This window comes from Eumetopias jubatus, unplaced genomic scaffold (assembly GCF_037043125.1).
Source record: "Eumetopias jubatus isolate StellerSeaLion01/CBP00866 unplaced genomic scaffold, mEumJub1_p1.0 scaffold_12, whole genome shotgun sequence".
Lineage (NCBI taxonomy): Eukaryota > Metazoa > Chordata > Mammalia > Carnivora > Otariidae > Eumetopias > Eumetopias jubatus.
In genome coordinates, this window is record NW_028274818.1 from 4,789,457 (window position 1) to 4,904,277 (window position 114,821).

The window sequence follows — 114,821 nt, forward strand, 5'->3', positions numbered from 1 at the left end:
CCATGCACTGTGTGAGGTCGTAACAGGTGGAGTAATAACTCGACTGAGCACTTTGCACGTTCCAGAACTTCCCACGCTTTATCTCCCGTTCTATTCCCAGCAACCCCATGACATACAGGTAGTATCCCCACCTCGCAGGGAAGGACCACAAGGCTCAGAGAGGTGCAGGAACAGTGCTTACAACTAGACTCTGCCTGTCTGACGCCAGCAACCGCTCTCAGAACCTTACTCTGTCCTGCCTTTCGGTTCTGAGGTCGCGGACACACACCCAGCATTTACCTTCCAGGGAGTGGACAGCTCCCTCTTTGCTAAGTGCTTTACAAACATTCTCCTCTTTATTCAATATCTACGACCAACAACGACCAGAGCCAGGGAGACACAGAATGTGCAGGACACGCACGGGCTCTCCGAGCACCTTGCTGGGCAGACGACACAGACTGACACAGACCACATGCCTGGAGCCATAGCAAGACCATGCGCTGCGTGAGGGCAGCCCCACGACTCGCGAAGGAAGCCTGTGTTGACCACAGCATCTCCAGCACAGAGCACATCAGCCAACACATTAGAAACATTTACGTAATAGATGAATATGTGTGTTATAGGCAGCGATCGGAGGTGAGATCAGTAAGCAGAAAAAGTAGAGAAAATCTACTTTGGTTACGTGTAGCAGGAGAAGAGGGTGTTTGAAGACGGAGGGCGGAGGGCGGAGGGCGGTGTCTATAACCGTCTCCGGGTATCTCCCACCACCAGGGGTCTCCCTGGATCTCCCTCATTTCGACACCACCTACCCTCCTTTCTTTGCCTTTCCAGGAACAAGATTCTGATTTTTGGGCTGCTGGAGGAGACGGCCCTGGCGGCCTTCCTGTCCTACTGCCCGGGCATGGGGGTGGCCCTGCGCATGTACCCGCTCAAGTGAGTGTGTCAGGCCCCAGGTTCCGGTCTTCAGATCCTACTTTATGTGACCACCCTGGGGTGCCCCCGACACTCTCCCTGTTTCTGTTTGGTGCAGGGTCACCTGGTGGTTCTGCGCCTTCCCCTACAGCCTCCTCATCTTCCTCTATGACGAGGTCCGGAAGCTCATCCTGCGACGGTACCCCGGAGGTAAGCACCCCTGCCCCCCCAGCACCCCACCAGTGCGCCCCAGTCCTGGCCACCCCCCAGGGCTCCCCACCCAAACCATTCCTACTGTGGCTCCTTGCTCCTTCTCCTCATGCCCCCAGGTCCTCAGAGCCCTGACCCTGCCTCTTCCCCACAGACCTGGGACCCCCAACACACAGGTGGTGCTCAGGCCCCTCCTCCCACCCGGATCACAGGACACGGAATTAGGAGGGCCCAGGTCACCTAGTCCCCTTGCCGCATTTTAGAGAAACGGAGAAGTGCAGAGGTGAATTTATTTGCTTGGGGTCATAAAACAAGGAAGAGCAGAGCTGCCTCTAGAACCCAGGCTTCCTGATTCCGGGCAATGACCAAGTTTGGTTTTTTTTTTCCCAACAAGCATTTTTGACCCCTTACTGGACGTTGAAAACGAATGGCCTACAAGCCAAATACGGCCCGTGGATATTGTTTGATTTGGTCCGCCCTTTATTGTGTGGCTGTGTTTTGTAACTGGCCCAATAGCTACAGCTTAGGGGCTTTCACATAAAATCCATATTTCTGACTTCTGAAAAATCATGAGCTGTCAACCCCACGCACGTCTTGGCACAGCCACCATGGGCGGTTTGCCCCTTTACAGGGTCATCTGTTACCTGCCTAGCCCCGGCCTCTCCCCACCCAGCCCACCCTGTGCCCGCCCCTAACCCGTGGCCCCAGCTCCCCGGCTTCCTCCCCTCCCTCTCACCCTGATTTCACCCTCCTCGGGACTTCCCTGGGCCCCTGCACCAGGCCTGTGCTGCACACATGGCCCAGCCCAAGGGGTCGGATCTCGGCCCCCCGCCCCCCGCCATGAGCTCACGACATGCCCCCCCCCCCCCCGCCATCTCTCCCACAGGCTGGGTGGAGAAGGAGACATACTACTGAGCTGTCCGAGGAAGGACCAGGCTCGGGGCCAGGGCGCCTGGAGGCGGTGCGGGGATGGTGATGCCGCGAAGACTGGGGGGTGCTGGGGAGGGTTCGGGGAGGGACAGTGAGGCCACTCAGCAGGCTAAGTTGGGGAGGAGTGGGTAAATAAGCTCAGAGTGATTGCCTTGCAGACCCAACTATGAACAACCAGATTACACACCACAGGCTAGGGTCCTTCCCAGGTCCCGCTCCACCTGCTCCGTCCTGTTGTTCACTTTTTCCGAAGAATTGAGGGTTACCCCAACCCCCCCCCACTGTCTGCCCCTGCACACCCACCTCCCACTAGAACAGATCAACACCCAAAGGCAGGGCCCTGTCTCTACCGGGAGGAGGGGACCGTCTCAGATCTCACCCATGTCCCTTCATGTCTCCGGCCTTACCCCACTGTCCACCCCACCCCTCCTTGGCCTCCTGCCCGACTCTGGCCCTGCTCCCCCTCGGGATCAGGCGCAGTTCTTCTTGGGGAGTGCCAGGTGTGGGGCCGGAAAGGGAAGCTGGTTGCAGAAGCCACACGTCCCCAGGCAAGGCTGGTTAGGAGCCTTTAGAGGAGAAAGGGCAGGGGGTTGGGAGGCCGAGGACAGACACGGCAACGGGAGCCGGGGAGGAGCGTGCCAAGACAGGACAGCTGACGTGTGGTCTCCAGCCCTGGGTCCTGCCCTTTTAGAGCTTCCTGCCAGCAGACCAAATTCAAATGTCATCAGAGTAGCAACAAAGGCAGGCCAGAGCGACCCAGGAGCTCCACGGGGACCCCACACCCCTGCAGCAGGCAGTCCCCATGACCCTGCTGTGTGTCCTCTGGGCCACGAGGCCCAGGTGTCACAGAGGCTCCAGCACTCTCGGTCCCTTGCGCCTGGTGACACCCGGCCCTCCAGAATGCTAAGTCCTCGAAGTCCCGACTTGTTCCCAGAGGGACAGGTGCCAGTTCATTCCCTGGCCCCGCCACCCCTTCCCCCTTTGTGCCCATCCTGATGAACCGGCGTCATTCCAGGAATTGCCTGGCCATCCGCTGGAACCAGGGTGGAGGAAGTCCCCGGAACCTTCCTTTCGCCCATGGACATGCAGAATCAGCTTAGGTCAGGAGACTGATCAGACCCTCGGGACAAGGAGAGAGCAGACGGTAGGAGGGCTGTTCCTCCCAGGCAAACGCCCTCCACGTTCGCGATCGTCCCCTCGCCTTCCCGCTTTCCAAGACTGGGAGTTGGTTTCAGGTTCCTAAGGGAGATACTTTGCCTTCCCTTACGCGCTCCCCACCTAACAGTTTTGCTCTGCAGGCAGCTCTACCCCTTCTCTAAGCCTGGCCTAGAAGGCAACTGGGAAGTTCCTGTAGAGAGACACCTAGATGGGCCAAGAGAGAGCGCCACCTAAGGAAACCCGAAGGCCTAAGGCAGAAAACAAGGAGGCCCGTGAACGAGCTCCCGCGGGCTCTCACTTCCCTATACTGGAACTTTACTTTATCAGAAGTACCTTAAAAATAAGTGAGTCGTTGCTTTGGGCTTGGAAAACTAAATGGGAAACCATATTAATTTGGGCCTGATTAATTTGAGACCTGTTGACTGTGGACAAAGCTTATCTTTGCCCAATCAGTAAAAAAACAGCATTCGTTTAGCAAATTAAAAGCATAAACCACATTGCTAGGGATGACATATGTAGTCTACTTAAAACAATACTTTTGAAGCACTTTAGGAATATCTATGTAGAAGTAGCATGTGCATGGGCTAATCATTGTCAGTTCTCATGTGTTTGTTAAAGAAACACTTGCAAGACCTTTACCTGGTGACCTTTTGTAAGACATTAGTTTGAGGTACTACCTATGTACTTGAAAATAATAAAGTTGTCTTTCTTTATGAAAAAGAGAGCCCTTCCATAATTCAGACTTCTAGACTGAATACTTACCTCCCTCCCAGACTGTGGTATTGAGAGTGTGCTGTGGCAAGACCCGGCTCGTGGAGGAAGCAGCAAAGAGCGGCAAGGAGATGGGGAGAGGTTGGGAACAATCTGGGGGCAGACGATGTCGGGGGAGAAACCCAGAGTGGAAGAAGCGAGTCTGCCAAATGATCTAGAAGAAGAGAGAGTAGAGGCCTCCTTCCTCAAGGCGGAGCCTACCCCCCCCCCGCCCCCGGGGAGCCACAAATGTCTGTCCAGAACAGGAAAAGACCCATGAGCCTATTTGAGCCCAAATCCTCAAGGCCACTTCTGCTTTTTCTGTTCAGGCCAAAATCAGGCCACTCTCAATCTGAGGGGTGGGGAAAGGAGACCGTGGGCTGAGCCCCGCTCCCACCCCAAGGTCAACACCAGCTAAGAGTCTACACTGTAGGCAGAGCGCTGTTCTGGGTGCTGGTTAGGGGACGGAGGGAAAAGTAGCTGCAATCCTTGAAATTCCCCTAAGTAGAAGTCTCTGGAAGCCTTCATGGGCGGGTAGGGTGCAATGGGCAGGCGTGTGCTGCAGATGCAGGGTTGGCTGGGTGCTGTGCACTCCCCCCGGGGTCCCGGAGAATGGGATCTGGGAACAGCAGTCAGAAGTCCATGCCTCGCACCTTTGCTTCAGCTCTGAGGGCATGGTGACGGTGACCTCGGCAGGAGCTGTGCAAGCATTAACCGCAACTGTCAGACCCTTGTCTGTATAATCTCATTTAATCCTACCTCAGGGCCTTTCTTCTTGATCATGCCGCTGCCAGACACACATGCCCGGCTCCCTCACCCCGTTCAGAGGGCTCTTCCAACAGTCCCTCCTCAGAAAGGCCCGCACAGACACCCCAATAAAATCACACTTCCGGGGCGCCTGGGCGGCTCGGTCGGTTCGGCCCAGGTGGTGATCCCAGGGTCCTGGGATGGAGCCCCACATTGGGCTCCCTGCTCAGCGGGGAGCCTGCTTCTCCCTCTCCCTCTGCTGCTCCCCCTGCTTCTGCTCTCTCGCTCGCACTCTCAAATAAATAAAATCTTAAAAAATAAAATAAAATCACACTTCCAGCAGCTCATCCCCCATTCTCTTTGTTTTTATTCGTAAATGCTTACTACCTCAAGTTTAGAGAGAAAACAGATATACAATTCAAATGTACATAGAGTTGTTTGTACTTTTTTTGTTTGTTTGCCGGACTCCTTCTGCAACATAAGTTCCATGCACACAGGGATTTTTTTTCTTTTATTCATCACCTTAATCTTTAACTACCTAAAACAATGCCGGATACATACTGGGCTATTAATAAAGATGGGCCGGATGACGGAAAGAATCCTCGGAATCCAGGAACACGGACACTACTGTTGTCTTTAATTTACAGAGGAGAAAACTTCAGCTTGGAAGGGTCATTTATTTATTTTTAAGTAGGCTCCAGGTCCGGCATGGAGCCCAACACAGGGCTTGAACTCACAACCCCGAGATCAAGAGCCCAAGAATCGGACTTCAACTGACTGAGCCACCCAGGCGCCCCCCGCTTGGAAGGGTTAAATTATGTTGTCAAAGTTTCCAGGATGTTGTGCTTCAGAATCAGGCTCTGACCCTCCATCCGCGAGGCTCCAGGGCCAGCCCTTAGCCGCACACACTCACTGCAGCCCCAGGGACAGCCAGCCTATGGGCCTGGTGGGAGCCTGGTCAGCCCAATGGTTTAGTGAACTGGAGGGCGGTTTCCGGGAGGGAGCCAGGAATCTGTGGGAAATGAACGTTGGAGCCGGAGGGGCTGGGCAGACCCAGGTGATTAGAGCCAGGCAAAGGGAGAGGATTGTGGCTTAAAGATGCTGCAGGGGGGTAAGAAAAAAGATACAAAGAGATTCATCAGTCCGCTAGAGGATTTAGCCCAAGGTGGAGGTAGTGCTAGAGGTTAAGGCCAACCTCTGATCCAGGCAGAAATGCTTTCCATGGCCTTCCCTTTTTATCTACAGAATAGGAAATGTGATGACTCATCAGAGACAGATGACAAGCTAAATATTCATAATGCTAAGAATGTAGCAAAAAATAGGAAAAATGAGTAGATCACTATCAAAAGAAGACATCTGATACAAAATGAAATCAGAGAGGGAGACAAACCATAAGAGACTCCTAATCATAGGAAACAAAGTGAGGGCTGCTGGAGGGGCGGGGGGTGACGGGCATTAAGGAGGGCACGTGATGTCATGAGTACTGCGTGTTATATGCAACTGATGAATCACTGACCTCTACCTCTGGAACTAATAACACACTATATGTTAACTAAATGATATATTTTTAGAGATTTTATTTATTTATTTGACGAGAGAGAGAGTGAGAGCAGAAACACAAGCAGGGGCAGAGGGAGAGGGAGAAGCCGACTCCCCCCTGAGCAGGGAGCCTGATGTGGGCCTCGGTCCCAGGACCCTGGGATCATGACCTGAGCTGAAGGCAGACGCTTAACGACCGAGCCACCCAGGCGCCCCCACCAATTGATTTTTTTTTTTAAATGAGTCTTTTTTTTTTTTAATGAGTCTTTCCAAAAACATCCTCAGCTCCATTGAATTCAGTGGAGGATTTTTTTTCCAAATTCCTCAAAGACATCCTTATATTATTTCAACTGTACTAGAATACAGAAAAAAAAAAAAAAACTGTATCCCCCAGCCTATTTTATGAGACAAATACAGTTTTGATAAAATTTAATGAAATATATCTATAATGATGACCAGTACCTCACGGAATGCAAGTACAATATATGGAAAACTAACAACTAACGTTTACTAGAAAAAATGATTAGTCATTTCAAAAAAATGTCGAGAAAGTAATCAGTAAAATTCAACATCTATTCTGGATTAAAATGTGGGAAGAAAAAGCATATAGGAAGAGCCGTCGTGCTCAGAGAAGAGAGGAGGAAATGCAGTACATCTGGAGAACTATCAGAACCACCACAGCAAAAGCACCCGCAACATTTGAAATCCCGAATTAGGACTTTATATTTAAATGGTCTCAATAAAGGGACAAACTAGAATATATACATATATATAATAAATATATATATTTTGTAAAGGAGATGTTAAATACCTAAAAAATCCAAGAAAGTCCTCCAAAACAAAGCAACAGCAAGAACAACAACAACAAAGCCTAGAAGCAATGAGTTCAAAGCCACAGGGTAGGAGATAACAGTTCTTTCAAACATCACACGTATCCCTAAGATCAGTGAGATAGAAAATACAGTACAAACAGCTTCCATTTACAACAGAACCAAAGCCAAATGCACTCAAGATTTCGCGGGCGTGACATACGGCACTTACTAAAGAAACTTTAAAAGCGCAACGAGAGTAACAAAGACAGGAACACGGGAATTGCTAATCCCGACTGCTGTCTGGAAGACAGAATGCAGGAAAGAGAAACAGAAGTTGTTCTCAAGACTCAGTCCAATATCAAAATCCTCACTGTGTTTTTACAAAACATGACATGCTGGTTGTGACATTCGGCTGCAAGAGGGGTCAGGCAAGAACATCAGAGTTTGTTATAAGTAAATATGAAACCCAAGAGCAGACAACTGTGGGGCTACCATAGTGACCCTAACAGATTTTAAACCATGGCAGACCAAAGTGCAATCAACAAAACCTTGAACAGTAAGATAAAACCTGAAAGTTCATCATTCATTCAACATATTCTTAGGAACTATTTGTGGACCAGCCACTCGGAGCTATTCTGGGAACTGGGTATACAGCCGTGAATAAGCCAGGAAAAGTCCCCACGGTCACAGTCAAGGAGAAACAATTAACAAGTCAACAGATAAGTGGACGGATGATTTCAGAAGGTGGGGAGTACAGCGAAGGCCACAGGGATGGATTGAGGGCTGCATGTTGGGGTGTGGGGGCAGTGAGGGGTGGGAGTGTGGAGGGTGAGGGGGTGAGGGGTGGAGGGTGGGGGTGAGGGGTGGGGATGGGGGTGGAGGGTGGGGGGGCAGCTATATTGGGTTTGGCAATCAGAAGGCCTCTCTAAAGAGGGAGATTTTGAGCTGAGATCTGTAGAACAGAATGGGGTTTCCAAAAATAATTTCAATTGATTCTACGTCAGTCAAGTTGCTCATTGGGGGGGGACCTCCCATGTGCAAGGCTGGGCTGAGGGCTGTGCTCACATAGATGTGACTTTAACTTTAATTCGATCCTTGCTCTCAAGGGCTTCATAATTACACATGAAGACTGGGGGGAAATGTTTGTACCGTGTATGACAAGGGGCTCCCACAAATCCATAAGAATAAGAGAACAGTGGGAAACTGGAAAAAGTATAAGAACAATTCACAGAAAGAAAAATGAACTCCAGAAAGCCCATTAGCTATAAGGGAAAAAATGCTCACCTAGACAGTAAAGAAATGCAAATTCAAACTATAAGATACCAAATTTCACCAATTATAATGGTGGAAATAAGAAAGATCAAAGTCATCCGATGCGATCACACAGTTGCCTCTCGTCGCTGGGACATAGATAGGAAGAGCCCTTTCCAAAAGCAATCTGGCAGAATCTTCTAAAACTTTAGATGAGAGGATCCTATGATTCAGCAACAGAAATCGATTCCGCAGAAACTGAAGCTCAAGGACCTAAAGGGAACTCTGTAGGAGGTTGCCACTGCAGCGATGTTTCTAACGATTCAAAAGAGAAGGAAATTATCCTATGAATCCATCAAGAGTGGGAATGACTGAACAGCTCACGGTCACGGCAGAATCTGGAACACTTCGCAGACGTTACACACAGAGCTGTGCAAACACAACAGACTGACAACCAAAGGAGACTGGGACAATTCTATACAAATTAAGAAGGTATTTTCTTTGAGATTCTATGTGTATACACAGAGAAAAGACTGGAAGGATGTACACACACTGTCAACAGCAGTAACAGTGGGGAAGTGAGATTTGCAGTTTTTATTTTGTACATTTTTAATAGAGAAGAAAAACCCAATCCGATCTAGGGAAGAAACAGATCACCATTGTCCCAGCGGGGAGGGAGAATCTCTATTTCTGAATAGAAGGAGCATTGCATCAGCACCAAGATGATGTTTTCTGATGTAGTCGTTTTTTTTTTTTTTTTTTGGTGCAGTCATATTTTTAAAAAGCATGCCATACTCAAACGCAGTGAAACAAATATCAGACAAGATCAGAAAGGGAAAATGTCTGCGGCATGCGTAACGGAGAAAATCTATAAATGACAGAAATATACAGCTGCTTCAGAGATCCTTTTTGGAAGGAGGTATTTAGACATAAAACATAAATAAAATTAACTTTATCAAAGTACTTACCGAGATGTCAAAGAAGGAGAACAGAAAAGAAAAATATGTCCTGTTAAAATGAGGAAATAGAGGGCTGTTATGCAGAAAATAGTTTAATTCGCACTAAGAAGAGCTGTACATTAAGCCACAAGTGAAACTAAGAACAGTTAATTCAAGCTATTTCTTGAGCACATACTACATATATGAGACATTGTGCTTTACACAGAGCACCTCAATTTAATCCTGACTTTTGCCACCTTAGGTAGACAGTATCCCCCTTACAGACGAGGAAAGAGAGACACAGAGAGGTTAGGTAACTTGCCCGAAGCCACACAGCTGGTGAGCCGAGGAGTCAGGATTCAAACCCAGGACTGATTCAAATGCCCAAGATCTGACGCATTCTGCTATAATCTCCTAAAACTAAAAGCTCAAGGTCAGGGAGGGTGGAGAAGCGGGCCTCGGTAAGGAGCATGCTCACACACAGGGCCTGCTTTATTTATTTATTTATTTATTTATTTATTTATTTATTTAGTCAGCTGCCAAGGGTCCGGGTGAGCCCCGGAAGCCAGCAGCACCCAGCCGGGACCTGGGTCCAGTCTGGCGCTCATGCTGACGTTCTCCCTGCTCCTGTCGCCCTCCAGCCCGAAGGCGGGACTTCTGGACTCTGGGCCAGAACTGTCCCGAGGCCTTTGTGACCACAGACCTGGGGGTTGCCATGGCGCCCACAGGGCCTGGGCCAGGGGCCTCCTCCCCCTGACCCCCCTGCTTGGCGCCTTCAGCATCTGCACCTCCTCGCCAAGACCCAGGGCTGCCCCACCGTGTCCCCAGCCCTGGCCTGCCGCCTGCTGCCCGCTTCCTGTTCGGCCTCCCCCTCCCTGGAGCTCACCTCCGGCCTCTGCTCTCCCCGAACGGTGTTCCCCCTGCCCTCTCCTCTTCACTTCCCTGGCCTTCCCCGTCCTCGGTGCCCCCGCTTCTCCCTGCACCCCCCACTTCTCCTCCTTACCCTTGGCTTCCCCCTCACCAGCTGAGCTGGGCCAGCCATATCTAGGGAGGACGATGGGGCGCTGGGGGAAGAGGGGGACCGTGACCCCTCACGAGCAAAACCCAAGCCCAAGACCTAAAAGGGAGTCTAATACAGGGAAGAGAAGAAAAATGAAGAGGAAAAAAAAGAAGACTGATTTGGAGGAGCTGAAGAAGGAAGTGGTCCTGGTGAGAACCCCCCCAGGAGCTGCTCTCCTCAGCCCCGCAGCCCGGCCTCTCCTGCCCTGACAGCACCCCCCAGGCCAGGCCCGGCCCTCTGCCCCAGGGGCTTCTCCCCCTCCCCTGGAAATGACCCAGGTCACCGCCCGTCCCCCAGTGACTCCACTGTCCCCTCAGGAGGATCACAAATTAACCTTGGAAGAGCTGAGCGCCAAGTACTCTGTGGACCTGACGATGGTAAGCAAAGGAAGCCCCTGATGGAGGCAGAGGGTCTCCTTCCGATGCGAACCCCCCACCCCATCCCCGGGGGGCAGCAGTGGAACTGGAAGTTGGGGCCCTAACTTCCAGGTCAATGCTGTTACCCTTCCCTCCTCCCAGCCAAGTTCCCCAGCACACACGCTGGGGAGAGCCCAGCATGGTAACGCCCCAAGAGTTCGGGGTCAGATGAGAGAAAGGAGAATGGGGTAGGGCAGCACTTCTCCAACCGTTGTCCCCGGGGCCCCTCTCCGCTCTCTTAAATTCTCAAGACCCTAAAGAGCTTTTGTTTGTGTGAGTTACATCTATCCATTGCTAGCATCTTCAACATTAAAATTGAGAAAATTAAAAAATACTTCCTAATTCATTTAAAAACAAGAGTAAATCCATTATATATTAGTATAAATAATATTTGTATGACAACTGTTTTCCCAAACAAAAATTTAGTGGAGTTTGACATTTCTGCAAACCTTTTTAATGTCTAGCTTTTTTTTTTTTAATGTCTAGTTTTTTAATAGAAGGCAGCTGGATTCCCATACATTTTCAGTATTAAATCTGTTGTGATATGTGACCATACGCTCAAGAACAAGAGTGGAAAAAGGCGAACCATGATTTAGCACTATTGTGAAAATCGTCTGATTGTGGGACCCCATGGGCCCCCCAGACCACACTTTGAGAACCACTGGTTTAACAGTAAAACCACATATTCTGACTATTACCCTTAGTACTGCTACCACTAATACGGGGACCACAAATAAAAACTTAAAGGCCCTCAAAATGTAAGTTCTTAGTTCTAGAATTTCTTCACTGAAGGGGCTTTGTCTGGTAACCAGGGAGGCATGAATGAGGCTTGTCCTGCTTTCATTCAAGTCGTACGTTTTTCAGGGGAAGCCGGGGGGTCCGGTGGGGATGAAGGAGTTTGTTTCTTAATCCTCTGGTGGGTTCTGCTATTACTCTCAGAAGGAAAGGCGCACAAGGGTACGCCCAGGCTCCACTGGGAATCTGTACCTGCATGTGTTTGGTTGGCATTTTTTTCCCCATGTCTAAGAGTCAAAGTGTGAATGTCCTTATGTTATTGACGTAAGGTATTGTATCCCATCATTGCATTAGCCTTGCACATTATACCGTGAACAGTCGACCGTTACCTCCCACTAGGGCTGGCGCGCCGTAAGGTAGGGACGGTTCGCACTCACTCTGCTGTCCGACCACAGTACCAGCCCAAGATAGGTGCTCAAAAGGTTTGTGAATCAGTCCACCAACTAAAAATCCTTCCTGTGTAAATGTGCTAAACAAGGGAGATCTCTTCTGTACCGCATGCAAATTCTAGGAAGAATCAGGGTGACCTTCAGAGAGCTTCCTTGGTCTGTAGACCCATCCAGGGGCTATAAATGGCACCTCTGAGTTTGGCTGTAGCTGCTTTTCTGCTCATGGCTCTCCGTCCTTTCCTATTTCCTCTCCACACAGGGCCTTAGCCCCAGAAGGGCACAGGAAATCTTGAGACAAGATGGACCCAATACACTTACCCCACCCCCCACCACTTCAAAATGGTTCAAATTCTGTAAACAGCTGTTCAGTGGCTTCTCGATCCTACTATGGGTTGGTGCCATTCTCTGCTTTGTGGCCTATGGCATCCAGTTCCATCAGAAGGAGGAGCCTACCAAAGATAACGTGAGTCTGTTCAGCTGCTCGTGCACAACCCAGTCTCTGCTTAGCCCTGACACTCTTCTGCTCAGCAGCCTTGCACTACCAAAGGCCTCTGGCCCAAATCCCTAGTACTCCCAGGATTTTCCAAGGGAGGCCGTGGTCCCTCATGGTTTCCCTAGCCTTTTACCCAGCAAGCTCCTGATTCAGCTCCCTGAGAGCCATGGTTTTACCCAGAAACTTGCTCTCCTTTGATTATCTTCCTGACTGATCATCAAAGCACTCTGCAGCCCCCTTCTCTTTGCCAGGATTTTCATCTCTTTGAGCTCACACCCTGGCTCTCCCCAGCCTCCCCCAAGCCCACGAATAGCCTTCCTGGGTGTTTGCTGCATCCTGCTGGCCCTCACCCAAACTCAGGGCCCCGAGTGAGGCACCCTGCCTCGGACTCTTCCTTAGCTGTTACCCTTGCAAGCTGATTTTCTCAGGGTGAAGAGGAAAGAAAAGAACTCCTGGTGAGCCCTTTGTTTCCCTGCCCCCAGCTGTACCTGGGCATCGTACTGGCTGTCGTGGTCATCATCACCGGCTGCTTCTCTTACTACCAGGAGGCCAAGAGCTCCAAGATCATGGAGTCTTTCAGAAACATGGTGCCTCAGGTAGGATTGGTGTGAGAGAGGTGTAGAATGTGGCCAAACACACAGTTTTTGAGTGCCCAGAAAATTATACCCTACAATGGGTGAACTGAGTGAGGGTGGTGATGAGAGTGAGGGTCCTTCAGATTTTACTCTATCATGCCTTAGAAGTACCCTGAGAAAGACACAGCATCACCTATGCAGTAGTCTGCTCTGGAATGCATAATCTGAATGTGATCAGCATAATCTGAAGCCCCAAATGAGAACATTCTAGTAAAAGGGGGGGAGGTACAAAGGAGGTTGGAGCGGCTGGATTCTTCAAATGTCAATGGCTTTAAAGACAAAGAACAGGGGCACCTGGGCGGCTCAGTCAGTTAAGCATCCAACTCCAGATTTCGGCCCAGGTCATGATCTCAGGGTCATGAGATCGAGCCCTGCCTTGGGCTCCACACTGGGAGTGGAGTCTGCTTGGGATTCTCTTTCTCCCTCTCCCTCTGCAACCCCCTCCCCACCTCATGCAAGCTCTCTCTCTCTCTCTCTCTCTCAAAAAAAAAAAAAAAAAAGACAAACAACAGCTGTGAGAATGTTCCAGATTACAGGGGGCTAAAGGGGCATGACAACTAAATGCAACACCTGACTGAGACTGAATCCTGTGCCTAAGGAAAAAATAATGTAGTAAAGGACATACGGGGTCCTGACAAAGCGGGAATACAAACAGTAGGTGACAGTACGGTGTCAAAGTGAAATCTAGTGAAATCGACAACCGCGTTGTGGGTATTAACACACTAGTTCTTGGGACGTGTGCACTGAAGTACGCAGGATAGAAGATCGTCACGTATGTGACTTACCCTCAGAGGGTGCAGGCAAAGAAGCATTCACATACATACACGTGTGCAGACAGTGACCAAAGGACAAAGCAAATGGGGTACAGTGTCAACAGGTGAATCTGGGTAAAGGTCATTACAAGTATTCTTGGTACAATTTTTATGCTTGCCACTTTTCTGAAAGTTTAGATGATTTTCTAATATGTTTAAGCATCTGGAAATAATATGACAGCAGAAAGAGGTTTCTAGGCACAGAGCTGGAAACTTGGAAAGAAACAGGCTCCAGAATTTCCCGACAGCACCGTCATGTTCTAGTGTTATAGCCCAGGATCTCTTCCCTTTGGTGTCAACATAAATTAATTCCTCCCTTGGGTGAGAGTTCAGGCAGGGGATGATGCTTTGGTAAAATGAAGTAAGAGTCGGGAGACCATTCATTAGCTTTGGCTGCCTAACAAGCCACCCCAAACTTAATGGCTCAGAACAACAAAAATAGCAGTTCCCACACTTCTATGCCAGGGCTGTTCTGATCTGGGCTGGGCTGAGGGGTGCTGAACGGCGCAGATGACCTCATCCCCATGTGTGGGGATGGCTGAGATGGCTGTGACCACTGGACCCTTTCTCCTTATGACCTCTCTTCCTCCAGGAGGCCAGCACAGGCTTGCTCGATACGGTGGCAGAGGGGTTCCCAGTGGCGACAGGGCAGGCCCCCACTTTTTAAGCCTCTGCTTGCATTATGCTTGTAACATCTTATGAGCCGAAGCAAGCCATGTAGCCAAGCCTAAGCGTGAGGACGGAGAGACAGACCCCCATCTCTTAGAGAGAGGGTCATCAGAGTCATGCTGCAAAGGACAGGGATGGTAAGAATTTACAATCTGCCAAAGAGACCTTCAAGGGTGGTGCGGTGAGTGACAGCTTAAGGAAGGGTGTCAGAAAGAAGGAGACCAGGAACAGGAGTTTATAGGCCAGGAGCGGGTATGTGGAAGCAGAAAGCTTTGGAAGTCACCCTGCACTGTCTTCCCACAGCAAGCTCTGGTGATTCGAGGTGGAGAGAAGGTTCAGATCAATGTGGAGAATGTGGTGGTAGGAGACCTGGTAGAAGTGAAGGGCGGAGACCGAATCCCGGCTGACCTCCGGCTCATCTCCTCACAAGGATGTAAGGTGAGAGGATGCAGGAAGCTCTGGGAGGGGGCCAAGCACTGTGGAGATCCGGACTCAGTGAAAGAAAGCATCATCTTATTATTCAGAACCTCAAGAAGTCACAGGTGCAAATTGGAGGTTGGAGCCAACAGGTGCTGGTGTGTATTTGTTTCTCTCTGCCTACCAGTAACGATGGTGTTGGTGGCAGATAAAGATGTGTCATCTTCATAAAGGAACTTTTCTTCCCATGTTCACTTTACGTCCCATCCTGCTGCCCATCCCAGGTGGACAACTCATCCTTGACGGGAGAGTCAGAGCCCCAGACCCGCTCCCCTGAGTTCACCCACGAGAACCCTCTGGAGACCCACAACATCTGCTTCTTCTCCACCAACTGTGTGGAAGGTGAGTATCACATCATAAATAGCCTAGTTTCAAAAGCAGAGCTTCAAATAAAGATTTCAAGAACTCTCTATCTTCGAAAGGTAGTTGGGTAGGTAACAGCTGGTGAACAGTCTAGGCCCTCCATCACTTATGAGCTGTATGACCTTTGGTGAAAGTTCAAAGCCACCATTTCCACATTTGCACCCTGATGATACTAAGAGTCGCTATCCAGTAGATTTTCATTTGGATTCAATGAGATCATGCATATACAATGCTTAGCACAAAGCCTACCATGTTGGAAGTGCCCTGCAATCGTCAGCTCCATATTATTCTGGCTGGTGAATGGACTATGCTCTAGAAGTTGAAAACAGCACAGGAGGGCAGGAAGTTACTCGGCCCTGCTAGGTCAGTCTTCCTCTGAGAGGAGCCGCAACTTCTCACTATTCCAGGGAGGTATTGGCATTGGAAATTGGAGTTACCAGAGGTACCACTCACACTTTGGCTTTTCTCCTAGAATGTAAGACACCCTTGAACTGGGAGGCAGTTCTGGCCAAGGTGGTAACAACGGACTCAGTCTTATGTCAACCTTCCCCCTTAAGGAGGCGTGCAAGACTCTCAGGAACACACACGAAAGCCATTACTCGTGCTTAAGAATAAATGTTTGGGTATCTAAGAAACAGCTATTTTTTTTAATTGAACGCCTGGCATGTGCCAAGTGTTACAGATGTGTCTGACTCTCACAACACTACACAACAGACATTCGCCCTATTTTGCATATGAAGAGCTCAAAGAAATAGAATGCAGTATCCAAGAGCACAAGCCTTAGGAAAGAGGAGACTCAAGGATCTAGTGCGAGTCCATCTCCCAAAGCCTGTGCTCTTTCCACAGACCATTATCTGGGATAAAGCTTGCCAATGACCTCTCTGGTCATGAAGCTATCCACTTGAAAAATATTTTAAAAAATGAGATTAACAATAAAGCTGAAGAAGAATCCAACCAGAAAATGAAATATATATTGAAACTTTTTTTTTTTAATTTTGATTGGGCAGAAAGATGCAGGTCAGCAAGCTTCCTTCAAAAACACTAGATTTGTATTATTACATTTTAGGAAAAAGTTTTGCTCACATTTGTCCTTCCCAAGTAGGTTTTTGGTCAGCAAAGTATATGCTTCAGATAAGGGGAGGAAAGCGGGTGGTGGCACCCCATCCGAGAAACAAGGGTCTGGCCCAGATGGAGGAGGCCTTAGTCGGAGACCAGAGGGACATGAGATGTGGCCAAGAGGGTGGAGCTAGGTTGAAGGAGCTCTTGACTCTTAAACTGAGGAATATCTGTGCATTTTGCAAACAAGGAGCATACCTTTAACCTTTATCCCAGACCCCCACCCCTCTACTTTCATGGCCGTGGTCCCGACGGGGCTGCAGGTACAGACGTCTCTGTCTTTGGGTTCTCACACATCTCCATGGGGCCTGAGCTGTCTCCCTGGTGATGTGCAGGAGTACGGAGGCATCGGTCTGGCCTGGGGTACGGGAGGCTTACCCATGGGCTTGACCTTCCCCCAGGCTGACATCAACCCATCCTGTCTCCAGACACATGGGATTCATTACCAGATCCTGCCTCTCTGTGCATGGGGAAACCCATGAAGGAGTAAAAAGGAAGAACTAGACCAAACCCTGGCGCAAAATAGATATACAGGTAGTGCCATACTCTACCCCCGCCCCAAACCCCAAAGCCTCTCAGCACCTCTCAGTTACTGTAGTGTCTTCGACAAGGCTCCATGAACGCCTCCAGCAGGCAGCCCTCTGGCGGGTGGCCACTGTGGAGCCCATCTGCAGAGGGCCTCGTACCGGAGCCACTCTTCCCCCGAACACCACGAGCACCCCTCCCTTGTGGCCATCTGGACGGGACCCCGCTCTCAGGCTCCCTCAGCGGAAGGCCACCCCAGACGTGGAGCGGCCGCTCTGCGCAGGGTGTTTGTGGGAGTTGTCGGAGTAGAGTCATCCCTACTCGGTCCCATGCATGATTCTGTATCAGTCCTTCTCAAGGCCCTAAATCCATCTAGATGAAGAAAAGAAACCAACATTTGCGTGCCTCCACTGAGCCCAGTCCCGTCCTAGGCTCCTTGAATAACCTTTACTCCTCCCAGCTTCGTGGATGCTTCCATGCCCTCTTAGAGCTGAGGCAGCCCGAGGGTCAGCGGGTACGGAGCTGGCCCCGGGCAAACAGCTGCCCCACTGGAAAGCTGAACTCCCAGCTGGAGTCCTTCTGATCCTAAAATAAGTGATATTTCTAGAATACGTGGCTTTTCTGGGTGATTCCGACCGTGACTTGGAAGGGAAGGAATTTCAGCCACTGTGTTTATAAAGCCAGAAAATTGTTTTGAGCCAAGAACCTTGTCAGGCCCCTCATTTCAAGCCACGTAGGTGAGTGGCCAGGATCCCGTGCGTGCAAAGCCAAACAGGACGTCCAAGTCCCCCTTCTGACTCCGGGGGCGGCACCGGCGAGAGAGAGGCCCGGGAGCTGCTATGGCTTCGCTCCCCGGCAGGGGTCAGGCTGGCTCCAGCAGGAGGAGCAGGGAGGGGCTCGGTTCCCCAGCCTCCACACTATCAGCATTAGAGCGGGATAATTCTTCCTTGTAGGGGGTGACGGGTGGCGGGGGGGGGGGCGCTCCGGCCATCTGCAGGATGTGTAGCTGCACCCCTGCCCTCTACCCACCAGATGCCAGGAGCAGCCCCTCCCACCCCAGTTGGGACAACCAAGATGCCTCCTGCCATTGCCCAATGTCTCCTGGGTGGGCAAACGGCCACCCACGGAGAACCACTGGGGTAGCGGATAACCAGATGTTGGGAGGGAGGACTCTAGCAGAAGGGCGACCCCGACTCCTGGGGATCTAGAAACTATTCAGCTGCTGAGGGCAAAATAAGAAACATACAGGCAATAGAAGACATTTAGATTAAGTGTAATGAATACCTTCTTGACGGGGAAGGCAATGAGTCAGTGAAAGTGGAGAACTGTGAAATCTCCTCAGAGATTTTTTGGGCGAGGAGAACCTTACCTGTATAAACTAAATACGAGGAGCATAGACTACAAGAGCCTCTCGGACGGTGTTGAGTGTCCACCTTGCTTTTGACCACTGACCGTGTTCTCCTAGTAGGAACGAAAGCCAGCAGCGCCCCCACCTCAGACCTCCCTGTTGCCCCGCAGGAACAGCTCAGGGCATTGTGATCGCCACGGGAGACTCCACGGTGATGGGCCGCATCGCCTCTCTGACGTCAGGCCTGGTGGTCGGCAAGACCCCCATTGCTGTAGAGATCGAGCACTTCATCCATCTGATCACAGCGGTGGCCATCTTCTTTGGTGTCTCCTTCTTTGGGCTCTCACTGATCTTGGGCTACGGCTGGCTGGAGTCTGTCATTTTTCTCATCGGCATCATCGTGGCCAATGTGCCCGAGGGGCTGCTGGCCACCGTCACCGTGAGTGGCCAAGGTGGAGGGTGGCCTCTGGGCAGACACACCACCCCAGGGGATAAAATCGTTTGTATCTCTTTTGCTAGTGAATCTCTCAAGTGTCAACCACTTAGCTCCCACAGGACCTTGACTTCTTCCACCCATATTTTCTGGTGCCTTCTCTTTCTTTTCCATGAGTTGCAATGCAGGAAGCACTTAGATTCTGTCACCAGCAGTGAGTTAGTTAGTCTGGGCTGTACCGGCCAGTGAACTTGGCCAAATCCCTGAACATCTCCAGGCGTCAATTTAACTAATCATCAGTTTCTATAGGAAGATTAATTCAGAGTTACAGAATCTTATTGGAAGGGACTTCAAAGCCCATAGAAATCCAACCTTTCCACCAATGCTGAATATCTTGTGCACAATCCATGGGAGATGATGATTATTTCTAGTCCTGAGAAGTCCGCCCTTTTCGGTCTCCGCTCATTTCACCACTGGGTTGCTCCAACTGGATTTCATTGTGTTGAGCAGAAATATGACTTCCTGTTTGGTTCCAGTGTTCCCATCTGAAGAAACACAAAACAAGTCATTTCTCTCTCTTCCACAAACTACGCTTTTGACTGACGGGAGCCATCATGTCTCCTCAAACTCCCCGGTGGGAGGTGAAATCGTCCCTTTTCCTCTAGTTGTTGTTCACAAGACACGGTCTTCTGACCTCTTGGCTTACTGATCACCTGTTGGGGGTATGCTCTAGATTATCAATATCCTTCTTAAAATAGAAATGAGAATAATACTCAGGGTGCGGTTGGTTAGCGCAAAAACCTCAGGACTAGTGATAATAGGTAAATAAATCATAACCCCACGATTAGAATTCTGTATTAATATAACCATAGCCTAAGAACTGACTAGTTTTTAAAACAACCCTGCCCCACGCCTGACTTTCACTGAACGTATGGTCCACATAATTACTGTCAACAAAAATGTCCCAGTTTAAATAATTTCTGAAGTCCTTTCCAACGGTGCAATATTCCTTGTCAACTTCATGATTCTCCCGTTTTCTTCTTTTTTTCCAACTATTGGTACCAGCCCCCTGACCCCACAATGAAAGATTAGCTATCGACATGGTCCCTGAACTTGACTGGAAAGGGGTTGCTGGACAGAAAAGACGAAAGGATCCTGGGGGAGCTGAGTATTCCAGGGGACAAGGTCACACACTGTGTTCCCCTGGGGAAGGAAGATACGCTTTTTTCCGAGCTGTGCCGCGAAGCACGAACACCGTCACTCTCCTGATTTCCTTCCTGTGGCCGGAGGTGGAATTGCTAAAGACTAGGTGGAGACAAAAGGGAAAGAATTTCCTAAAATTACAATAGCAATACAAACGATCCGATTTCCAAAACACAAAGTGGTGTGAGCAGCCGAGCACTTCGTCGCCATTAATTCTCGGCCCTCTTCACGGCCTTAGGTGTGTCTGACCCTGACCGCCAAGCGCATGGCACAGAAGAACTGCCTGGTGAAGAATCTGGAGGCGGTGGAGACGCTGGGCTCCACCTCCACCATCTGCTCCGACAAGACGGGCACCCTCACCCAGAACCGCATGACCGTCGCCCACATATGGTTCGACAAGACCATATACAAGGCTGACACCAGCGAAGAGCAGACTGGTGACTCGAGTGGCATGGGTGAGCCACGCGTGGAGGGGCTGGGGGCGGGGCGCGGACACGGGAGACAGCTGGGCCCTGAGTGCAGATGAGGGTTGTCTCCGTCAAGTGCTGGGGGACAGAGCGGGATGCGAGTAAGTCCCTGCTTTAAACTCCCCACCCCCCATCCTGCTCACAGCCTCTCCTTCTCCCTAGGGAAAACATTTGCCAAGGGCTCTGCGACCTGGTTCATCCTGGCCCGAATCGCAGGCCTCTGCAACCGAGCTGACTTTAAGGCTCACCAGGAGACCCTTCCCATTGCTAAGGTATCAGGCCTGCGGTGGTGGGGGAAGACAATGCCTCGGTGCCGAGGGCATGCCCCGCCCCCTCCCCAGGAATCTCTGTCCTGGTGCTTAGGGTCCTCCCCATTGCACCCCTCGCCCTGTGCCCTACCCCTCGGGCTCACCCTACAAACCTACAAACCCCGTCCCGGCAGCGGGCAACAACAGGGGATGCTTCCGAGTCAGCCCTCCTCAAGTTCATCGAGCAGACATACAGCTCTGTGAAGGAGATGAGAGAGAAAAACCCCAAGGTGGCAGAGATCCCCTTTAATTCCACCAACAAGTACCAGGTACAGAACCCACAAGGGTAGAATCGTGGTCAGGGGTGGGCTCGTCATTTGGGGAAATGGGAGCTCCGCCTTCGCCTTCAGCCTCCCCTCTGAACAACAGAATGGAGACGGTGGATACCCAGCATCCCCATTAAGAGGAAGGCTCACCTCAGGGGAAAGTGACCAGCAGGGAAAGGGAGGAGCAGGTGGTAAAGGAAGAGGCCTTCGACCCCAGGCAGAGAGTGAGGCTCCGTCACTTGTGGAGAGAGCAAGTGGGAAGTGTCCTGCGGGTAGGACAGGCTGCTTGGTGACACTCACGGTAGAGCCTGGTGCAGCCCTGGGAGGCATCTCTGTGGCTCCTGCAAGGTTTGCCCCTGCAGGATAAGGCTGGGTTTGCAAGGCACTCCCGGGAAGCTCCTGCTTGCTTTCCGCGCCTGGATTCCAGTACCTGCCATCAGGTAGGTGGCAGGGCGGGCGCTCCAGCACATTTGTGAAGGTTTTAGTCTCTCAGGGGTATTTTGCCCGCTACCCAGGGAGGCGTGACAAGGGAAAGAGATACTCGGGCTGAGGGGCAGTGGTGGGGCACTAACCCCGAGGTGCAGGGGACAGCCAGCAAAGCCAGTGGGACCCTCCCACGTGAGGTCCCGCACGCGACAGTCACGGTTTGCTCAGGGGAGGGGAATTCTCCAAGTTCATGGGCTACCATGAAGGTCAGACGTTCAGGTGTGGGTGACAGAGAAGAAACGAGCCTCCCAAAAAGTCAGTTTTGTTTTCCTGTCTTAGAAACCACAGAAGAGTGCTTGCTTTAGCAGCTCTGGTACTAACATCAGAACAAAACACAGAAGGTTAGCAAGGCCTGTGCACAGGCGAACTCATCAAGTGTTGCATTTGGAAGTTGCTAAGAGTAGTAGATCCCCCAAATTCTCCTCACAAGGGAAAAAAAATCATAACTAAAAAAACAATAATAAAATAACAAAAGCTCTATGGAGTTTTGAGTTTTTAAAGCCCAATTGCCTATCTTTTTATATTGAATACTGAACAAGTAAGAGTTAAAGAAATAGATCCCGAGTTTTTTTGTCTCAGCTGACTTTCGGTCCATGTAATAAGATAGGTCTCCTAAGCCCACACTGCAAACTTATTTCTACTTTTTTTTTTTCTGACGTTCAGTGGCCTCACAACCCAGACAAGAATTCTGTGCTTGGCAGGACCGGATTAAAGCCTGTGCCTGCAAAGAAGTAGATACTTCTTCCTTCATGTGATTTAAAATAAAAGCAAAACATATCCATGACACTTGTTGGGACGGCCAACAAAATAGCAACTTTCCCCAGAACAGCTAGGTTAGTGTGTTTTCTGAGTTTCACAAGCAAAGGGCACGATCCTCCTCCGTGGCGCCTCCACCAGGTGAGACGGGCCAGCCGGGCGCTCGGCGGGGCTGACCCAGCGCTCTGCCACCTGCAGCCTTCATCTCTGCCTTGCTCTCAGACTGAAATGAAAGGGAGGGTCTCTGTCCTGATGTTCCCAGATTTCTCCCACTTTTTTAAAAAAAGATTTTATTTATTCATTTGACAAGGAGAGGGAGAAAGCACAAGCCGGGGGAGCGGCAGGGAGAGGCAGAGGGAGAGGCAGGCTTCCCGCGGAGCAGGGAGCCCGACGGGGGGCTCGATCCCAGGATCATGACCGGAGCCGAAGGCAGACGCTTAACGACTGAGCCATCCAGGCGCCCCCTCCCACCTTTTTATCTGTAATTTTCTATCAAGATGTGATTTTTTTTGTGACCAAGTTGCTGACTTATAAGTAGGTCTTGCTGCCACCTCCGATAATCTCCAGTAAATAGGGAACAAATACGTATTAAGTACTCAGGAAATCAAGCTTTTTAAACCTCTTACAGCCTTCTGCTTCAACAAGTTAAGATTTTTCCTCTTAACTGCTTAGGCATATTTTGAATATAACAGAGTTATAGGAAATATTTGAATGTTTCTCATGGGACGGTTTTAACAGCACTTTACACACAGGCTTCCCACCTTGGTTACCCTCTGGGCAGTGTGGTCTGGCCCCCTCTGCACCTGCTCCTTTCGAGTTGCTGGTTTGGTGACCAAACAGGCTTCATAACGGGAAGTTCCTGGCTCGAAGAGGAGCCCTGTCATAGTTCCTGCTCACAGATCAGGGATCAGGGAAAATGCAAAACCAAAATGCATCTCATTCCTCTCTCCTCCTGGCCTCTGGTCTCCTGAGATTCACTGTGAATCTGGCCTTCCCGGTCCCCAGCCCACCAGGCCGACCCTGACCCCGACCCCAACCCCAACCCCACCACTAGCCCCTGGCACTTCTCAGACTGTTGGGAGAGTGGCAAAGGGATTACGATGACGTAATCTGGATTGTGCTTCGTAGTTTTCAAAGTACTTTTTAACAACTAATCTGACCCTCAAACGGCACGGTGTGAACCTTGTAGGTCCAGCTAAACACCGATGTTTTTCGATAAACACAGTACAGTCAGTGGATGTTCTCTTCCTTGTGATTTTTCTTAACATTTTCTTTTCTCGAGCTCACTTTACTGTAAGAACACGGCATATGATACACAGAACATACAGAGTGTGTGTTAATTGACTGTTGATGATAATATTGGTAAGGTTTTGGGTCGCCAGCAAACTGTATTAGTAGTTAGGTTTCGGGGGAGTCGAAAGATATATGAGGATTTTTGACTGTACTGTGTCCCATAAAAACCCAGCGAAGTGGAAACACAGAATCTTTTGCAGCGTATCAAAGGAACTAAGGTTTTGAGAGGTTCAGTGGATTGACCTGAGGTCACAAAGCCTTCCTGCTGGGAGGACACAGGCCTGTGGCCCCTACCTTCTTTTCCCGTCCACCCCGCTGCCCCCGCCCGGCCCACACTTCTGCTTTCCAGGCAGAGAGGAAGCAGAGAAAGTGAGAGCCCTGCTTGTGCTCTCAGCTCCTGCAGAGCTAGCAGGGATTCCTGCGCAAACAGCACCGGGCTGGGATCCCTGGACAGGAGGAGGGGTGGGCTTGACCCCGAGTCAGATTTCCCTGGAGGGAGGGGGCTGCACTGGGGTTAGGGGACAAAGGAAATGGGGGGGGTATGAAATGGGTTGTCTGTTTTTTACCCTCAAAAACCTTTCCCCATGGGAGCGCCTGGGTGGCTCAGTCGTTAAGCGTCTGCCTTCGGCTCAGGTCATGGTCCCAGGGTCCTGGGATCGAGCCCCACGTCGGGCTCCCTGCTCCGCGGGGAGCCTGCTTCTCCCTCTCCCCCTCCCCCTGCTTGTGTTCCTGCACTCGCTGTGTCTCTCTCTGTCAAAATAAATACATAAAATCTTTAAAAAAAAAACAAAACGAAAACCTTTCCCCTGTTTTTCTGCCCCAACCCTTTCTCCCTCCTCCTGCCGCAAGGATTCTTCCTCTCTCCTCCCCAGATGTCCATCCACCTGCAGGATGACAGCAGCCAGACCCACGTACTGATGATGAAGGGGGCCCCGGAGAGGATCTTAGAGTTTTGCTCTTCTTACCTTCTGAAGGGGGTGGAGTACCCCATGGACGATGAGATGAGGAAAGACTTCCAGAAAGCCTACATGGAACTGGGAGGCCTGGGGGAACGCGTGCTAGGTGAGGGGCTTCGGAAGAAACCCAGAAAGAATGACACCCGAATGGTTATTTGTGGGGTGAAATTTCAAAGATGCTGGGGTGAGCGAGACAGGGACGTAAGCCGCTGAATGACTACCGGTCCCTCCGTCTCTCCCCAGGGTTCTGCTTCTTGAATCTGCCTAGCACTTTCTCCAAAGGATTCAAGTTTAATACAGATGAAATCAACTTTCCCATGGATAACCTTTGTTTTGTGGGGCTTGTATCCATGATTGACCCTCCCCGAGCTGCAGTGCCTGACGCTGTCGGCAAGTGTCGTAGTGCAGGGATTAAGGTAAACTCCTAAACTCCTGACTAAGGTAAAAAAAATATCCCGGAAGCCCCCCAACCTGTCACAACTTGGAGCAACAGTAGAAAGCCTTGCCTGGAGTAGGTTCTTCATAATCTTGGTTTAATTCATGTCTGTTTCCTTGAGCTTACGATTTTTAGTCTTAAGAGACTACCTAATACGAAATAGTAAGTTTCTTCTGTAGTTAGAATCCTGTCTTGCGTTGAACATTAGAATCACCAGGGGACCTTTAAAAGTCTGATGCCTAGGGCCGCCCCCCCCCCCACCGCTCCCCAGTAGGCTCAGTCGGTAAAGCATGCGACCCTTGATCTCGGGGTTGTGAGTTCAAGCCCCACACTGGGTATGGAGATTACTTAAATAAATAAATAAACTTAAAACAAAATCTGATGCTTAGGTTAAAGCATCAGATTAGGTTAATTCCCATTAAATTGGAAACTCTCAGGGCAGGGTGCAGACATCTGTTAACTCTTCAAACTTTCTTTTTTTAAGATTTTTATTTATTGATTTTTCATTTGAGAGAGAGAGAGAGCACACAAGCAGGGGGGAGGGGCAGAGGGAGAGGCAGAAGCAGACTCCCCACTGAGCAGGGAGCCCAATGCAGGGCTCGATCCCAGGACCCGGAGATCATGACCTGAGCCGAAGGCAGACGCTTAACCAACTGAGCCACCAGGTGCCCCCTTTCTTATAACTTTCTTAGAGATTTCACTAGGCAGGTAAGTTTGAGAACCCGTGTCCTAGGGTTGTGCATGTGACTCATCGAGGGGTTTTGTCGGAATGCAAAATCTTGATTCTGCAGGTCTAAGACCCTGAGATTCTGCATTTGTAACAAGCTCCCAGGTGATGCCATTTCTGCATTTGTAACAAGCTCCCAGATGATGCCGTTGCCGCTGGTCTGCACACCACAACAGGAGTAGCAAAGGGCTAGAAGATGTCAGGGAAAGGTGCTCCTGGGAAGGGGCCGGGGGCTGGAGTGGATGACAGAGAGGCTGAGCCACGGACAGCTGAATCCTGGTTGCCCCTGACTCGGGGCGAACAGCTACACCAGCAGGCACTCGTCCAGGAGTCAAAGCTAAAAACCAAAAAGAGTGAAACACAGTTGCAGAACACACTCCCAGAGGTGGGAACTCCTCCTTGGCCGGGGGGCTCGGACTGCATGGGATTCCTCTAGTTCTGAGACATTCTGTACCCCGCTTCCAGGTCAGATTCTAAGACTCACCTACATCCTCACAGGTCAAAGACTGACACCTTTCCGGCTCATGCCCGATATTCTGGATCCCAGGCCTGGGGGAGAACAGGTTGGAGGGTGGGGGGCGCTGGAGGTATCTAGGGAGAACGAGATGCTATCTGTTGGAGCTGGCTTTATCTTAGACCTTTGACTGTCAGCAGTTTGGGGGCAGCTGGGCCGTGCCAAGTTCAATGATTGTGGCTGGAGTGAGAACCAAGGAACGGATGGAGGAACTATTCTGAGTGAGTTCCTTAATCACCACACGCTGTTTGGGCGGTCGGTTCTCTGCAGAAGCAGCACGTCTGCATCTGCGTAGGATAGCCAATGTCTCGACCTCCCCCAGCTCTCGAAGCCCCCACACCACATCATAGGAGCTAGCTGGAGAAGGGCCCATTTGACTTTCCTGAGCATTGAGGCGGCTGTTGGAACGGGGAATTATACTGGGGATGTGAAATGTATCTCATCTGGGGATTTGTGGGTCCCTTATAGCAAGAAGAAGAGACTTACAATTGGAGGCCCGAACAGGGCCGAAGGGCTGAGTTAGCCTGGGTGTCGTGACTGCCCGAGGCAGGCGAGTCCGAGGCTGGCTGCTGAAGCAGGAGGCCCGGGGGCTTTCTGGGCCAGTCCGCGTTCTGGGCATGGGCTTACGGTTCGCATTATCATTTTCTCACTTCTTCTGGACCCGAAGCTGGCAGAACTTTGGCAGACTCGGTGAGAAATTCTGAATCAGCCCCCTTTCCCTATAGGGGAGTGTAAAACACACGCATGATGCCATCCTCCGAAGAAGACAAATGTGATAGACATAGGCGGGTGGGTTGTCGCGTAGGGTACACCCTTCCAGGGCCAATACCAAAGTGGCCTTGATGCAGAGCTGATCGGAGAGCCCTGGGGTCACAGGGCAGCAAAGTTCTTACAAGGAGATGATCGCAGGGCGGGTACTTCCCAGGTAGAGCCAAGTCTCCATTATATTTGCCACTCACTGAGGCTGTAGGGGCCGTGAAGGTATTTGGGCCTCACCGTGAACCTGGCCTCCTCCAAGAACCGCAGTCTGGCTGTGAGGCCGACACCGGTGTCACCAACACCGGACTCCGTCTCTCAGATGGGCCCCACACGGGAAGAGAAGGGACGAGGGAACAAGGGGGCAGCTCGCAAGACTACGTGGGAACAGCAGAGGTACGCTCAGCACCCACAAGTTGGAAATGAGATTCCTTCAGTCCCTGACGAATCCCAGAAACCAGGAGATGTCCTTTACCTCAAAGGGAGCCACTCTGCAGGACTGCGCGTCTGTTGTGCGCGTGCACCTCGGTGCGCTGCGAAATCGCGTCCTGGGGACTTGGGGGGGCGGGGGAGATTGTGTTTTTCTTTCTCCAGCCTGGCCTGGAGGTGGGACTGCCGGAAACTACTACGGAACAGCGCCTCTGAGCAGTCAGACCGGGCAGGTGCTTGGAGTGGGGGGGTGGGGGTATCAGGATGACGGCGCACCTGCCCTCCAGCCCCCCACCGCCCTGGTCACCACGGATGAGCCCCTGTGGGGCTGTCCGGGTGCGGGGAGCCTGAAGGGCAGCACGGAGGGCTCGGTCTGCGTCACACCGGGAACTTTGTAAGCTCGCATGCGGTTCCCTCCCAGACCCTCCCCGGGTACCCCACGGGCTGCGTTGGTGAGATGGGGACACTCGCCGTCCGTGCTGCGGGTACAGCGGCCCGCGCTGCGTCTCTGGTGGCCACACGGACTTCTGCGTTACCACCTCCCTCCAGGAAGCCGGGCTTGGAGTCCCGCTGCTCTCAGGCCAGCGCACAACGAGGCAGGCTCCGGGAAACACTCCCTACAGGCTTGTTTCCATGCTCTGAAAGCAAACAGACGGACCTTTCCAGGACCTTCCCAGGACAGTTCAGCCACAGCCTCGCAGCTGCCTTTCCCTCCATCGGAGCCAGGGAAAGCCGTGCGCCCGGAGGGCACTCGGGAGCCTGGGGCCCTGATTCTCAAGAAGCGGTCATTCTTTCATTCCCGCATCTGATGGCTGTTTGCCGAACGCCGGCTATGTGCTAGGCTTTGCGCAAGAGCAGAGCTTCACAGGGAGCCGGGACACGGCCCATTCTTGCAGAGCACTGGGGCCAGCAGACAGAGGCAAGCCCTCCCGGTCCAGAGCAGCAGGAGTGCTGACACACAGAAGGAGCACAATGCTGGCACAGCCTGGAGCCGGGGGACAGGGCGTCGGCGAAAGGGCTGGAGCCCAGGGGAGGCCACGGGGGGGGTGTAGGGAACAGTGGGGGTCAGAACGCACCTGGGCCTAGAGGATATTTTGCTAAGCAGAAGGATTATCGCAGATGTCCCTTTATTACCATCTGTTCTATGTGTAGGTGTTTGTCTTTTGAGCTTAAAGAAACAGAACAGCTTCTGGAACAATTCAGTGAAAATCGGAATATAGTCATACACCCAAATCCCCAGTTTATGCCCGGGAAATCTAGAACCCAAACAGTTCTATGTGTTACGGTCTGGTGGTCCTGACCCCGTCCCCAGGGACGAAGCCACCGTAGCAGAAGTCCTCGGGGACTCCTACAAATAGCCCTGTGGAGTGAAGGTAGTGATCCGTCAGGTCCTGGAGAGAAAGACCAAGTGTCCAGGAAGCCCTGAAGATGATTCTGCCCCCCTTCCTTCCCTTCCCGACCCAGGTGATCATGGTGACCGGGGACCACCCCATCACAGCCAAGGCCATCGCCAAAGGTGTGGGCATTATATCAGAAGGCAACGAGACGGCAGAGGACATGGCTGCGCAGCTCCAGGTCCCTATCAGCCAGATCAACACCAGGTGGGGCCCCTAAAGAACTCAGACCTGCCGTGTGTCCCCTCCATCCTCAGCCGCCCCACCCCGACCCCCTCTCGCTACAGTTCCCGGAGGCTCCTATAGTAGGTGGGATGTGTAGGGTTTACTTATTGCAAAGTAAAATGTAATGGGAAAACGACCCAGTGACTATGCCAGTGGGTTTTCAGAGGAAGTGGGTGGAAGGACGCAGAGCAAAGGGAGGAGCGGGTGGGAGGCGGGGAGGGGTGCAGCGTGTCCGTCCGGGGACCGTGGGTGGCTGGGGACAAGCGAGGAGCCGGGCTGAAGGCAGAAACAGGAGGGTATGGCGGAGCCTGGACAGAGGCACTGGGACCTCCAGGGAACTCTGAGCGCTCTGCAGTGGCTTTTGACCTCCCTGCCTCAGCGAAGCCAAGGCGTGCGTGGTGCACGGCTCTGACCTGAAGGACATGACGGCGGAGCAGCTGGACGAGATCCTCAAGAACCACACGGAGATCGTGTTCGCGCGGACATCCCCGCAGCAGAAGCTCATCATCGTGGAGGGCTGCCAGAGGCTGGTGAGGGGACGGGGGCAACTTGGGGGGCCCGGCCCAGCTCTGCCCCAAACCTCCTCGGGCTGGCAGAGGCGGGGGACTCCACAGAGCACCCTGTCTCAAGCCCCGAGACGGGCTTCAGGTGGGGGCCCCCTGAGAGTTTTCACATCTCAGCAGGAGCAGGAGAAGAAAGGGCCAAGCACAAGGACTTTAAGAAACAAGGGATGATGGGATCAGAGTGACCTCTGGGACCGGTCTCGATCCGACACAGTGATGACTTCACTCCTTCTGTGCTTCGTCCAGGGGGCCATTGTGGCGGTGACCGGGGACGGCGTGAATGACTCCCCCGCGCTGAAGAAGGCTGACATTGGCATCGCCATGGGCATCACGGGCTCCGACGTGTCGAAGCAGGCCGCCAACATGATCCTGCTGGACGACAACTTTGCCTCCATCGTCACGGGCGTGGAGGAGGGTGAGGGGGCAGGGTGCCCGTCAACTCAGGTGACAGGCGGGAGCTGGTGTGCGTTCTATCATTCCCTTTGCCCAACATTCCACCTCCGTGATCCTGTACGGACTGGGAATAATCAGTGTAAGACAAAATTCTGTAAATTAGACTCGGCCGTCGTTGGAACATCACTGCCAGGAGCCCTTTTGTATGAGGTGGAAGGCAAGTGCAGATTTGTGAAGGAGACGGGGACCCTGGTCTAGCAGAGTACCCCCTGGGCCCTCACACACATTCCAGTGGGTCTGCAGCAGGTTCCAGGATGTAGCCCTTCCCTGGGACGACTCCATCCGCCACAATCTCCGGGGTCCCCGGGAACCTGTTGCCTGAATGATGTTGATACAATGAGATCAGCTGGAGGCTGATCTAGGGACTGACTGCACGAGCCGAATCAAGCGCCCACTTTCCCAGAGAGTTCTGAAGACCACACCCACTGGTGAGCAGGAGAGCCCCAGAACCCTGCTTCCTGGGCTCCTTGCTTTCTGCCTGCAGTCATCTTGCTGAACCCTATGACAAGCCACATAAGAGTAATAGTTATACCGTTGTACTGAGACCTCGTATGATCCTGACACTTTGCTCGGTATTTGGTATCCATTCAATTCAATTCATTTTTTGAGCACCAACCATGTACCCGGCTCTATTCTAGATCCCGGGATGTAACAATGGGAAATAAAAAGACACAAATCCCTGCCCTCGTGCTCCTTAATTTCTCATGGAGCAAGACAGGCAGCAAAATAAATTGCATAGTATATTACAAGGAGATCAGTGCGACGGGGCTGGGGTTACAGTTTTTGAAAGGGTCGTCAAGGAAAGACTCAAGCCATCTCGCAAGGGAGGCGGAATGAGGCTTGGGGAGGTGCCCAGTGTCACAAGCTGCTGCGGCAGAGAATGGGATTGGAACCCAAGTCGGGACTCTCTCCACCTCAGCCTTCCACCTCTAATGGCTTTTATGTTGGCGTTCTCAGACATCGCCAAGTGCCAGCCCGGCCCAGCCCTATTTCATTCTCAGGGGTCAGGTGCTCTTGGCCCCACGGAATCCATGAACAAGGAGGGCTCAGACATGGCGTGCTAATAGAGCACGGCTCTAATGAAGAGTCACGTGATTCGGGAGCAAAGCTGGGAGCGAGGACTGGGTCGAGGTCTCGGACCTCCAGACCCTTCCACGGGCTGTGGCTCTGCTTTGTAGTATTCTCTGTCCAGGAGCCAGTGTGTGGGTGGTGTCCTCTTTGCGTTTCTCACAGAAGAGCGGCCTTCCTCCCCCAGGCCGCCTCATCTTCGACAACCTGAAGAAATCCATCGCGTACACCCTGACCAGCAACATCCCCGAGATCACCCCCTTCCTGCTCTTCATCATCGCCAACATCCCCCTGCCCCTGGGCACCATAACCATCCTCTGCATCGACCTGGGCACCGACATGGTGAGCCCCAAACTGGGACCCTGCTCGCAGAGCTGCCACGAGAGGACTGGGGAGCAGGAGAAGTCTGTGTCCGGGGGAGGGACAGAGCTCGCCCGAGTTACTTCTGTGTTTCCTTCTGAACTTGGTGTCCCTTGTCACCCCCACCCTCCGTCCTCCAGGTCCCGGCCATCTCCTTGGCTTACGAGTCAGCTGAAAGTGACATCATGAAGAGGGCCCCACGGAATCCAAGGAGCGATAATCTGGTGAACCACCGCCTCATCGGCATGGCCTATGGACAGATTGGTGCGGCCAGAGGCATGGGGGGCTGGGGTGTGGGGAGGGCCTGCACCTGCCAGGCCACTGGAGTCAGGGAGATATTTTCATGACGGCAAACTCTGTGCTGGGCCCCCGGAACACAAGGAGCCACGGATATGTGATCTGCCCTTGACTTAAGAGTCCAGCCAAGAAGGAACAGATATACACAAAATGGTAGCATCTTTCCCAGTGCTGAGAAATGAGTGTGTACAGGACGTGCGAGAGGAGAACAGAGCAGGGGGCTCGGGAGCCAGGAGGACAGTCAGGGAGGCCGTGTGGAGGGAACAGGACTCGTGCCTGGTACCGGAAGATCGCAGATGTATGGTCAGCCAGAGGAGGGCAACTCACATGCCTGCTTGCAGGAGAGCAAATAACCAGTTTGGGGGGCCCCTGCTCCTGAGAAAGGAGCAGGAGAGAACGAGGCTGTGGGTACAGGTAGCACTTACCCCGGGCCAGCCTGGGAAGACACTGGAAAGCTGTTCGAAGTCTTTGCTCTTGAATTGCCGGTGCAGTGTTTCAGGGAGCAGGTGAGGGATGGACAGGGGAGATCACCCCAATATCTAGAGGAGGAAACATATAGGAAAAGCACAGATTTAGGAGCCAGGCCTATGTTTGAATCCCAGTTTCACCGCTTACTTACTACCTATAAGACCTCGGATGACGACCGAATCTTTGTCATGCTTGTTTTCCCATCTCTCGAAGGTAAATAGTAGCTTATAATTGTCGTGAGGATCGACTTGGTGCGCAGCTCAGCAGTCGGTAGCCAAACGCTGGTGTCCGCCACCGCATGGCTAGGCTTGGAGGCAGAGGTGTCGACTAAGGGACAGGCAAGGGGCAGGGGGGAGGTGCGAGGAGATGACAGGACCTGATGAGGGTCCGCACGTAAGAGAGAGTGGGCCCAGAAGAGCCCAGCGCTCGCTCAGGGACAGAGGGAATAAACCCCCTCCAGGATCCTTTCAGTTTTGGTCATGTGACTCAAAGATGACTCTGGGTTAGAGCTCCGAAAGAAACGTCAGGGCTTGGAGACAAACCCTACAGAGATGAAGGGATCAGGTCGCCGATGGCAAGCACCTTCAGCACTAAAAGCTCAGACACACACCAGCCCAGCTAGAACCCGGCCACAACCCCTTCCACGGTCTGCCTTTTAAGGTCCTTCTCTGAGCCACGCTCTTCTGTCCTGTGACTGTCATTCACAGGGATGATCCAGGCTCTGGCTGGATTCTTCACCTACTTTGTGATCCTGGCCGAGAACGGTTTCAAGCCTGTTGACCTGCTAGGCATCCGCCTCAACTGGGAGGACCGGTTCTTCAATGACCTGGAAGACAGCTACGGACAGCAGTGGGTGAGTTGAAGAGGTAGCGCCCGAGACGGTGACCAGTAAGGGTGACGAAGGCACAGGGAAGAGCGGAGAATACCGGAGAAGAGATGATACCTCATCTCCAGTCCTACGTGACCTCAAACTCCCATCACGTCGGCAAATACTCTTCAAAGGAAGACTTTTCAAACGATGACTTCATTTCTGCTCCTTCCTACTGTCTGTCACCTGTCCTTACCTTGCTGGATCTTTCAGCTTCCTTGGACCTAGAGGTCTTCCTCGTCATGTCAACTTTTGGGGGCTGATTTCTGTGTTTCCAGGTTCTAGGCATCGTTGCCCCAAAAGTGAGTGCTGGGTCTTCTCTCTCTCTCTCTTCTCTCTACCTTCTAAATACCTCTCGCCATCAATTCCACTGACGACCACTCATTCATTCATGAAGCATCTTCTAGGTACCAGATACTCTTCTCTCTGTTTCACTCCCTCCCTCCATGGGAGTTCAAAAATTATGACTTCAAGTCTGAAAATCTATGTGCTTTGTATCTCCCTTTCTCACCTTTCTAAACTTGTTAAACTCAGAGGATGCCTCTCTCTGGTAGTCTTTCGTAAAACCCAACATGATTGAGGTTCAAACTGAAGCCCTCTAAGCCAACAGGACGTATTCAAGAATTTTAATAAGTATGCTTGTTCCTACCTGTGAACATGCCTGTCCTAATTTCTAAAACAGTGGGCGATGTGACACCAATTATTGCTAGAATCGTAGGACCACAGAGGATGCAAAATCTGTAGAAGACACGTGGTCTGTTATCATCACTCTGTAAACAAGGAAACTGAATCTAGAAAGATTTTGCGACCTGTGCCAAGTCCCACAGGGCATCCCTAGAGCTTCACGGGAGCTCTGCCCTGGTTCCTGCCCAACACCTTCCGCCTTCACCATGATGCCTCCAAACCAAGCTAACTGTAGGTTTCTCAAAAGTGTGTTAGAATCCTGGTCGTTGGAAAGGTGCCCCTTGTACACACTTGGCTTCCCTTAGCCGAGCCCCATGAAGTCATCAGGGGTCAATCTTCCCAGCCACCAACAATGCTCCAGGGTCCAATGATGCCCAAAGTCATTACATTGTCAGCATTTCCTCGATCCTCAACTCCAGGCTTTATTAGTTTTATATCTTGATACCATCTCCCTGCTGCCAGGACGCGGCTTAACATATATTTATTTGTAATAAATTAAAGGTAATTAAAATTAATTTGAAGTAACACCAAATTACATCAAAGACATCTTGAGGTATTGCAGAATGGGTTGAGAACAATCGCCCTGAGGAATAAAGTTCATAAAGGCAGGGTCTATGCCTCTTCCCTTGCCGTAAAATTCAGATAATCGCATACAGAGCCACCCCACCCACCCCACCCCCGCCCACAGACTGCTAGAAGCAGGGAGAGCTCTCTACCTTCTAAATACCTCTCACCATTAATTCCACTGATCACCACTCATTCATTCATGAAGCATCTTCTAGGTACCAGATACTCTTCTGGCCCTGGGGGGTCTGGTAGTGAACAAATATGGTCAAGTTATTGCTCTTGTGGACTTTATATTCCAGTGAGGGGCAGGGGGTGGGAGGGGAGACAACAACCAAATATGTAACCTACAGGGTCAATGGAACTTAACTCCAAGTGGAGTCTAGAAAGTGTTAGAATTGAGACACCAGAGTGGGCGGGATGGAGAGATCCGAGCGGTGGTCAGAGAGAAAGAGATGCTCGAAATGGAAATCACAGAGAAACTAGCTATTGGCAAGGACAGATCCGGGTGTGACATGGACGCCAGCAACCGAGGTGGGGAGTGGAGGGCCACACCTCTGGAGAGGGAGACCAAGGGACGCTGAGACCGTGGCGGTGGAAGGATCATCCACACGGATGTTTGAATCCCCAGAATCCAGGACAGGAGCAGGCGTAGTCAGGGCGTCGAGCTAAAATCTGCCAGCGACCACAGAGCACTGGGGTGCTGGTGGCTGGCCACATGCACGCCGGTGGCGGCAGTGGCGGGGGCGACCTAACATCACAAACGGGCCCAGGGCACTCGCTCCCCGCGCAGCTCGGGGCTCATCAACTTCCAGCCTTCGTGTTCCAATCACGGGAGGCATTATTTTCGCTCCAGGCGCCACAGCCCATGAGGCTCGGTACGCAGCGTCTTGTCGTCAGTCCTCCACATTCTCAAATTCTTTATTCAACCTACCAGTTAAAACCATGATGTTTCCATCATTGAAACAGGGCCTTTTTTCCTCCGGTCTAAGGGAGATGCGTCTCTTCTCTGTTCCCAAAGTCCTCTCTGACCTCTCTCCTATGACGCTGGCTGGCCAGCCCACTTATCTTCCCCACTAGACTTAGGTTCCTTATGTGGAAACTACCGATGCAAAGAAGACCCAATGGGTGAATGAGCGCTCCTCTCCGGTGCCGCCCCCTCGGGCCTTCCCTTCTCCGCGGTGGGGTGGAGAGATCCATCCCCTTCGGAGCTCTTTCCTCTGACTCTGCTCTCTGAGTCTGCCTTCCCCCTCATACCACCCTTCTTGTTCACCTGCTGAATACTTCGGAGCCGTACACCTGCCATCCCCTGAACTGAGCATGGGAGGGCGGCGCCAAGGTCAGTGAGACAGGTGCTTGCCCTTGAGTTGCTCTCGGTGGGTCAGGAAAACAGGTCAACCACTCACAACCCAACACGGGAAGTGCTGAGACGAGATGGTGGGAAGTGTGGGGGCCTAACACCTAACTCGGCCTTGGGGTCCAGGACGGCGGGAGAGGGAAGAAGCCTACGAGGTAGATCCGGATCCCTTCTGACACGGTCCGTCTCCACTCTGCCCGCCCCCGCAGACCTACGAGCAGCGGAAGGTGCTGGAGTTCACCTGCCACACGGCCTTCTTTGTCAGCATTGTGATCGCGCAGTGGGCCGACCTCATCATCTGCAAGACCCGGCACAACTCAGTCTTCCACCAGGGCATGAAGTGAGCACCTCCCCGCCCCCGCCCGCCCTCCCCTCACACCTGCACACGGGGCGCCGGCTCCCCTACTTCTCCCTCCCTTTCTCCAGCTCACCCTTCAACATTTCTTCCCAGAAACAAGATCCTAATATTTGGGATCATGGAGGAGACCTTCCTGGCTGCTTTTCTGTCCTACACTCCAGGCATGGACACGGCCCTGCGGATGTACCCACTCAAGTGAGTAAGGGAAGGGACACAGCCTGGGGGTCTCCAGCACGGGGAGAGCCTGGGAGGGGAAGCTGCGTGTCTGAACAGGGAAGCCGCAAGCTGGGGGCTGCCTGGATGGACATGGCTACCCTCAGTGATACAAGGAGAACTGTCTGCACTCCCACAAACACATCTTATTTAGGGAGGGACTGGGGCCTGTGCCAAGTGATGGCACCCCGCGAGACATGCAAATTTAGCAGACTTACCCGCAATCAACACAGGGGCATCTTTTTTATGGTGATGTGCGGCGGTAGCTGTTCAAAGATACAAATTGCTTCAAGCAGAAGAAAACATAAAAATAGCCTAATCTACGCATGGCTAATTCTGTTGTACTTAGGCAAACATGTTCAAGGTGCATATGTGAGTGGGCGTGCAGGAATCCTACTGTCTGGTATCTTGTTTTGTTCAAAACAGGCCCATGGTTTTGTTTTTTGGTTTGTATTGTTTTTTACATTAGTATACCCTTGTGTGAAAAAATTTACAAGGAGGGGCTCCCGGGTGGCTCACTCTGGTGAACGTCTGACTCTTGGTTTCAGCTCAGCTCATGATCTCAGGGTCTTGAGATCAAGCCCCTTGGGGCTCTGTGCTCAGCAGACAGTCTGCTTCCCCTCTCTGTCCCTCTACCAGTCCCCCAACCCGTTTGCATGAGGACAAGTGCTCTCTCTAAAATAAATAAATAAATCTTAAAAAAAGAGAGAGAGAAAAGAAAATTTTACAGGGAGTAAAGCAAAACTGCCATGCCACCCCCTCTCATCACCCCACCTGCAGAGGCCGTCTATTAATGACCTAGTGTGTACGCTTCCGGCTCGTCTGCTATGAATTCACACACCTCTCTCACCTTTCTGTCCCTTGCAGTGTTTTACACAATGCTTTGTATATTGTCGGTGCCCAGTTAATGCTTAATAACAGACACTGGCGCTGCCCTTAGATGCTGACAGGCCCAGGTTCTCATTTCAACTCTCCTGTGTTGTATTACTCTGGACAGTGTGTAAGCAGTACCTGCGGTCTCCCTCATACACACCGGGCGGACCGTTGTGAGAATTACACGCGGAGATGCTACAGTGCGCCCGGCACGGTTGCGTGGGTCACGGTGGGAGCTTTGGTCACAGTAGCTTGATCCCGTTGCTCTCGAAGTCAGCATACGAGTCATAGTCGATGCAGTGGACCATTAGCTGTGCTCCCAAACATTCTGTATATCCTACCCCGACCGTAACACGTGTCACCTAACACTCTACTCCAGTTGTTTTGCTTCCTTCGTCTCCCTGGCCACCTGAGCTCCTTGAGATCAAAGGCCATCACGTCATCAGTTTTATTCCCTCACGACCTACACGGACACAGACCGACACATGGTGGTTGCCATGCGCGAGTCTGTGGCATGGCACTGTGTGTGTGCGCGGGGGAGGAACCACGGCTGAGGCCCACGTTGGCCAATATGGCAGTCGCCGTCTGACGCAGCAAGGACGTTAGGGTTCAAAGCCGGCAGCCAAGAAGGAATTCTTGAGATGTTTTTGGTGCCAAAAGGTAGTTTTATTAAAGCACAGGGCCAGGACCCGTGGGCAGAAAGAGCTGCACTGGGGCTGACTATATACTTTCATTTTTTTTTTAAGACTTTATTTATTTATTTGACGTGGAGAGAGAGATGGTGAGAGAGAGAGAGAGAGAGCACAAGCTTGGGTGAGAGGCAGAGGGAGAGGGAGAAGCAGGCTCCCGCTGAGCAGGGAGCCCGATGCGCGGCTTGATCCCAGGACCCCGGGACCATGACCTGAGCCGAAGGCGGCCGCTTAACCGACTGAGCCACCCCGGCGCCCCTGATTATATACTTTCAAGTTGGGAGAGGGTTAGGGAGGCATCATCAGTCTCTAAGGAATTTTGGGAGCAAGGTTCCCAGGGCCTTGAGGGGGCTAGCTATTATTAGGAAAAGGTCATTTATTACCGTCTAATAAAACCTTAGTCATGAGACCCTTCAGATGTTTATCGGTGGGTCATATCCTCGGAGGATGACGGCCAACATGTATCTCAAGGGGTAGAGATAAAGGAAGTTTCCAAAGGAATTTCTATATGTTAAAGTAGACTTACAGGGTCCTGGGCGTCGGGCTAAGACTGCCTTTTGCCCTTAGCAAGATAGCAACATCAAGGCAGCTGAATCCCTAGAGGAAGGTCACGCTGCCTGTTTCAGGGACTTGTCAATGGGCTGAAGGCAGTATGGAAATTTAACTTTTCTTTTGCCTTCGTTTCCCACATCATCCTCTTTCCATCACTTGCTATTGAGTTCTTGAAATATGGCTAGTGAGACTGAGAAACTGAATTTGAAATTTTATCTAGTTAATGTAGAGTTACAAACTCAAGCAGTGTCAGATATTATTCTGCTAAATACAGCTTTCCTGTTTGGGTTGGACTACATTTTCTTGACCCTTTGAAAATTAAGTGTCTGATGTGCGATGCGCCGTCAGCTTAAAGTACTCCCTGGATCTCAAAGACTTAGGGTAAAGAGAAGAATGTAAAATATCTCCTTAATAATGTTTACATTGGTTCCCTGTTGAAATGATGATACTTTGGATATACTGGGTTAAATAAAAACCTATTATTAGAATTAACTGCCCCTGTAACTTTTTACTTATTTTAATGCAGCTACTGGAAAACAGTAAGCGTCACAGGTGGCTCGCAGTGTATTGCTCTGGGATGGCTCTGGTCTAGGCCACCTCCCTGTCACCCAAGGGAACAAACAGTGGTTGTGATTTGACTCCTCCCCAGAGTCTCTCTCCCTGGCCTCTAATGACAGAAGAGGTTCCGGAAGAAAAACGTTCCCCGTGTTTGCAACATGGCCAAGTATATCCATTCCTCGGTGAAATATCCCCACAGGTGCCATCTCAGGTAGACCCACCCCGCTCAGAGCACCTCCCCTTCGGGGCTGCAAGGCCCCGAAGACCCGAAAGGCAACAGGGGTCTCCCTGAGCGCCTGCAGAAGCAGGAACACCGCGCGTACCTCTAACGCGGCATTTATCACGTTCTGTTATCACCGGCTTCTTCTGTTTCTGTCTCCTCCCTCCCTCCCTCCCTCCCTCAGCTCCGACCTCCCCAGAGCTAGGGCTCAACCCTGCACAGGATGACGAGAGACGCTCGGTTCTGCGCAGTTCCCGGCACCTGCCCGCCTCTGGCCCCTCTGGCCCCGCCCCGCTGACCAGCGCTTCCTCCCCACAGGCTATCCTGGTGGTTCTGCGCCACTCCCTACAGCATTCTTATCTTTATCTATGATGAAGTCCGAAAACTCATCATCCGACGTCATCCTGGCGGTGAGGCGCCCCACGCCCTGCTCTGGGGGGCCTCCAGCCTCCTAACTGGCTCTCCCCTCCTGCCTGGCCCCCCGGGGGCGGGGTCCGTCTCTCCCCACCCCACAGCCTGCACGTGCTGCCGGAAAGGTCCTGACTCCTGGCCTCCGGCATCCGGCTTCTTCCAGTCCTCGGGGCCCTGAGTTCTACCGCCAGCCTCCTACCTTGTCCTCGCTCCCCTCCACCTTCCCCCGTTCACTCGGGTCTCCTCTCGTCCACAGGCTGGCTGGAGAGAGAGACCTACTACTGAACTCAGCAGAGGAGGAGCTTCCCCTGCCGGGGGCGTCCCAGGACTGGTGGGGGCGGAGGGGTTGGGGTTCTGAGCTTGGCGCATCTGAAAGAGCCTGAGTTGGGGCAGAGTTGCTGGGATGAATTACCTGGGATGAGAGAGACAGGCAATCCTGGGGCTGGACTGGGCCCCCGGGGGGGGGGGGGGGGGCGGGGGTGGAGGGCAAGCACAGGCTGTGTCCGGCTGGGGCCCAGTGGGGGAGGCGCCGTCCTGTTCAATCAGTAGCCAGTCTAGAGAATAAACGTTTGCAATGGCTCTCACCTGGCTGGATGTGTCTGTCTGGTTTCTGGAAAGAGGAGATTACTGTGATGGTGTCTCCACAGGAGCCGGGCAGGGTGGTCTTTCAGGGACCGAGTCGAGGCTGGGAGGGGGTCCGAATCGAGCATCCCTGCCCCTGGAGGGCTAAGCCCCGACTTAAAGTCCAAAGACCCGAGGGAAAGCAAAGACAGGACAGGTAGAGCAGGGAGGCTCAGGTGAGGTGAGGGAGAGGCGGTGGAGCCCCAGCCTCGAGAGGGGCCACAGCACCCTTGTCCAGACTGGCACATGGACTCCTCATGGAACTTAGTGCTAGAAAAGGCCTTAGTTCATCCACGAAGAACCCGGGGTCCAGACGGGACCTGGGAAGCGTCCCAGGGTGAGTGGCGAATGCCGGCCGGCCACCCCGCCTTCCTCTGGGCACCGGAAGCTGGTCCCTGCCTCCACAACCTGCCCTCGGGCATCCTGACCCCGTCCCATCATTTGGGATCCCGTAGCCTTGACTTTAGGTGAAGCACCCTGCCCTTTCGCACCCAGGCTCTGCCCAGGGTGACAGACATTCCCCAAGGTCCGGCGTCCGGAGCCTGAGAAGCTGGGCCCAGGCTCCCTGCTGCGCGTCAGGTGGAGGAGTCGGAGGTGCCCTGGGCCCTCACCCCTCCCGGCCACCGTCAGACGTGGCTCCCCCTTCCCCTTGGGTCCTGTGCTGGCTGTTGCTCTGTGAGCTGGTCCACTTTGCCCTGGAGGGCAGGGCCTGGTCACACCTCTGCGGGGGCTGAGCCCAAAGCATGCAGAGCAGAGAGAAATGCTGAGGAAGTCTGTTGGAAATCAAAACCAAACCATGTGTGTTAAGGGTCAGCACGGTGTGCCCCGCGGTGGGACGAGCGCCCTGTGCACACCGTCCAGCAACTCACACAACAAGCAGACTCTTAGCACCCACCCTGTTTCACCGATGAGGACGCCAAGGTCTGTCTGACTCCAACACTTCTGCCCTTAACCACTTAGGGCCCAGTCCCGCGATGAGGGCTGCGCCGAAAACACCCAACTGCAAAACCAAAACCAGAACAATAGGGTCGTGAGCAGGGGGAGGTCCACGGATGGCTCTGGAGGGTGAGAGGCAGTGGGCTGGCAAAGAGAACGCCACTGTAAGGTGGAGCCAGCCCCTCCGGCCCTGCGTCGGGCTCCTCCCAAGGTCCCTCCCTCTGGTCGCCCTCCCTCCTCCAACAGCAGGTCCCCTAGGGACAGGGCTATGTCGGTCCGGGGTCCTTCCCCTGCTGCTGACGTGGCTGAACCAGGCCTGGAAGATGGAGGGGCCAGGGTGTGGGGAGTGAGTGGGGATGGGGAGCGCCGAGGGGCCAGCTCCTCGGGTTTCAGTAGCAGGAGCTTCGGGTGTCTGGTGGGTTAAAAATACAGAGGCCCCAACTCAGAGTCATTTGATACCGGCTGCTGAGGCCTATTAAGTCCAAGGGCCCAAAGGCAGGGGTCCAGAGGGAAGGGACGGAATAGAAAGTAGGGAGCAAAGCAGCAGGGAGAGAAGGGTGAGGAGCAGGTGGGGAGGGTGCAGCTGCTGGGGTGGACTGGGTGGGACTGGGGGGCCCAGGTCACCACTTAGCCCCATCCCACACCCTTGGGGGTGCCGAGGGGCAGGTCCAATGTTCTGGAGTCTCCCCTCCCCCAGGGTGCCACAGAAGTCAGAAATCCACGCCCTCCCTCCTGTGGGCCTTCGGTCCGGCTGTGGCCGTGGGCGTGTGGGCCGCTCAGTGGCTCTCCTGGGAGCCCAGGAGCTGTGTTCCGAGGCCCCTTTAGCTCCAACCGGCCCTGCTCAGGTTAGCTCTGGCCTCTCTTGCTCCAGGGACAGCTGTCTCTCTTGGACCCCCTCCTGGCACGTTCTTGAGATTTTCCGTGGCCTTCCTTGCTTGGCGGTGCAAGGCCCACCCCACAGGAGGGGGAAAAGTTATCCCTCTAACACAGTGTCATGCCCCTGCCTGGGTGCAAAATAAACCCTGTCTCTCCAAAAACGGAGACAGCTCAGGGTGGGGATGGAGTGCTTTGATCTAACCTCTCCCATGGGCTCCCCCGTGCCTCAGTTTACCTGTGCCTGGTAAGAGCACTGGAGGGCCATGAAGAGGGTCCTCCCTTCCTAGGTACCCAGAGCTGAACTCATCCACAGCCCTCACCCCAGGATGGGGCCCAGGAAGTTAGAGCCCCTCCCCCGCACTCCACCTGGGCTCTCAAGTGCGGGGAACCAATCAACATCCTCAGCTCTGGTGCAGGGCCCACCTCTTCAGGTTTTCCCTGAGGTAGCTTCTCCCCTGGCCTTTATACCGGATCCTCTTGCTCAGAATGCACTGCGGCAACTCTCCTTCCTTACAGTCATCCAGCCCCGGGGGACCCTCCCTCCCCACCGTGCCCTAGAGAACTGAGTCCCCTCTGATCCGAGTACCCAGCACAAGCAGCAGGCAGAAGCTGCAGGACTTTCCCCTTTCCGTGGAGAGAAACCCCAAATCACACTTCTGCAGCGTAGATGTGGGCCAGCGCTTCTTGCCCCATGCCCCGTCCTTCCCCCGCGTCCCGACTTAGGGTGTTGAGTGAAGCACAGGAAAGTGGCTGGGGCTGAGCCAGGTCGCCCGTCCTGGCCGAGGCTCCATCTTTTATTCGGAGAATGACATCATCCTTAGTCCTGGTTCTTGAAAGGGAAGTGCAGGGGGTCTCTTCCTGCAGCCCGGGTGCTTTTTACCACCTTCTCCTCCGCTGGGTGGAGGAAACAGGCCACATCCAGAGGACAGTCCCAGGTTTTAGGCATTTGTGCCCCCTTTGTCCTGTCGTACGAATCGAATCTCTGACCCAGAATACCTCCTCTCCACCCCCATTTCCCTGGGTCTGAGTACCCTTGCCCTCCCTGGACTCTCCCTAATGACCCCATGCCTCCCCTCCCCCAGCCCAGCTCATTTACCTCCGACTCATCTGGTCTTATTTTTAGCTCAGGCTTTTTCCTTTCTTAATATGGCGATGAGCTTTCCGGGCCGGCGTGGGGACTGTGCTGAGGAGCCCTGGCCGTCCTGGGGGAAGGCAGTGGGGGAGGGGCTCCCAGAGCCAGGGGGTGAGGTGGGGGAGGAGGGAGGGTCTCGGCCCTCTGGAGCTGTCCTGGCCTCAGAAGGTTATCCTCTCTCCTGCCAACCCCAGAGACATATTTAGATGGAGCCAGGTGGGGGCCCTGGGGTGCCAATTTCAGGGGCAGCTCCGGTTCCCTCCCCACCCCCTGTCCCTACCCCTCCTCCTGACCCATTCACTCTTGGCTCTGTCAGCAGCTTGTCCGGGACCCAGCAGTGTCCTCTGTCCACTGCTCCAGGCCATTCCCCACCCCACGCCCCTGTGAGCCCCTCACTCGGGGTTCAGGACCCAGGGCCCCGCCCGACCCCAGCTACCCTCTTAGGGACCGGAGAGCCGAGGCTGACCCCGCTCCCTGCCCCGCACCGCACCGCCGACAGGATGGGGGCCAGCACGGGGCCCGGGCTGCGGCCGGCACTGTTCTTCCTGCTGGTGCTAGGGACACCCAGGTTGGGGGTGCAGGGGGAGGACGGGCTGGAATTCCCTCAGTATGACGGTGTGGACCGTGTGGTCAATGTCAACGCCAAGAACTACAAGAATGTGTTCAAGAAGTATGAGGTGCTGGCGCTGCTCTACCACGAGCCCCCCGAGGATGACAAGGCCTCACAAAGACAGTTTGAGATGGAAGAGCTGATCCTGGAGGTGAGTCTGGGGTCCGCTGGCCTACAGAGCACAGCGGCCTCTCCCGGCCACCCCTAGCCCGCAGCCACATGCAGACTTGGAGGGGGACTCGGGGCCTCGCGGCGTGCGGCCTCAGCCCCACGGGAAAGTGACTGGGGACCCCAAAGTCCCACCACGGGTAGGCACGTTTAGGAGGGAGGGGCTGCTGGGAGACCCCTCCTCCATGGCCTGGACTGAGGTGCCCTTGGAAGAGGAGCACAAAGAGGAGAAGGGCCGTGCTTTGGTCGGAGGAGGGGCCTGGAGCTGCACGACGCCCCCCACCTACTCTCCTGGCCAGAACATGCCCCTTCTCTCCACACACCGCAGGCCTGCACCCCAAGTTGAACCAAAGGGTAGGCATTTTAAATGCTACCGACATCTTATTTGCATGGTGTCTGTTTCTCCCACCAAAGGTTTAACAGGGACCACCGTGGCGCCCACCGGTCTCAGTACCTCTCTCCCTAATTCTCCAACTGCCCCTATTGGGTCAGGTCAGATGCCCTGATTGGAAAATTCTTGCCATTGGAGGAGGCCTCAGAATGCCTTCCCCAGCTTCTCTCTATGGGAAGGTTCTCCTCGCCCCCAAGCCGACTTACAACAAGAGAAAGGGCCTGTGTTTGGGGATGACTGGTTGATGCGGCCCCACACGCTCTCTAGCCGTACGGTTGTTCATGTTCCGGCCCAAGCTTGTGCAGCCCGTTCTCCAGCCAGGCAGGACAGCGAGGCCCCAGCCTGCCTGCAGGAAGGACCACAGGCTCTCGTTTCTGTAGGCCCCTATGGCTGCTGGAACCTGCCATCTGATTAATGCACTGAGTATTTTTATCCTGAGTGCTCAGCATCTCGGCCCATCCACCTGCCAACAGCCTCCCCGTCCTCCTGAGAATCTGGGTGCCTGTGTGTGTTAGGCGGGGTGAGGCTGCAAGCCCGCGGCAGAGGGCACCAGGGCGGAGTCCAGCCGGGAGGCTGAAGGGAGCAGGGACCTGCGGGAGTGACTGTCCACAGCCTGAGAAAGGAAGGGCTGGGGGACACAGGGGAAGTCTGGTCTTGGTGAGGAGAGCCCCGCCTGGGTCCCCTCTCGTGCCTGCTGGAGTCTCTGCCTCTGAAGGTGACAAGTGGTGGCCCCAGTGACCTCTACCCTCAGCTCTCTGGCTTCCGCCACTCCTCGGTGACATGACCGGACCCCGGACCGCCCCCCCCAACACACACACCCTCCTGCCCTCCAAAATGCTCCCCAGTGGGGTTCACTCAGAAGAACCCCAGGGACTTCTAATGTCACCCCACACTGAGCATGGCCTTTAATGACGATGGCGGGGAAGGCTCAGCCCCGAAGCAGAAAGGGCCTCAGTCACTCTGAAGCCAGACTCCCCAGCATCCCTCGGGAACATCAGAAGCACGCTGTGCACGAGCAATACGTGTCTGGGGGCCGAAACCAAACTACAGCCCAAAAGGGTGGGCTTGCAGGCAAATGGAGCTACCTTGGAGCTTTATGCAGTGCCAAGGGCAACTCTTATCTTCCCCACATCCCAAATGACCCCTCTGGGAAGCGTGAGATGGGCACGGGGTGACTAAAAATCCCAGAGCTGATTTTAACCTTATGCTCCCTCCAGTTAGCGGCCCAAGTCCTCGAAGACAAGGGTGTTGGCTTCGGGCTGGTGGACTCTGAGAAGGACGCAGCTGTAGCCAAGAAACTAGGTAAGGGGGGGGTGGGGGGGGCGCGTAGTAGTGTGCGCCCGGGGAGGCCCAGGTGTGGGGGCTTGCGGGATGCGGGAGGCCCAGGCCGGGATTTGGAGGGCGGCCCTTGTACAGGCCAAGGGCCCCGCCGGGCCTGACCTGGCAGCGGGGAGAGAAGACTGGCACGGGGGACAGGGACGGCAGGAGCTTCGGCATCTCCTACACGCCTCAGAGAGCCCCGGGCTGCGATCCTAGAAAGAGGTGGGGCTGGCCCTCTTCATACTTACCTACAAACCACGGCTAGGCGCTGGAGGAAAGGGGCAGCCAGGGAACACCGGCAGGACAGGAGAAGCCTCTCGGGCCAGAGCCTGGGGGGGCCGGGGGGGCCGGGGTTACGGCACCAGCCACCAGGGAGCACCACAGGCCTGAACCGGGCTCCGGATGTGGCTGGGGAGGGCGGTCACTAATGAAGTCATCCGGTCAGTAATGGCAGCAGGTTACAGGGCTGGACCGGGAGTGAGCGGCTGGAGTCCTCGGAGGAGGTAAAGGAATATCTGTGTCTCTAGTTGTGGAGAGCAGAGAGGGGGAGACATCTTGCTAGAGTCTGTGTCTCCCTATGTCCCCCCGACACCGCCGCTGAGCACCCCTTCTCCTGGAGAGCCCCGGGGCCCGGCGGGCTGCCGGGGTAGACCCACAGGCACAGCGCCCAGGGCTGTAGGGGCCTGAAGGGAGGTGGGCGGGGTAGGGGCGAGGGAGAGGTGAGGGCGTGGGGTCCAGGGGCACTGGGACGGGCCCTGGACCTGTGGGCAGCCTGGCCTCCGGGCTCACCTCCGGCTCGCTCCCTAGGCCTCACGGAAGAGGACAGCATCTACGTGTTCAAGGGAGATGAAGTCATCGAGTATGATGGCGAGCTTTCTGCGGACACCCTGGTGGAGTTTCTACTGGATGTGAGGATTCTCCTGGACCTAATGGCCTTGCTTTAAGACTTCACACCCATCCCCAACCAAGTCCAGCCTTGCACGCGTGCACACACACGCACACACAGGCGACAGACAGCCCCTCCCTCCCAGCCCTGCCGCCCTCATCCCTCCCCCTGCTCCTTCAAGTGAGGCGAGAACACACTCTCCCCCAGGTCCTAGAGGACCCTGTGGAATTGATTGAAGGCGAACGCGAACTGCAGGCATTTGAGAACATCGAGGATGAGATCAAACTCATTGGCTACTTCAAGAGCAAAGATTCAGAGCGTGGGTAACCCCCAGATGCCCCTGTCCCTCCTTGGACCCCTGTTTCAACCCGTCTCCCTAACCCCACTCCACCCACTGCCTCCGCATCTCTAAAACCGACCCCCTGGCACGGTCAACTTGCCTGCTGCTCTGACCTCCCTGCACTTGGGGCTCCCAGACGGGGACCCCCAGCACCCTAACTTCCTCCACTAAAGTTTTGCTGCCCTCAGAGGACTAGGGGGTGGGTCTCAGAAGGAACCCCTCTGGCCAGAGGAGACTCGGGGAGAGACAGAGGGGCCACGGCTCCCCGGCAGACCCTGGCTCCCCCAGAGACTGACTCTGCGTTACTCCCTCAGATTACAAGGCCTTTGAGGATGCGGCGGAGGAGTTTCACCCCTACATCCCCTTCTTCGCCACCTTCGACAGCAAGGTTCTCCTCCCTGTGGCCATATGGGGTTCCCCTCGCTCCCTGCAGCTGCCCTCCAGACCTCTCTCCCAGAATTGATGGGGGGGACCTGGTCCCTTGCCACACACGACAACCCCCACCCCACCTCAGGCCTCTCCCTCTTGCCCCAAAGATTTTAGATCCTTTAACCCACCCCTCTCAGGTTCAACCAAAGCCCAGAGACGTTAAGGCATTTGTCCATTGTCACAGCGGCAGTGACAAGGGCCCAGACTGTCTGGCTTCCTTCCTAAGACCTGCTCGCAGTGATACGGCCTCTCCCCATGACCCGCATCCCCCGCTCCACTCCCCCTGCCCCCTCCCCCAAAGGTGGCAAAGAAGCTGACCCTGAAGCTGAATGAGATCGATTTCTATGAGGCCTTCATGGAAGAGCCTGTGACCATCCCAGACAAGCCCAACAGCGAAGAGGAGATTGTCAGCTTCGTGGAGGAGCACAGGAGGTGGGCAGTGGGGGCAAGCCTGAGCCGGGGGGGGGGGGGGCGCCTCCTCGGGCCAGAACGCCCACGCGCCTCATGTGCGAGAGGGGCCGGGGATCCGTGAAGGCAGGTGAGGCAGGTAAAGGCCCTTCTGGGTACGGCTGCTCACTCGCACACAGACCAGCTTCTGCCAGGTGCTCCCATCTCTATTATTGTTTTTAATCCTCTCAACAAGCTCAGGTACTGAGGTCCCACCAGTAGGAAATGTCAGAATGGGATCCTGGCCGGCATTTTTGGTTGAGGAGAGAGCTACCGGTGTTTGGCGGGAGGCGGGGGGGGGGGGGGGGGGGCGGGCAGAGAAGCAGGGATGCTGCTAACCTCCTACAGGGCACACAGGATGGCCCCCCACAAGCGAGAATTCTCCAGCCAGAGGCGGAGAGACCCTGCCTGCAGTCACACATGATTCTCCTCCTTCGTGGCACTCCACAACTGGGAGCGTCCCCTGGTGTCCGTGGAGACTCCACCAACCTCACCCTCTCCCGCTAGATCACGGCCCCCTTGGCCGGGGAGGGCCAGTCCGCTTCGCTCACCAATGCCCACACGGCGCCCCGCACAGCACCTAGAACTTCTCAGACTCAGCTGTACCGAATGAATGAGGGGATGCCCAGATACCGCGTTCTCACCTTTCTCCCAGAGACTCTCTCCCAGGCCACAGGCCCACCCGCTGCCCTCCCACCTGCTTTAACCAGGCGGTGACCTGGGCCTGGAGCCCAGAGCTTAGGCTGTGCCAGATGGCTTTGCTCTGGCCTACAAGCTGTCTGTGCCCTAGGCTTGACCCAGAGCTCTCTGAGGGCGCATCCTTCTCGCCCGCTGAGTCCTGACTGTCTCTTCTAGGTCCACCCTGAGGAAGCTGAAGCCTGAGAGTATGTATGAGACGTGGGTGAGTGTCCCCACCCCCCCACCCCCGATGGAGCCGGGTCCCTGGCGGGGGGGGGGGGGGGCGTAGGTGGCCGAAGACGCAAGTCCTGGAAACTTCCCGCCCTGCTGCGCTCCGTGCCTGGCTCGTAGGAAAGACCATGCACCAGCAAAGTTTGTAGGCTGTAGCTCTGAAGAACGTGCCAGGAATTAGGAGACACACAGACGCTGACGCAGATGACAGCGAGGGAGGTCTGGGGCTAAAGAGTTTGCTAGAGGAGGTGCGGGGTCCCTGTAGGGGAGGCCGAGCCATCCGTGTCACCTGGGAAAGGGCCGCCGCCACAAGAACGTACCTGATCCGGAAGCTGGAGTTCCACGAAATTCCGGGAAGATGTAGGGTGTGTGTGGCTCCCTAACTTCAAAAAGCGCGGCTAAGCCTCGCTGCCCCCAACAGGAGGACGACATGGACGGAATTCACATCGTGGCCTTCGCGGAGGAAGCTGATCCTGGTGAGGGAGGGGCGCAGGTTTGGGTGCGGGTGCCGGTGACCGGGGGACAGGGGTGCTTGCGAGAGTGCAGGCCTCAGTGGGAGGCATTCCCGGGGCCCAGTGACCCAGGCGTGGGACAGCAGCAACGGTGGGGGGGGGCGTGCCCAGGACTCCTGCTGCGTCCGCCTGCCTTCCTTCCCTGCCCCACCGAACACTGCTTACTCCTGTTCCCTCCAAGATGGTTACGAGTTCTTGGAGACGCTCAAGGCTGTGGCCCAAGACAACACGGAAAACCCTGATCTCAGCATCATCTGGATCGACCCTGACGACTTCCCCCTGGTGAGAGGCACGGTTCTCCCGAGGCAGGGCCTGACGCGGCGGCCCTTTCCGAGAGGAGCTTCTTTCAGAGCTCCTCCCTCAACTCCCGGCCCGAGGACCTTGGGAGGTTACGTCCGGTGCTCAAGGGCCCCGTGGGCACGGAGGGCACCCCCAGAGGGGGGCACAGGATGGGAAGTAAATCGCATGGAACACAACACACACGATCGATGCCCAGAGCAGAGACAAGGCAGGGAGCTCGTGTTCCCAGGGCTGACTCCTTCTACAAAAAACCAGAGTGGGGGGGGGGGCGGCGGGGGGGAGGCACAGGAGCCCTGCAAGTGGGTCTACGCAATCAGACTGAGAGCACGGAGAGTCCATGCCTCAGGGGACAGCTTCGTTCCCAGCCGGATCCCCAACACCTCACGCTCGTTGTTGAAGGAGCAACGGAATGAGGAGATACGTGAGGAACACTGACAATGACCAGGGACGACGACCTTAGTTTACAGGTGCAGAAGCTGAGGGTCACTGAGAAGTGACCTGCCCAAAGTCACAGGTCACGCAGTAGCAGAGCCAGGATCAGAACACGGCTTCCTACCCAGTTTTCCTGGGGAAGGAAGGGCCAGTGTCTTCAGCTGACCCTCCCGATACTTTCCTTTTGGGATTTTTACCTGCAACTGCTTACCTCTACCCCTTCCCTTCAGGCCCCCACCCGCCGTGGGTTCACAGTGACCTTCCTCTGCCCCTGGGCTGACCCTCTACACTCCCCCTCCTGGACGCAGGCGTTCCCAGATGCTGTTACCTTACCGTGCGTGGTCTCTCCACAGCTGGTGCCATACTGGGAGAAGACGTTTGACATCGACCTGTCAGCCCCACAAATAGGAGTGGTCAACGTTACCGATGTGAGTTTCCTTCCCGCACGCCCCACTGGCCCCAGCTCTGCTTCCCAGCCCCACCAGCTCTCCCTGCTCTCGGCTGACCGCCCCCCCACCGCCCCGCCCCCCCCCGGGGGGTCAGACACGCCCAGTCTCAGGGCTGGGCAGAGGGAGAGGCTCAGGCCCGGAGCACACACACCCCTCGCTGCAGCTGGCGCCTCATCCCTCAAGGCCCCGTCCACCTCCTCTCCAGACTTCCCATGTGGAGGGAGGCCCCCTCCTCGGCGCCCCCAGAGCCCATTTGGCGTCGCGAACGGGACTTCAGCTCGGCTAGCTCTGCGTCGTGCTTGCCTCTCCGGCAGACTCAGCTCTTTGAGGGCAGAAATCGCACTCACACATGGCAGGTGCTTCGGCCACGTCTGTGGCGGTGAAGGGAACAGGCCCACAGTCTTTGCGTTCATACCGTTCTCAGTGCGACTGGGGACGCAGCTATTCTGTTAACGACACGGCCCGATCTCATAAACTCGATCATAAAGAGACCCATAAAATGCTAGGAAGCCACAGAAATCAAAGCAACTTCTGCTGGAGAGAATCAGAGAGAAGGGTTTCAAGGGAGTGGCACCGAAAGTGGGGACCGCACAGCCTTGGAGGAGTCCGGACGCGTGCAGCTGATGACGAGTCGTTTCCAGACCGCTGGAAAAGTTAGTGCGAAAGGTCAAAAGTAGGAAAATGAGTATCAGGTTCTGGAAAAGGCAAGTCGTTTTTTAGGGCTTGCGAGAGAGACTAGAGGCTTCTGCGGTCGGTGCTGGAAAAGCAGGTTATAAGAAGCCGAAGGGTGGCGGGCTTGACGCTCTGGCCACCGGTGGTTTCCCGTCAAAGGCCAACCCAGCCATCCCTGCTCCCCCGTCGCGGCTCCCACCTAGACCTGCCCCTGGCCAGCGTCCCGGGCCCGGGACAGGTGAAGGGAAGGGAAGGAGGACCGAGGGAGCCCATGAGTGGGAGGGCAGGTCTGAAGACCTGAGTCGGGCTGAGCTGCGGCCCCGTGTGTGCCTCACCCCAGGCGGACAGCGTGTGGATGGAGATGGCCGACGAGGAGGACCTGCCCTCCACAGAGGAGCTGGAGGACTGGCTGGAGGACGTGCTCGAGGGCGAGATCAACACGGAGGACGATGACGAAGACGACGGCGACTAGACGCTGCGGCCGCCGCCTCCCAGCCCGCCCGCGCTCCACGTGTTTCCTCCCGCCCCCCATCCCTCCCTGGGCTCCTCCGGGGACACTGGGCCGTCCTCCGCCATAGGGAGGCCATATGCTGAGTGCTGAGGCCCGCTCGTCCCCACACGCCAGCCCAGCCGCCTCAGCCAGCGGTGTGTCCCTCGGCGGCCCTGCTCCTACGGTTTGGGGCGCGCCCTGGGCCCGTCCTGCCTTTCTCCTCTGCTGCCTCTGCCTGCACACACAATTCCCCACACTCTCAAATCCTACCTCCTTCTGGCGGCCCCGATCCCTGGCCAGGAGGAAGGGCGGGCCCTGCGTCTGGGGCGCGCGCGCTCTCTCTCTCTCTCTCTCTCTCTCTCTCCCCCAGCAATCTCTTGTTAATCTATTTGGGTCAATATCGAGAGGCCTCAATAAAGGATCTGGGGCAGCATGAGCAAGTGTCTGCTGCCGAGGTCTCACCCCCCCCACGGCAAGGCGGGGGGGAGGCAGCCCGAGGATGGGGGCGGGGGGGGCCTTGTTAGGGCGCTGTGATGGGGGGCTCCCTCCAGGCAGTTACCCCAGAGAAGAGTGAACTATTTATTTGCTGCCAGTCCACAAGCTCTCCCCGCACACGTGGTGTCTGTCCGGCACCACTGGTAGGTTCTGGGAGAACCGGGAGTGCCGATTAGCCCCACTGGGAAGTCAAGACAAGCAACTAAACAACTGAAGCCGAACACAAAGCAATACGTAATTAAGTGATTATGTGCTGCTTGATAGCACCCTCCCTGCAGCTATTCTTTGAACCGTCAACACTGACGCCAAATATCACTTTCTTGGTGAGGCCTTCCCAGAGGCGGCCGGCGGCGGTCCCCTCCTCTGGGGTCGCGCTGCACCCTCTCGGCCTCCACCCCAGTACTCCTCAGCTACCCTCCATCTGTAGCCACACGTCCGTCTTCCCCAAGGGACTGCAGGCCCCTTGAAGGCAGGAGCCCAGGCCTCTCCTCTGTGCCCCCAGGGCCTGGCGCACAAAAGGTGGCCCGCAACAAATGTCTGTTAACAGAAGGAGCAAACGAACAGAAAGGGTCAGGAGAGAGAGGCCACGTGGGCTCCGGTGGCTTCAAGCAGCGAGCGCTTCCAGGCCTTCAGTGAAGAATGGGGTTTGACGGGCCAAAGGAGACAGGGAAGGGACATTTCATTCAGTGGAGAGCATCAAAAGCACAGGTGGAATGTGGGTGTCATATTGGGGCTGCAGAAGAGAGGAGAGGGACAAGAAGAGACCCTCGAGTGGAGGCCATGAGGATGGAGGGGCATCACGGGGTGTAGAGGAGTTTGAATTTAATCCTGGGGCTGGGAGGAAGGGCAGTGATGAGCAGGGTGGGCAGAGGGAGGGGAGGATGGAGACAGCAGGTGTGTGTTGGGGGGGGAGGGGCGACTCTCACTGTCAGAGCCCATCAGAAGTTGGGAGAGCCTGAGCGGTGGCCTTGGGATGGAGAGGAGACACAGAGTTTTGTACACCAGGGCCCCCACCCTGAGCCCGGACCCGGGCTGCCCAGGTTCCCGGCAGGAAGGGCCCGCCCTCCCCGCAGCACAGCCCAGGCCGGTGTTCGGGCCAGGGAGTCGGACGTCGTCGTGTGGGGAAGCCGAGGAACTGACCGCACCCAGAACTCAGAGGGGACGGTTGTCATGGGCCAGGTATGAAGGTGCTGCTGAGAGAAGAGTGGACTGCTAGGTGCAGAAGGAGGCCTCAGGTGACACACATGTCACCCTCCAGAGACAAACCAAGGAAGTGCTCCTGGAGGAGACAGAAGAGCGTAGAGCAGAAACCAACTTGCGACCATTCCGTACTTGGTCTGATTCGTGGGGTGGGCCCTGGGCTCACACAGTCCTAACGGGAGGTGGGGGGGGGGTGCTGACCGTCTAACAGGGGTCAGCGGAAGGCCCCAGACTAAACAAGTCGCCCCTAGGTTTCCAGCGCCCACCTATGCCAGTCCTTAGACACTTAGGATTTCCAAGTCTCCGGAGAACCCTGTCGGGTGGGCATCAGCTTCCCCATCTCAGCCGCAGGGCCCCTGGGAGTCAGAGGCTTTAACCTGCCGGAGAAAGGGGCGGAGCCAGCGTGAAGCCCCTGCACCCCCCACCCCCCGCGGGAAGACCAGAGCCTGTCACCCTACAGAAGTCATCCCGTTTCTCTGAGTCTCGCAGATGGGCCGGTGACATGGCTTTTGGTCCCACGACACAGAGCAAACGAGACAGGCACACAGCAGAGGATGAGGTGGTCTTGCTCTCAGAGGGGGTGACAGGAGAGGTCGCTGAAGAGAAGGGGAAGCAGCAGGAGTCTGACCTCTTTGGGCGCAGTTAGACCAAGAAAGGAGGGGCTCACCTGAGGCTTCGTGAGGGGGTGTCTGCCCGGCCAGCACTGAGGGGAGGCCAGGGCCTTCCTGGATGCGGCTCGGACCTCTTCCCAGGGCCGGACTCTGCCAGAGTGGAGGCAAGGGCCCTCAGGCGGGAGCCTGGGTGCAGACAGATGCTTCCCCACTTCTTCCTTCCCTCTTTCAGTCTGGCTGAGAATCTGGGGGAGGAAAGTCCCTGGGGTGGAGAGGAAGTGAGAGCTGCCATGCCGGGCCTGGGCAGAGAGGCAGAGCGAGGAGACAGCTAAGTGTGGCTTTGCAAGACGTCTATATTTGCATGCTGAGCTCACTTCTGCTCTCTTCCTCCCCAGAAAAATAAAATTACATCATGGTGGGGGGGAAGGCAGGAGGGCGGTACGTTTGGGAAAGGTGAGAAAAACCCCACGGGCCATCACCCCAGGGAGAGAGAGGAGAGCGGATCCGGGCTCCAGGTCAAGGCAAGGAGGCCCCACGTGGCTTCCCGCCGGCATCCCTACGTCCACCCCGCCCTCCAGTGTGGATGAGTCTGAGCGGTCCTCCGGCCCTTCGCTACCGGTCCCCTGACCCAGAAGGGGAGGAAAGAGGTTTTTCCCAACACAGGTCAGCCAGCTAAGAGGATCAGAGGCCCAAGGCCCTCCAAGGGCCTAAACCCTCACTCCCTCTGTGCTCCCCAGGGTCCCAGCTGCGGTGGTCACCGCAAGGTGGCCAGGACAGGAGGCTGTCCCCCTGGGAGCGGGGCACCGCGGTCCGGGGGGGGGCGAGGGGGGGACTCCGGCAGCGGCCCTCGGCAGCCCACCCGCGAGCCTTTCAGAACCCCCGCCCCCCGCCCCGCCCCCGGCGCTGACGTCACCGGCCGGCCGGGCGGGGCGCGCGCGGTGCTCGGGCTCGGGCTCGGCGGGCGGAAGCGGCGGCGGCGGCGGCGGCAGGAGCGGCGGGAGCCGAGGAGGAGGCTCCGGACGCTGCCCCAGGAACCGGGACGCCGGAGAGCCGCGCCCTGAGCGCTCAGCCCGAGGCGGTGAGAGGCGGGCCGGGGGCGGGGGGAAGGGGGAAGGCGGGCAGGCTCGGGGCCGGGGCGGCGAGCCGGGGCTGGAGGGGGCGTCCGCCGACCGGGGTGCGTGTGGGGCCGGCCCGGGGTCTCGGCGGGAGCCCGTTTCCCGCGCGGCCGGCTCGGCCAGGCTCCCCCTCCCCTCCCCCGCCCCGCCGCGGCCCGCGGGCTAGGGCGGGGATCGGCGGGCGCGGGCCGGGGGGCCGGGCGGCCGGGCGGGGGGTGGTCAGGAGCTGGGGGTGGAGGGAAGGAGCCGACGTAAAAGCCCCGATTAATTGCCTACACTCCATGTCGGAACTGACAGGGACACACACACCTACAAGAGACACGCCAGCACACACGGTGACACACACCCATGTGACTCTTACACACATCGCTTCGCACACAGCAAATCACAACCGTCCCCGCACTACACATCCCCCTTCCCCCACTGCCTCCATGTGCCTCCCGGAGGCACATCTGTCCGCAGGACAGCTGAGTGGGGGCCCTGTCCCTGCCGCCACCCTGACTGTCTGGCTAGATTCTCCCAGCCCCGGACTTCTGGCTGCCCGTCTCTCAAACAGGAGAGCTGGGAGGAAATCCTGCTCTCACTCCAGGACCGGGAGACAGGACCCGGAGTGCCGGAGCCTGCCCGCGGCTCCGAAGCTGGCAGAGTGGGGAGGGTCAGGGGCTGCTGGTGGCCTCTCTCGCTGGGTCCACCGAGAGCCTCGGGTGCTGGGAGTGGCTGGTTTCTGCGGCCCAGAGTGGCCGAGGGACGGAGGAGGGGGTGGGAGAAAAAGAATGAGTATGAGTCAGCCAAGGATGGAGCCTAAGTCGGAGAGAGAGAGAATGAGGGGAATGTGTGCGAGGGACAGGGACAGTCGGAACGGGAGGGGAGGCAGCGACACGGAGGTGGTCAGAGGAGTGGGAAGAGGGCTGGGGGCTGGGCTGCGCTGGCTCGGAGAGCGCGCTGAGAGCACGGTGGGGTGAGACCGCGGGGAGTTCGGGAAACATGCTGAATCCGTGGGTTTTGTTTCTCGATGAGTCTGGCCCCCAGGCTGTCAGAGCGATTAGCTTTAATTGCTCTTCCCTTTGTGGCTAAGCACTCCATTGGGGAAATTGCCAGAGATGCCCTAGGCTGCCCGATGCCCCGGTTGCCTACTTCCTCCCTTCCCTGACACCTGTGCCCGCCCTGTGTGCACCTAGCGTCATGCATGAAGAGGGCCACGGAGTCCCGTCCTGCCAGGCCATACCTTCATACAGACCCTCACGCCCACCAGCCAACTCAGGCCCCTCCCCACCAAAGTGATGATCCCTTTACAGCAGGGAAGCTCACTCCTTCCTAATCGCAGTGGCCCTGGGTGTTTGCATGGGGACACTGAGTCACAGGCCCCAGAAGCCGTTGGCATTCAGGGCTGCCACCAAGTGAGGCAGGATGAAAGCCCACCGACGGAAAAGGAGGAAGAGAGGAAGAGAGAGACTGGAGGGAGGAGGTGGATGAGGGGGAGAGATGGGAAGGAAACAAACAGGAGGAGGAGAGGCCCCACCAGCTGAGTGGCGAGCCCACTCGCCAGCAGGCAGCCCTCCCTCTCTGCCCTGCCTGACCCAGTGCCAGGATCTCCCAACGCCCCCACCTTGGGTCCATCTTTCTCCTCTTAGACTAAGCGCTGAAGGCTCAGCACCGTCTCTGTGCCCAGGGCCAACCCGTCCTGCTTCTTGGACTGAGCTGAACATTTTGAGGCCCAGGTATCCTGCCTCCCCTCATTCCCAGGCTGGCTGAGTCTTAGGGCCTCCTTCCTTTGTTACAGAATAAAGACACTCCCTGCCCCCCACCCAAAGCTGAATGGAAGCTAAGAGAAGAAGTAGTCAGCTGAGTGTGGTATTAAGGGAATAATTAGGGACGAACTAGAGGACTGCTTGAACTTGGGGCCTGGGTAGAATTTAAAATGGGCACCCTGTGCTCTCCCCACCCACTCCTCTGCCTCTCCTTGATCACCGCCCCACCCCGGAACCCAGGCAGCATGACCCCTCCTGCCCGTGCTGGGGCTTCCACACCTGCGGTGGGCCGGCCCTCCCCTCGGCCGCAGGTAGCCAGCAAGCAGCGGGGAGCGGGGAGGGGCAGGGGCTCCTCATCCTCAGGGGAGAGGGGATGGTCAGGAAGCACGGCAGGTCTGTGGTGCGCCCTCCTCCTGCACAGGTGGTTGTCCCGTTGGGGCGAGGCCTCCCGGAGGGCCCCGGGGCCTGCTCCCTCCTCCCCCAGTGCCCACGGACCACCCACCTGTGTTGCTCCCAGCTCCGACCCCCAAAGACCAGCCTGTGAGATCCTGCCCTCCTGCCCTTCTTCCCCGGCATCCCCAGCTGGTTCCGCCTTTGTCAGGGCCCCACCTGGGGCCAGCTGGGAAGGAAGGAAGGAAGGTGTGAGGAAGCAGCGAGCAGAGCACGAATGACCCGGGAGGGAAGGGGACTGACTTCCTGGCAGCCTCAGCCCCGTCCCGGTTCCTGCCCTGGTATCCTGTTCCAAGAATGGCCTCCGCCCAGGCTGCCTGGTGTGCTCCCTGGGCAGCCTCGCACCGCTCCGGAGGTCAGGAAGACTTTTCTGGGCTACGAAGGGAGGAGCCTTCTTCATGGGCCCGAAGGAATTCTGAATCAACGGGAGGAAAGGGAGGGTGGTGGAGGGTGAAGGAGCCAAGCTCCACCACAGCCACACCACCCCAGGGACGATGATTGATCGGTGAGACCCCAGAGCCGCCGCGTAGGAGATTGCACTTCCTTGTACCCCCAAAATGCCCCAAGGGACTGGCCTTGCCCCTGCAGCCACACCCAGGCCTGCGTGGCGGCGACCGCTCCGGAGGGAGCAGCCAGGCTGCCTTGCCCCCGCTTGCTCAGGGGGCCCTACTCCGCTGCTTGTCCCTTCTTCCTCACTCGCTCCCCACACCCCTCCCATCCAGTGGTGTCATTGTCCTGACCGGTGGGGGGGCGGCACTCAGAACTGAGGTTGCCGTGGTAACCGCAGAGTCCCGGGCCCTCCCCCCAGGATCTCATTTGCAGCCTCCTTCCCTTTCCCAGCCCCAGCCCTCCCTCCATTCTGCAGGGTCTCCTCACCCTTCCCCTCTTCTCTGGATGTGAGCCTGTGATTACAGACCTTCCACATGCTCTCACTGCCTCTCACACACACACACACACACACACACACACACACACACACACACACACACACACACACACACACACACACACACACACACACACGGAGCACGTACTCGCACCACCGCACGTCCAGTGCTGGCACGTACACACCCATGCCCAGAACACGCACATGCACACGCCCGCGCAGATGCCCGCCACTGCCTCTTCCCTGTGCCTGTGCCCACACCCGGGACGCAGCATCCACGCGCACGGCGCTGGCGACATTCCCACCCCCGGTCCTCTTGGGGGCCTCCTTGTGTGTGCCTCATGCTCTCAGAAAGCTCCTACCCACCGCCCCCCAGCCTTTGTGGGTGGCTCACTCACACACATTAATCCCTCCCCCCCCCCCGGAAGTCTGTGTTTTAGATTCAGAGCCCTAAACCTTAACTCCTTCTAGAAGATACACACATACACTTAACTCCTTTCAGGAGAGAGAGACACACACATACTTTCCTTCCCCAAGATCTAGTTACAATCTCTTCCTCCACGTGAAAACAGCACAGGATGACTCTAAATGCTGTCCCATTTTCCAGCTGAGGGCTTGGTCCCAGGTCTCCCCCCAGGGGCAGGGTCTTCTTGGGGGCACCCTGCTACCCCTTCCTTTTAAGCTCTCCTTACCCCCCATTAATTCCTCATGCCTGGACCCCTCCCCATCACCCCCCCTTTCCTGTCCCGGGATTATCAGTGGGGTGGGGGGTTGGGCTCCAGAGCCTGCTGCTGTGACCTAGATTTCAAGGCAGAGACGGTTCCTGGTGCTGACAGTCCGAGAGCATTGTTCCTGGCCGAGGCTGGCAGGGCCACCGCTGGGCCCTTCTGTCTGCTTGCACCTGGGTGTGCAAGTGAGCATGCCTGGGAGTGCCTGCTTCTTGTGGGGGTCCTGCTGGCCCTGCTGCCTGGCTCATTGTGTGTGTGTGTCACGGTGCCTGCCACCAAGGGAGGCTTGTTTGTTCTGGCCCAAGTAGGGGGCTGGGAATGGGGACTTCTGGGTCCATGCCTCCCTTACGATGCCATGCCTCTCTGCCTCAGTTTCTCTGCATCTAGACCAGATGCCCCCTGCTCTCTGCTGCCTTCCCAGCCCACTGTTGGGGTGATTTGTGGGCAGTCTCAGTGAAGTACAAGGTCATCTAGCTCCTTGGTCTAGCCACAGTTTATGATATAATGTACTTTTTAAAGTGCTTTACTTTCCTGATTATAAAAGAAATATTTCTTCATTGTTTAAAAGGGGGGGGAGCCCCTTTTAAATTCACTACTAGAGCCTTACATTTTATCTCATCCAAAAAGTTCATCCTAATGTTTGACCTTCCTTCTTCCTTAGACACACTTTCTACCTAGTGAGTGCAGGGAGGGCCTTGAATGTTCTCTCCCTTCCCACCTGAAGATCTCCATGAGCGAGGGAGGCCCAGCCTTGCCCAGCCCCCTGTGGGAGGCCGTCCTGAAGGTAGTGCCAGCCGGACGGTGACGCAAGCAGGAGCGGCAGCCCCTTTCCTGCCACTCTCCCAGAGCTGCATCTAAACCCCTTCCCCTGCCACCCAGCCAGCCTGGGAACTGGGCAGGGGGCCAGAGCCGGCCGCTTGGTATTCTTGGGCGCGGGGGCTGCGGGCGCAGCACAAAGGCTAGGAGAGGGGGCTGCGTGGAGGCCCAGCAGCAATCAAGGGAGAAACCAGGCTCCATGGGGGGGGGGCGCGCTCACTGCTTCCCCTCCCCGCCCACCCGAGCCCTAAGGACTGAATACAGGGGGGCACAGAGGGACCAGGGGACCATTAGACCAAGCACCCAGGCATTTTTCCAAAATGAGTTATTAGTGAGGTGGTGGGGAGTCGGGAGTGAGGGTCCCCTTTGCTTCTGGGGAAGAATGGAAGCTAGAACACACGAGCTCCAACCTTCCGACCCCCTCCGGCCCCTTCTTTTGAGCTGCTTACTGTCACAGCCAGGCAGCCTCTCCCTGATGCTTGTTTTGGAGTGTTTTTTTCTTTTTCTTTCTTTCTTTCTTTCTTTTTTTTTTTTTGACAGGGGGAGGGGTTGCTGGTGGGTGGGGCGATTCTGGGGGGCCTTGGAGGCAGCGGGTGAGTGTCTGGAGCAGGTTGCTATGGTAACCGCCTCCTCAGTCAGGGGAGCTGTTGCCAGGGTTACTGTTGGGGGGGTGAAGAGAAAAAGATGGGGGTAAGGAGGTGTGACTTGTCACTCTAGGCTGTAGCCTGGCCCCTAGCTTCTGCATTTCTTCCTTTCTCCTCCCACCGCCCTGAGGCCTTCCTTTTTACCCCTCCAGCCCAGCCCTCCCCAGCCCCCCTGCTGGCCTCAGCCCTGCCCGCCAGCGTGGAGGTGCTGGTGGGAGGTGCCAGTGAGTGAACCCTACCGGCACCTCCAGCTCAGCAGCCTCTCCCTCTGTTCCTCCCAACCCCAGTCATGGCCGAGTACGGGACCCTCCTGCAGGACCTGACCAACAACATCACCCTTGAAGATCTGGAGCAGCTCAAGTCGGCCTGCAAGGAGGATATCCCCAGCGAGAAGAGCGAGGAGATCACTACTGGCAGGGCCTGGTTCAGCTTCCTGGAGAGCCACAACAAGCTGGACAAAGGTGGGGGGGCGGGGGGGTCCCCAGCCTCTCGGGCCCAGTCCATTCAGCAACGGGAAGCACGCTGAGAGTAGCGGTCCTCACAGCCAACACGGTGCCCGGGCACCACTGTGTTACTGTGAGACACGAGAGCAAGCACCGGTCTGTCACAGGACACTAAAATACAAATTAAAAGTGATCAAAGTAAAACCGCACGTTCTAACGTTCTCCCATCCACGGCTAGAGACCGCTGCTCTGGGACAGGCTTGGGGCGGGGAGTTGGTCTATTAAGATGGCCCTGAAAGGCAAGTGGATTTCAAAGGCAGGGTCCAAAGGAGGGCACGCTTGGCAAAGGACCATAGTGACACAGGCAGGAGTGTCTGGTGTGTCTGGCAGAGCAAGGGAGCCTGCTCAGCTTGGCTGGGGCCCGAGTAAGTTTAGAAGTGGCTGGAAAGGTACGTTAAGGCTGTGCCATGGAGGAACTTGAGGGCCAGGGTATGAGCAGGCAGGGTGAGCCGCTGGAGGGCCCTGGGGGGCGAGCAGGGAGGGAGGCTGAGGTGGACACGGTCCCGTTGGGGGACACCTGCAGTAGTCCGAGGGGAGGAGCCGCAGAGGAAGGACTGAGGGGGTCCCCAGTCTCCTAGAAGTGGCCCAGCCGCGGAGAGCGTCCTTCTGACCACACGTGTGCCTTGTCTGGAGACTCCACCCCTCCAGTCCCACACGTGCCAGCCGGAAATTCTGACGCTGACTTGGAGGAAGAGTGGCAGGGGCACAGGGTGGGTGTAGGGTATCAGGAAGGCCAACGTTTTTTCTGTTCTCCCCTCCCCACAACGTGGGATCTTCTGTTTAGCCTGAATCCCCCCTCAATTCGTAAGTTGGAAACTTCACTGACCAACCACCTGCTCTGTATTGTTGGTGCTTTGGCTTTCTGGTCCTGCTCAGGAGCTCCTCCTCTTCCTGTGCTGCCCAGTCTGGTAGGGCAGGGGAAGCCAGCCTCTACAGCCTGGCTGACCCTGTCTCCTGCCTTTCTCCAGACAACCTCTCCTACATTGAGCACATCTTTGAGATCTCCCGCCGCCCTGACCTACTCACCATGGTGGTGGACTACAGAACCCGTGTTCTGAAGATCTCGGAGGAGGATGAGCTGGACACCAAGCTAACCCGTATCCCCAGTGCCAAGAAGTACAAAGGTAGGAGCCCGTGTCTCTAACACGCACCTCTGCCCCCTCCCGTGGGTGATCCTTGGAATGCTTGGATTTGGGGCAAATGGAAGCGGACGTGGTGGGCCTGGCTCCCACGCCTTCCGTCCCTGGACACATCCCTTTTTGCCCCCCAGACATTATCCGGCAGCCTTCTGAGGAAGAGATCATCAAATTGGCTCCGCCACCGAAGAAAGCCTGAGCAAGGGGGAGGAGAGGAGGAAGGTTGGACCTTCAGTGGACCACTCCCTTCCCCCAGCCTCCAGGGGAGGGGCAAGGGCAACCCCCCCAGTCTACCCACTTACTAACCTGGTCCTAACCCCCTTACTGTGCGCGTGTGTGTGCGTGTGCGCACGCTCTGGCTGTCTGTCTATATGTCTAGCTCATCTAGTTCCTCCTCCTTGTGAGGGGATGGGGGTCGGGCTGGGGGGGGGGCTTCGTTTCCCCACTTTAGGGGGAGGTGGGGGCTATTTCTATGCAAATAGAAATGGGCACATTACTCCTACTGCCCTTTCCTCTATGGCTAAAGTGTGGGAGCAGAAAGGACCTGTATTTTCCTACACTGAGGAGCCGAGCTGGAGGGAAAGCATGGGGCGAGATGGGTGCATCTAGTGAAAAGCAGTGGGAGGGAAGGTGGTCACCCAACCCCCCCACCTGGAAGGGGCAAAGAAAAGCCAGAGTTCCACGTCTGTACCCCATGCTGGATCGGCTGAGGGTTCCTTTCTAGATGTTCCTCAGGTTGGAGGGCCTGGGCCCCAGTAGGTCCCCTTTTGGCTCCCCTCCCATGGGCCTAGGATGGGTATGAGCCAGGGATCTAACGAGAGAGGACCACAGGATCCTTTCCTGGCCCCAGAGTACAAACTTCATGAGCACCCAGCTAGATACGAGAGACCCCCCACCCCCAAGAGCCCATGCTGGGAGCAGGCCCCACTGCACCAGACATGGGGCTGTGGACAGAGGGGTCCTCTTTGCCACTCCCTTTATTCCTGTTCAGACTGTTGCACACACGGATTCCAAACCTAGGGAGGTTGACGAGTGAGCTCCTTAGGTCTTAGCTCCAACCCTGCCCCACCCACAGGGTCCCGGCGTGGTTACTACAGGTGACCTTCCCTCTCTGGGGTCTAGAGCACCCCCAGCAGGAAAGACAGGAAGAAGCTAATTACAGCCTTTTCCTTTGCACTGACCACCCCCAGTTCAGTCCAGGAGGGGACTCTGCTAGCCCGTCTCCCTCGATATCCTGGCGTGTTGGGCTCGTGAATGCCTCCTAGCCAAATCACTAGACCCCAGCCTCCTTCCTGTGCCAAGATGCTCTCCCCACCCTGACCGTGCTAACTGTGTGTACATATATATCTACATATATGTATATTAAACCCGCACTGCCATGTCTGCCCTTTCTTGTGGTGTCTAGCATTAACTTATTGTCCAGGCCAGGGCGGGGGTGGGAGGGGAACACCACGGCCAAGGGAGTGCCAGTCAAGTTGCTACACAGTCAAAATGAAGAAAACTTTTTAAATTCACACGCCGTCTCAAGAGAGCAGAGAAAGTTGAAGTTCAGAGCTTGTAAGATGAGGGAGCAAAACGTAAGTGGGAGGGGAGGACTGGCTGTTGGAAGAGGGAAGAAGCCAGACTGGCCGGAGAGCAGCTTCTCCTCCCCGCCCGGCCGTCCCCTCTGGCCACCGCTGCGGACACCTGCCTTAACACGTCCGCCTGGAGTACTCCACAGTTCTGCCTTAAAGCCCCTCCCCGCGTTCGCCCAGCCCTGTCTGGCTTCTCCCTCAAGGACAGAGAGAGACTTGTCAAATTGGGAGGGGGGGAACTGAGCATGAACTGTCCTTCCGGTCAGGATTTATGTGATGTGAGAGTGTGTGTGTGAGAGAGAGGGAAGGAACAGCAGCCTTCTCTGAAGAGAGGAGAGGGTGAGGTGGGAGGAGGGAGACAGGGTCGTTTTCAGCAGAGTCTAGTAGTATCTCTGTAAGGCCAAAATCATCTAAAAAGACTAACCTGCCCCCCCGCCCCCCCCCTCCCCCCGTACAGCTGTGAGATTGTCCCTAGCCTATGCTCCTGTCTGCAGTGTGCACGGCCTTGTTCTAACCCTGGAATAAAGGTGACTGTACTGTATCTGACTGATTCTAGAATTTCTGTGAAGGATTTGGGAGCCTTTGACTGGGAAGGGAGGGTGAATAATACCCCCACATCCCTCACTGCAGCCTAGAACAGAGGCCAGGGAAACATTCAGCCCTCGTGGTGCCCTTCCCTCCCCAGCCCCCTAAGTGGCCCTGAGCTATGGGGCTGACTCCACATACAGGAGTCTCCAGCTGGAGCCTGCGCCTGCACACACGGCTATCCCAGACCAGACCTCCCCAAACTGCAGTAAAGACAGGGCCAGGCACCTATGCTGGCATGAACAGAACTAGCCCATGAGGAACAAATGGGCCACACATTACACACACAACAGCAGTCAGAAAGAAAAAAAAAAAAAAAAAACTTTACTGAGAGAAAATACACAACAAATTCCAGAGTGCATGGGTTTCAGGCCACTCCGTCACCCCACCAGCCGTGGGAATGCAGACCACTCAGTCACCACACGTCCCCTACCTCAGGGGGGACGTGCAGCAGCTCACATCTGGTCTGACAGTTGCTACGGAAAAGGCCAGCAGGAAGGAGTGTCTGGGAATTCCATCCTTTCTCTGTTCCCTTCCTTCCTGGCCTGTTCTAGTAGAATCAGACTGCCCCAGGGGGCAGAAATCCTGGTTGGGGGTGCAAAGAAATAGCAGCACAAGCAATAGGGCAAGAATTCAACTAGGCCTTTCATATCCGTGACCAGTGATGAGACGGGTGTCCAAGCCCCAGCCATCTTTATCCTTAAACGATGTGTCCCTCAATCGTAAGATATCAAGGGGCGGACGAGCTTTAACGGCCAACCCAGGAGGGCTTTCTCTACTACACTCTTCCACTAAGAAGGGAGCGGCTGGGGTGAGGTGGGTGGCTTAAAGAATCAAGCAGCTAATGCTAAGAGTGAACGTGTCCTCTGTCACATACAGTGTGAGGGGAGAGAGTCTGCAGTGGCAGAACCGTTTCTGAAGTCCGAGTTCAGTCAAGTTTTAAAGACGGGCCAGGCTCTGGTTAGGAGAGCCATCCTGGGAACCCCCACAAGACAGAAGGAGAGGTAGGAGATCTGAGGCAAAGAACTGAGAGGAATTTTCCTGTTGTCCCAACCCCGGAACCGCGGCAGGCGGCAGGGAAGGGCAGGACTGAGGATCCTTCTGTCCCTGCGCCTCCAGAACCCGAAGGGGCTCACCCCGATCCCCAACGGCCGCACACACGGGGCGGGCTGACCCAGTGGGCCCGCAACATCATTACCTCCACTCTCTCCTTCCAGTCCCTTTATTGTCGTCATAGAGAATATATAGGTATTTAAAACTGGCAATAATCTTATCGTGATACATCCAAGTTTGACTTGCTTTTTAATATATTTATAGATATAAAATTAGGCCTCTAACAGTGACAGGGCAAGGAGATCACTGCCACCAAACAACTTTTTTTAAAAGTAACAGAAGAAGTAACACATCCTTCCTACTCTTCCTGCACTTCTGCCCGTCCGCCCACCCACCCCCAGCCTCCCTCACCAGACCTAGTTCTCGGGGTGATGGGACTGAGAGGAGAGCGTGGAGGACACATCATCAAGTGTGAGACACTGTGGGGCGTACAAAGGATGAACGGGTGGGAAAGCAAGTCAAGAGTGTGGGGTGGTTAGGGGCTCTAAGGACTTCCCAGAAGAAACAAGATCCTGGGTTGGGGTTGTTCAGGGGGAAAAAAAAAAAACAATGCAACTGTCACAGACTTTTAAAAAATAAAGAAGAAAAAGGCCAAAAACCTAAACCAAAGAGAGAGTGGCACTTCTACCACCCCCACTCTGGCCCATTGGTACTGAACAGCCAGTTATCCCCACCCCCCCCCACCCAAGAAACAAGGGAGATGAAAGAAAAGGAAACCCCATTCCCTACCCCAAACCAGTTAACAAAATAGGCTCCCCCCTCCCAAAAAACAAGGCTCTGGGGAGAGGCCATTTCTGCTGAGCCCTGTGCACCTCTCCATGGAGCTCATCCCGGGCTTGGCTCCCATTCTTAGCTACTCCGCAGGTTCGCTCCCGCTCTGGTCTGTCTCCTGGGATGTCTTTCTTTTTTATCTAAAGCAAAGAGTCCAAAGTGCGTGTCTGCTGAATGTAAGGGCCTGGGACAGGAAAGGGCCGTCCAGGCAGGATCGGGTTGGCAGCCCCAGCCCGCCCCTCCTGGGTACGAGGCCTCAGGACGGCATGCACTGCACCCGGTCGGGGCCCTCCTCCTCGTCCGATGTGTCTGAGGAGCTGGGAGACTCATCGGAGTCTGCGTCTGTGGCCCCAACCCCAGGTTCTCGCCAGCGCTGTAGAACGGGAAAGGCCTGTTAGTAATTTCCCTGAAACGAGGACAAGCCTTTCAGGTCTTAACTCTAATTCAGATGCTCTAGGCCAGGGGCAGCAGAATTTTTCTTAAAGGGCCGGATAATAACTATTTTAGAGTCACAGGCCATAACCCTGTTGCGACTATTCAACTCTGCTGCTGCGGAATGAAAGCAGCCACAGACACCATAAATGAATGAGTGTGGTTATATTCCAATAAAACTTTATTTGCAAAAAGCAGGCAGCATGCCAACTGCCAGAGTTTGCTAACCCCTGCCCTAGGCCTCTTCTGGCACAAGGAAAAAAAGGTCACCCTATTTCTTCTCAACTCCTTCCCCACCCTCATGCCTCTGCCTTCATTTATGAAGACAGCACTCTCATGCGTGGCGATGGGGAACAGAAAGCAGACACCGCCCATTTTGCCCGACGGCTCTTCCAAGGCTACATCAGGGCTCTGATGGGGATGGAAGACCATGGATCGGACACCCCATCAAAACCACCCAATCTCTTTTTAAAGTGGCGAGGAAGTGTGCACTGGAACGTTTCACCCTCGAGAGTGCCACTGCCCTTGGGGGCTCACCTTCTACGTCAGCTTACCCGGTGGTGGCGTCTCTGTCTCAGGTGATGCATGAGGAACCAGAGCATGTGACTATCAAACAGGTCGGTGTGGTGCAAGCTATCTTCATCCCGCTCCCGTTTGTTCTTCTTTATCACCTGGAACCAAACAGGGTTGTGGGGGTGGGGGTGGGGTGGGTAACGAACAGGAACCCTGGACCTGATCAGAAAAGACTGGCATTCTATCCCAATGAAAACTTCTTTTAGGAACTGTTAACCTGAAGGGCAGCTAGATTACACCAAGCCAGGTTTATCCACGGGGAAGCCTGCGAAGCTCTAAAATAGAATGAGTCTTCCTCGTGCTCGCTTCAGCAGCACATATACTAGAATGATTCTTCCTCAAGACATTGCGCCCCCACTCCACCGTGAACTACAGGCACTCCGCCGCTGCACCTGAACCCCCGCGCTGGGACTACTCCCCAAGCGGCAGTCACGGCAATGGCGGGGGCGGGGGGGGGGGGGGGGCGGGGTGGACGGTGTTAGAGCAGTGCCTTTAAAGAACTGGGCTTGCGGCTATTCCTTCCCGTGACAACGAAGACTCAAAATGTAACATGAACATCTGCAGTCAGCTACTCACGTCCTTCAGCCCTGTGAGCTCGGTGGAAGTTTCAGCTGTGGGTGCCCAGATCTTGACATCATGGTCGAGGCCACTGGTTGCCAGCACAGGCAGGTGAGGGTGGGGCTCGAGACAGTTTACCTGGTCAGGAAGAAAGGAAAGCACAAGCTCAGGGGTGTATGGGAATAAGGCTTAAAAAACCACTACTCACCTTGAGCCAAACATAGTCCTCAATCAGAGCTGAGGCAGCTGCTGGGAAGGCAGGCCCAACCATCATGAGCGTAGGCCAAGGGCCCTGGGGGTGGAAGAAACACTGGACACAGACTGGGTATAAGACCAGGCCCATCTCTCATTTCCTAAGTATAGGTAGGGGTGGCCTCACCCTAGACACAGCCCTAGGGGTGGGCGGGTGACTGGCCAAGCTTACTGCTGGCTTCACAAAAAGGCAGTGAGGTCCGGATGACCTCATCCACTCCGGATTCCACAGCTCCAACTTGCCCAAGGCTGGGGAAAAAAAACAAAAACAAAAAAACAAAACAAAACAAAAAAAACCTCTCCGTGGCTTTCACCAAATGGCAAATAAATTTTTAAAAATGAAGAAAGCAACAGCTACCACTGAACCCCCAGAAGAGAGTCCAGGGACAATTACATTCCCTTGGCGCTGTGGACTCGAACTGGAGGGAGGCACAGGCTGGGAAGAGGCGGAGCTGGGGAGTGAGGAGGTAGCGGAGGCTCAGGTATGCTTGCGAACTCTGCGCGCCCCAGGGTGCAGCACCCTGCTGTCTGCCCCGAAAGCCCAACAGGCTCAGCTAAAGGGTGGCACAGTGTAGGGCGATAGCTTCCAGGGCCACCCACGGTGTCCATATCAGCCACCTCTGGGTATAGTCACTGAGCAAGAGAAAGGTTCTCCCGCAGACAGGCACGCCTTCTGGCTTAGGCAGCTTCCTTCTGTCTGGAGGCACTCATGCCCCCTGCTGTCTGACTTGGAAACATCAGCCTTCCAAATGGTAGGGCAGGACAGGGTAGGGCAGGGGCAGGGCAGGGCAGGGCAAGGCAGGCAACTCCCATGGCCACTGGAAGAGCTGGTCCCAGATCTAGCTGCTAATAAAGCATTTTCGGGCTTTTAGTCAGATGAGGAATAGATAGGAAAAGCACCCGGAAGGAAGAGGGTGTGGTCCTAGCCGCTCCTCACCCCCCCCCCCCCCCCCGCCCCATCCCATCCCATCCCGCCTTGCAGCTGCCCTGTAGGCCAAGAAAACAACCCCTGGCAAAAAGCCTCTTTTATCTTTTACTTCTCTCCGGACCAGCCTCCTCTGCCTGGCCTGCACACGCAGGGGGAGCAGCTGAGAGGAAACTGGGGCCAGCATGGAAAATAAAACTGACCCACAGACTTCCAATCTTCTCTGTTCTTCCACTTTATAACTAAATAAAAATGCTCCAGAAAAGACTGAAGCTAAAGCCTGAGCCTAAGAATAAAGCAGAAACCCCATTTCTCTTCTCCTTTTCTCACTCCCCATGTCAGCTCATCGCAAAGTTGACACTGGGGCTCTCTTAGGCAGTGTGGAAGTTTCCGGCACCTGCAGCACGAGTAGGCACTAGACAGGAACTCCACTGCCTGAGAATATGATCAAAAGATACGTGACAACTTACACATACAAACCTGAACTCATTCATCCACCTCCTGATAAGCCTTTGCTAACCCCTCTACTCTGACCTAGCTCTGCTTGAGCACGTCAGTGAAATCAGAAAGCACAGAGGAGAAATTCCTTGGGACTTAGGATTAAGGGCAAAGTCAAGGGAAAGAGGAGTTAAGAGTCAGTAGCACACAGTACCTGGGTTGGAGCCCGCCGGGGGAGCAGACAGAGAGCTTCTGGGCCAGGTCTGAATGCCAGGACTTACCCTGTCAGTAACAAGCGTGAGCAGAGCCAAGAGCTCCAGCCTTAAGAGGACTGGCCTGAGGGACACAGGGATGGGAAGGGGCAGCGAAGTGCTTTGGGAGACTAAGGACTGTCCTCTGACATCATCCCCCCACCCCTGTCCCTGAATGGGAACAAAGAAAGGACTAGAGTTTGAGCCAAAACTAGAGGCGAGAGACCTAGGCAAGGCAGATGAGAATTTCTAAGATGCCTTCTGGTTCTAATATTCTACTGTATGATGAGCTGCTCTGAATCTGCTCTTGCGGTTGGTGCCTGGTTGACCCACTGCAGGGGAAGTGAGGACCAAACAACAGAGGAGTCAAGTGGGGACACACAGATCATCAAGCTCATACAGGGGCAAGCACAAGCTGGGAACCTTGTTACAAGGTACAGTCTATCTCTTGTTCTAGTCTCTCACTCTTGTGACCACTCACTCCAGGCTTGGGGCCCACCCATCCCAAGCAGGTGCCCTCCCCACCTGAGCACCTAGATGCATCACCAGACCCTGATTCTGGCTGAGGTGAAAGCAAACTGGCCTGCAGAGTGGTCTGGGAGAATGGACAAGCCGCTGGCCTGGGGGAGGACATTCAGCCCTGCGTCTCTCTGGAACAGAACACAAGACAGTTTATGATCTAGAAAGGATTCACTGGCCCCTTCTGACTTTCTTTTGACTATACGCCTACTGCAGAATTCTCATGAAGACTCCAATGTTTTAGTTTCACTAAACTAGTTCACTGCAGACGACAGAAGAGGACCTATGGGAGAGTAGGCCATGAAGCAGGCAACAGTGAGACACACCTTCAAGCTCAGGACCCCTCTCGTTCAGGCCGTAGAAGCCTTGGATCTGTACTGGCCCCAAGTCCCAAAAATTTAGAGAAAACCAGAAAAAAGTCTGAAATAACTTCACACTAGGACAAGAAACACACAAGGAAAGGAAGCCTGATTGCAGGGAACCATTTTAAAATTCCACCAGCACTCTCAGGATGAGCCTCCTGAAGAGACGGCTGGACTCTCTGCAAACCCCCGAAGTTTAGAAGGAATGAAACTGAAGAGAAACCAAGCTGTCTCAGCCACTCCTTAGGGGCCCTTCACCAGACTGCCTAAGGAAATCGGTACAAGGCAGTCTCCCACACTGCCTTTCAGATCTTCTGCAATCCAAAAGCCTTACAACAGGAACCCACTCAACTGCCTTCCTAACTCTGGGTCTCAAAAAAGAAAAAAATTTATGGTTAGCTAGATGCACTGTAGAAGCTGACCAAGCTTCACTCCCCAACTCAGGATCCTCAGGCTTCTTTCTGGCCCTGCCTCTGTGCAGGCGGTCTAGAATTCAAAGGACAGGCGGTCTATGACAGGACCACAGCCTGCATAGCAGGCTGCTCAGTCATTATTTAAAAACAAATAAATAAAAATTTTAAAAAATTAAAATATTTTGCCATGTTTGCTCTGTCCCTATTAGCTCCTTCCAGCCTGTATCCGCTGACCCAGGATCTCGACACGATCACTACCTGGCTACCCTACGGGATGAGGTGCAAGGCACGGAGCGGAGGCCTCTCTGGCACACTGCAGGATGGAGCACCCTCAACTCCAATGCTTTTCTTTTAGAAAAGGTGCCTGCCTAGAGATCCCTCATTCAGGCCAGAGATTCTTCCCTAAGATCCCTTTCTCTCCTCACTAAACCATGCCTTACAGAGGCAGATGACAGAAAAAGGAAGCCAGGATTCCACCCAAGCCTCAGCAGCCCCAGACTCTACCGCCGTTACTGTCCTGGCTAGACCTCGGAGACGCGGCACCATGCTGCTGCCCTGGTGCGAGAACTCTGTGGCCCTGCTCGCACCTACCTTACTGGCGAGAGAGCAGCGAGCCAGCCAGCCGAGCGCAGCGTACTCACCACGCCTCCCTTGTCCCCCTCCATGAACTGAACGATCTGGCAGGATGCCTTCTCCCAGAGGAAGATGTGCCCGCAGTCACTGCCGCTCACCACAAACTCACTCTTGGGGCCGTAGAAATTGACGCCTTTTACTGAAATGATAAATGAGGGAAGAGACCACATGAGAGTTGGCATCGGGCCTGTATGTATTTACCTTATAGGGACTTTAGTTATTCACAAACTCTAAGTCAGCTAAGAGCCAAAGAATTCCTTTCATTTTCACAAAACAAATCAAGGGACTGTGTGTATATAACAGACCAAGAATCACGCCAGTCCCAGAGACTGTTTCTAGGCCCCCAAAGAGCTCCACGGGGCCGAGGGGCTGTAGTCCCTCAGCAGCAGCCTCAGTCTCACTGGTCTCTGCCCTACGGAGCACCAAGACCTGTGGAGCACTTCCGGCCGCAGTAATGCCTTCCTAGTCCCAGCCTGAACCACCCCAGCTCTGCCCACTCCTAGGCAGCCCTGTGCTACACCCGAGGATCACCCTGGGTGTACTCCCTTAGTACCACCTTGTCTGCTTCCTGGGCCATCCGTCAGCTGGCCCGAGAATGCAGGAGGTCTAGGCCACAACTACCTGTCAGAAGCATCTGAACCGTGCTTGCTACCAAGACTCTGAATGACACGGCTCCACCCCCTGGAATTACTAAGAGAAGCTGGGTGTCCCAGCGACTCTGTGCAGTTCCACGGCCGTCACGGGACTGCACTCAGCTTCTGTCTGCCTTTGGACTAAGTTCCAAGCACCGGTTCTCCCACTCGCCTCACCAGCTCAGAAGAAAAAGGACAAATCACTGCTCTCTCCAAGTCAAAATTATGACAGAGACCTGTTAGGAGCAGTGTCGACGACCAAGAGCAGTGACCACCCCAACTTTTCTGTACATTAGAGTCACACAGGGAGCTTTTAAAAGACCTCTATCAAGCCATACCCCATCCCAATTAAATCAGAATGTCTGGGGGTAGAAGCCAGGCTTTAAAGATCAGCAGGTGACTCCGCGGTGCAGCCAAGCGCAGGAACCACACCCAGAACACGGCCAATCTTCGCCGACAACTAGGGGGCAGGAGGCGCTGACACCACACCTCCTCCTCTGCCTCACTCAAAAGAACTGTTGCCTCCTCCGCCCTAGAGCTAGCAGCTCACCCCCCACCCCCACCCCCAATTTCAGGCAATTCAGTACCCCAGACTGAGGAGGGCCTTCCCAGATTCCCTAACAAGGCCGCTAAGCCTGAAGTTACCTGAAATCTTAAGAAAAACACAGTCATTCAAGTCTCCTTATGCCCAAACGAGGCCACATCGCCGTGGTGAGAGAGGCTCCGGGTGCCCTGTGCTTGAGCACAGCAGGCCTGTGAAAGCTCCAGCCCAAGGAGGGACGGCCTCTCAACGCCCTGACAGGCTGCCCTGTCCTTTAGGTAGTTCTGATCTGCACAGCCTGAATGAAATCCTGCCGTTCCCTAAGCCAACAGACAGCAACTAGAGAGACCGGCTCACCTGTGGCATTATTCCTGTGGCCTTTATACCGCTTCACATACTGGGCCCCATCGCTGTGAGAGGAGTTGAAGAGGTAAATGTCTTCGTCATTGTAGCTGGCCAGGAGCTCTGCCAAGAACAAGCACACAGCAGTGAAGGCAAAGGCTGAAAAAGAGCCGGGACCAGGAGCTGGGGGCTGGGGTGCAGCTTCTTGCCAGTAGTGCCCCCTCCGAATACCCAGGTAGAGCACCCATCTCACTCAGCTGGAGCTGCAGGCAGATCGGGTGTCCAGGGTAGACTAAGAACACACTGCCGACCCAGGGGTAGCAGAATGCTCAGGAAGATCATACCCGTCAACTCAAGAGTGAGCCAAAGGCATAAGCACCTGCTCAGGCAAGGAGCCTGGGCTTCGGGGCAGGCACTGCCAAATCTCATCTGCAGCATTCTGCAAGTGGCACCTGGCATCTCCAAGGGTCATCTGCTACGTCCTCCCGCTCTGTGCTCACCGTCAGCAACTACTCCCCAGCTGCTCCGCTTGGAGCTAGAGCACAGCGGTGAGCGCTGGAGGGCACGTGCCTCGCGGGCTCAGCAGCTCCCCAGACAGAGGGGGCGTGCCAGCCTGGGAGCTGGGCCCTGCTCACGTACCTGTGCCGTCGTGGCTGTACACAAGACAGGTGATGTTTGCTTTGGACTCACTGTTCACCTGCAATAAGGAGCAGATACTGACTGATGCCCCACCCCCCCACTTGTTCACCACCTTCAGGAAACAGGTTTTCCTTCAAACTCCCCGCTATCTTCTCCCAGAGAGTGAGAGTGAGAGAGAGAGAGAGAGAAAGAGAGAGAGACAGAGACAGGAGTACAACCAGTGAAACGTGGCCACCTCAGGGGAGAGGGCTTTCTGCTGCTTTTCTGCGTGCTAGCCATGTGACATACACTCTTATCTCCTTCGGCCCTACCATCACGGGCAAGGCAATGATCTTTACCTCTCTACACTCTGTCAATAAGAAAACCTAGGCTAACAGAGGCGAAGTGACTGCCCAAGATCACAAAGCTGGTAAGTGGTGGAGCCGGGATTCAAATCCAGGGAACTGACTCGAAAGTCCAAGCTCCTCCCACCAGGCCAACAACTTCGGGGGCAGCCTTGGAGTTGAGTTAGGAAAGCTGGGAACCACTGGCCCCTCATGAATCTTACCAGGTGATGAGGACAGAATTTCTTGAGCACTCCATTGTTCTCGTTCTCATCAATTTTCCTCTGGTCGTAAATCCTATAATGGAAGAAACAACAAAATGTTAAAACTTACCAACGGGGCATCTGGGTGGCTCAGTGGTTAAGCATCTGTCCCCAGCTCAGGTCATGATCCCGGGGTCCTGGGACTGGGTCCACATCGGGCTCCCTGCTCAGCGGGGAGCCTGCTTGTCCCTCTCCCACTCCTCCTACTTGTGTTCTCTCTCTCTGTCAAATAAATAAATAAAATCTTAAAACAAACCAAAACAACAACTTAACAAACTGACCCCTTGAACTGCAAAGGAGTGGCAAGAACAGCAGTCAGCTGGATGTCAGGACAGATAAAGGACATCACCCCACTAAGATTCTGGCTCCCGCTCTTCCCTGAAGGCCCTCCTTCTCCCAGCCCTTTCCGAATCCTGACTCTTATCCAGACACTCTCCAGTTCAAGCGGTAATCCTAAATCACATTAACCTGAAAGGGTTTCTCTCTCCTCTCAGCTTTGAATCGCTTACTACTTAGCTCTACTGAAAATTCCCCAGCAACCTTTACTGCTACAGAGGCCCCGCTCCTAGAAGTCCGTGGGTCTTCAAGCCTCTCTCGGCCTCTGACTTGGCCCGGTCTCCCTTTCGCTCCTCACAGTGACGATTACAGACCCCTGCCAGGATCTCCTCAAGATTTCTTCTCTCCTGCCTTTATTCCCATCCAACCTGTGTCCCCTTTCCTCATCTCTGCGATCCAAACTCTGACCATTCCTTCCTACACCTAGGACAGATGTCATCACCCGGGTATTCTGCCAGGTGCTGGACACACCGGAGCAACAAGCCACCGCCTGCGTGCTTCCTCCCCATAGCTGCTCTTTCCACTCCTCCGAGGACCTCTTTCCGTGAGTCCTCAACCTCTTGCTCGTGCCTGTCTGCCCATTTCCTAAACCCCCCTCTGCCGACTTCCACTACTGCTTTTTCTGTCCTTCCTTCTCGTAGTTAAATTACTAAAAAGAGCAATCTGCATTCAGTGTTTTCACTTCCTCATTTCCAGTTCCCTTCTCAATCCATTCCAATCTAGCTCGGGCCCTCAACCCACCCGTGAGACTTCCCTGGCTCAAGCCACCAGTGGCCTGACAGCCTCCACCCACAGTCTACTCTTCAGGCCTCTCTCTCTCTTGACATCGTTCACTACGCCTTCCCTAAAACCGCTGCCTTCCTTGATGGTCAACCACCCCTCATGGTGCCCATGAGCTTGTCTGTCTTTAGCTCTTCAATGCTGATATTTCCCAGAGGTTTGGTCTGAAGTTCTCCTCTGACTCTACACAGGCAAACTATAACCTAGAGGGAGGTTTTGCCTAGATTATTTGTAGTATCCTTCTAACTGACTTCCTTGCTCATGCTGTCCCCAGAATTATTCTAAAATGCAACATTTTATGTAAATTCTCTGCTTAAAATCTCTTCAGTGATTCTGTATTTTCTACTAAATAAAGTCCAAACTCCTTAGTAGGACTCTCCATCTCTTCTCAAAGATCCTATCCGTGATATAAGAACAAACAAAACAAAAAAGCAAGGCTTCCTTGAACACACCATGTCACAGCGTGGGTTTCTACCTCTACACACACCGGCCCCTCTACCTGAAATACTCATTTCCCATTCATTTTGAGTATTTCCTCTGTGCGAAACAACAGCATGGAGAAATGGTTTCTCCCATGTTTAAGGAGTCTGATCTGAGTTCAAATACTAACCCTGCTACTTAGCAGTCTGCTGCTGAGTGAGTAATCCTGGGCATTTTCCTAATATTTTCAAACCTTAATATACGTGTTTCTCCAAAACGCTCCTTAAAGGCAAAGTCTGTCTAGTCAAGTGTGTGTCTAGCACAGGAGATGCTCAGCAAACGCTGGATGAATAGATGAATGAATCAATACATGTTTGTATTCTCCACCATTTCTTGCTTAATATCCTGCATTAAGAGAATTATCTGGAAATCTTTACTAAATAAACCCCCAAAAAAGAAAAGACAAACAGGAGACTGCTGTACACTGCCAATTACTCCTCCTCAGCAAACACAGCATCTGATAATCTGATGTTTTTCCTCTAAACAAAGTCTAAATCAACAGCTCTTAAATGTCACTAAGCCATCATAAACTTTTTAAGTCAGCAAATTAGTAAAACATATTTAAGTATTCAATATTTTTGGTGTATGGACCACTCAGTGTTCGTCAGTATCTAAGGCTCTCTGCCCTTCCTCTTTATGAGCAAATCCTTACCTTCTTTCCCCTTTCTTCCGTAATTATTTAAGAAGAACCTAATACATTCTAGATAGGACACTAGACTAGGGGTTGGCAAGCTTGATCTTAAATGGCAAGATACTAAATATTCTAAGCTGGCAGGCCATGTGGTCCCTGTCACAACTACCGAAGTCTGCCATAGTAGCATGAAAGCAGTCTTGGATAATATATAAATGAATGACCATGGCTGTGTTCCAATAAAACTTTATTTATAAAAAAACAGGCAGTGCAGGGATATCTGCATGGCTCAGTTAAGCATCTGACTTTGGCTTAGATCACGATCTCAGGGTCCTAGCATGGAGCCCAGCATCAGGCTCCCTGCTCAGCCGGGAGTCTGCGTGTCCTCTCCCCTTACCCCTCCCCTGGCTCCTGCACTCTCTCCCTTTCTCTCTCAAATAGATAAAATCTTAAAAACAAAACAAACAAAACAGGCAGTATAGTTGGCCAGCTCCTGGGCTGGACAGTGCTGATACAAAGATGAATATGATTTTTTCCCTTATTTTCTGAGCATAGGACAGGACCTTGACATTTAAAAAAATTTGGGGGGGGAGGGGGGCATCTGGGTGGCTCAGTCATGGAGCGTCTGCCTTCAGCTCAGGTCATGGTCCCAGGGTCCTGGGATCCAGCCCCGCATCGGGCTCCCTGCTCAGCGGGAAGCCTGCTTCTCCTTCTCCCACTCCCCCTGCTTGTGTGTTCACTCTCTCGCTGTCTCTCTCCCTGTCAAATAAATAAATAAAACCTTTAAAAAAAAAATTTTTTTTTTTTAAACATCAGAGACTTTATTTTTTCGAGCAGTTTTAGGTTTATAAAAATCCTCTGTGCTCTGCCTATTCCTCTCTCCCCCGACCCCACCCTTGACAGCCACTAGTATTTGTGTCCACAGTTTTTTGCCTTTTCCTGAATGCCATATGATCGGAATCATATAGTATACAGCCTTTGGCTTTTTTTTTAACTTAATAATATGCATTTCATGTTCCTCTATGTCTTCTCAGGTCTTGATAGCTCATTTCTTCTTTAACACTGAATCCTATTCCATCACCTGGATGTATCAGTTTATCCATTCACCTACTCGGGGACACTTTAGTTGTTTCTAAGTTTTGGTAACAATGAATAAAGCTGCTACACACATCCGTGTACACGTGTCTTGTCTGTGTGGGCATAAATTCTCAGCTCCACTGGGTAAATACCAAGGAGCATGATTGCTACATCATATGGTAATAGCATGTTTAGTTTTGTGTGAAACGACCAAACTGTCTTCCAGTGTGGCTGTACCATTTTGCATCCCCAGCAGCAGTAAATGAGACTTCCTGTGGCTCCACATACCTGCCAGCATTTGATGTTGTCCATGCTCCGGACAGTATCTCGTTGTTGAATATGCATTATCCTGATGACACAGGGCGTGGAACATCTTTTTATATATTTATTTGCAATCTATATACCCTCTTCCGTGAGGTGTCTGCTAAGTCTCTGACCCAAATTTTAATCGGGCTGTTTTCTTGAGTTTTAAGAGTTCTTCATATATTTTAGATAACAGTCTTATATCAGTTATGTCTTTTGCAAATATTTAATCCCAACCTGTGGTTTGTCTTCTAATTCGGACAGTGTCTTTCACAGAGCACAAGTTTTTCATTTTAACGAAGTGTACCTTATCAACTATTTCACAAATCATGTCTTTGTTACTGTATCTAAGAAGGCATCACCACTTTTGATTCAACATCTGAGCAGGTGTGGCTGCTGCTCTCCGAGCTTCGTAATGCCTCCCAAGGACAACAAGAAGAAAGATGCCGGAAAGTCGGCCAAAAAAAGACAAAGACCCAGTGAACAAATCCGGGAGCAAGGCCAAAAAGAAGTGGTCCAAAGGCAAAGTGTGGGACAAACTCAGTAACCTGGTCTTGTTTGACAAAGCGACGTAAGACTAACTCTATAAGGAAGTTCCCAACTATAAGCTTGTAACTCTAGCTGTTGTCTCTGAGAGACTGAAGATTTGAGGTCCTCTGGCCAGGGCAGCCCTTCAGGAGCTCCTTAGTGAAGGACTTATTAAACCAGTTTCAAAGCACAGAGCTCAAGTAACTTACACCAGAAACACCAAGGGTAGAGATGACCTAGCTGCTAGTAAAGATGCATGAACGCAGCCCACCAACTGTACATTTTGGCAAATAAAAATTTATTAAATAAAAAATAAAAAGGCATCACCATACCCAAGGTCATCCAGGTTTTCTCCTATGTGATCTTCTAGAGGTTTTATTGTTTGGGGTTTTACTTTTAGGTCTGTGACCATCTGCGTTAGTTGTAGTAAAGGGTATAAGGTCTGTCTAGACTCCTTTCACATGTGGATGCCCAGCTGTTCCAGCACCATTTGTTGAAAAGATTACCTCTGCTCCACTGTATTGCCTTTATACCTTTGTCAAAGATAAGCTGACTATATTTACATGTGCCTGTTTAGGGCTCTCTATTCTGTTCCACTCATCTATTTGTCTATTCTTCTGCCAATACCACACCATCTCCATGACTGTAGCTTTATGGGAAGTCTTGAAGTTGGGTAGTATCAGTCTGCCAACTTTGTTCTTCCCCTTCGATACTGTGTTGGCTTTTACGGACCTCCTGTCTCTCTATATAAACTTTAAAATCAGTTTATCAATATCCATAAAATAACTTGCTGGGATTTTTATTGGAATTGCACTGAATCAACAGATCAAGTTGGGAAGAAGTTGACATCTTCACCATACGGATTCTTCCTAAGCCCTTCACACATTTTAAATCAAATAAAGAGTGGTTTTAGCACTGTCTCAACACCCTTATGGCATCTCCACAGGCCTCCAGGTATTGTACTAGCTTGTTACCTTAAGCCTCTCTCTTCCCTCCCCACCTCTTCTCCCCCCACCACCCCACCTGCCCTTCATCTAGCATTCTCTCAGTGTTGCTGATATCAGCCTAAGGACAGAAAAGCAAAGGGACTATTTATTGAGTATTTATGAGCCGGGGCCTATACCAAATCCTTTACCGATAAATTTACATGTCAACCAACCACCACAGGATTCATTCATCTGATACATTCTCCTTTTCTTCACTCCTGTCAATTCGTAAACCAACCCAGACAGGATTTAGTAGTAGGCACCCACACCTCCAGCACCTCTACTTGCCTACTTTCTCCTTTCTTCCCCCCACCCCTTTTTTTGGTTATAGGCCAAAAAGCAAGTCTCTCTAAGCTTCCTTTAAATGCTTCTTCACAATACTAAACCAAAATTCAGTATTCATGATGCAAAGGCCTTAAGGATGAGTAAGCAATTTCTCTATATTCCCTTGAAGGAATTCCTTCAGGCTAGGAATGAAAGCTAATGGTACTATGATATAAAATATTCACCAAAAATATTTTCAAATTTGTACTGGAAGGCGAGCTCTTTAGGTTCTTTCAAAGAAATAATCAGAAAGGGGAAATCCCAAAACACTCAACTGGCTGAATTGAAGAGATGCCAGAGAAACTGAATGAGCCTAATGTCAGAGAAGATCTGGGGTGCTCAAAGGGCCATCTGCTTGCACAGGGTCAGTGTGCCTCAAAATCTACACATGCCAAGTGAATAGCTTACATCTGCTGAAAATCTGCAACGTACAAAGGGATAGAGGATATTAAGCTGATAAGAGACAGAATATCTAAGTATTCTTCTGTGTGCTAAAATGTTAAAACTGACTTCCAGCCTCAGTCTAACCCTGGCCAAGGTATCAGCTTTGGATTAAGGCGTTATCAACTGCAGTTCAAGATAAAGCCCACTGCTCTAGTCTCCTCCAAACATCAAGGACCTAGTGGTTGAATTATCTACAGAAATAGACTTTTCAAGCAATCCAGAGCTCTGAGGAGGAAATCCAAACTAGGAATTTCAGGAAATGCTCTATTTGGAGGAGGCAGCACCTGACAACTACAACCCTTTTTGATCAACAGCTTCTTATTAAAAAAAACAAAAAACAAAAAAACTACTACTACACATTTGCCATTGGGTAAATAAACGATAGGAATTTGGAAAGCAAGGGAAACAGGAAATAGGCGTAAAGTTGTCTAATTCTCTTGTGGCAGGATTCTTGAACAAGGGAAGGTCATCTCTCATGTGATGACCTTTTCTAAAAAGGTCATCTCATGTGATGCCATTTCTAAAAACTTACTCTATCCCCATGATACTTATCAGTGAAATTAATTTCAGAATACAATTATAAAAATGCACTCTTATTTTAAAAGGAAGATAATGCTTTTCACCCCCCATCAGGAAAGCAAAAAGTCATTCATTTTTCTAGTGATGCTCTCCCTCCTCCTTTTCAAACGATGATCCCTCAGCAAAGGGGGATGGTATAATCACAGAAACAGAGCTCCAACAGGCCACCTGGGTAGGGAGGGGATACAGTTTGTGACTAAGGGCCAGAAGGAAACTAAGTGATACACAGGGGGACTGAACCTCCGAACTCCTGTTTTCCTTAGGATATGCCTCACTAGCCAGTGTTACAACAAATGTTCACAGTAACAAAGATATCACTACAGAGAAAGAAAACTGGTTCATGACAGTGGGAGTCAAAAACTCAAGAGTTCACACTGAGTACTCCCACTCAAATCATTTCTGTATCTGAAACCAGCATTCAAAATTTCTAGTACACATTAATTTATATATGAAAAATGGTGGAAAACATTTACTAATACACCAGTTGCTAGTAAACCTGGATTTATGTCTCAGCTGCTATGTGGGGACCTTGGTCACAATTCATCAAACTTCTTTAAAACGTGACAATCTCAGGTGTCTGCTGGCTCAGTCAGTTAAGCATCTGCCTTCAGCTCAGGTCATGATCCCAGGGTCCTGGGATCCAGCCCGGCCGTGGGGCTCCTTGCTCAGTAGGAAGTCTGCTTCTCCCTCTGCCCCCTCCCCTGCCCCATGCTCTCTCTCTCTCGTTCTGTCTCTCAAATAAATAAAATCTTAAATAAATAAAAAAAAACTTGACAATCTCTGTAATAAGTTAAGCTATCCCTCAGGGATTGTTATTGTTACATCAGGGAACAGAATGCTCAGAAGCTTAAACTCTTTGGAAGATGGTAAAAAAATTCAGGATGGTGGTTAATGGATTCCAAGGCCGTTCACACTGTCCCACAAAGGATAGCTGGTGGTACCCAATGCATCAGTCTCAAACTCTCAAAGACACAAAAGAGCCAGACTCACCTTACAAACTGATCTCGTCCACCCACTGCAAACTGGTGGGTATTGGCAGGATTCACATAGATCGTATACAGTCCCACTTTCTTCTCCTTCTCTTTTGTCACCACCAGTTTCCTTTAAGAGTAGAAAAGTGTAAACGTTATATTCTCTAAAAGACCCAGATGGTCACGGCAAGAGAGAGCACAGAGAGTAATGTAGACACAGCTAGTAAGACCAGATTCTCAATGAGAAAGAAAGAAAAAAGTGGTTTTGTTTGTTTTGAACACTGGAACAAGAAGAAGACAAAAATCACCTCCACGTATATTTAATAAATGCTACCTTGGGGAGGGAAAAACAAACGTGTAGTGAAGTCATTTTATGGTATTCCTCAAGATGTGTAAATTAAAGTATATAAAAATATTGCTCCTCAGGTAGTGTCAGTTTAGTTGGAGTCCAACATGATGATAACCTATCATTAAACAGACGATACCACCCACATCTTCCCATATTATATAAATACATTCTCCCAATCATCTGGGAGCAGAGAGAAAGAGGAGGATGAATCATAAAAACAGTGGCCAGAAAAGACCTTAAGGTTAGAATCTACCGGTGCCTGGGTGGCTCGGTTGTTAAGCGTCTACCTTTGGCTCAGGTCATGATCCCGGGGTCCTGGGATGGAGCCCCGCATCGGGCTCCCTGCTCCGCGGGAAGCCTGCCTCTCCCTCTCCCACTCCCCCTGCTTGTGTTCCCTCTCTCACTCTCACTGTGTCTGTCTCTGTCAAATAAATAAATAAAATCTTAAAAAAAAAAAAAAAAAGATCTTCTTTATTTGAGAGAGAGAGAGGGCAAAAGCAGGGGAAAGGGGCACAGGGAGATGGAGAAGCAGTCTCCCCACTGAGCAGGGAGCCCAACTCAGGGTTCGATCCCAAGTCCCCGGGATCATGACCTGTGCCGAAGGCAGACACTTAACTGACTGAGCCACTCAGGCGCCCTTCAAATAACTAAAATCTTAAAAAAAAGAATCTACCTCTCAGATTCCACAAAAGTGTCACAACCCAGCTCTAAATATGCACACTTAAGAATGAAAAGCCACATCTCTAGCACAGGGACAGTCCAAAGAAAAGCAGCATTCTTCCTTTATCTGAAGTTAGGAGAGGAGATTCTTACGAAGACAGCTGTCTCTAAAGCTGGAAAGTCACCTCTAAATTACTCCTCTGGTTGTACCACAAAAAAAGGGCGATCCTTAAGAGGGCATTGGGGTCCTGAGGAAAACCCTATAAAATTTTAGAGTTTTAGCCAGAAAATTCTGGCTCAATAGCCATATCTGTCCCATCTTAAGGGTGGCACTATGAATACTCTTCCCAAATCTAAGTGTCCAGCCAGTCAAATATGATATCATAGAGATTAGTAAATTTACAGGAAAGGACAGACAGAGAAGGAAAGGGCTGAGTTCTAGCTTTCGTTTTTAATTCTAAGGTTTTGCTCATTCTGTTGTTATGGAAACTGAAGGAAATATAACCATGACAACGAGTTTCTTTGTAAAGAAATGATTTTAGCAACCTCTCTGCATGGTCAAAGTCCCTCCAGCCTAGAACTGCTCTAAGCAAAGTGGAGAGAGATTATACTTGATTTTAAAATCTCTGTAGCTTTTCACTGAAACAGTATATGGGGGCGCCTGCATGGCTCTGTCGGTTAAGTGTCTGCCTTTAGCTCAGGTCATGATCCCAGGGTCCTGGGATCGAGCCTGCCTCTCCCTCTCCCTCTGCCCCTCCCGCCCCACTTGTGTGCTTGAGTGCTCTCTCTCTCTCAAATAATAAATAAAATCTTTAAAAAAGAAACAGTGCATGAAGATCATTAAAAATGAATGTCATTAGGGAAAACACACACATACACAACCCTCAAAAACACAAGGCAGAAAACACATCCAAAATGAGTTTAAGGAACAAAACTAGCAGTGGAGAAGAGGCAGCTCTAATCAGGCTTTAGATGGGGAAAAGCAGACGCTTCTGCTTTTCACAAGATCATCTCATTTTCTCAGCAATGTGGATTTTCAGAAGGAGAGAGTCAGACAAACAAAAGTTGACCACCATGTGGAAGCAAAAGGAAAAACCTGAAGGGAAAGATTATGAAATAGGGCTCCACCATCCTGTAATCCTGACAATGAGCTCAATCTTTCTAATGTCTCAATTTATTCATCTGAAACGAAAAATTCTCTCGCCCAAGGGATAGATGCAGAGTACCTTGGGCTCTCTGGGGAACTTGCAGAGGTGCTATAAAAATAATTAATCATGGCAGGAGAAAAGAAAACTTTTTTTCACATCAGAAGGAGGGAGCACATGAAAACATAAGAAACAAACTTACCAAATTTTGCCTTAAAATTTGCAGATTTTTTTAGTAAGCAGGTATGTTCCAACAAAAAGGGAAAAATAACTACAGATCAGACCAAAGAAATCCTCTGAAGAATATTTCAAATTGGCTTCCACTGGCTAAAGGAATATCCCACCCACAGCTCCAAATCCAACTCTTTTTAAGATGTCAGCCAATCTTACCAGCTTCCAGAGACTTAGCTATCATAAATACACAAAAGAAAAGTTCCCATTATGCCAGCTTCACACAAAAATGCCTCTGATGTAAGTGGATGTTCACACACCAGCTTAACACGTAAGGATAGCTTGGATTTTCCAGCCAGGACCTTACATTCAGTCCCCTACCTCAGCCAAGCTTTCTACTACTTCTTCAACCCCTAAAGCAAAAACTTTTTGAAAATTCAGTCTCTTATTCCCCAAATCCAGAATCTGGGCCTCCTCCTACTTCAAGTTTCTCCTATGTTCCCCCTTTGAATTTCTATCCCATCTATCAGTGCTTGCATCCAGAGCCACTGCTTATGTCATTTCATTCCAAATTCAATAATCTGCCAAAGTCATCTGTTTTGCCCATTACATGGTCCCCAACTCCTTGTGGTCTAACGGTGGTTTTCCTATGACCTGGCGCACAGGATAAGCTCCCACTCTGCTTCCCAACTCTCTACCAGAGCAGACCAAACAAACTTAGCCCATTTGTTGCATCTCTGTACTTCCCCTCCCCTCTGGAACTTTAGAATGAAAACAACAAGGGACACCTCGGTGGCTCAGTTGGTTAGGTTAAGCATCCCCTTCCGCTCAGGTCATGATCCATCGGGCTCCCCGCTGAGCAGGGAGCCTGCTTCTCCTTCTCCCTCTGCCTGCTGCTCCCCCTGCTTGTGCTCTCTCTCTCTCTCTCTCTCTGATAAATAAATAAAATCTTAAAAAATAAAGAAAAATAAAAGTCTAATAATAACCAGCCTTGAGATTATATGCCCTAAATTAGCTTATATTCTACTTGTACGCTACGCGAATCAATGACATCCCTTGCTTAATATTGCTAATGACATATAAGACTTATCATTTTTAAGACTAACAAGAACCGTAAATAATCCAGATAATTCTAGATAAACAAGTCTAGTTATCTAGATAAATCCATATAAAGATGGCAATTTTTTTTTTTTAAAGATTTTATTTATCTCACAGAGGCACAGCGAGAGAAGGAACACAAGCAGGGGAAGTGGGAGAGGGAGAGGTAGACTTCCTGCTGAGCAGGAAGCCCGATGCGGGGCTCAACCCCAGGATCCCGGGATCATGACCTGAGCTGAAGGCACTGAGCCACCCAGGTGCCCCGTCCATATATTTTATTATGTGAATTTTTAAAACAAGATGTTTTTGCTTATTATAACAATTAAAATTTTTAAAAACTAAAATAATTAGTAGCTATAATATAACCAGTTCCAAACATGGTGCCAGACACTATGCTGGGGCATCAAGGACGTTTATCAGTAACACTCACAAGATGAGAGACAGAAATATTGATTGGTTATGCCCAAAGTAAGGCTAGAGAAACGGAGGTTCAGAATGGTTAGATAGTAGTGCCTGAGTTGCAATCTGACTCACGTCTGTCCAGATCCAAGTAAGATGCTCTGATCTTTCTATGACATCACACAGCTAATGAGGGATATGATTTAACCGTGAGCCTCAAATTCACGTAAAAAGGAACTGTGATATGACAGAACTCTGTTATAGCTACTAATATTTTTGTGCAAGATTTATCCTCTGTTTACATGTTTCTATACATAATTGAACTGAAAACTAGCTGCTCTGTAATGTGCTTCCTGTGGGTGAGCTGAGTGGCACCCAAGTGGATAGAGAGATAAACAAGTGATTACAGCCCACATGGAAGATAAGCGAGCCTTGTTTTAGAAATGAAGGCAGACTGAACAGCACTGTACTGCTGAGAAGCAGACAAACAACAACAAAGAAGGGAGGAAGAGCCCTAAACCTCAATCTGCTTCTTAGCACAGGCACAGAGGGACTCTGGATTGACCAGAGAGGTGGGTATTACCTAGGACAGGTGGGGTATTTTCAAGGCCAAGAAGTCCAGTTCTGTAAAAACATTATTGCTACACTTACGAAGCTGGCCGGTCTTGTCTGAGGTCAATGGTGAAGACAACTGCATCTTCACCTGCAGATAGGAACGTACAGGGAGAGTCCGGTTCCAGGGCCAACTGAGGGACAAAAAAAGGTTTCTATAGATTAGAATTCGAAGCCATCTAGTTCATTCCTTCATCTTTAGGAAGGACTGCATTTTTAAATATCTCAGCAAGAGACATGTCTAGCTTTTTTGTTGTAAAACCCCAGGAAAGGAACTAATAAACCCATTCTCTCTTGTTCTATGTGAATTTGTTACAGCTTGTTTATTCCACACAAGTCAAAAGAACAGGAGTTTTGCTATTTCAACTAAGTCCCCAAGGGATCTGAATAGTGATACCAAAGAAAAACATCAACCATTTTGGTTCATTCTCAAACAAAATCAATTAAACTCTCAGATGGGTAGAGAAATAGTGCCCAAGTTTCACTCCTTACACTTTAGTTGTAAAAATTAGTTAACTAATGGGTTGAAGGTAGGCTTAAGAATCAAAGAAATAGGGATGCCTGGGTGGCTCAGTCGGTTGAGCGTCTGCCTTCGGCTCAGGTCATGATCCCAGGGTCCTGGGATCGAGTCCCACAGCAGGCTCCTTGCTGAGCAGGGAGCCTGCTTCTCCCTCTGCCTGCATCTGTCTCTCTCTCTCTGATAAATAAATAAAATCTTTAAAAAAAAAAAAAAAGAATCAAAGAAATAGGTAACTTTCATATTTTCTGCGCCATCTGGGCTAGAAAAGGATATTCCAGGTCCACCCACCTATCAGCTTAGGGTTTGTAAAAGAGGTCCACCCTCCTACAGCATGACCACTCTGACATGAGGCAGCTCAGCTCCTCACTGGCTGCCCCACGACTGTCTGTTCTATATTTCCAGTCCTAAAAAGGGCTTCCCAGTCCTACATAGGGCTTCCCTAAATAGTACTGTCTGTGCCCTGAGACCTGAGAGAAAAGTTGGAGCTCTCACGCGTGAGGAGCGACCACTAGGACCTTGGAGCTGTTAAGGTGTTCTAGATACAACCAAAATAAATTTAAGATGTTTGGAAGACAAAGGAGACCTCAAGGATTTCCAAACCAACCACTGGTCAGCTTAGGGGTTAGGTATAATCAACTGAATGCTGAATGTACAAGATCTAGAAAGCTTTCAAATACTTCACTTGCAAGAAGTTTAGGTGTGCCTGCTTTTTCTCCTTTTTCATCTACAAATTTTAGGACAAAAGAAGTGAGGCAGGTGACACAATGGGCAGAGATCTGGAAAGGCCCTGGCTGAGATCCTTGGTTGAGGAGCTAGACCACACAACCATGAGGGCAAGAGCTTACTTACCTTGTGGGACGCTCCCTTGTGCTGGGCCACACGCTTCGTATTCTTGCAACACTGTGTGGCAGACAGCTCTGCTACCCGCACCTGCCCATCACGGGCACACATGGCCAGAGTGGAATCACCACTATTAGGAAGGAACTTGGCCTGGGATATTAATGAGAAAAAGAACATACAAAAGAAACTGAGGAGGTGAATTTGAGAGGGGAAAACCATAACAACAACCCTAACCCATCCCTTTGGTCGTACAAAAGCTGGAAACTGAGCTCTCCTAGCCTTATACCGTTGGCTCAAGTCCAATTTCTTCCAAGAATTAAAGAAAAGGAAGGAAAACCTGATGTAAGAGAGCATTTCAGTTGACTCTGCAAGGCTGAACTGGTACAGGGTAAGTGCTCAGGTGAACTAGGACTATGCCTACTAGGGGAGAAATGTAAGGAAAAGAGGAGGAAAACCTATCTTGATTCAGGAAGCAAACAGAAATTTGCTACAAAGACAAAGGAAATCAGAGGGGCTGTTGGGGAAGCGATCATGCCTAGGAATCAGTGCCAGTACCAAAATGATGGATGGGGCTGGTGAGTAAACAGAGAACAACAAGGCTAACAAATACTCATCAAATGTTTATTAAGCACCACGAATGATTCTAAACTGCTTAACTTCTATTGTTGTATAACTCTCATGGTCCTCTGTGTTATTAGTTCTACACTACAGATAAATAAACTGAAGACAGATATTAAAGAATTTGCCCAAGATCACAAAGCTAATAAGGGGCAGCACCAGGAACTGAAGCCAGACTGGCTCAAGAGCCTCCGCTGACACTGTACGCCTGCCCCCAGGCACACTGAGTACCTTTCCTGAGGACTTCCAAGCACCCCACCTATCATGAGGCTTCCAAATGCCTCTGTGCTTAGGAAAAACAAAAGGCTGTCACGGGTCTTTCAGGGCATTTAACTCCTCCAAGTCATCATGGGAGCCATGGCAGGACTGAGTCCTGATGCCTTATTCTACCACAACTCACTGTCAGCTCCCACTCCAGGCATCTCAGGCTTGTCTAACTGCTGCCTGCCTTTCTCAATTGCTGTTCCACTCCCTTGCCTCACCTGGAAGACATTGCTTTTGTGGCCGCTCTCAAAGTCCAGTACTGGCTGTCGTCGCACCCAGTCCCAAACCACCACTTTCAGGTCATCGCTGCCACTGGCCAGCCAGGTGCCGCGCTGGTTAAAGTGCAGGGTGTTGACACAACCAGTATGGCCCTCAAGCCCATGCTGCAGGCGGAAACGCTGCACAAAGACTCTTGCTCCACAAGCCTCATATACAAAGCGGGCACTGGAACCCAGCTCCCGCTCCCGAAGAGCAGGAAGGGCCTGCCAGCGAGGGCGGGGCAGGGCAGATGTCTCGGAAGACACCCAGTCCTCCAGGGCCCGCTCATCATCTGACGAGTCCTGGTCACGGCTGGCCCGCTTCCGCTGGACACGGCGCCGAGGATGCTCTTCCTCCTCCTCTTCTTCTTCCTCTTCCTCCTCCGAGCGGTCATGGACCTGGTTTTCGTCGTTGATGGAGTAATGGCCAGTGTCCTCCATGCTGTCAGAGTCCTTGTCTTCACCTGAGCTCTCTGTATCTGTACCCCGACTTCCTGTGCTGGTGCGGTTGGGGCCACCATCATCCCCAGTCAAACTCAAGCTCAGGTCTGAGGCCTCCACTTCAATGCCTGAGGATGTCTCCCGACCCTCCTCAGCGCCAGACATCTCCTCTGGACTGCTGGACAGGCTTCCTGCATGTTAGTGAGAAACAGGCGGGTGAGGGGGAAATAAGGAAATGGGAGAGTGATCAGAAGGATGTCCCCGCCTTAGTCCAAGAAATTATCACATCAAAAGATCCAGACACCAACTTTGGTTACAGTGTTTTTGTTCAAATGCTTACAAAGACTACCTTCTGAAGGGGAATCTTGAAAAGGACAAGAAACTGAAAAGATTAAGACCAAAGCCACATGCAAATAAAGGTACATCAACACAAGTGAAGAACTGCAGGACAGCCTAAGAGTCTCCTGCAAAGCATGGACCGGCTGTGTCCAAATACGTCCGATACGACCACCTTAAGCTCCGTTCTGCTGGGGTGCACATCCGTCAGCCACAGCAAGTAATTAAACCGAATATAAGGAAAAAGAATAACCATCCCAGCAAGAGTTGGTACAGACATCTGCTCAGAGAGAGACAGAAAATAACAGGTTAAAACCATTCAGACAATGGGTGTGGGGTTGAACTATTTCTTACTTCAAGAAAGCACCACTCCCCCACCGTCCCTAAATCCTAATTTCTTCCCCTGAGGTCCTAAAATCCACTAACAATTCAAAGGAAGTAGAAGGGACAAGCGGGGATTGTGAGCATCAGAATGGGTTCCTGCTCACTCTTCACTAATAAATGTATTCTGACTTCCATTAATTTGATGATGTTAATGCTACTATTAGTTAAAGGACTCTTTATTGAGGTAGAGTTTTATCAGGAAGCATACACAAATATCTGAGAAAGAAAGTTCACCATATCCTAGGTCTGCCATGCTGGTGGTTATAAAAGAACTGGGTCACTTTGAGCAATCTAATCCCCGACAATTAGATACTGCATTCTCCTATCTAATAGCAGCCAAATCATATTTCAGTGAGCACTCCTACAATGTGCTAGAGCCATATGACCACAACTTCCACACTGAAGCCAAGGTATGAAGGAAGGAAGGCGGGAATGAGGACTTTAAACACTATTCACAGCCTCCTTTCCTGATGATTACAAACTTGACCTCGCCAGAAGTAAAGGCTGTTAGGAACAGCAGACCAGGCATGTGCAACGCTGGTAGGAGCTATCCAACCCCACAAGGACGTTGAAAGGATTCCAAGTAGCGCCTGACAGCTTAGTCACCTGGACTAGAGCAGTAATTTCCAAAGATCTTTGCAGCAACGGAACCCCTGCTCAACCAACTCTCAGGCAAAACCCGCCACGGAAAACAGATGAACAATACAAGCACGTTGGTTCAAATGGTCACAGAAGGTTGGGAGACTTGTAAACAGCTCTTTTCAGAAAGTACCTCAACTAAGATCCCAGCGTGAAAACAATGGGTGTAGGAACCAGAAGAAAAAGGGGGAAAGTGCAGCAATTTATTCCTAGGAACTACACTTGCTGAGACCGCTGTGTATGCTGAGAAAGATTAGTAGTTGTGGTTTCTCAAATACAATTGGCTTTGAAACTGGGAGTGGTGAGAAAGGATAAAATACCACACATTTCACTTCTGTGGAGAAGGAAAACTAAAACACCCAATCTCCTAGCATTTCTTGTTAAAATTATGATTAACCAATCAAGACGACTTGGGAGCTCTCCCATATTAACATAAGGGCCAGAGTCAATCACACTCAGCAGGGGGACCCTAACGGTCAATGACCAAGATCCAGAGGTCAACAAATTTTTTCTATCAAGGGCCTTCACAGGCCACATGAACCCCTATCACAAGTACTCAACACCTCCGTTACGGCACAGAAGCATCCATAAGCACCATGGGAATGAGTAGGGAATGACTGTGTCCCAGTAAACTTTACAAAAACAGTGGCAGGCTGGATCTGGCCTGCAGGCCATAGTCTGCCAATCCCTGATCTAGCTGATGGCCAAATTCCAAATCAGTTATATACCTCAAACCACCTAGAACCCTGAGTCTCTCAACGAAGCCCAGTGAAAAATCTGAACCACTTTCTTTTACAGAAGATGAATGAACAGAACTGGTAAGAAGAGAACACAGGGTCAATAAATAGCATGTTGAAAAATCTCACTTTCCCTTACTTAACTTCACTGCTCTACCAATCTCATCAACTGGAACTGAGCCTATAATTCTGACCTGCAACGTGCTAAAGAACGCTGAACGCTGTGCTGCCCAATCATATCCATTTGAAGGACATTTCTCTAGTTTAGAAGTTGGCTCAGGGTTCAAGCATTAATCGAATAATCTGTTATCAAAATCTTGATATTCTACCTCCAAACGTGCCTTAGACCCAGTGAATTCACACCTAGCTAGACCCTAGAAAGAACGCAGGCCAGCCCTCACTCCAGACAGTTGAGGCTGTAACTTCATCTCTCATCGGCCATCTCTACCAAACTAGGACCTGCCGTAGAAAGAGCCCTCTCATCACAACTGGGGAACGTTACCTTCCCACAGCTCCTTTTTTTCCACCACCAACTGATCTTTTCCTCCTAGGTTTCATCGACTCTTACAACCTTTCAGAATTCCAAACTACTTGAACTCCTCCTAATGGCACACCTCTATTATTGATTTTCTGGAAACAATCAGATAGAAGTTGAAGGAACAGAAGTACCACATAGTCCAGGGTGTCTCCTGTGTAGCTTTCTACACACAAAACACAGAAAGGGTCCACTCTTAGGAAAGATTTCCTTCCCTCCACTAAAATCCAGGTCTCCACTTTCTTTGGGGGAGAAGAACCTCAGGTGGCCCCTTACCATTGGCTAAGTCTGTTTTGCCATCTGCGCTGCTCCCTTTGCTGGACATCTTGAATGATGTTTATTGTGGCCAGCCTGCATTTAGGAAAGGAAGAAAATGAAACAATTAGGAAATAATCTGGGAGAGAAGATAAAAGGGACCGGACATTTAACCATGCACAGCCTTTGTCGGTTTCATAAAAATGATTTTTTGAGGGGTGCTTGGCTAGCTCAGTCAGTGGAGCACGCGACTCTTGTTGTAGTGCTTTAACGCACTAAGTTCGAAACCCACATTGGGTGTAGAGACTACTTAAAAAAAAAAAAAAAGTTTTGAGTGTGTGCTCAACAGGGCTCGTCAGCTGCTGAAAATCACACCGGATCCCCCTCCCCTATGTCTAAATTCCATAAAGGGACATATCTTTGGGAGGTCAACTGCCATCTCTTTACCTGAGTAGCTGGCAGTGATTTCCGAGATGGGAAAGAAGGAACCGAGATCAAACCTGCACCAGCAGGCATATACCCAGTGATAGGTACTACAAGCAGAGAGCTCTAACACAAAGAGCTAGCTTCAGCCTTGCCCTCTAGGCAAGAATCTTCTGTTGTAAATTTAGTCATATGCATCATCCATAAGTTCTATGAAAGACATGTCTTCGTAACATGAAGAGGTGGGTCAGGCTCTGAATATCACCTTATGCACAAATCAAGAGACAGAAGAGACCAAGCTATTGGGGTGAGAGCTTGGGCCATATATTCACTCAGGAGCCAAGCTTCGAACTTAACAGGCACAGGTATTAACTACGGATTATAAGAAGTAGAGCCAAATTAGAATTCAGGAGGACCCTCCCCCCAAGAAAGAACCTAAAAGGTTTCTTTTTTCCTTTTACAACTAAGCCGCCAAGTCCACAGCTGGGGAAGAAAAGGGCCACATTTCCATTAAACCATCTCAGTCCATTTCAGAAGTGGCAAACGTCATTTCACCTAATTCCACCAACTTTCACCAGATTTGTCTGTTTGGCAAAGCCCTATCTGGGAATCGGGGTACCTAGCTTTTTTCCTTTCATACCACTGTAACACATTCATTATTTTCACAGGGCCTCACTCCCACCTCGAGCGAATTCCAAAGAGCAAAGAATAATATTATTCAGACCAGAATTTTGTTAAGCCCTTTCAGTGCCTGGACAAAAGGCACTGGTCAAAGACAAAGTATGATTATGACTCCAGTCCTCGTGCCCAGGCACACTGGCTTCTAATCTTTCAACAGCCCTTTCATTCCCACGACAACTACCCCCGACGCAGCCCCATCCTTATCCTGACCCCCTACCCTCCTCTACAGAAATCCAAGTTGCTTCAAAAAGTGTCCCCGGCCAAGAGACAGCTACCCAAAGCTTGCTCCGCAGGCCAGAGTGGGGGAGTAGCAAAAACACACGGCAGGACCAAGGCCGAGTCTCAGGAAGGACCTGGAAGGGTGCTGGGAGGCAACGCCAACAAAGCACAGATTTGTGAAGCCACGTCAAAAAACATCAGCGAAGAGCGGTTTGCAGAGCAGGCTGTTTTCCTCCTCCTACTCCAAGGAGGGTATTTTTGCACAGCATTCTTCACACAGCCCTGGTTTTTTCCTGTTGGTAGTCCCTATTTATATTCTTGAGCATCTCGGCAGTATCTTCTTCCCTGCCGAGGGTTTAAGTTAATTACATTAACTGCCAAAGTCCTGTGAGGTGGGGAAAACAAGCACACTACTTTGTTAAGATTAAAAACTCAGGTCATAAGCACACGTTCCCCAGTCAACTGAGAGAAATGTGATGTTTCCTCACCTCCAGAAGCAAAACTCTCAACCATACCATACTGTCCACCCCACCATTATCACTTTCCAAAGAAGAAAGTGGCTCCAGAGACCCTTTCTCAAAACTGAACTGCATCAATTCCTACAGAAGCCCAGACTGCCTGAGCCACAGACACATAAGGCACTAGAGAATCCATTTGCTCTCCCAGCCTCCATGACCAGGAGGAGCCAGAGCTCCCAGCCCTGAGAGGCAGGAAAAGCAGAGCCATACGGTTCAACCCATACTGAGAGGTTGCAGAGCTTGTCTTCTGGGGAAAGTGGTTTAAGGTTCTTACAAAAAGAGATCTTTTTGAGGAAGAAAAATTGACAGAATGTATTGCGAAATTCAGAAACAGGGACAACCCTGTGAATGCTCATGCCAACCCTGTTTAATCACAGAGTTGGTAGGCAGATAGCTTCTAAAGGTCACATTTTAGGGGCCAGAGAGTTTAGCAAAATTAGTTCTAGATTGAAAATTAGTCCAGGGTTGTAGTATCAGCTAAGCCATTAGTATCTTTTCTGACCATGAATGAGCTACTTAACCTTCTCCAGACTTCATTTTTTTTTTTTTTTGTAAGATAGCATTAGTAATTCCAGAGATGGTATAGGTAAGTAGAATTATATGTTAAAAGTTCTGCAGCAGGATGCTCTGGAGCAGGGGTCTCAAAACGGATTATAAACCTGTATCAGTGAAAAGTTTTACCATGAATCTTCAATATGTGTGCATATATACTAAGTTTAATTTTTCTAGAAAAAAACAAATTCCAATGTTCTTTTTCTATACATTACTGGACCATCTTCAATACCCCTTGGGGTGCACACCTTCCCCCTTTGGAGGACCACTTTTTCAAAAAGCCAAGAAATGATGACAATAAAATACAATCACTTTGGAAATGACCTGTTATTCTTATCGTATACATTTCTATCAGAATGAAGAAATTTAAAACCATCTCAACTCTGGGGCAGGAATTAAAGTATCCAAATTAAAACAGGCAAGATGCTATGACGGTGCCCTTGGTCTCAAGTATAGGAACCATTCTAGAATCTCTTTCATCACCAAAGAATATAACCTTATTTTACAATCAGAAGTTAGGGACCATACTTGACCCAAACATAAGTTACCTTCATCATTCTTTAATGCACTATCATTCCCAACAAATCCACTGCTTTTACCTTGATCAATTTCCATGTAAAATCCAGTCCAGAGCAAACCAATCTGAGCCTGGAAGAGCTGATGAGCTCACTGTCCCAGGTAGCTAGGGGAGTTTAATTAGATTAGCTCTACTGCCTACACTCTAAAAATAACCATAACCCCTGCCAAACTGAAGGTTAAAGAGTAAACTATTGGGGGATGGGGAAAAAAAGATTCAAGTGCCATTTTAATTTCTACCCTAGAAATTCCAGTGACCTAGATTTCTCTTGTGTTAATAAAAAGGCTTTAAATTTTTAACCAAATATATGACAAATTATTAACTAAAAACCAAGCAAAGGGGCAGGTAATACAAAGTATAAAAGTACTTTGTGGAAGAGGTACCAAACATGTCTTGTTTAAAACTACTGTAGCTGCTTTCCTTTCCTAATATTGATTAAAGATTTGTGTAAGAGACCACATACACCAGAGCAACAGGACATCCAAATGCAAAAAAAAAAAGACAAGAAAAAGGAAAAAACAGCAAGGAAAAAAGAACACAAGAAACCTTGACTTGTAACTTGTACAATACACAAAAACTAACTCAAAATGAATCATAGATCTAAATGTAAAGCTCAAACAATGTAACTTCCAGAAGAAAACAAAGAAGATAATGCTTGTGATACAGGCTAGGCAAATATTTCTCAAGACAAGAACTCAAAATAAATAATAAATAAACAAACAAACAAACCACACAAACCGTGAAAGAAAAAATTAAGTAACGGGACGTATCAAAATAAAAATTTATTCTTCAAGAGACACTACTAAGAAAATGAAAAGACAAGCTATGGACTGGAAGAAAATATCTGCAAAAGATGGATTTCATAGAGGGCAGCAGCCAAAATCTACTTCTCACAGCTAAATAACAATCACCTGAAAAGATGCTCAACGTTATCAGTCGTTAGGGAAATACAAATTAAAACTACAATAAACCTCTATACACCTATCAGAATGACTAAAACTTAATAAAATAATAACAATGAAAGTTTCCTTTATCGAGGGCTAACAAGGAAGGGAGCAACTAAAGTCCCACACATTGCTGGTAGAAATGCAAGATGGCAGTCACTTTGGAAAACAGCCTGGCGGTTTTTTATAAAGTCAAACACAAACTTACCATACAACCCAGGAATCCCACTCAGGTATATGTACTCAAGAAAAATGAAAATATATGTTCCCCCAGAAACCTATAGGTGAATGTTTTCTTTAGTGGCTTTATTTAGATTCACCAAAAACTGGGAACAATCAAACGTTCTTCTGCCAGGTCATGGATAATACATAAGTTGTGGTCCAGCCACAGAGTGGACTACTACTGAGCAATAAAAAGGAACGAATTATTGATACACAAAGCAATGCGGATGAGTGGCAAGTATGTCACGCTAAGTCAAAGAAGCAAGACACTGACAGCTACGTAATGATTCCATTCATGGAACATGCTAAAAAAAATAAACTACAGGGACAGACAGCAGAACCTGGTTGGTCAGGGAAGAGAACTGACTACAAACAGGCGTAAGAAAACTTCTGGAAGTGATGGAAATGTTCTATGACTATGACCTTGGTGGTGTCATGTGACTATATGTTTGTAAGAATCCGCAGAATGAGTCACTGAGAAAAGGTGTAAATTTTACATGTATATAAATGATACCTCAAGAAACATGGCCGATAAAAAGGGAATAGGAGAAGGGATGTGGGAGGAAGAAGTCGGGCAAAGCGTTAAATGATGGCCAAAGCCCAACGATTAAAATTAAAAATACTAAATTCTCAGGGCTGGGGCACCTGGGTGGCTCAGTTGGTTAAGCATCTGACTCTTGATCTCCATTCAGGTCCTGATTTCAGGGTCGCAAGTTCAAGCCCTGTGCTGGGCTCAAATGCTAGGCGTGCAGCCTACTTAAAAAATTAATAATTAAAATAAAATCAAAAATACTAAATTCTCAACACTGTGATTATTAACAGAGATTAGCTAAAGTGGTCAATATGCCACAGTAAATGAAAGCAAAACATCAGTTCTTGTTTGAAAAAGAAAGTACAGGAGGAGTTTGGCTGTGACCAAAGCCACCTGTGATTTACCAACGATGCCATGAAAGGCAGGATGAATCCTAAACTTATAAAAAGACTCCAATCCCACTGTCTTGGTGACAACTAAAAGTATTGGGAGCTTAAAGTAGTTCAAAACAGTTCTGTGGTTGTACTGCTAATTTGTATACTTAATGCTTTTTAATTTTATTTTTTAAATTTCTCTCAAATTTTCATTTTAACTCCCTTGGGATCTAGGAAAATGGGTGTGATAATTCTTCCTCACTTCAGGTCCGATGGGAGCATCAACAACTACAAACATTACCATCCCTGATCCCTTTTACTAAGACCCGAGCTCACCCACCCCGTGAGTCCCCATGACTTACATAAGCCCGGCAGTCTGGCTTGGCGCGCCTCTGCAACTCAAGTGCCTAGCTCTCCTACATCAACACCCATTGTTCAAGTAGACAAAGTTTTAGAATCTCCTCTGAAACTGAAAAATGGTGGTAGAAAATACTTCTATTATTAGAACAGATATCTGAGAGTCACGCAGTGTCTGGCTCCTCTTGGGAGGACAGACGTCCCAACACACCCGTAAGAGGACAGCTGTTCAGGGCCCATCTCCATCCACAGGACAAACCTGCCTTTCTGCCCTGGGCTCTGTGGTCCATCTGGAATCGACCAGTCCTGCTTTCCCCAACCCCAACTGTGGTTCTTAGCTGAAATGGCTCATTTTAAATTCATTCTCCTCACCTTATTTCTCTACTTCACAATAAACACCTCCTCTAGCCAACCTTCCTGACTCCCGCCATGAGCCACACTCCCACTGTATGGTGTTTATTAATCAGAGAACCCCGGGGAACTGAAATTCAAAGGATAACCCCAAGGAAACTGAAACTCCTACTATATACAACATGTTTACAGGGAGATAGGCCTTTAGTTCTGGGCCACTCTCTATTGAGTATTGAGAGAAGGTGAATATCCTACACTGTCTCCTCTGGAGCGTGGAGCAGAAAGAAACTATAAATGCTTCTGGATCAGGAAAATTAATCTCTATTCGTGTTGTGCAGAAGATCTGACAGCACGGGGCAACCTAACTGTACAGCTCTCCAGCTGCCCTTGTTTATCCAAATTCTAGGCCTCTGGCACCCCCCAGCGGCCCATCTATACACAGACAAGCTGGTACTGCCACGACCCACGAGGCGACACAGGAGGCGCAAACACACACGAGGCAGTCCTAATTCCCTCTGTAGCCAGTCATCAATAAGGGAAAATGAGTATACAAGGATGACACAAGTGACACAAACATCAGTATCATAAAAAAGGTAAACTCAGCTTGGCAGGGAGGATAGGATTTCAGTGGGTAACGCTGAGAAAGACCAGGACAAGGAAGAGGAAACGCAGGGAAGATGAAAGCCCTGGCGTGACCACGTCTGCCCGGGTGGGCGGCAGGGTGCACACACTGATCAGTTAAGAAGGTGCGTGGGGGGGCAATCAGGAAAATGACTTTGTCAAGGACAGGACTGAAATGGACAGAAAAGGAGGGAGAAACAAGTTTAAAAGCTTCCAGTCGTTGAGGTAAAAAGCACTGGGCGCCTGTCTGAGGCTGCTGGCTGAGGAAATGAGAAGAAGGGAACGGATGTGAGGATGCTGCCAAAGCGGAGCTGACCAAACCTGGTTCAACGGTAGTTACGAAGCACCCCCCCAAATCAAAAAGACAAGTCTGAGTTGGGGTACCCGGGGGAAATCAATGTCATAAATGAGAAGCGGGCATGTGTGGGAGAAGAGATGAATCTGATTTTGATTATGTTTAAAATCCAAGTTGACATGTCAGGAAGGTAGTGGAAAACAAAGGTAGGTCTGAAATTTCAGAAACTAGGGTCAGATACCGACTTGGTAATTACTGTACAGAGAAGCTTCAAAATCAACCACCTTATAAGTTATACCTCACAAAAAAAACAAAAATTTAAGTACCCAAGAAAGGTGAGAGAGTCCAAGGCAAGAATCCTGGGGAACACCTACCCTTAGGAAAAGAAATAAGAGGGAAACCGAAAAACGCACGGGAGAGTGGAAGGAATAAAGAGTGTCTAACATCTTGGAAGTCAAGAGATAAAAAGGTTTCAAGAAGGTGGGGACCATCCACATTTCAAACGCTTCAGAGAAGTACAGAAAGAGACAGACTGAGGAAAGGCTCTGAGAGTCAGAACAGTGTTCTGTGGAGTTACCTCCGGTGTGGAGGGAGAATGCCATTTTCTCCCTCTTCAAGGATTAAAAAAGGATTCAGCTATCTCCTTCAGTGTAGTTACATCCATTAAAGTTCTTTCCTTAAAAAACTCATTAGCCTACCAATTAATCACAACCTGAGACCCATGCTTAAACAATTCAGAAACGCTTTTATTCATACTGTCACGTGGACAGACCTTTTATACTTTACATATGCTTTTATAAGAAATACTGAACTCTTCCTTTCAGCTCATTTGTTTCATCAGTTGGCACTGAAGCGCCCAGGTTTCTAAAAGACAGCGCAAGGTATGATAAAAAAGGGTTTCTGGTGTCAGTCAGACCTGGGTTTGAATTCTGATTCTACCACTTAAGTCTGTTTCTCCTTCCATAAAATGAGACAATACTATTACCCTGCAGGAGCTGGTTTAGAGAATTAGAGACAACATTTTTGCAAACGTGTACTATTTTTCTAGCTTCTCATTTCTGCTTCCAGACTGCATTTCCTAGAGAAGCCTGGGCTTCACCACTCAGCAACAATCCTCCAAACACTGTACACAACCGAGGACACAGTTCCAAGTCTATAAAATCTGCTTCCCTGCTCTCACTGGCCTTTTAAAGAATCAGAGAGCTCTGTCAGTATCTCTTGAGCACATTCATGCTCTACGAACTACGGTGAAGCAATATATGCAGGTGCCCAAAATATGAGCCTCCCACTCTTTCAGTTCTTCTCCCTCTCGAAGGATCACTGGATAGCCAAGATGAGAGCTTCAAAGCAATCCTCCACAGGTGAAGAAGAAGAAAACAAGGAATTCCTGCAGCAACTATATTATGAACAAGGAACTTCATTCCTCCTTTGGATGAATGCCTTCTCTCCCTGTTGGTAATACCAAATGCCCTGTGTTTATAGTTTATTGGCTTTAATTCTAATAATGGTATTTCAGAGTATGTTAGGAATGCACGCTAACTCTTAAGTGCTGTCAGCAGCAAGACAGCTAAGGAACTTTTTATGACCATATTTAAGCCCATTTACCTCAAATGATTCTAAGGAAAAGTCATTTCTAAGGGAACTCCACTCTGTTTCCACAATGAAATGATTTACCTTTACATCAGAATCCAGCCCCCATTACCAGTTTTTACCACTCACATTTCACATTGTTCTTTAATCACTGGAAAGGACACAGAAGTGTGGCACTCCAAAGATACAACTGACAATAAAACAATAAAAACAGAAAGGCTAAAGACATCAAGAAGTGCCCTCCTACCTGCACTAGGTGAGAGGACAGAGTCTAACACTGGGTCCTAAATAAGGTTAGAAACATGTCTGATAATGTGGCAAGGCTTAAAAGTACACTAGAGGAATACAGCCTCCTGGCTACCACCAGAGGTAAAGCCTACAGATCTCCAGATGGCTAAGAAAAACCCAGAACAACAACAAAAGGACATGAGAGGCAAGCATGGATGCTTCGCATTAGAACTTCAACAGACCTCCTTAAATAGTATCATCAGAGGGCAAGAGCAAATACCTAACCTCTCAGATGCGATACTAAAAATGTTTGCAATAACACAATCCATTAGACATACTACATTTCAGCAATAAGATGCCATCTTTGTCATATTAATCACTCCCCATGCCCTATCTGCAAACTCAGAGCAGGCTCAGTTCATTAATTTATCTTTAGCATACACATTCCAGAGGTTAAGGCAAGTACTTGAGAAAGTGGGCTTCTGGCCCAGAAACTATGTCCTATGGAGACAGAGATAAAAGAAGTGTGACCAGGGGCGCCTGGGTGGCTCAGTCGTTAAGCGTCTGCCTTCGGCTCAGGTCATGATACCAGGGTCCTGGGATCGAGCCCCGCATCCGGCTCCCTGCTCGGCGGGAAGTCTGCTTCTCCCTCTCCCACTCCCCCTGCTTGTGTTTCTGCTCTCACTGTCTCTTTCTCTGTCAAATGAATAAATAAAAAAAATCTAAAAAAAAAAAAAAAAAAAGAAGTGTGACCAATTCACAAAATTCATTACACACTAACTTTCAAAGACCTTTCAAGGACTTTCTTCTCCAAGAAAATAACTGAATCAAGTAAACAAGAATTTCTGACCAATCTTAACAGTGACAAAGTTTCTCTATTATATTCACAAAAACATTAAGACGAAAAGTTTTCAACATTACTGCAAAACTAAGCTAAAATCACTGGCATCTGGCTCTGACATTAACATACACATGTCACCACCTCCACGTCTGTTGCTGATTCAATTCTTTCAGTTAGTTGCCTGGGTTCCAGATTGGGTGACAGTAAGTAGATTACCTTGGCTTACTGATAATTTGCTTTTTTAAAAAAGAAAAAGCTAATTCAATCTTAAAAACTAACTTAACCACCAAAGTTATGCAATAAAAAAGCTCTGTTTGGATAACTGTCTTTTATAATCTGCACCATTCCCAGACAGGTTTAGAATAACTTTTCTACAGCAGAAACAATCCAGAAACAGATCTATCTCCTGAAAACAAAGTTTAATTAGTCGCTTCATGATGTTAAAAGCCTGTAACTCACCTGCTAGAACACAGGACCAAGAGCATGAAAATCTGAAGGTCTGTCTCCCACAACAGAGCGCACTTCTGCAGAATGTCTTCTCCTAGAGTCCTTTTGCTCTTGAAATGTCATTATCGTTTTAAACTGGCAACAAAAAGGCTGCTTTCTTTTAGCTGTCTCTGAAGACAAGCTTCTGTCTTAGGATGATCCTAGTCAACACTAAGGATCACAGCACTGGTACTGGTTTCTATACATTCCACAGACCGCTGTATAAAATGCCCTGTCAGGCTGGTGGTGGGAATTAAGGTCACAAGCAAACCTAGCCTCCCACTTCAGCCATACTAGGAAATACTTCCTAATAAGATGTGACAATTCTTATTCAACGCCCTGAAATATAAAGTATCTTCAGAAAGGTAAGAATTTTACAGTTGTGGTTCAGAGACTAAGAATACTGGTTCACTGTATACAAAGATGTCACCTGGAGCTCAGAACGTGAAACCCCTAAGGGAGGAGGGATTCTTACCCAGCACACAGAGAGGAACAAAGTTATGCCTCTTTCAACATATGTGCTTTTTTCCTCCCAACCCCACCCCTCGCCCAACACAGATCTCCAGATCTCATAAAAACACAAATAATAAAAATGCAGTCTCAGACCACCTCAAAACCCTCCATCCAAAAGTCTACTTTTCAAAAGGAGAATTTAGACCCTGGATGGTGGTAATGAAAGCTGATCAACTCTAATTAGATCACTGGCCTGAATGAATACAGTTGATTTCACTGCAATATTATCAACACTTTTAATTTTCATGTGCCCTTACCTCCCCCAAAAAGATGTAGAAGAAAAGCCAACAAGAGAAGGTTAAAAACCTGCATCTTTGCCATCATATTGTTAAGATGGTCCAGCTAGGGAGATGAACTAAAATGCTCTGCACTCCCTGCTCCCTAGTCCAGACTCACTTCCAAGAACAAGGAGACCTTTTCATGGTCTAGTTCTCTGATGATCTATTGATGAGGATCACTGCAGAGCCCAATAGCTTGGAAAAAAATGTATTCTCTTCAAGGCAAAAAGGAAAAAGCATAACGGGTAGCTGGAGCAGAGGCGGTGAACAACACTGAAGCAGCAAGGGAAGGAATTACAATCCTTGTGTCAACGCTGATCAGATGTGCTAACAGAGACCAGGAGGAAGGAAGCAACGAACTATGGAGAAGTACTGATGTTTAGTCTAAGAATGCATTTAGAGATACACACTGACAACTAATATTTTCGCTGTCCTCTGACCTTGAACCCCCAAAACACGTACCTCAATCATGTTCAGAAAATAACTCTAGGTGTGTACCCACAAAGCATACATCTAAGCTGACCAATTAAAAATGATTTAAAGAGAAAAAAAGAAGTGTAGACTAATGCATACCTTACTCAAGGCCATAGCAACGATGTGTAAAGAAAACATTTTTTTATAAATGTCTATCATATGTCAGGCATTTAACAGCTTTATGTAGCATACAATACTAACAATGACCCCAAGAAGTAAGCGGCATTATCCCACTTTTAGAGATGTGGAAATTAAGAGTCAAGAGAAGTTTAAGTAGCTCGCCCAAGGTCACATGGCCAATAAATGTTAGTATTTAAACTCAGGTCTGTCCAGCTCTCAAAGCTGTATTCTCTCTTTACAACTCACTGATACACATACATGCCACCAATAATAATCTTATTCCGGTTCATTTTCTAATCAGGACACCATGAGGAACAAAACTTACCAGTGTCACACTCAACCTTTACCTACTACATATCATAAAGGTATTAAGAATCAGCCAGGCCTACCTTCCAGAGCCACTCAGTTCTTCTGTCACATCCCACGGACGTCAACCACAGCACTATCCTCTGCTACCAGAAACCTAAGAGTCTTACAGAAATTACATTTACAAGTATGTTCAGACTCCCTCTTTGGCTCTGGCCCATGCTGCTAAATGCACAGGATGATTCCTCTGCTCACCAAAAACTCTTCAGAGCAGCTATAAAAGAGCAGCCAATTTTTTTTAACCCTGAATTTCCTACTATGTCCTGAAAAGTTGGAATTCTGAGGTAGACTGAACTCAGACACCACTGACAGCAGCATCACTTACCAGCTTTTAGTGACAAGCAGCTGGATTCTCCTCTAAAGAGAAACAACAGTCCAAAGCCCTGAGAAGGGAAGAGACTTGATTTGACAAGAGGCTGAACAGAACTCAGGCAAATGAATTCCCAGCTTTTAACAATGTAAGAAACATGATCCACACAAAGGCAACACACAAGGCACATGAATAAAGGAAGAGGGAGACACATTCACTTCTAGGCTTAACTGGAGTTATTTGAAGATATACAGCAATAGTTTAGGCCAGAAAGTCAAGACGCCCACAGCCAATAAAACTTGTCAAAGTAATTTAGCCAGAGCTGGGACACAGCCAAGAACAATACCCCAACTTTGGGATACTGGGGTAGGAATTTTATGACTTCAGTGGTCAGCACTTGAGCATCAGGGGAGGGTCTGTCTTGGCCTCAGGAATTTAAATGCCTTCAACTCCTACTCACCTTTCCTTCTTTATCACTGAAGTAGGGCCAGGCTGAGCTCCTGAGAAAATAGGTCTGTTGATTCACTGAAGGGCTGAGAAAAGTTAAAGTTTAAATGGCAAAGGTATCTCTACCAAACATAATAAAAATATTTATGAATACATTTAAGAATCTCTTTAGACCTCCTCAGTATGACTTAAAACCAGAGTAACTCTTAACTACTGAACAAATAACCCACACAGTTACAGAAATAAAATGAACCAGGCAAGTAATCTGCCGGCTCCACTAAAACGTAAAAGTCATTTAAAAGGAAAAACGGAATCTTTCCAACGCTAACCCATAACCAAACCTCTGAACCAGAAGCCACAGAGCAGGGGGAAATCCCGTAAAGAATGTGATAGCGCTAGCGCCGGTTTACAGAGACTTCAGCAACAATCGTATGAGTCAGAAATTCAAGCCACCAGATGCTTTCCAACTAACAGGGGGCAAATGGTACGGTTCTGCGGTGCCCTGGAAGATCTGGGGGTGAGGGGAAGTAAGGTGCGAGAATTGTATTACAAGGGGAACAGGAGCAGACGGCAACAACTGACTTGGACCTCGGCCTTCCGTACAAGGTGCTGGGCCCGAGAACTCGGGATGGGGGAGGGGGCACACTGCGCGGTGGCCCCGAGGTGACGGGGAGACGCAGGGCGACCGCTTCCTCCAGTCTAAGGGGTAAAAACGCGCACACAAATGGGTCACCCCAGGAGCAAAGACGTCCCTGTGGACTGCGGGGCAGGCTCTTGGGGGCAACCCCAGGGCTGACCTGAGGCAAGGGCAGCCAGTCTTCCCGGCGGAGACTCGGCTCAGGGCCAGAACAAGACCTGAGCCCCGGGAGCTTGGGAAAGGAATCCAACCTATCCTGACGGGGAGAGGGCCAGGGGCGAGGGGGTCAGGCCAAGCCGGAACGAGACACGGACCGGGTAGGTCAAGGGGGGGGTGTCCGGCTGGGGCAGTTACAAGCACGGGAGCCGGCGAGGCTCAGCAGCCCGCTTCCCGTCTTGGGTCATCCTTCTGCCAGCGGCTGCTCCGACTGTTCCAGGCCCAGCCGCCCCGTCCACTGCCGCCACCAACGCCGCCGCCATCTTACACTGGCCAGCGGCCGCCACCACCACCGCCTCCGCTCTCGGCGCTTGCGCCTGCGCCACCACGCTTTCCGGCCCCGTTTGCGACGAGGTGCTGGAGGAGACTGAGGGAAGAGTGGTCGCGCGAGCTCTCCGCTCCCAACCCTCCTCGGAGGACGCAGAAGGGGCGGGGCTTAGGGCCAACGGAAAACAGAGCGAGGGGCGCGTGCGCACTGCCGGGAGGCGAGGTTGTTTTCGCCGCGCGTTTCGAGGGGCTCGCTTTCCTCGCGCAATCAAAACAAATGCGAGTTAGGGACCTCCCGGACTTGTGGTGGTGTGGTGGAAATAAACTTCATTTCTGGCGGGCTGGCTGGCAGCTTCCTGGGCGGCCTCTATTTTTGCCCTGCTTTTGAATACTGGAAACAGGCAAGTTGTCGCCGGGTTTCCTCTGAAAACCCCATTTCCTTTGAGGACCTGGTTTTCTTCAGTGGTTTTTATACCTTCGAGACCCGCTTCCCCCCGAGAGCTTCCATTACCCCATTTTCAAATTAAAAGAAGGGATTCGGAAGCTTAAGGTGCAGCCGAGCTATTCCAGAGGCTGTTTCTCCGCAGGCGGTGGTGTGCTGTGGGTTCCCCAGAATGGGCTTGGTGCTGCGCGCTCTGCTCCGTTCTGACACCTTAAAGGAAGCTTGCAGAAGTCTGGAAAGGTGGCTGCCAGGCGCGGGGATTTTTGACCAGGCCAGGGTGCAATCATCTGACCCCTTTCACCTCCTCTATCGCTCTCATCTACTATTAGGTCATTATGTTACTTAGACTGTTGCAATGGATACCTAGCTGGTTTGTCTACTTTCACTATTGACCTGCCAGTTAAACAGAAGGCAGCCAGTGTGACCTTTTAAAATTTAAGTCAGGTCACCCCACTACCTATATTATTACCCCAAATCTTCCCCATCACACACACACACACACACACACACACACACACACACACACACACACACACACGTGATCACAATGGCTTCCAAAGAGGGCCTTATGTGTTGTGGCACCTGTTTCTCTGATTTCATCTCCTCCTTTACTACCTACCTCTGCTCTATCCTTATTGGCCTTCTCCAGTCTTAACTCCAGCCAAAGCATGATCCACCCTTATGGCTTCTGCATTTGTTCCCTCTTCTTGGGATACTCATGTACCAGATCTTTACTAGACTTGCTCTCTCCACTCAGTCAGATCTCTGCTGAAATCCTACTTATTCTGAGAGGCAGCTCTTGACTATTCCAACTAAAATGATATTCTACACCACCATCTTCCTCTGTCCTCTCACTCTGCATTATTTTTTTCCTAACATTTTTTACCTGTGAACATTTAACCTATAATTACGTATCTGTAATCTAAGTATACTACTAGAATATGAACTCTATAGTGGCAGGGACTATATCTTTCTCATCTTTGTAACCCCAACCCTCTAGAAGAGGACCAGAGCACAAAGTAGCTGTCTGATGCCTTACCGTTCTATCCGTTCTTTCATTCACTCTGTCAACATCTGCTGAATTCCCACAGTGTGTAAGGCCCCTGTTCTAGGTACTGGGGCTGAAGCAGTAAAAAAAACCAAACCAAGATTCCTGCATTCACAGAACTTATTTCTCAGGGCAGGGGTTGGGGTGTAAGGGGAAGACAGGGTCACACAGACAATAATATTAAGCTTATGAAGACTAGTGGAAAATAAAGCAGGGTTTACCCGAGTAGATGTGCTCTTTTACTGAGGGGGTTCAGGAAAGGCCCTCTGCTGAGGTGACATTTGAATAAAGATTTGAAGTGAGAGAGTGAACCATACACACAGGGGAAGAACCTTCCAGGCAGAGGGAACAATAAGGTAAAAAAGACCTGAAGCTTGAGTGTGCTTGGTGTATGCAAAGATCAGCAGGGAAGCCAGTGTGGCAAAAGAGCAGATAGGAAATCAGTTTGGAGATACAAGATGGGAGCCGGATCACTCCCAGATTTATAGACCAAGGAGAGGACTTTGGATTTTATCTCCAAAGAGTGCTAAAAAGCCATGGAGGGTTCTGAGTAAAAAAGTGACAGGATCTGACTTATAAGTGAAGAGATTTACTCTGGATGCTCCTTTGAAAACTGCCTGCAGGGAGGCAAAATAGAAGCTGAAAGACAGGAAGCTATTGCAAAAGATCTGTAAGACTAGTGTTGCAGTGGACGTGATAGGAAGTAGTTGGATTCAGGACATACTTTGAAGGTGGCAGAGGTGATTTGCTAATAGATTTGAGTCTGGAGTGAAAGATAAAGAGTCAAGCTATCTCAGGTTTTTTTGATTTGAGCGACAGGATAAATAGTAATGCCATTTACTGAGATAGAACTCCAGGCAGGAGGGGGGAGCAGGAGGAGAGGTTTTTTTTGGAAAAATGTCCAGTTCTATTTTAGACATGTTAAACTGGAGGTGCCTATTAGATTTCCAAATGGAGCTACTGAGTAAACAATTGAAATATGAATCTGAGGCTCATAGAAGACAATTGGTGGTATAAACTGGGGAGTCATTAAGGTATAAACAGTGTATATAATTATGGAGTGGGGAGCGCTTACTTCATGTGGAAGAAAAGAGAAAGAGTCTATATATATATAGGCTGGACCCTCTAATCCCAAGGCGCTCCAACTAGTAAAGGTCAGGACGTAAAAAAATCCAGCAAAATTTATTTAGAAGGAGCAACCGGGAAATAGAATTTATTTTATTTTACTTATTTGACAGAGAGAGAGAGAGAGAGAGACAGCGAGAGAGGGAACACAAGCAGGGGGAGTGGAAGAAGGAGAAGCAGGCTTCCCACAGAGCAAGGAGCCTGATGCGGGGCTCGATCCCAGCATCGTGGGATCATGACCTGAGCCAAAGGCAGACGCTTAACGACTGAGCCACCCAGGAGCCCCCAGGAAATAAAATTTAAAACCCGAGAGTAAGGGGTCTTATCAAACAAATGTCTTAAATGTTTCAAGGACACTATCAACTGTCATTCTTAAGAGTTTGAGGTTAAGATGACTGAAACTTGACCACTGGATTTGGAAACATGGAGGTTAAGACCTCAACAAGAGTGATTTTAGTGGAGCCATGGAAATAAAAACTTCCCACTGGGTGATCCGGTTTCTATGCTTACTCTGGTTACTATGCTTTGATGGACACCATTGCTCTTACCACCAAATCTTATTTTGGGCTTTCCTATTGCGTTTGAGGTTGTGATGATCATTACCCCTTCTAAATATTCATTCTCACAGATTTCTGTGACATGTATTTCATAGTTCTATTTATATCTCTTGATGGTTTATTTCATGAACTTCTCTTCCTCTTCATTCTACGTGTTCTTCCAAAGGGATCTTACTCATTCTCACAGTTTAAACTACCAACCCTATCCCAAAGCCTCTATTGCCAATCCAGGCTTCTCCTTCAAGCTTGAGACTCACATACCTGATAGCCAATGGCATTTTTTAAAAAACCGCTTTATTGAAATGAAATTCACATACAATTCACCCATTTAAAGTGTGCAATTGAATGGCTTTTAGTACATTCACAGATACGTGCAACCATCACCACAGTCGATTTCCAACCATTTTCATCATCTCAAAAAAAAAAACCCGGTACCCTGTGCTATTACCCCCTATCTCCCCATACCCCTCCAGCCCCAAGAAACCATTAACGACTTTGTATCTATGGATTTCCCTATTCTGGACTTCCATGTGAATGAAATCATATTTTTGTGTGTGACTGGTTTCTTTCACTTAGCGTGTCTTCAAAGTTCATCCATGTTGTATCATGTATCAGTGTATTCCATTCCTTTTTATAACCAAATATTGTTCCATTGTATGAATATACCACATCTCGTGTACCCCTTCATCTGCTGATGGGGTAATTTGGTTGTTTCTTAAGACTATTATGAATAATGCTGGTATAAAAATTCATGTACAAGTTTCTGTGTGGACACATGCTCCATTTCTCTTGGATATATACCTAGGAGTGGAATTTCTGGGTCACGTGGTTAACTCTCTGCTTAATCATTTCAGAAACTGACAGTTTTTCAAAGCAGTTGCACCATTTCACAGTCACACCAGCAGTGTATGAGGGTTCCAATTTCTCCCCCTCCTGGCCAATATTTGATTATCTAACTTTTTATTTCCAGCCATCCTAGTGGATGGGAAGTTGTATCTCACTATGATTTTGGTTTGCACTTCCCTGATGACTAACAATGTCAAGCATTTCTCACGTTTATTGGACATTTTTGTCTTCTTTGGAGAAACGTCTATTCAGATCCTCTGCCCATTTTTAAATTGCCTATTACCGAGTTTTAAGAATATATATTCTAGATACAAGTCCCTTATCAGGCATATGATTTACAAATATTTTCTCCCATCCTGTGGGTTTTCATTTTTGATGGTGTCCTTTGAAGCACAAAGCTTTCTAGTTTTGATTAAGTCCAATTTATCTTTTTTTCCTTTTGTTGTTGTTCATGCTTTTTGGTGCCATACCTAAGAATCCCTAGCTAAGCCCAAAGCTATGACAGTTTTACCTGTTTTCTTCTAAGAGCTTTATGGTTTTAGTTACTACTTTTAGGTCTTTTTTTTTTAATATTTTATTTATTTATTTGACAGAGAGAGAGCTAGCGAGAGCAGGAACACAAGCAGGGGGAGTGGGAGAGGGAGAAGCAGGCTTCCCACGGAACAGGGAGCTCGATGCGGGGCTCAATTCCAGGACCCCGAGATCATGACCTGAGCCGAAGGCAGACTCCCAACCACTGAGCCACCCAGGTGCCTATTTTTAGGTCTTTGACCTATTTTAATTTTTTAATATAACGTGAGGTAAAGATGGAGCTCATTCTTTTGGCTATCCAGTTGTCCCAGCACCACCACTGAAAAGACTATTCTTTCCCCGCTGGATGGTTTTGGCACCCTTGTCAAAAATCAGTTGACCATAGATGTGTGAGTTTATTTCTGGACTCTTCATTCTATTCCACTGGTATGTGTCCATCCTTGTGCCAATAGCACACTGTGTTGATTACCATTGCTTTGTATTAAGTTTTGAAATCGGGAAGTTTGAGTCCTCCTCCGTTTTTTTCAGGACTGTTTTCTTATTATGAGTCCACCACAATTTCATGTGATTTTTAGAATTACCTAGTCAATTTCCACAAAAAAGTCGGCTGGGATTCTGGTAGGGACAGCACTGAGATCATTTGGGAGTACTGCCATCTTAATGATGTTAAGTATTCTGCTCCACGAACATGAGATGTTTTTCCATTTATTTAGATTTCCCTTCTTTCAACAGGGAGTTTTGTAGTTTTCACAGTATAGTTTTGCACTTCTTTTGTTAAATTTGCTCCTAAGTACTCTTTTTCCCCCAAGTATTCTTTTCATGTTATTGTGAACAGGATTGTTTTCTTAACTTCATTTTTGGATCATTCATTGCAAATGTACAGAAATACAATGGATTTTAATAACGGGGCGCCTGGGTGGCTCAGTCGTTAAGCGTCTGCCTTCGGCTCAGGTCATAATCCCAGGGTCCTGGGATCGAGCCCCGCATCGGGCTCCCTGCTCGGCGGGAAGCCTGCTTCTCCCTCTCCCACTCCCCCTGCTTGTGTTCCCTCTCTCGCTGTATCTCTCTCTGTCAAATAAATAAATAAAATCTTTAAAAAAAAAAAAAAAAGAAATACAATGGATATTTGTAAATTCATCTTATGTCCTTAGAATTTCCTATACGAGATCATGCCATCTGCAAATATGGCTTTATTTCTTCCTTTCCAATCTCAGTGCCTTTTATTTCTTTTTCTTGCCTAACTTCCCTGGCCAGAACCTTCAACACAATGTTGACTAGAAGTAGTGAGAGCTGATATCCTTGTGTTGTTCCTGATCTTAGGGGAAAAGTACCCAGACTTTCACCATTAAGTATATTGTTAGCTGTAGGTTTTTCATAGATACACTTTATCAGGTTGAGGATGTTCCCTTCTCTTCCAGCCATTGGTACTTTAACACTCCCAAAGTGAACTCACCTTTGCTCTATCTTTGCCAAACTCAAACTTCTCCTATTCTTATCTCTTGGTTGACACCACTGTTCTGTCTTAGGCTGGATTCCCTAGACGCAGAGCTCAAAAAAGGGATCCTGTGCAATGATTTGTTGAGGGAGTGCTCTTAAGTAAAACCTGTAACAAGAGTGAGGGAAGCAAGATAGGATGGGGGAAAAGTTAGGTAAAGATATGGGTTCCTAAGTTTACCCTCCACCAGGAACTCTTGGCAAATACATGGCACATTTGCCCCACCTTGAGGAAAGGGGGAAGGATCATTTGCCGATAACACAATTACCAATTACAAGTCATCACTGATAATGCAATCTTTATCAGAATCCCAGCTGCCTTCTTTGCAGAAACTGGCATCATATCATTGTCTGTGATGCTGTCCCTGGAAGGGAATAACCTTCCAGGAACTTCCAGAAGTGGCTCCATCGGCACAGAGGGCAATTCTCAAAAGGATGTAGCTGTGAGCTATTAGCAGCCAAGACTTTACACTTCCTAGTAAAGAGGTTCTGGACAGGGTACCAATAATGCTTACTACAGTCCACTTCTAGCACTGCTCAGATCCACATGCTTTGTATACAAGTTCATTCTATCAAGGCAGTTTCTCCAGCATTCTGGTTAATCACAATTTCTGGGGACACTTACAAGAGGGGTCCCTAAGCTGTAAATGATATTATCTCCCTTCTCTAGCACCCATTCTGGATTCATCTCCCCATTGGCTAGCACTTGTTAGTCTATATGGCTTACCCAGTAGTAATCCAGACCCTCATCCCTGAGGGTTCTGAGGCCCTAGAGATCATGCCCTTATCAGGACGTAATTGTTGACTTCCTCATTTATAGTTAAACTGAGTATAGGAGGACCAAGAGGTATCTCAAGGATCCTATATGCATCACACACTTTCCTCTCCGTGTCCCTGTTAGCAGTAGTCCTACTGCTAACTAACACTACCAGGCAGTGTGGTAACTTCTTTGCTTGATAGTCTGCAGGCATTAGGAGCTCAAAGTGACCAGAAGACAGCATATATTTAAGTTTATTGAGATTCTTATGTTGTGCCTGGTAGAAGGATCTCCCACCCCACCCCACTCCACCGCCAAAACCAGGACCTCCAGACCCACAGAATTTAAAGTTGCAGGGATGTACATAAAACTCCTCAAGTAGATCACTGGGAGTGATGCTGAACAGGGTAACTTCTATTTCCACCCCTTGTTCCCAGAGCCCTTGGACTGAGGATAAAGCACCCTATTATGGTCATGTAGGTCTATACTGTACTGTAAAGGACAGCACCCCATTCTGGCTGGCACCACCAATGCACCTTCCCAAGGCCATCCCAATGCTCTACTAAGTCAGAAGCTTCTGGATGGAAAGGTATTTGGTAGGAACAGTATACCCTACTGTCATGCCCCCGTTGCCGCACCTGCTTTGTCTTAAATGGGTCCCTTGTTCCAAGGCATTATTATGTAGGATCCCATACCAGTAGATCAAACGTCTGAGTCTTTGGATGGTAGTACTAGTAGCTAAGGCACTTTAGGTAGGATAAGCAAAGTTAAAAAATATGTGATCAGAGTAAGCTGTCAGCGTGACTTTTCCAGCATGGAACTGTTGCCACCAGGTGGCGGCTTGTTCTTGAACAGTGGTACTGAACTAGGGCACCAGCATTGCTCTTTGTAGCTGACGGTTAGACATTTAAAAGAGCTAGGTCAGCCTTGGGTAAGAGAAGAGTCCAGTGCTAATAGGTGGATAAATAGCTCCATCTCTGCCAACAAGGTGATTCTCCTCATGAGCACACTGTGAAGAACAGGGCTAGGTGAGGCTCCTGACCAAATTGTCCTGTCCATTTGGTTATTAGTTAACACTTTTCTGGTGAATACTTTAACAAGTCCCACTCTCACAGACCCCCTGAAATGCTCTTCACCAGACCTTCTCCCGCATTTTCCTATCTTGCACCTTCTGGGCCCCTGACCAACCAGCCCACCGACTTTGAGTTCATGTATACTCTTGCTTCAGGCCACTTCTCTCCTTCCAGACCAAGTGGATGCTCAGCTCCATTGCATAAAGACCTACTGGTTGAGAATTTCTCATCATTGACTTTCAGGACTACTCTAGATGGGGCTGTTGAGAAGCAGTAGTCCATATTTGTCTTGCCCTAACATATCAAACCAACTCATCCACAAACCAGACCTGGATTTTTTTCCTCCTCTGTCAAATGGTTGCAGGAATTCTTACATTGCCACAGGCATGAGCTACGACAAAACCATCAGGGCACAGACAGAGGTAATACAGAGGTCTGGGGACCCTTGTTTGCTTTAACTTACTTGTACCCACTAAGTGTGTTTGGGCTTCTTCCCAAATGTACCACTTCCACTTTAAGATGGATTGCTATTGTATCCACCCAACCTTATGACCTGGCAGGTCTCACAATAACCAGCTGGCTATATGGGCAACTGGTCAGTCACTTGACATTTTGTGGTCAGGCACTGAGTCTCTATCAGGGCCTAATCGTATGCTAGGAGATGCTTTTCAAAAGATGAAACTTTCTTTACTGCAGATGGCATAACATTACTCCAGAACCGGAGAGATCTATGCTGGAACTCTCCTACTGTGGATTGCCATAGAATCCACACATCACCTTTCCCTACCACAGATACCTCTAGTACCACAGAATTTTTCAGGCCATACGACTCATGCAGCAGCGCTGCCTGTATCATAGCCTGGATCTGCTGCAAAGGCCTATCCTGCATTCCCAAGTACGGAATATAGTGCCTCCAAAACTGGAAGAGGGCTACCAAGAGACTGTGCTTCTTTCTTGCAGTAAAGGATACAAGAAGCAGTAACTTATCCCTTACTTTACAGAGAATGTCCCAGAATACTCCAGATCCCTGGACTCCTAAAAACTTAACCAATGTGTAGGACCCTGTAGCTCTGCAGGATTTATCTTCCACCCTCTGGAGTGTATGTCTCATCAAGGAATCCAAAATACTTGACACTGCTTGTTCATCAGGTCTGATTAGCGTATTCCTACTTCCTGAGTAGCATAAGCTTAATAAAGCATACGAATGTGATATTCTGTAGAATGTCCAGCTCCCTTTGGACTACACTGTGACAGTGGGGGAGAATTAATAGAGCTCTAGATCAAGACTGTGAATATACACTGGTGTATCACTTGTGAATGCAAACTGCTTCTGATACTCCTTTTTGATGGGTATTGAAAAACATATTCACTAGATCATGGGGTCAGCAAACTTTCTGTAAAAGATCAGACAGTACATATTAATAACCATACAACTATGACAGAAGCTGTGGTACTTTCTCTAGTAGAGAAAACACACCCAACACAGTACTGCAACAGGGACAACAACCTACTTCAGTTTACTGTAGTCCACAGCAATACAGTTTTTCCAAGAACCAGACAGGTGAAACTAAAGGAGGAAATGATGGAAACCCACACCCCTGCATCCTACCTTTTTAAGCATTTAACTAATCACTGCCATTTTCCCCAGAATGCGGTGTTATTTTTTATTTTCTATCTTGGCAGAAGTGGAGGTACAGTTTCAGGGGCTTCTGTTGGGGCTTTCTGCCAACTGCCAAATATGTCCATTCAGATTATACATCTGAAAAACTGAAAAAATGACCATAAAGTAGGTTTTTGGACCCACTGTGAGACAGACTTGGGCAAGCACTCCATTCTGAGCCCACATTTCCTTATTGCAACGTGGACGGGGTGTAGGGAGGGAAGCGCTGT

The 114,821-nt window shown here is 50.9% G+C and overlaps 5 protein-coding genes, 1 long non-coding RNA gene and 1 pseudogene across 13 annotated transcripts in view; 5 read left to right on the plus strand and 2 right to left on the minus strand.

The window, feature by feature from the left end:
• Nucleotides 1–2,016, plus strand: part of ATP1A2 (ATPase Na+/K+ transporting subunit alpha 2) — a 21,743-nt gene extending 19,727 nt beyond the window's left edge. The window contains exons 21-23 of the mRNA XM_028090918.2: nucleotides 811–912; nucleotides 1,010–1,101; nucleotides 1,988–2,016. Coding sequence (XP_027946719.1) covers nucleotides 811–912; nucleotides 1,010–1,101; nucleotides 1,988–2,016 — 223 coding nt within the window. The remainder of the gene's footprint in view (nucleotides 1–810; nucleotides 913–1,009; nucleotides 1,102–1,987) is intronic.
• Nucleotides 2,017–10,282: 8,266 nt separating this feature from the next.
• On the plus strand, nucleotides 10,283–39,814 carry LOC114199201 (sodium/potassium-transporting ATPase subunit alpha-4). The gene is made up of 22 exons (XM_028091010.2): nucleotides 10,283–10,435; nucleotides 10,604–10,663; nucleotides 12,146–12,349; nucleotides 12,862–12,975; nucleotides 14,799–14,933; nucleotides 15,197–15,314; nucleotides 18,495–18,763; nucleotides 20,199–20,397; nucleotides 20,590–20,699; nucleotides 20,870–21,004; nucleotides 24,409–24,598; nucleotides 24,736–24,908; nucleotides 28,819–28,955; nucleotides 29,353–29,503; nucleotides 29,783–29,951; nucleotides 31,245–31,399; nucleotides 31,558–31,681; nucleotides 32,890–33,035; nucleotides 35,865–35,995; nucleotides 36,107–36,208; nucleotides 39,437–39,528; nucleotides 39,786–39,814. Exons 1-22 carry the CDS (start codon nucleotides 10,283–10,285, stop codon nucleotides 39,812–39,814), a joined length of 3,096 nt encoding a protein of 1,031 aa, XP_027946811.1.
• Nucleotides 39,815–43,591: 3,777 nt separating this feature from the next.
• Nucleotides 43,592–51,431, plus strand: CASQ1 (calsequestrin 1). Its single transcript, XM_028090881.2, has 11 exons — nucleotides 43,592–43,855; nucleotides 45,481–45,565; nucleotides 46,391–46,491; nucleotides 46,677–46,788; nucleotides 47,124–47,197; nucleotides 47,540–47,670; nucleotides 48,541–48,586; nucleotides 49,016–49,070; nucleotides 49,288–49,388; nucleotides 50,192–50,266; nucleotides 51,300–51,431. The coding sequence occupies exons 1-11, from the start codon at nucleotides 43,595–43,597 to the stop codon at nucleotides 51,429–51,431; spliced, it is 1,173 nt and encodes a 390-aa protein (XP_027946682.1). The 5' UTR covers nucleotides 43,592–43,594.
• On the minus strand, nucleotides 48,746–54,040 carry LOC114199108 (uncharacterized). Its single transcript, XR_003607234.2, has 4 exons — nucleotides 53,812–54,040; nucleotides 50,635–50,733; nucleotides 50,172–50,227; nucleotides 48,746–49,067 (listed from the first exon to the last, which is right to left on the minus strand). It is a non-coding gene; the product is annotated as an uncharacterized LOC114199108 (long non-coding RNA).
• Nucleotides 54,041–54,702: 662 nt separating this feature from the next.
• PEA15 (proliferation and apoptosis adaptor protein 15) lies at nucleotides 54,703–63,896 on the plus strand. Its single transcript, XM_028090964.2, has 4 exons — nucleotides 54,703–54,833; nucleotides 60,430–60,603; nucleotides 61,614–61,769; nucleotides 61,916–63,896. The coding sequence occupies exons 2-4, from the start codon at nucleotides 60,432–60,434 to the stop codon at nucleotides 61,978–61,980; spliced, it is 393 nt and encodes a 130-aa protein (XP_027946765.1). The 5' UTR covers nucleotides 54,703–54,833; nucleotides 60,430–60,431; the 3' UTR covers nucleotides 61,981–63,896.
• Nucleotides 63,897–65,210: 1,314 nt separating this feature from the next.
• Nucleotides 65,211–105,208, minus strand: DCAF8 (DDB1 and CUL4 associated factor 8). Of its 8 annotated transcripts, none has more exons than XM_028090909.2 (14): nucleotides 105,060–105,208; nucleotides 103,952–104,024; nucleotides 91,641–91,715; nucleotides 88,254–88,924; nucleotides 87,163–87,303; nucleotides 85,833–85,927; nucleotides 81,379–81,489; nucleotides 73,882–73,954; nucleotides 73,335–73,392; nucleotides 72,711–72,818; nucleotides 71,189–71,319; nucleotides 67,406–67,525; nucleotides 66,811–66,927; nucleotides 65,211–66,197 (listed from the first exon to the last, which is right to left on the minus strand). In XM_028090909.2, exons 3-14 carry the CDS (start codon nucleotides 91,687–91,689, stop codon nucleotides 66,081–66,083), a joined length of 1,791 nt encoding a protein of 596 aa, XP_027946710.1. In that variant the 5' UTR covers nucleotides 91,690–91,715; nucleotides 103,952–104,024; nucleotides 105,060–105,208; the 3' UTR covers nucleotides 65,211–66,080. The 8 variants fall into 8 exon arrangements, with proteins under 8 accessions (XP_027946710.1, XP_027946709.1, XP_027946711.1 ...); XM_028090908.2 differs by having other exon boundaries at nucleotides 104,890–105,208; XM_028090910.2 differs by lacking the exon at nucleotides 105,060–105,208 and adding an exon at nucleotides 104,736–104,842.
• On the plus strand, nucleotides 77,943–78,315 carry LOC114199130 (small ribosomal subunit protein eS25 pseudogene; annotated as a pseudogene).
• Nucleotides 105,209–114,821: the final 9,613 nt, after the last annotated feature.

Excerpts from the sequence above, each read along its gene's own strand:
- CASQ1 (XM_028090881.2), top strand. The coding sequence starts at position 43,595 with ATGGGGGCCAGCACGGGGCCCGGGCTGCGGCCGGCACTGTTCTTCCTG. Across the intron at positions 45,566-46,390 it reads AGCTGTAGCCAAGAAACTAG|GCCTCACGGAAGAGGACAGC; the intron begins GTAAGGGGGGGG and ends CTCGCTCCCTAG. Across the intron at positions 48,587-49,015 it reads AGAGTATGTATGAGACGTGG|GAGGACGACATGGACGGAAT; the intron begins GTGAGTGTCCCC and ends TGCCCCCAACAG.
- DCAF8 (XM_028090912.2), bottom strand. The coding sequence starts at position 91,689 with ATGTCCAGCAAAGGGAGCAGCGCAGATGGCAAAACAGACTTAGCCAAT. Across the intron at positions 88,925-91,640 it reads CAAAACAGACTTAGCCAATG|GAAGCCTGTCCAGCAGTCCA; the intron begins GTAAGGGGCCAC and ends ACTAACATGCAG. Across the intron at positions 73,393-73,881 it reads AATTCTGTCCTCATCACCTG|GTGAACAGTGAGTCCAAAGC; the intron begins GTAAGATTCATG and ends TCCTTATTGCAG.
- PEA15 (XM_028090964.2), top strand. The coding sequence starts at position 60,432 with ATGGCCGAGTACGGGACCCTCCTGCAGGACCTGACCAACAACATCACC. Across the intron at positions 60,604-61,613 it reads CCACAACAAGCTGGACAAAG|ACAACCTCTCCTACATTGAG; the intron begins GTGGGGGGGCGG and ends GCCTTTCTCCAG. Across the intron at positions 61,770-61,915 it reads CAGTGCCAAGAAGTACAAAG|ACATTATCCGGCAGCCTTCT; the intron begins GTAGGAGCCCGT and ends TTTGCCCCCCAG.
- LOC114199201 (XM_028091010.2), top strand. The coding sequence starts at position 10,283 with ATGGGGCGCTGGGGGAAGAGGGGGACCGTGACCCCTCACGAGCAAAAC. Across the intron at positions 15,315-18,494 it reads CTCCACCAACTGTGTGGAAG|GAACAGCTCAGGGCATTGTG; the intron begins GTGAGTATCACA and ends GTTGCCCCGCAG. Across the intron at positions 36,209-39,436 it reads CTGCGGATGTACCCACTCAA|GCTATCCTGGTGGTTCTGCG; the intron begins GTGAGTAAGGGA and ends TCCTCCCCACAG.